Source organism: Miniopterus schreibersii (assembly GCF_964146895.1).
Source record: "Miniopterus schreibersii genome assembly, chromosome: X".
NCBI lineage: Eukaryota > Metazoa > Chordata > Mammalia > Chiroptera > Miniopteridae > Miniopterus > Miniopterus schreibersii.
Window position 1 is genome coordinate 68,308,695 of NC_138104.1, and position 131,605 is coordinate 68,440,299.

Consider the following 131,605-nt stretch of genomic DNA (forward strand, 5'->3'; position numbering starts at 1 on the left):
GTCATTGGTTAAAGTAATCACAGGGGAAGTCAGAGAACATTATGAGCTGAATGATAATGAAAATAGAACATATCCAAATAAGTAGAATTCAACTAAAGCTGTTCTCAAAGGGAATTTGTAGCTTCATTTTTTAAAAATTTTTTTACATGTTTTTATTGATTTGAGAGGAAGGCAGAGGGAGAGAGACAGAGACATCAATGATGAGAGAGCGGCATTGACCGGCTGCCTCCTGCACACCCCCTGCTGGGGATCGAGCCGGCAACCCGGGTATGTACAGGAATTGAACAGTGACCTCCTGGTTCATAGGCTGATGCTCAACCACTGAGCCATGTCGGCCAGGCAGGGAATTTGTAGCTTTAAAAGCTTATGTTAGAAAAAGAAAGGTTTAAAACCAATTATTTTAAGGTTACATTTTAAGAAGTTGGAAAAAAGGTGAGCAAATTAAAACCAAAATTAGTTTCATTACTCCAAAATAAGAAAGGAAAGGATAAAGAATGAAAATTAACAAAATAGAAAATGGACAAACAATGGAGAAAAATCAACGAAACCACAATTTGGTACTTTGAAATGTTTGATAAAATAGTTAAGCTATCTGGGACAGCGATTTTCAACCAGTGTGCCGCAAGAATTTTTAAAACATGCAGTACCGGACTATTTAGTCAGGGGCACTGACCTCTTCTCCCTTAGATTGTCAAATAAAATGACAACAGCCAACACAATAGCCATCCAGTGTGAATGAATCAAAATTATACCTATTTTCTGTCAGATCAGCAAAAATGTATTTTTTGGTGTGCTGCAGAATTTTAGTAATTGGTTTATGTGCCATGAGATGAGAAAGGTTGAAAATCGCTGCTCTAGGATGATGAACAAAAAAGGAAAGTCACAAATGACCAATATCAGGAATGAAAGGGGGGATGTTACTACAGTGCCTGCAGGTGTAAGAGGAGGAGAAGGGGGATTAACTTTATGCCAATTTAGACGAAACAGACAAATTCCTTGAAAGACACAAATTACTAAAACTGACACATGAAGAAACAGAAAATCTGAATGGGCTGATAGCTAATTGAAGAAATTGAATTTAGAATTAAAAACCTCCTAAAGAAAACTCCAGGTACAGATGCCTTCACTGGTGAATCCATTAAACATTTAAAGACGTTAACACTAAGCATACACAAGCCCTTTAAGAAAATAAGAGCAGGGAACACTTTCCAATTTAATTTCATGAGGCCCTGATACCAAAATCATATAAAGATATTACCAGAAAACTGCAGATCAATATCCTTCATGAATATAGACCCAAATATTCTCAAGAGATATTAGCAAGTGAAATTCATCAAGTGCTCTTTTTAGCTAGGGAATGCAAAGTTGGTTGATTTGAAAATCAAGTGATGTTTCACCACACTGACAAAATACATATACGACAATCCCATAGCTAGCATTATACTCAATGGTGATAGAGAACACTTTGCACCTACAATTGAGAACAAGGCAAGGATGTCTACCTTCACCACTTCTATTTAACATTTGACTAGAGGCTCTAGTCAGTGCTATAAAACAAGAACTAAAAGGCAGATTGTAAAAGAAGTGGTAGAACTGTCTTTATTTGCAGATGAAATGATTGTGTACACAGACTAACCCAAGGTATTTACCAAAAAACTGTTAAAGCTAGTAAGTGAATTTGAGCAAGGTCACAGAATGCAAAGCCAACAGACAAAAGTCAATTGTATTCCTACACACTATCAATGATGAATTAGGAAATGCTATCAAGATACCATTTACAATAGCATCAAAACCCGTAAAATGTATAGGGAAAACTTAACAACCCATTTAAGTCCTGTTGGGTAGTGGTGTTGTGGACCTGCCACCAGTATGGTGGCTTACTGGGAGTGGAAACAAGAGCCTCTAGAGGATTTGGGGGGTCTGGTGTTTTGGGTTGGACAGTCAGGAACTCCGAGGTGAAAGCACGGGAAAAGCTTGAGGCTTTCAGTGCAACAAACTCCGCAAGTACAACCAGAGATTGAAACATAAGCTTTTATTACTCTAGTACAACTTGGACTTCACCAAGGCCTAGCTTTGTGGGGCATGTAGTGTGACTCATGATTGTGGACACAAAATCATTGTAAGCCTGTGCTACAGCCCTGGGCTACTTTCGAAGACACTCGGTTTCAAGAAACTTCACTTGCTTCTCAAACTGAGTCCCATTTTCTTTTTCCTTCTTCTCTGCCTTGATCCCAACTTCTTGCCTTGGGGCTTCTCTGTCTGGGTAATACAGGACTCCGGCCTAGGTGAACCTTGGGCAGTGGCCCCTTTGCCACAATCAGTGCCTGGGCCTGATGCTGAGCCTAAAGCCTCTGGAGGCTGACTTGGTTTGGACCCGTCTATAGCATCCTGGAGTGGCCTGGGTAGCAGGCAGTCATGTTAGGCTAGCTCTCAGCTCCTTAGTGAAGCCTACAGGCACTGGCCTGATGCAGGCGCTGCTGGACTCTCTGAGGTATCTCAGAACCCTCATTTCTAGCTAGTGGACTGAACCATAGGACAGCCACACCTCTCTTTTCCACATTGCAAGCAGCTGGGAGGGTCCCAGGCCTAACTCGCACTATTGTACAGAGTGGCCAATTTCCCCCAGGGCTTCAGCAAAGTACAAAGAGAAGGGCTAAGGGCTGCTGCTGTAGGCCTGAGCTGCAAATGCCTTGTCCAGCTCTCAGGGGAGCCAGCTCCCTGCTGCATCCCATTGTACCAGTGGTCCCATTCACCTCTCCTCTCTGGCCTATGCAGCCAGCAGCCTTAGACATGTATTCCTCCCCCACACGCCCCTCTCATGACAGTGGCTTTCCTCTCCCCCAAATGGACTGAGGCAGGCCTCTGAGATGTCCTGCCCTACTGCCAGCTTCCAGCAGGCGGCCTGGGTGGCTCTGAGCCTGGCCTGTGCCCACACCCCTACAGCACAGGGGCCACCACCTGCTCTGCCCTGTGAAGCTGGGGCCCCACCCCTATTGCCCACAGGCTCCTGAGGGTTCATGTGCTATGAGAACTTCCAACCATGAGAACTTTGACTTCCGGGTTTGGGGGATCCGCCCGCATGAAGAGCTCAGCTCTGAAATTCATCACTCTCTTCCGGGCCCTGCCTGTCTTGGTATTCCAGGCCCAAGTCTGCAGGAGGAAAATGCCAGTTAGTAAATGGAGGAGGCTCCTTGGCTGCCAGAGGGCTGGTTCAAGGGCTGGGCCATGGTTTCCCCTCAGCTCCCAGGGTGCTTTCTGGAATTAGGGTTTCTATTCCTAAGCGGAGCTTGTTCAAATAGCACCTGGAATGGAAAATGCTTGCTAGAAGCAGAGGGGGCACTGGCACCCCAGGGCTAAGGGAAGGTGCTGTTTCAAGAGAAAATGAGGGAGCCAGAGGGAGGCATGGGAGTAGGCTGGGCTTCCAGCCATTGTTAGAGGGGGTGAGTGGCCTGTCTCACACCCTTGGGTAGCAGGGTCCTCATCAGTACATGATTAAAAAAAACACTGCTGTTTGGGGCTAGCATGAGGCTGAGCATCCGGCTGCAAAGCGCAGAGGGTACCTGGGAGGGAGCTTGACGACAGTAGCTGCAGGCTGTCTAGGACCCCATCCTCGTACAAGGCCAGCTTCTGCACCATCTTCTGTCGCGCTGGGTTGATGACAATCTGTGGTGGCCGTGATGACGCAGAACTGCCCAGGAGTGATCCTGGGGTAGAGAGAGTGCCCTTGTAGCTTCAGGGGCTGTTATCCCTAGGAACTCCTCACTGACACTCCCGGTCTCACGATTCTTCCTGGCCCCCAGCCTAGCTTCCTGCCCTCAGGAGAGAAGTCCTCAGGGCCCTAAAGGCAGGGACTAGGAGGGGCTGCATCATGGCCCTGACTCCCAGCCAGGCCAGGAGCCTAGTCCTGAGTAGAGCCTCCTTGTTCCTAGCTCAACAGAAAGTAAGCTCCTGACCTCCTCTCGCCCACCTGAGGGGCATTGCCTGGGACGATGAAACAATGCTGAGCTGTCCTCTGCACCCCTTTCCAAGGCCAGGCAGGCTACCTGTCCTAAGACAGAGGCCTGGAGCTTGCTAGGGACAGAGTGAGCTTAACATCAGGCCCCAGTTCTCTTATCCCAGAAAGCTGGAGCTGAGAAGTATGGGGACTGTTGCCAAAGGAGGCCCCTGGTCCCTATTCTGGGCACATGTCCCCAGCTACCTTCCACAGCTGTGGGCTGGGGCCCTGGGCCACTCCCCCATAACTCTCGGGTGGCACCCCTTTGAGTAGAGCCGTCCTGCCCAAGGGGTGCTGGAGTCCACGTGGCGGCCTCTTGTCCAGGGCTGTCTGGCAGGGCTGGGCCTGGGGGGCAGCTCATGGTCAGGTGCCAGGAATGCAGAGCAGCTGATAGGCCAGACACACTCTCGTCACTCTCCACAGGCTGGTTGTGGCCTTTCTGGAGCTGCTCTGTAACTGGGGCTGGGGCTCCTGAGGGCACTGCCAGGGGCTGCCGGGGGCTGGCACTGCTGGTGGTGGACATGTAGGAGTTTTCCTGTGGGGAAGGAGGGTTGCGGCAGGCAGCCTCTGCTTCCAGGAATGGCCCTGCCACTGCTGCCTGAAGTCTCTCCAGCCTCTCGTACACCTGCGAGGAGAAAGAGGGACTCTCAGGGTAAGTAATCCATCACAGCCCTCACAAAAGACAGTCAAACCACAAGGCTGCTCCAAATCATCTGTGACCTGCCTTGGGGCTTCGGCTGCCATCCCAGGCCCCACATCACTGCTCTGGAGGCTGTGGGGAGCACTAAGCTGGCACACTCTGCAGCCAGGAAAGCTCTGTCTCTTGCTCCTTTGTCCCTGCCATAAGGCGCACTGAGAGTCACAGCCACCAAAGCTAAGGACTGAGAACGGCTTCTGTCTTCTAGAGAGTGAATCTCACTACCTTGCTGTTCTCAAATAGGGATTCTCTATTCTCAACTGTCAGAGGTAAAGAGGCTGCGGCCAGGGAAGGGACAGAAAAAAGGCAGATGCAATGGTGCGGTATATCCAGAAGAGGGAGCAATAGAAGTCCTTTGCCTCTCTACAGCCCAGGCAGGGTTCAGTGAGGCCCCCGCCACCCCAGGCAGAACCAAAGGGCAAGTGAGAAATGTATGGAGACTCTGTTTCCAGAAAGAGGTCTGGCAGGTGCTGTGTTTGGGTCACTACAGGGTAGTGCCAAGAATGCAGGATTTCCAGTAGGCCACTGCCCCCATGGATAGTAGGTGCCTCAAATGCTTCCTGTCCCCCTCCTCCAGGATACCTGGGTCATGGGGGGTCTCCTCTTAGCCCGGTGGTGCAGGCAGCAGCAAGCCAGCTGGCCCAGGGCCAGGCCTAGCTCGGGTGGGCATGGGCCAGGTCTGGGGTCCAGGTGCTTCTTGTAGATCTGGGTGGCGATTGGGGCAGCCCAGGCATCTGAGGCCAGACCTGCCTGGAGTGTGGTCTGGGTGCTTTTCAGGACCACCCCGGCATCCTCAGCTTCCTCTTTAACCAGGTCTTTCTGTGGGACAGATACTGTGAGCATGGCCGCTAGGAAGGCTGTGCCTTCAGCTGAATTCCCCAGGCCCTGGGTCACTGACTCCTGTGATCTTTCTTCGGTTGATTAAGCACCCATTGTGTGTCCAGCACTGCCCCAGGCCCTAGGCATACAGCAACAAACAGAACAGCCTGGGCCCACTTTCACAGAGTGGACTTCCTAGAGGGGGGAGATGCCAAAAACAAGCCTATAAAAGCAATGGAAAACTCTGGCAGAGGCCCATGAGCAAGTGGCACCTGAGCTAGGATCTGAAAGCATGAATTAACCAGAGAGGGCAGAACCAAGAAGGACAATGTACCATGGAGAGACACCCCAGAACAGAAACAGGACTGGAGGCCACCTTGAGTTCTGAGATGGGAAGGACCAGGAGGAAGAACCTGAATGGGGGCTGACTTTTCAGGCCCTAGGATAGGCAGCAGAGAGCCTAGAGGACAGAGAGAAGGCTGGTGGTGGCAGGCCCTGGGGAGTTGAGGCTATATTCAGGCATTGGGCCTTCACCCCAGGCACAGTGGGAAAGCAAAGGGGTTTCCATGATGTCTTTACATTTTTTCCCTTTTTATTGATTTTAGACAAAGAGAGGGGGAGAGAGAGAGAAACAATGCTCTGTTGTTCCACTCATTAATGCATTTACTGGTTGACTCCTGACTGAGGATCAAATGTGTAACCTTGGTGCATTGGGACGAAGCTCCAACGGAGTCATCCAGCCAGGGCTCTTTACATTTTTGAACGATTAATTTGGCAGTGGCACAGAGGACAAATGGAAAGGATCCAAAGACGACCAAAGAAGGACCCCCTGAGGAGTCCGGGGCAGTGATGAAAACAGAGAGAGCAGCCCTAGTTGGATGTGCCGATGGGTGTGGAAGGTGAAGGAAGGCTACTGTCTGGCTCCCTGGTTCCTGGCCCAGACCCCGTAATGGACAGAAACAGCTCCAAGCCAGGAGCAGAAGCAGCTGAAGGTATACCAATTGGTAAAGTGTAAAGAGCAAATGTTGACTGAGCACATTCTGGGCTCAGAAAGTGTCTAAGTGTTGCACAGGCATTAAGTTTGCTTCCACATTGGGAAAGGGGACGAGCAAAGAGTGGAGATTTGCTCCAAGAACACAGTCCAGTTGGGACTACAACTCAGGTCTCATCTCAGTCCGTGGCGAGGCAGGCAGGAACCATGATTAAGAGGTGGGGGCAGTTCAGACCTGCCTTCACAATGAGTGTTTGTCTGCTGTGGGCCTGGTGGGGCCCAGAAAAAGGCTTCTCAGAGCCTGCCCAATTCTCCGTCCACAGCCTCTCGCAGGCTCCCATGTTCTCTTTTCCACTGTAGCTTCTGGTCCCAAAGCACTGGGACTACCTTGCTAGGAAGCTCCCTCCCCTCCCCCCAGCCGAGGTGGGGTCTGGAAAAGCCCAATGGATCTACAGACAACAGGTTCCTCTTCATCAAGGTAAAGAAAGCTGTTTGGGCCCTGCCTACTTTCAAAGATGAGTCAGCAGCAGCAAAGGCTGGCTGCTGTGGAGTGTGGCATTCCAGATCTTTCCACCCTCCAGGGCTGCACCTGTTGGTTGTCAGGAGTAGTGCCTCCCTGCCCCCTCTCTCTCCTTCCCTGTCTGCCTCTCTCCCTTCCTGTCTGCCTCCCTCCCTGCCCCGCCTCAGGAGGCTCACCAGGTACTTGGTCTTGGCACCATGTGTCCTCACAGCCCTCTGGCCAGCTAGGGTCTCCAGAACTACCTGGAGAGAGAGCAGATGGAGAGCATAGCAGTGGCTTCTGGGATGGTGCTGTCCCAGGCCTTGGTGGGGAGGCCACAAGCAGAGGAGGTTTGTGGGGTAGACAGAGTGGCCCAGTCCTTAGGCAGATCAGGATCACCTCCCTGCAGGGACAGAGCCAGATGTCAGGGGAATGAAGCTTTGGCAGTTTGGAGCACCGACTTGAAGAAAAAGAATGCAAAATGACAAATATGAAATGAGGTGCAGGGCCAAGGAAGGGGCCCATGCCAGGGAGGGAGGGGCCTGCAGCTGAGGCTCTGTTAACTTCCTGCCGGGTTGGCCTCCGGCTCTATATGGAATTCTGCAGGCCCTCTTGACTTGGCTGGCCACAGCTTCCCAGCCCTCCAGCCAGTAGAGGGGACTGTGGCTCACCACGCCAAAGCTGAAGGTGTCAGTGTCCACGGCCAGCCTCCCGGTCTTGATGTATTCCTCGGGCAGGTAGGCCAGGGTGCCGCGCACGGTCTGAGTCCGGGCCACGGTGCTGCTCTGACCAGGATTGGCTGCTGCAAAACGGCTGAGACGAGCCAGGCCAAAGTCTCCCAGTTTGGGCATCAGTCTATCATCCAGAAGGACGTTGGAACTTAGGGGAGAAAGGACGGATGTCAGCCTGGCCCTGGCCCCAGCTCACTCTGCCCCCCACACCTGCCTGGCCCTGACATAACTGGACTTGAAGACCCCACACTACACCCTGCCTACAGAGAGTGGCTGGTACTGTTAGAACAGTCCAGCTACCTGGGCGCTTGCAAGCAGCACCTAGAGCACCCTTGCATAGTTCAGCCCCTACACAGCAGTGGGCCCTGTCCTTGGCTTCTGCTTCCACATCTGTCCCATGCCAGGTACTCAGTGACCCTGGGTCCCGCTCTGATGTCCCAGGCCTTGGGGCTGCACCTTGCCCACCATCTCTGCTTTGAGCAGGGGGCCAGGCCTAACCTCATGAGGGGCACTCAGGGCAGGGCTCCTCTGGACAAGGCTCCCTGCTGGTGGAAAGTTTGGGAGCACCATTGCCTTGCCATAGCCTCCACTCCTGCAGCTCTCAGGGGACCCAGGGGCCTGGCTGTGCCCCCTTCTTACCTCTTGACATCTCCATGGATGAGGCTAGGGCTGTCCTGATGTAAAAACTGAATAGCCCGGGCTGTGCCCAGAAGGATGTCCAGGCGCTGAGGCCAGGAGAGAGGAGAGCAGGCCTGGGTCTGGAGTAGAGAGAGAGCAAAGGGGCACAGGGGAGGCTGGGGACCACTGTTCCTTGATCCTGACCCTCCCTCCACCTGTCACTGTGGGATCTGGACAAGCACTTCACTCTCTGGGCCTTAGTTTCCCCTTCTGGAAAATGAGGAGCAAAATACCCATGAGCTACTTCACACGAGAATTGAGACTAAGCTATGCTACCACTTTATAAAGCATACTGGGAATGGCTAGGACCGTGCTTTCTGGAGTCATCATATAATTCAGAGGTCCTCAGTTCCTGAAGTTCATTCATCTCAGGGTGATCAGGACATCACTGGAGGCTTTCTCCCTATTTCCCCCAACAATGTGTGCAGTTCACCCCTGTGTCTTGTGGGCACCTCACTAGACAGGGCCCAAATGTGGGTCCAGATAGTGCAGCCTGTTGCCCACTGCCCCCTTTCCTCAAGAGCAATACTGATGACACCTTTCAGCTACTCTGTTTGCAGAGAGGAGAAGCTTCAATCAATGACCCCCTTTTTAGAGGCACCACAACCCAGGCTCCTGGGCGTGCAGGAATAGTCAGGGAGAGGCCACAGAAAACGGTGGCCCACCTTGGCCAAATGCTAAGCCCAGTACTGCCTGCTGGTGGGACCCACTCATCGAGGCTCAGAGCCCAGGCCCCCTGCCCCACTCCTCCCAGGTGCTGCAGGTCTGGGGAAGCGTGTCAGGCCAGGTAAGACTACCTGGAAGTGGAGGCGGTCTTCCAGGGAGCCATTGGGCAGGAAGCCATAGACAAGGCAGTAGTAGCCACTCTGAGCACAGTAGCCAGCAAAGTCCACGATGTTTGGGTGACGAAACCTGCTTGGAAAAGTGGGGCCTCAGTGCTCTGGCCCCCAGCCTCCACCATGCTTTCCATCTTGCTGTTGTGGGAGTGACCAGTGCCTACTGGTCCCTCAGCTAGGCTGGGCCTGGCAGGCTTCGGTATCCCAGGGAGCTAGGTCCCATGGTGTGTGGTCCTGGAGGGATGCCCCAGGCTCACCGTGATAGCTGCTCCACTTCGGTCAGGAAGCTCTGCTTGACAGTGGTCCACTCCAGGTCTGCCTCCTGTAGCCCCCAGGGAAAATGGGGGGGCAGCATGAGGCTCTTGCAGCCAAGGCTTGATGGCCACTCCCAGTGCCATCTGTCCTGGGCCCAGAACAACCAAGGGGTTGGGGACTTTAGCTGGGGAATCAGAGGGCTGAAGGAGCTGTGTGGGAAGCAAGGGGGAAGACCAGAAAGGTGAGGGTCTGCTGCCGGCCTTCCAAGACCCTCAGAAGGATGCTACACCCACCTCCTTCAGTTTCTTCACAGCATACACTGTGTTCCTCAGTACGGCCCGGTACACACACCCAAAGCCGCCCTCCCCGATTTTCAGCTCCTCTGAGAAGTTGTGGGTGCCTTGGGAAATCTCATGGAGAGGCCAGCAGAATGAAGAGGGGTGGTTCCCTTGCAGGAAGGACACTGCGTTCTCTGGGCTCTGCTGTAGAAAGAGATCCCAATCAGGTGAGGTCCTGTCTTCTTCCCTCAGCCCTGGCCACAAGCTCTCCCCAGCCCAGGTACCTCCCAGCTGGCCCTGCTGGACCAGCTGGGGCTCCCCGGTGTACCAAAGCCTGGGTTTCTTGTTCCTTGTCTGGAACCTTTCGGGGGGGGGGGGGGGGCAGGACCCACATACCTTGGTAGAAGAAAAGCCTAGAGATGGTGCTGGTGGCCAGACAGCAGGGCTTGGGACAGGGCCGCACTCAGGCCCAGAATGGGTCTGGGAGCCTGGAAAAGCTTCATAAACACACTAGTGAGAGGTAGGTAGAGACCAGCGGCGGGGTCTATGGCAGGGTCTGGAGCCATGGTCAAGGTGGCCTTTTCTTCAGGTCCATCAAGCCCAACACCAGAGCCCTCTTACCTGGGGAGAGGAGGGTGGAAGCTGACAACTGCAAGTTTGGGGGGCTGGGGGCCTTGGCCTCAAAGGGTGCAGAGATGCTGCTAGTCCTCGGGGCGGTGGTGCTGGAGGGTGGGAGGGGGGCAGGAGGGTGCCCTGGGACGTTAAGGAAGGAAAGTATGGTTACGCCTTGGCAGGGGGAGGAGCCCCGTGAGAGGCCTCCAGCTCTAGGGTCCCAGGTCCCAGGGCTGCATGCTCACAGGCCGTAATGATGTCCCTGGCGCGGAGCAGCTGCAAGTGCGTGAGGATGTGCACGAGGTCAGACACGCGGGCGTTTCGGTTGATCCAGGGCCACAGGACGCTGGCTGTTCGCTGCCCAGAGCGTTCGCACAGCCGTAGCTCGGTCTGGTCACGCACAATCAGGGCGGCTGCGGGGCAAGGGGCGTCAGGCCTAGGCGCTGGGGCCGGCGCACCCCCCCCCCCCGCCCCGCCCCGCCCCTTCCCTCCCGAGCCGGCCCGCCGCCACCTACCGAATTGGCACCAGTCGCTGGGCTCCAGGGCGTCCATCACTTTGTAGAAGCGACACATGACCCAGGGTGGCACCTCGTACAAGAAGTGCTGGGCGCCGGGAGCGGCGGGGTCCCCCGGGCCTGGGCCCCCAGCCATGGCCGCCGCCGCCGCTGTCGCCGCCGCCAGGCCGGGGCCTCTTGGGGCCTCGGCCGGCCGGGTCCGCGGACACTGACTCACTTCCCCTTTAAGCCAGCCTCGTGCGACGCCCGCCTAGGCGGAAGGGGCGGTGCCCCGGGACTCCACCATCTTGCTTGCTGCTGGCGCCACCGCAGCGGCCCTCGGCCACACGGGGGCGCTGCACGTGGTCCCTTACCGCGAAAGCAGCTCCTCTGCGCGGGGCCGGGAGGGCTAGGCGGGCTTCCAGGAGGAGGGGCCATCAGAGTGGGGCTCCGAGGGATGGAGGGGAGCGGTTCCCAGCACGGAGGACGGTGGCTATGGCGAAGGTATGGGGCGTCCGAGAAAGGGCTGGAGCAGGGCCTTGTTGACAGTCATAGGGAGGCCCCCTTTAGACGTTTTGGCTTTATTTGGGAGGCATGGAGAGTCGAGAGAGATGCTGGTAGAACTGGGTCAGATGTGGGTTACATACACAAAGGCCCCTGGCTCCTGTCAGCTGGCCGTGTGGCTGGGTGCAGGGAGAACAGTATGGAAACTTGTACAGCAGCCTGCCCCAGCTCTGAGCATTTTCATCCACCTCCTGTGCCTGGATACCATCTTTTCTGCTCCTTCAGGAACCTGCAATAGCAAGTGTTCCCAATATCTTCCACTTTTCCTTCTTTGCTGGCTCCTTCCCACTAGCACATAAACTGGGTTTCTCTCTTTAAATAAAAGGGTTTCAGCGCCTGCTGTCCCTCCTCCCTCATCACGTTTCTGGCTCAGTTTGCATTCACTCCTGTGAGGATGGCTTCTCCCACCCTCTTTTCTACAGCAGTGGACAGGCACCAAGCTCAGTTCTCGGTCTGGTTGACGTCTTGGCCACATTGTCTCTCTTGTTCATTCCCACAATGCTCTGTAGCCTCCATTCCTCCACCCCACATCAGCAGCCACTATTTTCCTGTTGTCTCCCTGAACATCTCTGGAGTCCATCTCCTCCCCACTGGCCCACTGCCCTCACTACTATACTACCTCTTACCTGGACGAATGCGCTGGCTTCCTGGCGGCTTCCCTGCCTAGTCTCCATCCTGGTGCTCTTCCTCAGGCACAAATTAAGCCAAATACTTTCCTGCTTAAGACCTTCCCATGCTTTCTGAAGCCCTCTGATGGGTTCCAGCTCTTCAGTGCATCCTCCAATGCTGTCACAATGTGGCGCCTGCCCTCCCACCTCATGTCTAACTCTCTGTACATGTCAGCAGCCTTAAGCCATCCAGAACTCTTTAGTGTTCCAAGAATGGGCCAGGGCTTCTGCAGAGTTTGCACTTTGCAGTTTCCTGGCCCTCATGTGACAAGGTTGAGCTCGCTCAAACAGCTCCCTAGGTGGAAGCTAGGGTTAAAGCTCCCTAGGCCCCTCTGGCATAGCTGCCTGCAGCCCTTGGTATGTCTGGCATCTCTGGTGTATCCTTCTTGAGCCTCCTCCACTAGATGGGGGAAGACCCCACAAGCAGCACCAGGTGCCTTTCTCCTTTGTTTCTCCAGCTATGCATGTTTGCAAGGCAACAGGTCTACTTCCCTCACCATCCCCCTTGTCCTCTTGATCCTGACCCCAGAGGGCTTCTGCCACCCCAAGCTGTCCTCCCAGGGACTTAGGGCTGTTTCCAGAAACCAGGTCCACCCAAATATAGACCTCCATTGGAACCTCTTCCCAGAAGCCACAGTCACTCCCAAAGAGGATGCCAGCCACACCCTGAGTATGGGAAATTATCATGCATGCACACACCAAGCTCTATAAAGGAACAGGCACTTGGTCCTACTTGCTCACTGCTGGACTGCAGCACCCCAGACAGGCCTGGCACACAAGAGATGCTCACTACACACAGGTTGAATTTCAACCCTTTGTCTTAATGGTCAAGTCCAGCACTTACAAATGCACCTTCTAATAGATATGTCCACATTTGCATGTGAAGCTGGACACTGAGCAGTTGTTGTCCCCTCCAGCCCAGCAACAGCTTGGTGAGGATGACTGTGGTGGGGCAGGTAGCTCTTGAGAGCTCATAGCCTTACATGGAAACCAAGCAGCATAGGCAGGGTGTGACATCTACAAACCGAAGTGACAACAGCACCCCCTTTGGGCAGGGAGTCAGTTCAGCAGAGGCCATGGGAGGGTCTTAGGTGGTAGGCACAGGAGCGGGAGCTGGGGGTGGTGGTGGTGTGTATTTGCAAAAGCACCTCAGCACATCCAAACTGAAGAGGTGCCCCTATCATGGCCCTGAGAAATAGGGAAGTTGTGCTGCTGTGCAGAAGGCCTGCAGCCTACCTGTCTCTGGACCTAGGGCACAGCAGACAGATTTGTGCCAGGTCCTTTCCAGCTTGCCACTCCAGAGTTTCCTCACACATGCAGAGCAGTGTGCCTGGAAAGTGTGGCCTTGGGGCACCCAAAGGGAGGCAGTGTATGGAGCGGGCTGCCCTTTCCTCCCAAGGCAGTCCTGAAAGCAGCTGGCTCTCCTGTGTTCAGGGACACCAGACCGAATCAGGAAACACACCACCATGCTGTCCTGTGAGCTGTCAGGTAATGAAAGCCCAGACCTTTAGTCACTTTCACAGAGAGATTTATCGAGAATGCTAACAGCAAAGGATACAGTACTTCCCAACAAAAGGTGCAAACGCGTCACTTAGAAAGGCATGCTGAGTAGTCTTTGCTTTCACACGTATTAAAAAACTTACAAAAATAAAATAAAACTGCGTGCTGCCCATCTTTTCAAATAGTAAAAGAACCTTATGAAAAAATCACTTAATTTTACAACAAAAGACACAAACGGACATTTTTATGTAAATTTATAAGGCAAACTCTTTATATAATAAATAGGTTACAGGGAATTCAGTGGGGGGTGTTTTTGAAACGTATACAGGTACATTCAGACAGGTTTACTGAAATGGTACAAATTTCCTTAATAAATTGCCTTTTGTTTTTAAATATATCAGTGCTTTCAGTCATTTGGCTATACACAAAGAACCTTTTTTTGAACACTACAAAAAAGCAATCAATATTTTTTTTGTTTTTAAAACGACCTACTTATTTCCTAAAGTAATTGTCCCAAAACACAAAAACTGAAGGTGAATGCAATAGAGGGCTTTTAGAGACATCTCCAGCCAAGTCTGTCCTGGGCAGCTCCCTGTACCCCATGTTTACCTCTCCCATTCTCTGCACAGGGTGGCTGGCCTGTGTCACTGCAGCTCGGGAGGGGGCAGCCACCCTGCCTGGTTCCCACTACTACACCCCATGTGCAAATGGTCACTACAATCAGCACTGTCCTCACCTTTCAGAAGAAGGGTTGCCAGGCGCTAAGGGAGCACACATCTGTCCCTGTTTTGTGAACCCAAAACAATGTCTGGTGGGGGTAACGGCTTCTCTGAGGACCTGGTTTTGCCATGGAAAGGGAAGGGGGTTTCTCACACCCAAATTTTTCTGGGAATCTGATGACAGCAAAGGGAGCATATCCTCCTACCCCACCATCATCTTATGGCCTGGGATGGTTGGGAATTGAGAGGTCACATTAGTGTTATGCACTGGGGTAAGGAGCGGGATGTGATGGAGGTGTCCTAAATGGTTAATGCCCACTGCCCGACCTGTCTAGAAAGAGCTGCATCAGGTGAAGAGTGGCCAATCTGCCCTGTCAACATACACCTGACCTATGGCCACAGTGGAGATCTCCAGGGAGATGCCTACCTTTTGTCTGAGCCACTTGGTTCAGGCCTGCCCCAGGTTGGCCCTGCTCACACACCTCCTGGCTCCCCTCACAGGAACATAAACCTCGTCTGTCCTTAAAAATAACAATGATGCTAATAATCTTGGGGGGGGGGGGCGCAAAAGAATCTACTGGGTGGAACAAGATCTGGTTTTGCTCTGACTTTGAAAATGGCAACAAGTCAGCTATTCAGTCTGTTGGCTTAGATTTAACTTCTTGGGTGGCTTCTGGCTGATCTGAACAGGGGTCATCTCTTTGGGTCTCCCCTCTTGGGGAAATAGGACAGCCCCTCTCATCTCAGTCACCATCCCCTCCCTCTGAATTCGTTTGTTTGTAAAGAAAAGGTGTCTAGAAGCATTTGTCTCTGGAACAATTACTTTAAACATGGTTACAATACAAACTTCAGTTCAAACACAGAAGAGATTTACTTAGCAAAGTTCCTTTCACCCACCAATTACACAAATATAAGCCTCAACACCACAGTTAAGAGGACCAGTAGAGAGAACCTCATGTTTGGAACACAAAAGGGGAAATAAAAACCAAACCAAACCCAAACAGAAAACCCCCAGAAAAACAAGGGGTGAGAGGGAAGGGGAGGAGAGCTAACACAGCACACATTACAGTGTCCGGGTACACAGGAGCCCAGCGCGATAAAAGGGCTCGGCACACATTGAGTAACAGTCCTGGTGATATTTGGTCATATATTCATCAACTACTGACTCTGGAGCGGCTGTTATTGATTGAAGCAGTGACAAATCAAACGGAAAAGGAGGCCTTGGTAGCAAAGGAAGGAGCAGGCTTCAAGTTCTGCAAGCCTTGTGCACTCCACTGTCCAGCTCCCCAGAAACACTGAACTGGGCGGGCCCCGTTCCGGCCCAGCAGGGCGAGAGGTCACTGGGTGAGGCTAACTCGGGTGCTGATTTCCTACTTCCATCAGAAAGCATGCACGTGGACACATGCGGACACCCACCTGTTAGTGGCCAAGCATCAGTGGCAACGGCCTCCTCACCTCCTCGGCCCCATTCCAGGCAGGGTGGGCAAGGACATCATGGCCCACTGCTAATACTGAATGCAGGCTGGAGTGGGCCCCAGACCAGGTCCTCCGAGGGGCCCAAGGGTAGCCCAGCCGCCCAAAGAGCCTACAAGTGTTTCTCTTTTGGATTCAGGCCTCAGAAGAAGTATTGATGCTGGAAGGGAAGCTTTTGGCCCTGGTGATTATAATGCTCTCTGCTTTGGAAGAACAAGTTTCTGAATTTTTTTTTGGTGTTTTTAATTACTTAAAAAAAGGATCAAAAAGAATTGTTACAGCTAAACTCTCTAGCAGATATTGCTCATTAAGAATTACAAAAGCAAATGCAATTACTCGCAGGATGTGGGAGAAGAAAAAGGGGCATTTCTGGAGTCTTTGCCACCTCCTAGAGGAGACTGGACTCTCTATGTGGTTGTGGGGTCCCTGGCACTCTACTTGGTGCGGCTCACATGTTCAGAGACACAACAGGCCTCGTATCTTCCCTCCAGCTCCTGGACTCAGCAAAGTGGGAGCCCTACTAGTGGGGAGGCCTGCTGAGCTGACTCTCCACACATGATCACTCTGACTGGGTCACTGGAAGGGGTGGGGGATCAGGCCACCCCCATGGACTCCAGCTGCCCTACCCAGAGGTGGAAGGGGACCAGGTGGTGCCAACTACATTCTGGACTTCGCCAGGGTAAGGGAGCGCTCTTGCACCCACCCATTGAGGTGAACTGTCCTGCACCAGTATCCTGGGACCTCTCTCACAAGCACTGGAGAAACAGTGCAAAACCCGGGTGCTGCCTGGAGCCTCCTTAGCTTGGCACAGGGAAGCCCTTGAAAGAAGCGAGGAAAGACCACAGATCTGCTTGGACAGAAGAAGTGACCAGCAGACAGATTTGTCGGTGTGTTGTTTTTTTTGTTTTTGTTTTTTTTTTTCCCTTGTCCTATGCTACGGTTATCAGAAATATTGTAATTAAGCAACAGGTATAATTTTAACAGGTCTTTGTGTGTGTGTGTGTGTGTGTGTGTGTGGAGCCACAAGCAAAATGAGTTTATAATTGTGCAATATACAGATATATATATAAAAATTCAACTGCTTTGTGTGTCTAGTTGGTGCATTAAATAAAAGGGACAGAAAAAACAAAAAGCAAAATTAAAAAGCAAAACAAAAGCCCAGGACAGAGAAGACCAAGCAGGCCTATGCATATAGTCTATAAGATACCGGATATAATCAGGGTCACCAGGAAAAACAGCTTTGTCACTTTGACACACAAACACTGCGGGGAGAGGGACTACCAGTGGACAGGAGCCAAACCTCTTGGCATTTTCATCTTATTTTCTCTTGCTGCTAAGCAGGACCTGAGAAAAGGTAAGATAGAAGGGGAGCTAGAGGAGCAAAGACAATTTGCAAGTTTCCCAAATGCTCTGAAACTCAAGGCCAGATTTCCCCTGTGAGGGTCTCAGCTGTGCTGGAGGTGGGGGCACCTATCCTTACACTCACCCTCCCTCTGCCTCAGCTCTCAAGGGTGAGGAGCTAGTGGGGCACACACTACAGTGAGTGCTCAGGCTTCTGTCGTCACCTCCGAGTTCAGAAGGGGACGCCACTTCACCAGGCCATAGACCCCAAGGAGAACAGAGCACGGGAATGTCCTCAGGGGACAGGCTGTGCCACAGGCAGAGGCCAAGTGGGAGACATCACTCTTTTCTAGTTACCTGGGCCCTAGTTAGAACTCATTTTTTCTTGACAAATCAGAGCTTCTGGTAGGCCCTATGGAGATGAGAATGGAGCAAGAAACAGGTGGTGCTGGCGTGAGAATGATGCAGGCCTTCACAAGTCCCTGGTGACCACTCTGCTTCCCACACCAAGAGCTAGGCTCCTGTAGGTTTGGGATCAGGTGGGCCACTAACCTCCAGGCCACCCCAGAGGATGGGGGCAGAGCCAAGTCCTCAGGGACTGCTACCCAAGGGGAGATGGACTCTCTAATGACAGGATGGCTCTGAGTCTCAGATCCAGCAGCTTTGGGCTAGAATCCCCCTTGCCTGCAGCACTCACCACACATCAGGCCAAGCTCCAAGTATTTTTAGATCACAATTTTTGCAAAAGCTTGCTCTTGTTTGTTCAGAAACATTAAAATGTAATTTTTTGCCAAATATTTTCTAGGTTTTTCTTCTGAATTGTTGAGAGTGGGTTTCAATGTTCACTTTTTTCCCTTTTAATATGTAACTACAGACCCTGGGAGAGGCAGTATCCTAGCAATTTATAACAATTAGGCCTTTTCTAAAGATTGGTCTAAAAGAAAAAGACACAAAACTGGAGATTCAACAAACCCCTCCAGAGTGGAAGGGCTCACTGACCAAGAGCAAAGATGGATTCTTGCAGAAAGTACAGTAAGAGCAGGAATCCAACAAAGCAGGGACATAGCCACAGGCCTGGTAATGTTGCTGTGCTTGCCCACGGGCCAGCGGCTGGCACTTGGGGGACTGGCTAGGCAAACACCCATACGGCTCTAGACATGGATTGCTTCCTGAGGTCTGGGCCATTGGTCCTAGACTCTGTGCACAAAACTCGCATCAGGAAGCAATTCAGGGCAATGGCTCCAGCTAGGAATGGGTGTACAAAGGTCTCCAAGAACCAGTACCTGTGACCTCCCCTGACCACGTTAGTCCAGAGAGCCCAGTGGGAATGCTCCACAAGATCCAGCTGGCCCTCTTGTGAGTTTAGTTCATAACCTTTGCCCCCTCCTGGGCTTGGGCTGCTTATTAAGAGTTACTTAAAATCCAGAGGGCCTGCCTCCTTTCCCACCAAACATGGAAGTTTGTTTCTGGCTAGTGCCCTTTCATGATGGCTGTCACAGCAATGACAAACTGGGCAGAGGAGCAGGCAACAACTTGGGGCTGTTGCAGGTCTCACTGCCACTGTTTTTGGCTTCTAGCCTGGAACATGCCACTGAACAGACTGTTGTCCACATCTGCATGGGGTCTCAGTAGAAGCCAGGTGCTGGCTGTGCCCAGTGTCCACAGGCCACCACCATGACTTTCACATTCCAGGGAGCTGAGGGGCTGGGGTCCTTGGCTAGTTTGGCACTGATGGACTGGGGACGTGGCATTTTTAGGTGTCTCCTATGCCAGCAGAAGGGAACTGTACTAGAGCCTGGTTGTGGCCCAGTTCCCCAGTTCACTGAAGTGTCAAAGCTAGCAATCCCACTGGTAAGGACAAGCTCACCAATGGGCGGATAGGTAGGGCAGGGCTGGTGCTGGCATTGTGAAAGGAGCTCGAGGACATACAGAATTCTGTAAAGAAAAGAGGTAGTAACTAACAACTAGAATGATGGTTGGGGAGATTGAATGTGACTCTGTGACCTAGACCCATGGGGATCTGAATGTCGTTGGTCAATTCCTGTATTCTTCAGACCCTAAAAGATGTCCCCCAATCTTCGTGGTGTTCAAGTACATACAAAATCAAGGTCACACCCCAAACTGGGCGGAACACAGCTGGTGAGAATTCCAGGCTTTCCCTCCAACCTCCCATCAACCTGACTCCAGGAACAGAGGCAGCATGGAAGCTATAGGGCACCTGCCCATCAGGGGGACAAACCACCAAGGTGGCCTGCTTAAAGGTGACTCACTCATGATGCCTTTATTTGGGGAAGAGAAGGGAATGTGGAAGAAAGAGGGGGGACCATAAGGAGTCTCAGGCATCGCCTGCAGCTTTGGAACTCTAGGGGAGGAAGCTGGGGAGCTAAGGGGCTGCGGGTTGAGCCGGAGAGAAAGAAAACAACCCTTGAGATGCTGTGTTCTTGACCATCAATGCCCAGTCAGAACCCTGAATAAATGGTCATGGGTAAAAGGTCGGTCTGGTGGGTCCCGCACTCCTCTTCCCAGGACCAGATGGTAATGAGCTGATGGGGAGGCCAGCCAGCTCCTGACATTGGTCCCAGGAGCCACATTTCACTGGACTAGGTATATAACACAAAAAAACCCAGCCAACCAAAATGGACAGCATCTCTATGACAAACTGGCTGAATGCAAAGCTCACATGGATAGGTGTCTTTTGGGGATGCCAGGAGTGCAAGGCCACTGCGGGGTCAGGAGCCTTTTGTCCTTGGAGGAAGAGGGGTCCCAAAGGACTTGCTTCTTCCTCCGACCCCCCTCTCCTCCTGGGGAGGTGTCAGAAGTAAAGCCCAGAGAATTAACAGCAGAGTGGAGTTGCTTGTGGGACTTTGCAGCATAAGGAAATGGATACAAAAATGCTAGAAAGGCCAACTATGACTCTACAAACAGAATGGGCAAACTCCCTTGCTTCTAACCATTCCGGAAGAGACAGACACGGTTTTTTCTTAAGCTACTGATCGGAACTGTCAACTATGGTTCCTGATCACTAAGGACTGACAAGGAAGTGCTAGACAGTTTCTAGGATGTTTCACTCCTTCATGGTTACACCGCAGTAAGGAAGCCAGGGGACAATAACTAAAATACACGAGACAACACGCACTTGACAGTTCATGGCAGCAGCTCACATGGGACGTGCTTGTGGGTGTTTCTGGAAGCATAAGACTGCTGTCTCATTTGCTACTTTGATAAGGTACTTCTCAGTTGGACAGATTTAGATATAAGAGACATCTCTGTAAACACAGAAAAGGATATACCAATATGATGAAGATATGCAGCTAGATAAGGACTTCCTGAACAGAGAGGTTGAAAGGATGGGATCCCACAGCAAACCCAAGCCTCTAAGCCCCTACACCATAACCCTGGCACAGACGTGGAAATGTGTGCTACACTGACCCTACCCAGTCTCCAATAAGCAAAAGTCAAATGTTTTCCATTAAAAAAGAACTTGTGGTTAATGGAGGAGCCTGGGGGGCAAAAAAGGGGGTCCTAGGCACTTGTCCCAGGTCAGGTCTGGGGGCATCTGCATTTGTTCCGCCTGCTGCCCTGCTGCATTGCACTGAGCTAGCCAGGCCTGGCAGAGGCCAAGGCCAGGGCTGGGCTGCTTGATGACTGTGTGGCAGACCATGGGGTGCCTCTGTTCTGCCCTCAGCTCCCAAATCCAAATCTGGTCCAATTTCTCCCATCCACTTCTCTCGAGTGGAAGGTTGAGGAGGCTCGGTGTCTGGGTTCTGGCCTAGGAGAGCGAGACCTTGCTATTCTCTTGCCCTTCAGAGAGGCTGAGGTGCTAGGGTCAGGTGGACTCAGCAGAGCCCAGGGCTTCCTCAGGGCTTAGAATGGGGTGAGGCTGGGCTGGGTTGGTGTCGGGAAGGCCAAGGGCAAAGTGAGTTCTGGGGGCATGAGCTAACCAGAATCAGTTTGGGGTACAGCTGAGCACTGTGGCTGCTTGGAACAGAAGGGATGAATGAGGAGGAAGAAGGAGGGGAAGAAATGAAAGTATGAAATGACAGAAGGCAGAAATGGGAGAGAAGAGAAAGCAATCAGGAAGTCCTTATAAAATTGCAGCAAACACTTAGAGTTTCGGAGCTTCGTGGGAACCCTATGTGCTGAGCCCACTTTAAAACAAGCGCAGGTATCTACAGATCCAGGCAGTTTAAACACCATCATGTCTGGTGGCTTGAGGGACAAAATGCCACCAATTCAAGCCATTTTGCTTTCAGAGCATGTTTGTTTTGAAGTGGGAACATGAAGACTCAATAGTGCAAATAGTTCTAAGCTGTCCCTAAGGAGTAGAATTGGAAAGTTTTGAAAGAACATTCTCCCCTCCTTCCCCTTGGCCCCTGCCCCACTGAGCCTCTAACTGCCAGTCAGACTGCTCTAAGTGACTAGGAGTCCTTCCTGCCCGCTGTGCTCTGCTGGTCCGGAGCTGGGCCAGCCTGCCTGCACCTCGTCCTGCTGCCTCCATGGCCTCTCTCTAGTGCCATCCACTGGAGGCTGGCCCTGCGCCATACTCTCCTCTGGCTCAGGCCAGTCTACACCTAGCAGCTCAAAGGATGACTCTCTCCAAGCCATGCCAGAACTGGAGTGAACAGGTGTTACTTTCCTGTCCTGTAAAATGTCCTTGTCCATTTTGGATTGGGGCTGGAGTGGGGCCAGATTTGTGCCACTGCAGAATCACACGGGCTGTAGCCACTGGCCATCTCCGTCTTCTTCTCTAAAGAATCCAACTGTCTCTTCTGCCTCACACCTCCTTGTCCCAACATGGTGGGAGTGGGGGAGGTAGGGAAGCTGGGGGCAGGGTGGAGGGAGAGGAGAGCTGAGACTGGGGTACCAATGGCACCGAAAATGGGAGTGTCCTCTTAAGTGCTCTCTGTCCTTAACGACCACATTGGGGGAGGCCTGGGTGGGAGGGGAGGTGCAGGCATACCCTAAGAAGCCTGGTCAACAGCTTGTCTGGTCAGTAGTATCTGCAGCAAGCCTTGTTGAAGAAGCCTAGTTTAGAAAAGTGCAAAGCTACTTCTGGCCCTGGTTAGGTCTTCAACCTGACTGTGCTTGTCGGTAAGAAAAACATCCCCAATGCTCCAACTACTCCCACCCTGAAGCCACGAAACTCTAAGTTTACTGAAAGAAAAAAAAATATTTTTTATTTCAGTTAATCGGGAAGCTTTGTCAGAGCCCTACCCATAAGGAGAAGAGACAACAGCTGCCTTTATTCTTGTTGGTTTGCTTTGCAATCCACACTGTGTAAAGTCAGCTAACTCTCTCGGTCACGGGCGTCCGGCTGTCCACAGGCTCCTCTCTGTTTGGCCTTGGCATGGAGGATGAAACAATGTCTTTCCGCTCTCCCTCCCCTCGGTGTTTGTACTTTTCTGCGGCTGTGGTGGCGGTTGCGACCGTGGGCTGAGTCTTAGCTGGCTCCTTGGTGCAGCCATCGCTCTCCAGCGAGCCTCCTCTCGGCATCTTCTCCTCTTTGCAGATGCTGCTGCTCAAGTCCTGGGGCTCAGGGGGGCTGGCGGGGTCCTCAGAGCTCTGGGGCTCAGGCGGGGGTGGGGGTGGGGGCGGGAGCAGTGGTGCAGGTGCCTTTGGGGACTCTGAGTGGTGGTGGTGGTGGTGGTGCTCCTTCTTGGGGGGTGAGGAGGCACTGCTGCTGCGCCCTTTAGGGCTGCTCTCCTTGCTTTTCCGCCCAGGGCTCTTGCAGGTCTTCAGTCCCTTCCCACTCTTCTCACCGAGGGTGGACACCAGCAGAGGCTTCACCACCTCCTTCACCTCAATGCTGACTGTCTCTCGGGTCTTACGCTTCTTGATGGGGAGCACGGTCTCTTGCACAGACCGGATGGATGACTCCTTCACGGCTTTCTTCTTGGCCTCAGTGGCAGCAGCTGCCACCACACTGCCTGGCTTTCGGCCCCGTTTCTTGGGAATGGCCTGGGGGTCGGCCTCGGCTTTTCGCTTCCTGCCGGGACGTTTGATAACCATGACCTGGGCTGATGTGGTGGCCCCAGCCCCTTCGGCCTTGCTCCCTGGTGAAGTTTGAAAAGGCATCTTGACGAGCAGCTTCCCAGGACTTTTCTCCAGGACCCTTTTCACCTGCACGCCCTCTGATGCCTTGGGTCTCGCGGTGCCGCTCCCTTTGGGGCGTCCCCGACCTCTGCCAGTTCCTGGAGCTTTGGGAGATTTGGGCTTCTTAGGTGGTTTCTGCTCTCGCCGGGAGGGGCTCCCTCTCCCAGTTACCGTGAAGTCAAAATCATTAGGGTCCAGGGAGGTGTCGCCTACCTTTTCGAAGTACGCAATCAACTCCACTTTAGATCGAAAGGCTTTTCCCTGGGGACTGTGGGAACAAATGGAGAGACACAAAAAAATGATTAGAAGCTTCCACAGCAATGTTGGAGACGGGGCAGAACAGGTGATGATGAACTTTGACACAAGATGTTCTGCAGCTGATAGTGAACCAGAGTCACATTTAAGAAAAGCCAACATGAGCTAAAACTTGAGGGGCACAGCCAGTTATACATGAAGTAATCAGGTCGCCGGGCAGTGGTGGGCATCTATATGGCCTGCTACTATACCAGAATAGTTTGGTGCTAGCTGCTCCACAGCTGTCACCTGGATGCCCCCGAGGACCTGCCTGCCACTGAAGCCCCCTCTGGCCCCTGAAGGGTTATGACCTGGGGACCCTGTCTAGCCATCAGGCCCATTCTGCTGCTTAGCGCCTGGGCCTGATCCACCAGTAGAGCACCCTCTGTCTGAACCTGTGCAGTTTAGCATCTCTGGGAACTGGGTTCCTCATATGTATATAAGATAATGCTTTGCTCACCCTTCTCAGACTTGCTGGGACCAAACGAGGCTGCAAATGTCCTTTGAAAACTGCTCACCTTTTAGGCATTGTCTAAGGGGCCAAACTGAAATGTACTTATTCATTCCTCCTCTGAAGCTCAGGCTTGGAAGTTATTGTTTCAATAGAAAACACTCATGCCCTGACCGGTGTGGTTCAGTTGGTTGGAGCATTGTCCCATTACACTGAAAGATGGTGGGTTCGATTCCCAGACAAGGCACATACCCAGGTTTCCAGTTTGATCCCCAGTCAGGCGTGTGCAGGAGGCAACCGATCGATGTTTCTTTCTCACATCGCTATTTCTCCCTCCCTTCCTCTCTCTATAATCAATTAAAAAATCATTTAAAAAAAAAAACTCCCAGTGACCCTCTCCCAAGGCTGGACAAATGCAAAAGGGACAGTTGGAAAGGCACATGGGGCCTATTGGTGTCTTTCCCCAGAGGCCTTGTCCGAGACCTCACCTTTCCCAGCACAATTCAAAGAGTGGACTGAGCTCTATGAACTCCTGTTTTATTTTTTTCTGGTTCATAAAGCAATGTCACAAAACAACTCTCCCAGAAAGAAGATGAGGTTAACAGGTTCTGAGAAGAGCCACTCAGCTGGATATTCTCCAGCTGAGGAATGGCAGGAACCCCAGGGAGATCCACTTGCCTCCCGAGCCCAGGCCACTGCACATGGCAGGCCCTGTGGCCTCAGTGCTTCCCAGGTGACCTCTCCTGGCATTCTCATTGTGACCCTGGGTAGGCCCTACTGCTATTCCATCTCTAAACGAGGCCTCAAGGGCTGGTAGGGTAAAGCACACTGTTACCCTGTGCATGTCTCACTTAGGGCAGTGACTTCCATACACAGTCATTCTAAGCATACCTACTCGTGCTTGCAAGCGATACTCATTACTGAAGCCACCTTGGCCCCAGGTTGGGTTATGCACACACATTTTCTTGATTAGCAGCAAGGAGCTCCTACTCCAAGGGAGCCTTATTAGTTTTCAGTGCCTATCCCTGACTTCCTGCCTACCCAGGCCTCCCAGCTCGAGAGAGACAGGAGTTGCCCTTACTTACTTGATCAAATACACATCATACTTCCCAGCGGAGCGGCCAGATTTCCTTTGCTTAAGCTTCCGGGTCCAACCTTCAGGCAAAGTGGGGTCATCATACATGGGTCCCCGGTCACGAATGATGGAGCGCCGCTGTTTGGGGGAGGCAGAAGCTTCTGGGACGGCTGGGGCTGAGCCTGACCCTTCCGAGGTCTCCGCTTTGCCTGCCTCTGCTGGCTCAGCAGAGTGGTGGGCTGGTGGCTGCAGGGGCTCATGCTTGCCCTCTTTGTCTTCTTTCTTATCTTTCTTCACCTTTTTAAACTTCAGGGGTTTGTCCTTGAGGCCCTGGAGATCCTGGTCTTCTGACTTTTCTTCCCTGAAGTGTTAAACAAGTATGTAAGTATCACAGAGGACACACTGGTTTGCAGAAAAAGTGAGAATTGGCAGGCTTCAGGTCACCCAGCACAGGCAGGGCTCTGGGAGCCAGGGTTACCCCACTGATGCTCACCCAGGCTTGATATTCTTCCCTTCACAGATTTCTTTAGGGGCTTTGGGGTGCTGATGGTGGTAGCCAACTGAACTCTGCCTGCACTGTGACCACCTCAAGTCCCATTCCTAGTGTGCAGGAGAAAGAAGTGGCCTGTATAGGTGGCATTTTTTCTGAGTAGAAACACTATGTGGCTTCTCAGCATGCTGCCTTGGCAGAGGCCACTTTACGTATAAGCTGCACCCGAGGGCTGACTTGACTGCTGGAGAGGGAGCTATCCACCCAAAACGAGGGTGAAACTCCTTTTCACAATGGCTTGACTTGGGTGTTACTATAGCTTCTGTATTTTGGGTTTTCTCATATGTGTACTGGACAAAGAGCTGCTACGGGGCACAGTACAACTTGCTGACAGGAACACAGCCCTGCACTACTCCCTTGGGAGGTGGCACACAGCGCAGCACTGTAGAAAGAGCACATAGGTTTGGAGCCAGCCAACCTGAGCTCAAATCCTGACTTTGCCATTTCCAAACACGGACCCGAGCAAGTGACAGCAACATCCCATGCCTGTTTCCTCATCTCAACAATGGGTACCAACACCCCAGAGGAAGAAAAGTCACAACGGCACTATATAAATCCTGGCTAACTTGGGCAACCAGAAACCGCTGCGCAGGGTTCTCGCATAAGAAGAAAAGTGATCCCAGGTCGGGTAAGCTTTTATCACCAGATGCTCCCTTACAACTCCCTTACAACACAAGGCAAGGACACGGCCTTGCTGGTGGAAGGAAAGAGGAAGGAGAAAGGCACAGAGGAGCACCCTCGACACTGGTCCAGGGTGGGCACTTCCCCATTCTTTCACACTGACAGAGCAGCTGCTTCCCTATACATCAGTTACATCTGGTAGGGTCCCTTCCTTGTATACTTCAGAAATGCTCACTGTCAGGCCCTGGACCCTGGGATCAGAATCTGACCATAATGCTCTTATGGTTGGGCTAAGAGGACAAGAAAACAACTGGGGCCAGGGGAGGCTTAGAAAGAACTGTGGGCTCAGAATTAGCCATCTGCTAGACCCTCAGATGTCTATGCCCTTTTCCATAATGAAAGGGCATAGCTCATTATGGAAGGGATATAGACTATTCCTGTCGTCTATACCTCAGCCCTAGAGCTGTCCTATCTTATATAGCTCATGTCCACATCGATCACTGTCCTGTGGTTGGTATATCCCAAGTGACTTCCTTTTCTGTCCACACTGTGGCGACTTCAATGAAGGCACTGTGGTGTGCACTAGAAATGACTCAAATGACATGGGTAAGTCACTGAAAGCAGGTTAGTACCAGGACTCACTTGGTGCCATGAAGACACGGCTTTCCTAAACAGCTCAGGTCAGGCGTGCGGTAAAAGATTGTGGTGAGGGTGTGTCCCAGCCTTCCTCGGGCTTACCCTAGGTTTCCTGGATCTTCTCCGGAAATTTAGGGCCCTGAGCATGGCTGCCAGTGTCACCCAGATTCAGCCCTTGGCTCAAAGGAGACCTTTTCTTGCTGTAAAAGTTGGGGTCCCTAACCTGTTCCAGCAGAGCTTACTTTTCAATTCTCCCAGTCTTAGCTTCTCAGCAGGAAATGAGGAAGAACCCTGGGAAGTTGGGTGTGGCCCAAGGCCCACCATCACAGAGGGAGAAGGGGAGCTCTGCCAGCAGCAAAGTGGTGGACAGACTGGAATCACCATTTCCAAACAGTCCACAGTGGCACTGCTGAAGTCAAGGGCTGCTCCTGGAGGCAGAGAAAAATACTGCACCAATGGAAAAGGTCTGGCTTCTTCAGAACTCTCATTTGCATTCTCCAAATACTTTCACCATCATGAGGTCAAGCATAAGCCATATGACCCAGGATACAATCAAGGGTGTTTTTGCAATCTAGGGCAATCCATTCTATAGATCTACCCTGAAGAGACACCTCCAGAAATGCAAAACAACAGAGGATGATGTTATTTACAACACCACTGTTTTTACTAGCCCAGGACTGTGGACAACTCAGCTGCCACCAGGGAACTGCTGACTAGATGACAGCACTCCCACACCATGGAAAGAGATCCCCAGGATCTACTGTAAGGTAAAAAATGTATATTGTATGCTGTCTTTTGTGTGAAAAAGGAGCAGACTTTAGGAAGCACAAAGGAGAAACTAACAGAACTGCTGAGGTCTCTCTGGGTACACCAGAGCATAATTTCAACTTCTAAATCAGGTAAAAGTTTACATAACCCCAAATAAAATGGAAACAGAACGTAACAAAACCTCATTACATTGAATGTAAACAGAAACAAATGAATAATTATATCAAATTGATAACATACCATAGAGAAAAGATTTATTTCAAATACGTCTGACCACAGTGCTCTGTACACCCTTGGTGGGACATATTCTAAGGCCAATGATGGCACCCCAGGGGCAGGGAACATGCCTAGTGTCCATGGAAGGGAACCAGGCTGGCCCCTGGGAGAAGTGGGTGGTTTTGGTTCTGGGGTCGCCTGTGGAGGCAGAAAGTGGGAGCATGTAGAGGTTAATAGGGAGAGTCAAAAGGACACCGGCGCTGGCTGAAAGGGTTCCTCTCATTGGCGAATGCTGTGACCAGGTGAGTGTTCAAAAGAAAGAACTGATTAGAACACAATGAAGAAAAAAATCCACATGGTGATATTAGAGGAGAAAAGAGAGAAAGACCTAAGTGAAGTGAAAGGGCAAGCCATGTGGCTGTTGAGGGGGAAAAAGGTTCAGGACAGCAGAGAGGCCTCAAGGGGGAACATGGAGGGCTTTGTCGGGTTTTATTGGAAGTGTGATGGGAAGCTTTGAGCAGGAGGCAGGGACAAGGGCTCTTATCTTCAAAGGATCACCCTAAACCAGGGGTGGGGAGTGTCCGGCCTGCGGGCTGTATAGGTCTGGCCCTGCCAAGGCAACCACAGGCGGGACTCGAAATTCAATAAATCTAGGAGCTTTTTTCATAGCTAATTTTTAAGCTATGAAAATTACCTTTTGTATGGCCCACGAATGATGTTATAAATATCCAAATGGCCCTTGTCAGAAAAGAGGTTCCCCAACCTGAGTCTAAACGAACTGCAGGAAACCCAAGAGGAAAGCAGGGAGGACCCATTAGAAGCCTCTTGCAGTAGCCTTGGTGTGGCCCAGGATGGGGACAGCAGACGATTGGGGACATGACCAGGAGGTGAAGCGACACTGCTGGCTGATGGACTGGTGTTGGGGTGAGAGGCAGGGATGAGTTAAGGACCTCAGCCAAAGCCTGAGAGGATAGAGTTCAAGGAGAGGAGAAAATAGATCTTTGGCTACTAACTATAAAGGTGGGATATCCAGCTGTACCCAAACTCCGACTTGGGCCTAAATGAACTGTTTGTTTTAAAAAAGTTTTTGATTGTGATAAAATGTACATAACATAAAATACACCCTTTTAATTGTTCCGAAGTGTACAATAAATGAACTTTTTTTGTTGTTGTTAAATATTTTTAATTGATTTTTAGAGAGAGAGGGAGAGGGGGAAAGAGAAACATCGATGAGAGAGACATCGATCGGCTGCCTCCTGTATACCCCCTACCGGGGATCCAGCCGGCAACTGGGGCATGTGCCCTGACTGGGAGCTGAACTGGCAACCTCTTGGTACACGAGATGATGCCCAACCAACTGAGCCACACCAGCCAGGGCAATAAATGAACTTTCAATAGCACTAAAGATGATGGGGAATAAAAGGACCTTTAACTCTATCTGTAATATTCTAGTTCTTTAAATTGAAATTACTCGAAACTACTATGACAATATGGTGATTTCAATTCTGTGCATCAATGGATACACAGGTGTTTGTTACTTAAATAACAAAAGCCCCAAAGCCTGGAAGCCATTCTGCTGGGTGTGGAGGTAAAAATGATGCAAAATAGGTAATCCAAATGAATTTACCCCGGGCCCTGGTGCCTGCTCAGTCCCAGGGTGACCTTGAAGGAGGTCTGGCAACTCCCTAAGAAGCCCCCCCCCCACGGAGGTTATGGGGTTTGCCAAACAGTCCTCTTGATCCTCCCTCTAATCACAGCACATATATGTGTACGTGTGCATGCGTGTGCACACATACATAATCCTGAGTATGAGGAGAACTGAGCACCTAGTTCACAAGTTTGTGTATTTTAGAGTTGGGATCACCCTCAGAAAAACCACCTATTCAATTTTTCAGTGTCACATATGAAAAGAAAAGGAAGTACAACCAGACAGGGGAACTTGTCTGAGGTCACAGTTGAGCCAATGTTTTCATTGATGCCCTTGCCCTGAATCAGACTCTGCTAAGGGCAGAATTGGCATCATTTTTTGGTCTTTTAGAGCTCCCACTTGAGAGAGAGAGAGAGAGAGAGAGAGAGAGAGAGAGAGAGAGAGTGTGTGTGTGTGTGACACAAAGAGGTAACAAAGAAATAGTGACAACTTTCCCTGTTCCAGGCAGAGAGGAAACCCAGAGATGGAGATTCCCTGGAGGAAGTCCTAAGCTTGGTTTTTAAGACTCGAGATGTTTCACAGGCTGGTCAGGAGGGCTCAAGGCAGGCAAGGCCAGGTGAGCAGAGGCAGCAACATCAATAGCCCCATCCTGTCCCCACTATGATGCCCTTCCTGAGAGACCAGAGGCTCTGGGCCAGCCGCCTCTCCCATCTTCATCTGGGTTAAGATGGTACTTCTGAGAAGCCTTCCCTACACTTGCCTCCCACTTTCCATGAGCAGGAGCCCAACAGTGTACTTTGAATATACCACCATCATGGGCAACTTCCCCCAGATGTTGTATCACTTCTTTACTGTCATCTCCCTGCTCAACACACAGTGCCAGGTACAGGAACAGTGCTTAATAATCATGTGCCAAGTGGCAATTACAGCTCAGATACTGTGCTACCTTTCCTTCTTCTGATGGCTGTATCCCTGTGGCCATTAGCTTCAAGGAGCAGACTCTAGCTTAGCACCTAAAGCAAGCAGGCTCTGAGTGACTAAATAATGAGTTTGGGTGCTACCAGGAGTCTGGCGGTCAGTGGTGGTTTGGGATTGGCAGGAGATGAGGCTGGGGCGGTCACTGAGGGCCTTGGTGTCATGCTCGCCCAGAAGTACAGACAGCGATATCTACGGTGATGGGGAAGGAGGGAGGGGTCACGAGGGCAGCAGTATGAGGGATGGTACACTGGGAGGATTGGTTCTAGGCTTCCACAGATTGGATTCCAGCAATGAGATGGTCAGGTCCATAGACACTCCTCCTGCTAACACTACTAAAAAGGCTGGACTGAACATCTTCTAGAAGATGCTATAGAAGACTGTTTAAAACCTCTACCTACATGGACAAGCTAGCAAGAAATTAAGGCATACATAGGTTAAAGTTAATAAGGGAAGGTGTTCTGTTTGGTGAAGAAATCTGGCAAGTGCCCCCTTAACAAGAGATCAAACTGAGCACTACTGACTGTGGCCAGCCTGCAGAAGTGCTGTGGAGGAGCAGGAGCATCAGCACCACCCCATCTTGCAGGAAGGGGTAACTGAGGCCATGAGGAAACAACTGGAAGAGTTCAAAGAGAGGCTCCTTTCCACATAACAATGGTCCTGGACTCTTCAAAATGGTCTGCTGTGTCCTGGCCGGTTTGGCTCAGTGGTTAAGAGCACTGGCCTGCAGACTGAAGGGTCACAGGTTCAAGTCCAGCCAAGGGCATGTACCTTGGTTGCAGGCCCAGGTTGGGGCTTGTGTGGGAGGCAACCAGTCCATGTGTCTCTCTCACATTGATGTTTCTCTCCCCATCCCCTTCCATTCTCTCTGAAAAGCAATGGAAAAAAATATCCTTGGGTGAGGATTAAAGAAAAAAAGGGCTGGGGACTGCTTCTGGTTAGCGGAGACCAAAGAGACAGAATCACCAAAAGCAACATGCAATCCCGGACTGGCTCCCGGGTTCGAAGGTGCTAAAAGAGGCAGTAATGGGGCATTTGGGGAATGTAAATATGGTTCCACGTTAGCTCAACGTTAAACTCTCTGAGTGTTATAACTGCATCCCGTGCTCTTAGCAATGCAATGTTCCTTCCAGTGACTGCAACTAACCCTCCAATGGTAAAGAGTTCATGGGAAACATATGTTTAAAAGGGGGAAGATGACATCAATATAACTGGAAGCTGTGCTAGTTGACAGTAATATTTTGAAGCAGTTTCAGGAAAGCTTTCTAACAATTAAAGAGAGCATCTTTACCTTACACAACTATATTAAGAGAAAAAGCTGGAAACCTTGCAGAAGTGCCTTCTTTAGTGGCTCAAAGAACCATAATTATCTTCCACAATGTTCTATATGGTGAAGTTGTGAGTGTGAATTAAGGTGTCCAGATATTTTCCTGTGTTTAAAATACAATCATTGCTGAAGGAAGCCTTGCCTGGGACCTGACTTTTAATGTCAATGGAACAACTCATCTCTGCATTATGTGGGAGGAAGCACAAATAGGGGTTATGGTGAAAAATGGCTGGCTGATGGAGATGCTGGGTGCAAATGCCAAGAGAGATTTCAGTGGCCTGGTGTTCTATTTTTTAAATAGAATTGTCACGGGTTTTGTTAGTGAGCTCTGGTTACCAAATCACATATATTTGGCACGGTCTACTCCACCTATTTTTCCTTTAACAACTCCTGTATTTTATTGTGTGATTCCTAGAACACAAGATCCCACCCCCCCGGGAATGTACATATTGCATTCAAGCAGAAAGGTATTCACAAATCTTAAACATCTACGAAGCATGAGAAAAGGCTCTTGGTAATAAAACATCATTCAGTGATTCTGCTGCTAGACCACAAACATTAGACCAAATCTTTCCTTTGATCTAGCAGGGAAAAATTAGAGTTGCAGGAAGCTTGTTTTTGGGCCAAATAATTTTATCTCAAGGGGTTTGATGTGAGAACTGCCTGTATTTTAATAATGAAAGTAACCTACAGTAATCCTGTAGAAGGCAGTCATGGGAGGCTGTACCTGGTGCTCATTAGACCCAAGGCTACTGTACATTACAGGGGAGCAGGCAACCAACAGCTGGCAGGTACAGCTGTCCAGACAAGTGTGGGAGGAGGGACCACTCAATCCCAAAGATCTTCAGATTAAAAAAATAAAAAGGCTACAAAGGCAGGTGAAAGCAGCAGCTGAAAGTTTTTCACTTGAATTGGAATCTAGCCCCTCCCAGAGTGAGCTTCAGAGAACCTTCCACAGTCCCAGCAATATGCTGACCTTTCCCAATTCCACTCATGTTTGCATCATGCCAATTCCAAATGTTATTTCTCAGCACCTTTCATATCCAGTCATCCATCCCACAGAGCTGCATCAGGAGCCCAAGTACCACAACAAGGTAATGAAATGCAAGGGCAGGTCGGTGGCTACTTCCCCAGGTCAATGGTCAGGGACCAGAGGAGAGAAATGGCCTCCTTACAGTGGCTACTTCCATCCTGAAGTGTCATTCACTTAGTGCTTCCAATTCTTTCTACCTCCAGTATGAACTGCAGAATCTCAGAATCAAGGAAGCTTCTCTGCACATATCAATAAAGGCGGCAGCACTTTGAGATGCCAGCTTTGGCCCCTTTAAAGATCTGAGAGAAATCAAACTGCACTGACAGAGTCTCAGTGGTCTCTTGGAAGTAAAAGAGGAGATGGGGTTTCAGCTCAAAGGCTAGTGATAGAACCTGAAATTCAGTGGCCCTGCTCTGAATTCAGTGTATTTTTTAATACCCCAGTTTTAAGAAGATGCAAGAAACTGTCTACATTTTAAAAAGCTAAATAAAACACAGTTTTTGCCACCCAAAGGTAGGTCCCTCCCCAAATGAAGGCAACCAGCGCCATATAGTAAGCCTCATCTTTATAGCACGAGTCCACCACACACAGGGAAAGAAAAGCAGGTTTAAACAAACATTGTTGATGTGGAGAATAGTCAGACAGTTCCTCAAAAGGTTAAACACAGAGTTTCCATATGAACAAGTAATTTCACTCCTACCTACAGACCCAAGAGAATTGAAAACAGGGACTCGAACAGATAGATACTTGCATGCCAATGTTCAGAAAGGAATGATTTACAGTAGCTAAAAGGTGGAAACAACCCAAGTGCACGACAGATAAATGGAGAAACAAAGGTGGTCTATCCATGCAATGGAATGTAATTCAGCCATACAAAAGGAAATTCTGACACATGCTACAACATGGATGAATCTTGGGAGACATTATGCTCAGTGAAATAAGCCCCTCACAAAAAGGCATACTGAATGATTCCATTTATTATTATTTTTAAATATATTTTTTTTTATTGATTTCAGAGAGAGGAAGGGAGAGGGAGAGATAGAAACATGAATGATGAGAGACAGTCATTGATTGGCTGCCTCCTGCATGCCTCCCCCCCCCCCCCGGGGTGGAGCCTGCAACCCGGGCATGTGCCCTGACCAGGAATCAAACCATGACCTCCTGGTTCATAGGTCGATGCTTAACCACCGAGCCATGACGGCCAGGCATTGAATGATTCCATTTATCTAGAATAGGCAAATCCACACAGACAGAAAAATAGATTAGTCATTGCCAAGGGTTAGGGATAGTAGATAACAGGGAGTGACTGCTAGCGGGGTACAGGACTTTTTTTTTTAGGGGTGATGAAAATGTCCTAGAACTAGATAGAGGTGATATTGTACTAATTTCCATTGATTTTTAGAGAGAGTGGAAGGGATGGGGGGGAGGAACATCAATGAGAGAAATATCAATGAGAGAAACATCTATCAGCTGCCTCCTGCACACCCCCAATACTGGGGATCGAGGCCCAACCCGGGCATGTGCCCTGACCAGGAATTGAACCTGAGACCTCTTGGTTCATGGGTTGATGCTCAACTGCTGAGCCACACCGGCCGGGCAGAACATTATCCCTTTTTATGGCTGAATAACATTCCACTGTATGGAAACACCACACTTTTTTATCCAGTCATCTGCTGATGAACAACATCTGGGTTGTTTCCTATGGAAATTTGTGCACAAGATTTTGCACAGATGTATGTTTTCAATTCTCTTGGGTATATACCTGGGAGTGGAATTGCTGGGTCATATGGGAACCCTTTAACTTTTTGAGGAACTGCCAGATTGTTTCCCATGGGGCTTCCTTTGGGGGTGATGAAAATGTTCTGGAACTAGACAGGAGTAAAGTGGGGTGGCAGAAACTGCTTTCACTCTGGAATGCTTAGTAGATAGGGGCAAGCTTTAAACAGAAGTTATCACAGCAAGAATGCTGGGAACAGTGCAGAGTGTTTCACTTCACCTACTCACTCATTTAGTAGCTAACATTCCTCAAGTACCTTCTAGGTACCATGCAAGAGATGTGCTAGGGCCAGGGGTGCTACAGCAACAAGGCATGCTTTCTACCTGCATCCATTTCTTCTTTCTCCTGGTGTGGTCACTCTTCTAAGGCAGTCAATAATGAAATCATAGCTATTTTGATGAATGTTGTGAAAGGGGAGATACTAAGAGCTAGAGGAGACCCAACGAGGAGCCGAGCGAGAGCCCCAGAATATGAATGCGATGGTGACACTGCAACCAGAGGATGTGGGGCCACTGGGGGTGGGAAAAGGATCAGGCCCAAAGTGGTAAAGCTGATAAATTTGTGGACCACAACCAAAACCCAAGCAGAGTGGCTTCACCAGCTATCCTCATGAAGGTGACTGTTAGAGGGAGCTGGCCAAATGGAAAGAAATCAAGAACCCAATCCTTATTACTGATTTCTGTGTTATTTCATCTCTCCCCCTGGAAGGCCTGTATTGTCAGAATTCACTCTCCATTCTCTAGCCTCCCACCCGGAAATTTCTCTTCCATCATGTTCCTCAGTGCCTTTGCTCCAACATCCTTCAGCGTGCTCATGGAGATTCTTTGCATGAGTGGTTGGACACTCGCCAGGGCAAAGTCGGCCTCCAGTGCCCCCATGATAAATATCTAGTCTTCAAGGTCCCAACAGCTGGTCTCCATAGGCACTTACATTGTGCCTGCCTTTTTGGTCCCCAGCAATACATTACCACAGCTGCTTCTCCCTCCTACCGTTTTCTGTTGATACTGTTTTCTTCTTACCTTTGTATTCTTTTATGTAAAAGTCAGTTTCACAGACTTTTATCAAATATCAGCTGCTTTTACTGAAGAACAGAATATTTGTCAAAATCAAATTTTAACACAGAGGCAACATATTTGGGGGGGTGGGGGAGGGAAGGGGCAGAAAGGAGATCTCTAGTAACAGAAGAGAGAACTCTGCATAAGAGTTAACTCACTCTGTCTGAATATCTCATAAATAATTGGAAGTGAATGGCCTTGTTCTCATTATTGTGCCTCTAACTAGTGTAGGTTACCCTACATCTGCATGCCTGACAAACTTTTGTTTTCTAATGATGACATCTGAGCCCACTGAAATGACCAACAAAATAGAAAAAAGAGGAAATCTCTATCAGTGTTGGCAAACAAGAAGGGTGCCACCAATGGCTGAGGCACTTTTTTGTTGTCGTTGTTAATCCTCACCCAAAGACATTTTTGCATTGATTATTTTTTAGAGAGAGTGGAAAGAAGGGAGGGAGGGAGGGAGAGAGGGAGGGAGGGACAGACAGAAACATCAATGTGAGAGAGACACATTGATTGCCTCCTGCATGCGCCCCAACCAGGGCCAGGGGACGAACCTGCAACCCAGGTACATGCTCCTGACTGGGAATCCAATTTGAGACCCTTTGGTCCACAGGCTGACGCTCTAACAACTGAGCCCTGCCAGCCAGGGCTGGCTGAGGCACTTTTGAGAAACTGCCGTAGATGTGGTGCAGTTGGAGTCACTGTGAGAAAAGTTCTGCCCCAACAGTTCTACCACACTCAAATATGGGGGGCGGGGGTGGACCCATCAGGGAGGTCTAGGGATAGGATTCCTATCAGAGCCCTAGGAAATCTTCAAGGTCAGAACAACAGGACCTTGGAGCCAGGCTGGTTGAAATGCAATTTGCTGGTGACAAAAGAAGGGCCTGGAGTCCAATAGTACCATACATGGAAAGGTTGGTGACAGGCTGAAGGATTCCCTTGAGCACTGCTGAGAGCAGGGGAGGGGCAGAGAAGAGCTATGGTGCTCTAGTGACTCTGCACTACTGGAACACCCAGAAAGAGATACACAGATATGAATGGAGATCCCACTTATCTCAGCAAACTCCCTGGGAATCTACCCTACTCCCAACCCAGCTTCTGACAACAGGGGTTCAAAGCCATCAGGAAGCAGTAGGCAAGAAGGAGGGACTAGGTCTCTATCCCACAACTCTGGGGACTGACTAAAAAATAAGTAACAAGGCTGGCGACAAGACAAATACCAACAAATCGGTCACTTCCCTGTGTACAAAGAGTAATTGGGTAGAAAATACAATAAGAAGATTGAATACTGTCCTTCCAATAAAAATCCCAATGGAATTCGCTTTGGAACTTGACATTTACCTAGAGTAAGCATCTGCGAACAGCCAAAGAACATATTGTGGGGGGGCGTGAATTGCTTCTTGTGGCCACTGCATCACACACCACACAACAAACTTGATTTCACATGGATCAGAGAATTAGAATCAAATGGCAGTTTTACAACTTCCCACAGAATTGCTCTCTCCCAATCCCTAATAAAATAAGAAACAAAACAAAGGTGGGGAGGAGGAATGTGAAGGGAAGAATTCATCACACATAGGAAAGGCACATAAAATCAAATGCAGTACATTTTAAAACCCAGCAGTCCAGAGGACAAAGCAGCAACAAGAATGAGCTCCTGTCCTTGCCTCATCCCCAGAAGCAATGTTGGGGAGTCAACAATACCCCAAGGCCTCTCAGCCAACAAGGTGGAAAGAAGCAACTGGGTGGGAATCAGTAACTTTTTCTTTTTAGGTCCAGAAGCTATAGAAGTTCCTGCTGGGAGATGCAGGACAAACAGGTAAAGTGCCAGTGAGCCAGGTTGGCTCTGTGGGAAAAAACTACTCTGGGGTACACATGGACTCAGGGAACCACCTGGAGCCCGAGGTGCCAATTCCCCTTCTGCATCCTTAAAGGAGTGGCATACATGTTCTTCAAGCAGTTGGCGTGAGCCTTGGTATAAGATATTTAACACAATTCTTAGGACAGAGAGAAGAATCTAGATACTGCCAAAGACTATTCCCCGCTACAGCTTCCCTAGTGTGCAACTTCTCTCTGACCATAGGATGAAGAGCTCATCATAGCCCAGAGGGGAAAGCAGTGAGAGTGGATGCCAAGAGACTGGGACGAAAGGGCCAAGAATTCCCCCACTGTACCAAAGCAAACAGAATGACTGCATGGAGCCATCCAAGCCTGAGCCAAGATGACAAGAAATGACATGGTACCTCTGCAAACATTATGGCCAAAAGGAAAAAAAAGAAGACAGGGAAGGAGATGGCTCAGGAAAGGCAAAGTCCTCCACCAAGAAGAGAATATACCACAAGGACAAGAAGGAAAGCCCCCACAACTTTATAAGAACACGTTCTCAATAGAAGTTCAAAGAAGAAATGATAAAATAGTAAGGTGAAAGGACAAATTCCCAATCTAGAGAAATAAACTGCAGACGAAACCACATCATTATGAAACTCATAAATATATTTAAAAAGAGCCCAAAACAGCATATACATAACTGAAAATCAAATTAAACAAATTGAATGCAAATGAAAAAGACAAAAGCTAAAGCAATTAGAGCAAAACTAATAGCACTGGAAATGAGACAAAGCCAATCTAACAGAAGGAGAACTTGTGCCACCATAGTAGGGAACCCCCAAAATGGAAAATATGTCATCAAAGATATATTGTAAGAGAACTGACCTGAAATGAAGACAAACTACATATGTAGCTTGAAAGAATACACTGTGTTCCCATGAAAATGTAATAAAGAACACTCAACAGTAAGACTCTGGTCAACCTCCCCAACTTTAAGAATAAAAAAAGAATTCTTCAGGCACCCTGAGGGAGGAAAAAGCAAATGATTTCCAGGGGGGTGGGGGAGAACATCAGAAGACAGTTTAGTGCAGTGGTAAGGGGCATAAGCTCTAAAGCCAGCAAGCCATGAGCTCAAATTCTGGCATAGCCATTATGGGTCTCCGTGCGTGCGCACACACGAGGTCAGAGGTAAGGTCTAAGAGATGGAGGGAGGCCCTATGCCTGGGTTATAAAGAGGGGCCTAGGCATAAGGAGAAGCAAGAGCCAAGGCCCTGACCCCAGGTACAATCTGGCATGTTCCAGGAAAAGCAAGAGCGATGGGCTGGAGCCACATGAGCAAGGCAGAGAAAATGAGCTCAAAATAAGGCGGAGCTGACTACACAATTTTCAGGGCCCAGTGCAACATGAAAAAGCAGGGACCCTTGTTTAAAAATGGAGAATTTTGAGCCCTGGCTGGTGTGGCTCAGTTGGTTGAGCATTGTCCTGTGCACTGAGAAGTTGCCAGTTCAATTCCCGGTCAGGGCACATGCCTGGGTTGTGGGCTCGATCCCCAGTGGGGCTGGGGGTGGGGGTGAGTGCAAGAGGCAGCAAATTGATGGTTCTCTCTCATTGATATTTCTCTCTCTCCCTCTCCTTTCCTCTCTCTCTCTAAAATCAATAAACACATATATTTTTTTAAAAATGGAGAATTTTGAGATGGCCACAGTAGAGCATTACGCCAAGCACAGTTCTTCTAAGCCCTGGGCATTATATAGGTTACATGCTCAAGAAGCCAGTCCTGCTTCCAGGCAGTAGACTTTAGATTTTATTCTGAGAGGGATGAGCGGTTCCCAGAGGGTTTCTTCTCAGAGTAGTGACATAATCAGATAAACAGTTTTAAAAAGCTCACTATGTGAAGATGTAGAGTGTGTGTGGGTGAGGGGACAGGGAGACTCAAGGTGCTGCAGGGCAGGCTCACAATTTGGGGTGTTAAATGTTTATTAGAGATTGACACCGTGAATGGGGGAGGAAGTAGATCTGGGTAGAGGAAGGAGCCAAAGTGTAATGTAGGCCCAACAAAGCTTTGGCCTACCTTGGGCAGAGATGACAAGGCAAGGGTTTTTATACTCCCCCTCACTCAGTCACCTAGGCGCTGTCCTGGAAACAGTGTGACCAGGTGAGAAGGCTCTCACTCAAAGGAACAGGCAGTTGGAGGCTTTCTGCTGACCGTACCTCCAGCTGGGGATCTGCCGGTGACCTCTATGCTGTACGAGCTATTGCATAGTCTAGATGGGTGATGCGGTGGCTGGTCTAGGTGCTGCTGTCAGTGGAGGGCAATTTGCTGAGGGCAGGAGTAATGCCGATCAAGGGTTATGATTTCCATATTTTATGTTTTTAATGTTGAGACATTTTGCCTTCTAGAAGTCTAAAGGGCAGTCAGATATATGAGCCTAGAGTTCAGGGGAGAGGTCTGGGCTAGAGCCAGATATTCAGTTCTCAGCACAGAGGTCTGAAGAGCCAGGCGAGTGAGTGAGGGCACCTCAGATGTGAGTGTGAACAACCGTGCCTCCACTATCTGGAGTCCTGGTGAGAAGAGTCAGCAAAGGAGAAAGAGGAAGAGGAGTGAGGTGGTAGCAGGACAATCCAGGTATATCTGTCCAGATCATTGGTGGCAAGCAAAGGAGACCAACTCTAACTGATCTACACAGACAAGGACTTGATTAAAAGGCTACTGGAAGATAGAAGGTGGTGATGTTTGCACGATATGAATGTACTTAATACTACAAAACTGTACACTTAGAAATGGTAAATTTTATGTCATGTGTAAAATTTTACCATAATAACAAAAACTGGGGAAAACGGCTCACTGGGTGGCCAGAGAATCCCTAGAGGGTTGGAGGAAAAGGTTTTGAGTTTAGTTGGCCAGGAACAATATTCCAAATCCTGTTGCCAGGTTGGCATAGGGCAGCCAGCACTGCCTCTGCCACCCTGCAGGAGGCAGCACTGGCCACAGGCCACTGGGGTCCTACTGGCAGCCCTGGCACTGAGCAAGGGCTTCTCCTGCTGCCCACCCCTCTCTCCCCAGGCAGGTCTGAGTGGTGGAGCCCGAACACATGCCCATACCCTCCTGACAGGACTCAGGCCATTTTTTGGGTAAAGGACCAGACAGCAAATATTTTCTGCTTTGTGGATCACATGGTCTTTGTCACAACCACTCAACTTGCCGGTGTAGTGGAAGAGCAGCCACAGACAATGCATAAAGGAAGGGGTGGGACTGGACTGCAATAAAATTTTGTTTACAAAAACAGGCAGTGGGCCAGATTTGGCCTTGGGATGTAGTTTGCCAACAGCTGCCCCAGCTGAAAGAGAACCTAGGAAAAGAAGCATCAGAGACTACAGTCAGAGGTCATTTGGCCTCTCATCAAACTCATAAGGTGGGATGAGAATTCCTCCAAACACAGAAGGGGGCTCAGATATGAGATAAGGTGGCCAAGGAAAAGAAAATTGACTATGCCAGTGATGCTGTACAGGGAGAGGGTGAGGTCCCAGAGGAGATACAAAGTTTCCAGGAGGGAATAACCATGTCAAAAGGAGGACTTGCCAATGGCCATGGCAATGTGGACATCCACTGAGGGCTGTGACTGTTCCGTGGAATGTGGGGAAGAAAGCCTCTGTGGAGTGGGCTGAGCAACAGTGGGAAGTGAGGAGATGGGATGGTGAGTAGCCAACTCTTGAAGAGCTTGGCCAAAGGGGGAACAGAGAATAGGGCAGGAGTGGAGGAGGGAGTGCTCAGTGAAGGCAGGAAATTCTAAAATGTTTGTAGGGTGATGGGCATGATTCATGATAGGAGGGAATACTGACAGAGTCCCGGGGAACGTGGAACCTGCGAGCTAGGAGCACAGGAAGTCTTTGTCACCAGCAGAGCTGTTACGGCTCCGTGGGTGGAGCAGTTTCCAGTGATGACAAAGTCCAGGCTGTGACCGTGGCAGTGGGTGGCTGAGGTCACTGGAGCAGAGGTGGTTAAGGAGATGACAGACAGGCACTAGGAGGGTCATCTATGTGCACACTTAAGTCACCTGTGGAATGGAAAGACTGGGTCAGAGAGACAAAGACTGTGGGCCTGCCAATGAATCCTCAACGGAGGGGGACTGTTTGGGGTGGTGAGCAAGCCTAAGACAGGGAGTGTGTGGGCTTGGAAAGCTGAGTGGAACGAGCATCTCAGCATGCTTTTTAAAATTTTATTGATTTTAGAGAGGGAGGAAGGAGGAAGGAGGAAGGGGACAGAAAGAGAGAGAGAGAAACAGCGATGTGAGAGAAACATCACATCACAGCAGTTGCCTTCTGTACTCGCCCCAACTTGGAATTGAACCTGCAACCTAGGTATGTGCCCTGACTGGGAATGGAACCAGTGACCTTCTGGTACACAGGACGATGCTCCAATCAACTGAGCCACCTGGCCAGAGCTCAGCATGCTTTTTTGAGAGCATGGACCATGAATGTGGAAGACACAGCTCCTCCTCTTGCCTGGGATACATGGGCATGACAGTTAACAGGCTGCTCTCTTGGTATGAAGTGGGAGCAAGAGGAGGGATCTAACCCAGATGGGCCCTGGGGGCTTAGGGAGGGCTTTCCACAGGAAGGAATACCTGAGCTGAGTTTTCAAGAATAAATAGGAGAAGGAAATGCAGCAGGGGAAACACAGAGAGAGAGCAGTACTGTATGGCTGAGGGGTACACCTACGAGAAAAAGGGTGGCAACAGAAGCCATAAAGAGGCAGGGGTCACATTAGGGGCCTCAACACCATTTGAAGACAGGGGTACCATTCTCAGGTTTAAAGCAGGGGAGTGATATTTGACTCTAGGGAATGCATGGACAATAGAAATGTGCAGGAGAGTTAGCAAGTTACTGTAGAAGTCCTAGAGAGAGAGATGAGGCCTTGAACCAGGTTAGTGGAGGAGGGATGAAGAGAGAGGTTGGAGAAATAAAGGAAACATAGGGCAGGGCTGGCTGGCTCCTGGTATGTGGGCAGTGATAGGCAGGGCAAGAGACTCTAGGGTTCCCAGCTTGCATGACTGGTGCTGCTATCAAGTGTGACATAGACCAGAGGACATGGGGTTTGGGTGATTGGTCTTCTGATCTAAGTACCTTATATGGGGGGAAGCAGGGATGTGGAAAGGCAAACAGTGAGTTAAGGAGGATGAGAAGGAGAGAAAAGGGCAAAAACCTTCAAATGCTTTGCACAGTAAAATCTGACTAAGTTGTACATACACCCCATGAGCCTTTTTCTAACACGAAGCAAAACAAGTTCATACTTCATTTTAGTGCTGGCGCCACCTAATGGGATGCCAGCTTAAACCTGAAGACTCATCCATGGACTGTCAGGTGGGCAATGGAACACTCCTGACAGAGCAGCCACCCAGGTGGTGGTGGGGGAATGGGACAATGCCTGGGTGGAGAAGGACCTGTCCTGCTGACTTCAGACATCTGATAACACCTCTAGGGTCCACGGGAGCATCTTCTGGAAGATCAGAGGCTCCTGCAGCTAACAGAGACATTCATTCATTAATCTCTCATTCAACTTAAGATCATTTTCTGCAGACATACTTCAATCTTTACTTCTCTGTACTCCTAGGACCAACCATCAAACTAAGTCATGCTCAGGGATCCACCACTGTTATTTGGTGGGACAAAAACTCTGGGACACGAACCTAGTTGAGCTCAGTTTTTGGTTCTAGTATTTAATGTGCCACCTCTAGATCTAGGCGGACTTACTCCTTGGCTGCTGTCTTCCTTCCACAGTTCCAGCATACCTACAAATGTTATACACTGAACAAGAGGTGTAACAAGTGCCATACCATAGGTAACAAGGGGAAGCTGTGGTGGGTGAGCAGAGGCAGTCACTGCTCTCAGTGGCTTCAGCAGAGCAGAGGGCGCATGCAGCAATAGGTAACTTCACCGTCATCTGGCACTGCTTGGAGAGAAGTTCACAGGAGCCTCAATGCAGGACACAGAGCCCAGTGCAGGGGAGGGGACAAAGAGCTGAGGGTCAAAAAGCATGACCTGGTTTAACTCCCCTTTTTTGCCAGTGAAGAGCTGCAAGAAGGAAATCAACATTTTCACATGCCATGGAAAGGCCACTAAGGTAAATGCTTGAGTCTGGTAAGTTCTCACCTGTAGAGTGTGGGTAAGGACGAGACTGCCTCTTGAGCTGGTGTGGATTCCATGAGTGGATCCTGATCAGGCAGACAGCAGCTCGTCCAGAACCACTGCACATGGAAGGACAGAGTAGAGAAGCGATCCTATGGGCTGACCAATGGGGAGGTGGAGATCGTGAATATAAACTACTCTTTTGGAAAGCCTGGCACAGAGAAGATGCAGGGTGTCCAGAGGCAAGGGGTAGGGAGCCAATAGAAGGCCAAGATAGAAGATATGCTAAGTTTGCAATGCAAAGTAAGGTATATTTAAAAGGTGTATGTTTTTCATAACACGGATGTATTAGTCTTCTTGGGTTGCCATAACTAAATACCACAGGCTGAGTGGATTAAACATCATAAATTTATTTCTCACAGTTCTAGCGGCAGGAAGTCCAAGATCAAGGTGCTGACAGATTCGCTGTTTGGTGAGGGCCCTCTTCCTGGCTTGCAGACAGCTGCCTTCTTACCATGTACTCATGGCACATGACAGACAGTGAGTGAGCTCATATAGCCCTAATAATCTCCCAAAGGCCTCATCCCCAAATATCGTCCCATTGGGGGTTAGGGCATCAACATGTGAATTTTGGGGGAACACGAACACTTTAGTCCATAACAATGTTCTACTGGCAAATGAAAAATATAAACGAAGGGTAGGGCACTACATATACTACGTGAAACAAATTAAAACTCAATCCAAAAGATGGTAGTATAACAATTTGAATTTATTTAATGCCACTAAACTGTATACTTAAAAATGTTTAAGAAGGTAAATTTTATGTTATGTGTATCTTACCAAAATTTTAAAAAATCAATCTAAGGCAAGAAAGGAGGAACAGAAAATGTAGAAAAACTGGAACACACAAAGTAAAATGGTATAAACAAATCTAAATGCATCAGTAATTAAATAGATGTTAATGGATGAAACAGACAGAATCGATTTTTTAAAAAACCTAGCTATTTGCCACTTTTCAAGAGTTACATCCAACCCATAAAGACACAAAAGGGAGGAAAATGAAAAGTGGCAGTACTGACCAAAACACAGGTGGTACAGTGCCATTGCTATCAAACAAAGTAAAATTCAAAGCAAAAGCACTGTTAATTATAAAGAGGATCACTTCATAATGCCAAAAGTTCAATTTACCAGGAAAATAAAATACCTTCTAAAAGGCTTCAAAATAAATAACGCCAAAATTAACAAGAGCCTACGGAGAAAATGACGTGACCACCAGCATGGCAGGAAACAAAGGTTCCCCAGCAGTGGGTAACTCAAGCGGACAAAATAACAGTGAACTCTCTTTCATAACCCAGTGGACAAGACTGAGGTGATTGGCTTCTGCATCCCTGCCTGACAGCTGCATGCTCTATTCAAGCAGTCACATACTTCTCAACAAGCTGGGAGGGCTGGTGTCACAAATACCAAGTTCTTGGACCACAGTGCAGTTTAGCTAGAACTTGAGTTTTTAAAACAGTAACTAGGAAAAGACCACAAAGCCATGTGCTAAGAAATTTAAAAAATGCATTTCTAAATAATTTGTGGTTCAAAGGAAGAATCATGAACATTTTTAAAACCCTTCAAGGTGACTTAAAGTGGTAGTACTATACATCAAAAACTTGCTGGATGCAGCTGAAATAGTTTGAGGGTCAGCTTTAAATGCTTATCTTTGAAAAGAAGGTTGGAAATCAATGAGCTAAGTTTACAATTTAAGAAGTGAGAAAAAGAAAACCAGAGAACATACCCCAAGAAAGTACAAGATATAATACAGATAAAAGCAGAACTTAATGAACTAGAAAGCAGAAATACAGTAATACAGGACAATGCCCAAAAGGTCGCTCTTTGAAAGACTAATAAAATCAGCAAAGTTCTACCAAGACAAGGAAAAAGGGAGAAGATACAAGCAAACAATTCTAGAATGAAAAAGTAGACATAAATACAGATATTGCAGAGGTTTATAAAAAGGTACGCACAACTTCATGCTAATGAATTTAGTAACCTAGACAAAATGGACAGAAATATATCTGACCCGAGCAGGTGCAGGGAAAATAAAAATAGGTTTCCAAGTGTATGTATGTGCACAGACCACATCAAAGAACATATACAGGACCCTGAAAGCAGTCGTTCCCTACAGAAGGGCCTGGGTGGTAGCAGGGACACTCACAGACCAAGAATCACTTGAGAGTTTGCACTTCCTGCCCTAGCAGGTTTGGTTCAGTGATTAGAGCATTGGCCCATGGACTGAAAGGTCCTGGGTTCGATTCCGGTCAAGGGCACGTACTGGGCTTGCTCCCCAGTCCGGTCAGGGCACGTGTGGGAGGCAACCAATTGATGTCTCTCCCTCACATCAATGTCTCTGTCTCCGTCTCTCCCCCTTCCACTGTCTCTGAAAAAATAAGTTTGCACTTCCCGAATTGTGAACCATGTGGGCGAGTCACCTGCTCAACAGTGGATCCATATGTGCCCATAGACAAGGAAAGGTCTCACCTAGCTGCGTGTGTAGGCTGGTTCAGTAGGTGGGGAGCAAGCTGTGCAGCAGGAGCAGATCCCAGTATTAGCTGGCACTAGGTATTTCTTTTTGTCCTTTTAATCTTTACAAATTTGGAATGTGATAACTGCATCTAGTTTGTTTTCATTTGTGTCTCTTTGATTATCACTGAGACAGAACTCTTTTCCTATCTTTCTTAGCCACCTGTATCTCTCTTTTTTTTTAATGAATTTCTTGTTCGTATTCTTAGTTCATTAGTGGTGACTAGCGGTAAAGTCAGCAATAAAGGCTTGCATTCAAATCTAGACTAAAAAGGAAATAAAAGAATCTTCCCAAGTACACTCACAATAAGTGACCTTTGAATAGTCCAAGATAACTGTCTCAATGCCAGGTCAGAGGCATTAAGCCTAGGATAATTTGTTGGATGGTGGTATGTAGCTGAATTATTTTCCCCAATTCAAACACTTCAGACTCACCTAAATCCCATGGTATTACACCCAAGCATTCATTTATTCATTCATTCACTGAACAGTCTCTGTTTGTCATGCACTGTGCTTTGATGGAGGCCAAGGTTTACTGGAGAGTCTTGCTCAGTGGGCACCAGCAGCACTTCTCATCCTTCTTTACCCCTCCCTTTTCCAGAGGGCCCTTTTAGCTGCTATCAGTACTCCTAAGTTACCAACCCATTACTCAAATGATATATAATCAATCCAAAAGCTCAGACAAAGACAACTTCCCAATACTTTCACAACCACTGCTTTATAGTCTCACTGAATGCTCGACAAGACACCAAAGCAGCATTTAACCAAAGGCAACACAGGCTCAAGGACAGAAAAGGGACTTGACAACTAGTAGGTATAAAAGCTGAGATTTAATCCTAAGGCAAGATGGCTCAAAAAGCCTAAGCTCCCCTACTATCTTGAGATAAAATTATGAAAGCATGTTTTTTCCTTGCCCATATATCAAGGACCTGGGCTACAAGCAACAGAAACCAACTCTAGCTAACTGCAATTACAAAGGAGTTTTTTTGTGTGTGTGTTTTTGGCAGATCTGGAAATGGAAAGAAGACTAAAGAGTCAAGACCAGAAAAATGGTCGCATAACTGAAAACTAAAAGAACTAAGCTCAGAAAAGCAGCCGCACAACTGAAAACACAGCTGAGGTGTACTAAAGGGACCATCTAGTTGGGAAACCCATCCTGGGCATCACTATCACCTCATCACTGGACATTAGCCACCACTGCTTGCTTTCTGATGCATATGCCACTACCATGACTTATATTTCACTATCCCTCAAGAGTCAAAGTCCCTGAAGGCAAAATGGGTTTCATCAAGACTTAGTCTCATCATTATCACCTAGCTCGTATAGGGAACAAGGGGAGGGGATACTGTCCCCTATGGTAGGCACTACCAGCTGCCCCCGACACCCAGATTTCTCCATCTGCCTTCCTAACAGGACCCTGTGCTCAGCTGAGGAAAGATATTTCCCAGCTTCCCAGCAGAGCTGGAACAATGCTCTGGCCAATGAGACAGAGGCAGAGTGTGCTGCCCCTTCCATTCTTCTTCTGGCTGGCTCTTGCCCCATGGGCTGTGGACAGAGCACACCTTCCTGCCCACTGGCTCTGCACTTGCTCACACTTGCTCTGGTTTTCTCTGATGAGATTAAGGAGGATAAGACTTTAAAAGGCCTCTGTGTCTCTGCTCACTCCTCTTGGGCTCCTGAGAATAGACTGTTCATCTAAGAAGAGACTGTCCCTGGCAGTTGCGTTCTCTTCCTGGGTCCTAGAACCGTAGGCTTGAGAAGAGATCTGAACCCCATCTTGCAGTGATCCAGACCCATTAGTGAAAAGTAACTGCTTGTTATAGCCACTATTTGTTTCTCAGTATAAAAAAAACAACAGACATGGAGATGGAAATGGAAATTATTGAATGGGACTATAGGGTAAGCTGGCAAGTGCCCCTTTGCCCTTTCCCCATGTCCTTCTTTTTTCTACCTGGAGAGGAGGATGCAATCCTTAGAGCTGCAACTGTCATCTTGTGACCACAGACAACCTTGAGAATGGAAGTCTCTTGCTCAGGGTGATGGAGGAAAAAGATTGAGGGGTTCTGGCTCCCTGTTACTTACAGAACCACTGCAGTGGCCATGGATAGCCTGCCTCCAGACTTCAGGGCACATGAGAACAAAAGACACCACAAGTCTCCAACCTGTATTTAGACCTTTTTTTTGTATTACTATTGATTTCAGAGAGAGGAAGGGAGAGAGAGATATAGAAACATCAATGATTAGAGTCACTGATCAGCTGCCTCCTGCACGTCCCCCCACCGGGGGTCAAGCCTGCAACCCAGGCATGTACCCTGACCAGAAATCGAACCGCAATATCTTGGACCATAGGTCGATGCTCAAACCTCTGAGCCATACCGGTGAGGGTCCCTTTGCATTTTGATGATGGTTTCTTTTGCTGTGCAGAAGTTTTTTACTTTGACTTAGTCCCATTTATTTTTTCCTTTGTTTCTCTTGCCGTAGATGTACTGGTGAAAATTCTGCTACACGAGATGTCTGTGACTTTGCTGCCTATGTTTTCTTCTAGGATTTTTATGGTTGTGAGACTTAATTATTTAAATCTTTTATGCATTTTGAGTTTACTCTTGTGTGTGGTTTAAGTTGGTGGTCTAGTTTCATTTTTTTTTGCATTTACCTGTCCAATTTTCCCAACACCGTTTTGTTTTTTTTAAATATATCTTTATTGATTTCAGAGAGAGGAAAGGAGAGGGAGAGAGACAGAAACATCAATGATGAGAGAGTCATTGATCGCGCCCACAACCCGGGCATGTCCCTGACTGGGAATTGAACCCCAATCGCCTGAATCCTAGGTCGATGCTCAACCGCTGAGCCACACCCGGCCGGACCCAACACCATTTATTGAAGAAGACTATCTTTTCTCCAATGTATGCTCTTACCTCCTTTGTCAAATATTAACTGACCATAATGGCTTGGGTTGATTTCTGGGGTCTCTGTTCTGTTCCACTGAACTATATGTCTGTTCTTGTGCCAGTACCAGGCTGTTTTGATTACAATGGCTTTGTAGTATAACTTGATATGGGGTATCGTGATCGCTCCAACTTTGTTCTTTGTTCTCAAGATGGCTGTGGCTATTCAGGGTCTTTTTTGGTTCCATATAAAATTTTGGAATATTTGTTCTAGATCTGTGAAATATGCCATTGGTATTTTAATAGGGATTATGTTGAGTCTATAGACTGCTTTGGATAGTATGGACATTTTATCATTAAATTTACTGGGGTGACATTGGTTAATAGGATCACATAGGTTTCAGGTGTGGATTTCTAGGTTACAAGACCTATATATTGCACTGTATGCTCACCACCCAAAGTCAAATCATCTTCCGTCACCATATATTAGGCTCACCTCCCACCCCCCAAAATGGTACATTTTAATGATGTCAATGCTTTCAAATCATGAACACAGTATATGCTTCCACTTGTTTGTATCTTCTTCTATTTCTTTTTTCAATGTCCTATAGTTTTCCGAGTATAGGTCTTTTACCTCCTTGGTTAATTTTATTCCTAGGTATCTTATTTTTTTAGTTGCAATGGTAAATGGGATTGTTTTTTAGTTTCTCTGAGAGTTCATTATTGGTGTATAAAAATGCCACTCATTTCTGGATGTTAATTTTGTATCCTGCTACTGTGCCAAATTCATTTATTAAATCTAGCAGTTTTTGGTGGAGTCTTTAGGGTTTTCTATGTACACTATTATGTCACCTGTGGATAATGAGTTTTACTTCCTCCTTTCCAATTTGGGTGACTTTTATGTTTTCTTCTTGTCTGATCACTGTGGCCAGGACTTCCAGTACTATGCTGAATAAGAGTGCTGAAAGCGGACATCCCTGTCTCGTTTCTGTTCTTAAGGGAAACACTTTTACTTTTTGCCCACTGAGTATGATGCTGGCTGTAGGTTTGCCATATATGGCCTTTATTAAGTTGAGGTATGATCCCTCTATTCTCACTTTGCTTTTTATCAAAAATGGGTGCTGGATTTTGATGAATGCTTTTTTGGTGTCTATTGATATGATCATAAGATTTTTATCCTTCATTTTGTTTATGTGATGTATCACATTTATTGATTTGTGAATATTGTACCAGTCTTGCATCCCTGGAGTAAATCTGTGGGATTCTTTTAACACAGAAAAAGTACCAAGGTGCTTAGAAGCAAAAAAAAAGCAAAAAAAAAAAAAGTTCATGATAAAGCATATATGAGGTTTACTTGCTATACAGCTTTTTCATTAAGTTATCACAATCACTGTAACTCAAGCTACTGAAAAATGACAAAATAAATTCTGAGCTTCTTCCTATTTCTGTTGGCTAAAAATGCAGCCTTTGAGTTGTTTATAAATTAATTCAAGAGACAAAAGTAAACCCACATAATTCAGAATGTACTGAGGACAACACATATGCCTTCTATGTGATAAGCTCCCAGGATTTTTTATTCAAAGAAAACTTGCCTCACTACAAAAATATAAAAAAAACAAAACTTAAAAGTAAAACAATGACACAACACACCACCTCCTAAAATACCAGATTGCTTTCCTTTCCTTCATAGTATGGGTGTGATAACCTGACCAGAACAAAACAAAACATTGTTTGAACTGCTGAGACTCAGAAAGTTCAGTAAATTAGCCAGAGAATTTTGCTCTCCCCAAACTACAGCCTCCAAGCAGGGAGACAAGTGGTCCAAGCCTTCTGAATGATCCTGGAACATCAGGTCCAGATAGTGGAGGCATGAGCGCAAGCCAGGTGGTGAGCCAGAAACCCTGCCCCTTACTGCTCCCAGGAGAGACTCCATCAGCCACTCATGCCAGGTGCTGTACTATGCAGGGGAAGGCCCTCAGAAGTTGCGTGGGGTCTCTGTTCCAGAAGCTCTTTACCACTAGGGAAAGAACATGTGAGAAAACTATTGTCCTTTCTGGCTACAGGAGCTGCACCAGATGTCTGCAAGGATCACTAAAGGCCCAAGGGCAGAGTGGTCAGGTCCCTCAGGCCTGGGAGCTGGGATGGGCAGTATCAGCCTCTTCTCAGGAATCAGTTCCTGAGGTTTCATCCAGTCAGGCGGAAAACCACAAAGGCCATTCTCATGGGTACTTTAAGCAACACATCTGTTGGCAAAACACAAATGTTGTTACACAAATACCAAGCCACAGCTTGCAAAGGCACCTGACAGCCTTTAAAATTCATTTCTCCTGTTTTGCAAAGCTGCATTGGGAAATCATGTTGTTCAATTATAACTCATAAAGGATTTGTGTTTAAAAAGTGGGGCAACTGTGTAGGTGCTATTTAGACTCTTATCAATTTATTCCGTGTTCTCTGATTAACTGCAAATCCCCAAAAAGTAACACAAACTTTAACCTCACATATCTGGTCCTTATGTGTACCTTCTGACTCGACTGCAGGTTTGATTAACCCATAAACAATATTGTTCCTCTTGGCCACATAAAAGCTAATGGATCAACAGCAGAGCAGGCTGCAGTCTACTCTGCCCCTATTAGCATAAGACAAAATCTTAGGGCAAGGTCCCACTTCAGAATTCATCCATCCATCCATCCATCCATCCATCCATCCATCCATCCATCCACCATGCCAATTTTAGGAACTGGAGATACAGCAGACAAGAGGTGAAAAAAAATTTCTTCCTTCATAGGGCTTAGATTCAAGTGGAAGAGAGAGGGGGAAAGGGAGGGAGGGAACACAAATCAAACTGAGTAAAATAGCATACAGCATATGATGACAAGTGCTAGGCCAGGCAGGGGGAAGTGGTGGGGTAGAGGCCAGCATCAATCTTCAGGGAGGGCCACACTTGAGCAGACTTGAAGCAGGGCAAGAATGTCCCTAACAGAGGGAAGGACCCCGAGGCCAAGACCCTGAGGCAGGGGTGTACCTGGAGGGTCCAGGGAAAAGCAAGGAGGCCAGGGAAACCTCAATGGATGAGTGACAGGAGAGCAGCAGCAGGAGAGGTAAGGACTTTGGCTTTGACTCTGACTGAGAGGGGAGCCCGCTGGACGGTTCTGAACAGAAAAGCACCACGTTCCAGCCCAAATGTTGCAGGACTGAACAGAGACGCAGGGGGCAAGGGCAGAGGCAGGCGGCAGGTGGTGAGGCTGGGTGCTCAGACCAGGATGAGACCAATGAAGATGGGGAGAACTCATTAGGGAGAATGAACAGGGTTTGTGGATAAATGGATGTGGTGTGCGACAAAGCATTCTAGGTAACCAGCAACAGGTTTCTGGCCTAAGGAGTAGGAAGATAGAGTTGCTGTTTAATGGGAAGGGGAAGACCAGGGAAAGAGAAGGTGTGGGGGGTCGGGAGCTCAGGTTTATTTTTATTTATATATATATATCTTTATTGATTTCAGAGAGAGGAAGGGAGAGGGAGAGATAGAAACATCAATGATGAGAGAGTCATTGATCAGCTGCCTCCCGCATGCCTCTGACTGGGGATCGAGCCTGCAACCCAGTCATGTGCCCCAACTGGGAATCGAACCCCAATCACCTGGATCCTAGGTCGACGCTCAACCGCTGAGCCCTGCCCGGCCGGGCAGGAGCTCAGGTTTAAACAGGTACAGTTGGAGAAGCTTGTGAGAAGCTGAGCAGAGATGTTAAGTTGGCACTGGGAGTACAGGTCTGGAGTTCAGGGTACCTGGTCAGCATGAAGACAACTGCCAGTGGCTTGCAGATAGAATAGAAAGCTATGAGGCTGGATAAGATCACCTTGGAAGTGAGGGTGGAGAAGTCTCAGCCTGAGGCCCTCCAACACCATGTGGGGCACTGAGGAAGATCCAGGCACCGTTCTACGTGCCTGAGCTACCTCTGTGAATACAGTGAACAACCATTCCCTATAGAGTTCTGCCCCAGCAGGGACAAGACGGTTAAGATAAACACGATCTGTTAGAAAGGGACCAAAGCTGTGGTTTGGAAAAAAACAGGGCATTCTGGGTAGGCCCTACTGAGAATATGCACATTGGTGCAAAGCCTCATGGGAGAGAAGGGACGGACTCATGTGGATACTGAGATCACTGATGCTGACAGGCTGGGGAAGAGGAAAAGTGACAACTGGCCTCCAGGTGTAACAATACAAAAGGTCATCATTTGTGTCAGCAAAGGACTGACTGGAAAGGGCTCAAGAGAGCATATGGAGAGAAAGAGTGGAGCCTTGCTGGAAAAGGGAAGCAGAGAAGCTGGAAGGGTTGGGGGGCAAAGAGAAGCTTCTGTCAAGGTGGGAGAAACAACAGCAGGCTTTTGGGGGGATAGGAAGGACCTACTTTGAGGGAGGAATTTCTGATGCAGGTGAGGGCTGGAGAGATGGTCCAGAACAGGAGCAGGAGTGAGGGCCCAGGAGAGGACTGGGGAGACAGAGTGGGGGCAGATGCTGGTAAGGAGATGCGGGGCCTGCAGATGTTCTCTTCAGATTGCTTTCCTGCTTTTTGGGAACTAGGAAATGAGATATCAGCTGCAAGATGGTGTGACAACTGATGAGGAGGGTGGGAGAAGCAAGGAGAGACTGGGGAATTGCAGTAGGATGGCTGAGAAGTGTGAATTTCTCCTGAAGTAAGTGGATGTGAACTTGAAATGAGAGCAGTCAGGGGGCAACATTCAGCTGTATGGCAGAGCAGGAATGGGGCACACAGATGACTGAATTTCACCAGGGTTGGGGCTTTGCCGGTTGAATATGACAAAGTAAGAATACGGCGAGGCTGTGGAGGTGGTATGCCAGGGAGTACTCATGATTGCCTGGGAAGGAGATGAGTGAGGGTATAAGGGTGGCAAGGGCCAGAGAGAAGATGGAACCATCAATGGCGTTTGAGTGCCAGTGAAGGGAAAGGATTATGGAGTTGGGTATAGAGGCTGTGAGCTGAACATATAGGAGAATCTCTTCTTTTGCAGATGATAAAAATGACTAGGGCTAAATTTTCTGGCACCAGCACCAGCCATTGTAAAAGTTGTTTGACTTTGAGGAAGAATGAATAAGATGTGACTAGTTGCCAGAGCACGTGCATCTTTAAAAAGTTGTCTTGAAACCCTAGTCTGTTTGGCTCAGAGGTTAGAGAATTGGCCCTCGGACTGAAGGGTCCTGGGTTCGATTTCAGCCAAGGGCACGTACCCTGATCCCTGGCACCGGTCGGGGAGAGTGCAGGAGGTGACCAATTAATGTGTCTCTCTCACATCGATGTTTCTCTTTCTCTCTCTCTCCCTTCCACTCTCTCTGAAAAGCAATGGAAAAAATATCCTTGGGTGAGGATTAAAAAAAAAAGTCCTGAAGAGCGCAGTTTTAAGTACTTTAACTTTTAAAAATGTTTCATTTCCATGTCTAGTCATAGAACAAGGTACAGAAGTACAGAATGAACTTAAGGGAACATTGAATTTCTTCTCCCCTTTTTTACTTTAAAAAATTAAAAAAAAAATTAAAAAAAAAATCTTTTATTGATTTCAGAGAGAGGAAAAGAGAGGAAGAGAGAGAGATAGAAACATCAATGATGAGAGAGTCATTGATTGGCTGCCTCCTGCAAGTCCCCCGACTGGAGATTGAGCCCACAACCCGGGCATGTGCCCTGACCGGGAACTGAACCCCGATTGCCTGGATCCTAGGTCGACACTCAACCGCTGAGCCATGCCCGGCCAGGCTAAATTTTTTTAAATTGAATTTATTGGGGTAACACTGGTTCACAGAACTATACAGATTTCAAGTGTACAACTCAACAAAACATCATCTGCACACTGCATCATGCGTCCATCCCATAAAGCAAAGTCTCTTTCTGTCCCCATTTATCCTCCCTTTGCCCACCTCCACCTACCCCACCCCCTTTTCCTTCTGGCTATCACTACACTGTTGTTTGTGGCTATGTGTTTTATACACATTTTCTTTTTTCTGCTTAATCCCTTCACCTTCTTTCATGTAGCCCTCCAACCACTCTCCCCTCTGACAGCTAGCTGCCAGTCTGTCCATGTATCCATAACTTTGTTATTATTTTGTCTGTCAGTTTATTTTGTTCATTAGATTCCACATATAAGTGAGATCATATGATATTCGTTTTTCTCTGACTGGCTTGTTTCACTTAGCATAATAACCCCAAGGCCCATCGATGCTGTCGCAAAAGGTAAGATTTCCTTCTCCTTCTTTTTTTTTTTTTTAATGGCTGAGTAAGGCAACACTTAATTTTAACTACACAAACTTTCCAGTGAATGACAAGGGGTGTCCTTATTACAGCTGCCAAACCGTGGCAACCAGACAGAAGTTATGTGGGTGCTACTTAAGACAAGATGAGCATCTCATTAAGTCTACTGTGAACTCCTTTAGCTGAACTACTGTGGTCATGCTACATGCCACTGCCCATCAACTTATAGCCTGGATTCCACTGAAAACAACCATTCGGTGGGGATCCTGGCCTTCCCTGGCCCTTCTATCCTGCAGATAGACAGGCTTCTATGGTATACCCAAAAGGGTATGTAATGTCTTAATCCTCAGACCTATGAATGCTACCTTATTTGGAAAAAGGGTCTTTGCAGATGCAATTAAGTGAAGACCACCTTAAATTTAGGGTGAGAAAACACACATAAGAGAAGGCTAAGTGAAGAGGGAAGCAAAAATTGGAGTGATGCAACCACAAGCCAAGGAATGTCTAGGATTGCCAGACAGCTGCCAGCTGCTAAAAGTGTCAAGGAAGGATTCTCCGCTAGAGCCTTAGGAGTGAGTGGGCCCTGTGACACCTTGATTTTGGACATCTGGCATCCAGCATGTGCAAGAATATGTTGCTATCGATGTAAGCCACTGAGTTTGGGATACTTTGTTGTAAGCTGTCCCATAAACTCATCAGCTTCTACTTGAGCTCTAATTCTCATTAGAACCCTGAGCTTTAAGGATCCATGCGCCTTCTACTCTCTTGCTTTTACCAAAGACGAAGTGCCTGCCCCAAACCCACCCTCAGGTGGTCACTCTCCATGCAAGAAATCTACTCCAAACCCACCCTCAGGTGGTCACTCTCCATGCAAGAAATCTACTCCTTCACAGGGCCCCATCTCCTCCTCTTTTTCCTCCTCCTTATCCAAACATGCTCTCACAGCCACCCACCTGAAGATTCTCTGCAACCCTACATTGCCCTCAACCCCACTCCCATTTCTCTGGTCCTCATCACAGCAAAACTTTTCAAAAAGAGTTGTCTACACCCAGTCTCATTTCCTCAACTCCCACTTACCCACTTCAAGCTGGCTTCTGTCCCCATCACCTCTGATAAAGTTCACCACATTACAGCTAATTCCCTGCTTAAAATCTTTCACTAGAGGATGATCAACTGTATATATGCATTTACGACCTTAATCTTCAAACATGAAAGAAACAAAGTACAGATGTATAAAGAGGAAGAAACATCCCATAGAGATAGCAGGAGGGGACTTGTGAACAGATGAGATATTTCACAAATTTCTAGATGCTGGAAGTAAGAAGAACATGTTGACTAACCAAACAGAGCAGAATGTACTACAAGCAGAGCAGAATGTACTACAAGGGAGCTACAAAGGAGATGAGAACCCCAAAGAGGTTCTCAGATCACAGCAGAGCAGAACAGGGGTAAGCAGTGCCCCTCAGACTCTCTCATGTGCATACTAGTTACCTGGAAAGCTCTGTTGACCATCAGATTCTGACCCAGTAGGCTTGGCAGGGGGCACTTCCAGCAAGCTCCCAGGTGAGGCTGATGGTACTGGCGCTAGTCAGTGGAGCGCACTTTGAGTGGTAATGTGCCACTTCCTCCCACAGGCAAGAAACCAAAGGGTCTTTTCTAAATCAATGGCTGGAACCTTCCCTTCCTCCCAAGACTCCTGATGTGGCTGGCAGCAGCCCAGGTGAAGCTCACCCCTTTCTGGCCTTTGAGGGTCCACGGCACGAGAGCTAACCCGTCTGCTACCCCTCAAAGTCAAGTCTGTTGGTCAACCTGCCCTGCCCTGCTCCCCTCATAACACAGGGAAGGGACTGTGCAAGAAACGGGCAACTCCATCAGGGGCAGCATGCCAGATACCCAGGCTTCTTCTCTCCAACCCAAATGGCTCTTCAGGATCAGAAGAAGAGACCCAGCAACATGGAAGACACACCAATTCTGTCCCTGGAGGAGAAATTCTAGAATACAGCCATAAAACCAGGAAAAAAAAAAAAAGTCCACAAGAAACAGACAAATGATAAAGAAGGTCAGTAACTAAAAACGGGTTAGCTACAAATACAAAGAAACTGTGGGGTACTATTTACAATAGGAAAAGGCTGAAAAGGACCCAAATGTCCATCCACAGGGAGCTGCTTGAATAAAGCATGGTTCATCTACACAACAGAGTCTGTGAAGCAGGAACAAAAAGAATTACAGAAGGGAAAGCTCTACAACTGCCATAATGAGTGTATCAATGTCATCAGGGAGTGACCTTCAGCATAGATGAAGTGAGAATAAACTAAAAACAAGACGCGAAACAGTATATCCAGCATGCTAACTTTTTGTGTAAGAAAGGAGAAATAAAAATACATACATTTAGCCCAGCCAGTGTGGCTAACTGGTTGAACATCGACCTATGAACCAGGAGGTCATGGTTCCATTCCCAGTCAGGGCACATGCCAGGGTTTCGGGCTAGATTCACAGTAGCGGGCGTGCAGGAGGCAGCTGATCCATGATTCTCATTGATGTTTCTCTCTCTCCCTCTCCCTCACCCTCTCTGAAATCAATAAAAACATATTTTTTAAAAACCACATACCTCTATTGGCTTATCTTTGCAAGAAGAAACCTTAGAAGGATGAGCAAGAAACCAATAATAGTCACCTATAAGGGGTAAGGGAAACAGGATCAAGTGGAGAGAAGTGGAAATGTGACTTCTGAGTATACCTTTCTATATAGGCTTGGTTTTTAAATTTTTCCTATTGATTTTATTTATTATTTATTTATTTATTTATTTATTTATTATTTATCAGAGAAAGGAAAGGAGAGGGAGAGAGAGAGAGAAACATCAATGATGAGAGAGTCATTGATCGAGCCTGCAACCCAGGTATGTGCCCTGACCGGGAATTGAACCCCGATCCCCTGGATCCCAGGTCGACGCTCAACCGCTGAACCACGCCCGGCCGGGCCTATTGATTTTATTTTAGAGAGTGGAAGGGGAAGGGAGAGAAATATCGATGGGAGGAAGACACATTGGTAGCCTCCTGCATGCACCCTGACCAGGGTCAGGGATCAAACCTGCAACCCAGGTATGTGCCCTTGACCAGTAATAGAATCTGTGACCCTTTGGTGCATGGGCCAATGCTCTAACCACTGAACTACACTGGCCAGGGCTAGGCTTGGTTTTTAATTTTTTAATTTTTACAAAATGTATCTTTATTGTTGAATATTACAAATGTCCTCTTTTTCTCCCCATTGATCCCTTCCACTCTGCACCCAACCCCCCAGGCCTTCACCACACTATTGTCTGTGTCAATGGGTTATACATACATGCATAAGTTCTTAGGTTAATTTCTCCCCACCCACCCACCCACCCCTGCCCTCCCTCTGAGATTTGTCAGTCTGTTCCATGCTTCTATGTCACTGGATCTATTTTGTTCATCGGTTTTCTTTGTTCATTAGATTCTACATATGAGTAAGATCATTTGATACTTGTCTTTCTCTGACTTTTTCACTTAGCATAATACTCTCCAGGTCCCACCACGATGTCTTATAGGGTAAGGGATCCTTCGTTTTTACAGCTGGATAGTATTCCATGATGTAAATGCCCGAAAAGATGCTTGATATGATTTCAATCTTCTTGAACTTGTAGAGACTTGTTTTGTGTCCTAACATGTGGCCTATCTTTGAGAATGTCCCATGTGCATTTGAGGAGAAAGCATATTCTACAGTTTTGGGGTGAAATGTTCTGGAAATGTCAATTACATCCATCTGATCTAGTGTGTCATTTAGAGTCTGTTTCCTTGTTGATTTTCTGTCTGTAAGATCTAACCAGTAAAGTCAGTGGGGTACTAAAAGTACTCTACTATGACTGTATTGCTGTCTATCTCTTCTTTAAAGTCCTCCTGAAGTTGTTTTTTTGTTTGTTTGTTTGTTTTTTTAGCCTGTGTGAGTCTTTTGTTCTGAGGTGGATCTCTTGCAGACAGCATATATTTGGGTCTTATTTTCTTATCCATTCAGCTACCCTATGCTCTTTGATTGGAGCATTTAATTCATTTACATTTAAGGTTATTATTGATAGGAACTTATCTATTGCCATTTTATTTCTTTATGTATATGTTTCTCCTTCTATTTCAACTTCTTTTTACAGCAGTCCCTTTAACATTTCCTGCAGTGCTGGTTTGGTGGTGATAAACTCCTTTGGCTTTTTTTTTTTTTTTTTTTTTTGCCTGGGAAGCTTATTTCACCATCTGTTTTGAATGGTAGCCTTGCTGGATAGAATAGTCTTGGTTTCAGATCCTCGTTTTGCACTAGCTTGAAAACTTCATGCCATTCCCTTCTGGCCTGTAGAGTTTCTGATGAGAAGTCAGCTGGAAGACTTATGGGAGCTCCTTTGTAAGTAACAGATTGCTTTTCTCTAGCTGCCTTTAATATTCTCTCTTTGTCTTGAATTTTTGGCATTTCAATTACGACATGGGTCTGGGTATGAGCCTCTTTGTGTTCTTGCTTTGGACTCTCTGTGTCTCTTGAACTTGTGTGACTTTTTCCTTCACCAGGTTAGGGAAGTTTTCTGCCATTATTTCTTCAGACAGATTCTCTATCCTTGCTTATTCTCTTCTCCTTCTGGTACTCCTATGATGCAAATATTGTTACATTTCATATTGTCCCATAGCTCCCTTAGACTGTCCTGTTTTTTAATTGTTTTTTCTTTTTGGTTCTCTGAGTAATTTTTTCCTACCCTGTCTTCTAATTCGCTGATCTGATTCTCAGCTTCCTCTAATCTGCTATTTAGTCTTTCCACTGTTTTGTGTGTGTGTTTTTTTTTTTAATTTTTACTATGTCATTCTTAATTTCCTTCACAGTTTCCATTTCTCTTCCCATGCTGTTGAGCATCCTTATCATCTGTATCTGATAGATTGCTTATCTCCATTTCATTTAGCTCTTCTGGAGAATACTTTTGTTCTTTCATTTGAGGCTTGATTTTTTTCCTCCCCATTTTAGCTGCCTGTTTGAATTTGTTTCTATGTATTAGGTAGATCTGCTAGGATCCCAGTCTTTTGGATGGTCTCTGGTGCAGGCCAATGTCAGACACTGTTTTTGACTGGCCTTGAGTACCCTGTTTGAAGTTTTTCACACTCCACAGCTTGTGGTTCCCTCTTCTGGGGCTGGGTGTGTTTTCTAGGCTTGGTTTTTTAAAAATAATTCAGGACAATTATACTAAGACATCAAATTGCATTTCAATAAATATAATCAGAACAAGTGTAACAAAAGATAATTACAAAAGCATACATGTTTATGTGTATGTAAAATTTGCATATAGGCCATTATTATAAAGAATCAATACCACAATCGTAACTTTTTGTTATTTCATTAATATAAAGAATCACTACCAGAATCTTAACTTTGTTATTCCACAGTCAAACTAAACAAAGATAATTGAAATAGCAATTCCCCTGTATTAAATTAGGCTTTACTTTTGAACCATTAAATACTTTATGTATTCCTAAAATAGAGGGGAAAAAAGCAAACCACAAAATAATAAACTTAACAATATATCAAATCAATAACATAACAATACAGAAAAGAATTATTCCAGGTGACTTTTCCCCAACATATTGTAAAGAAAAATTCAAACACCCAGAAAAATTGAACGAACTGTATAAAGAACACACACATACTCATCACCTAGATTCTACCATTGTTGACATCCCTCCATGAATTCATCTTATTTTTGATGTTTCAAAGTTCACACACCAGTACATTTCATTCCTAAACACTTAGGCATGCATAATCATTAACTAGAGTTGAAAATTCATTTCCCTTTTTTTTTTTCGGTGAAATTTACATCCAGTGAAATGACAAATCTTAAGTGTATAATCTGATGAGTTCTGCCAACTGCATGCACCTGTATAGGCTAAACTCCTATCCAGATAGATGTCACCATGGCCACAGAAAGTTCCCTGGTACCACTTCCCAGTAAGCCCCACGCCATATCCCCAACATTTGGTGTTGTCAGTTTTGGCCAATATGGTAGGTGTATACTGGTATTTCATTGTGGTTTTAATTTGTATTTCTTTGATGACTAATGTTGAACACTTTCTCATGACTATAGTATCTATTAAAATCTTTTCACTTTTTAAAAATAGGTTGTCTTTTTACTATTGACTTACATGAGTTCTTTATTCTGATAGAAGTCCTTTGCCAGATATGACTTTCTATTTTCTCTTTGACTTATCTCAACTATCTTCTCAGTGACTTGTCTTTTCATTTTATTTTTTTATATGTTTTTATTTACTTTTTAGAGAGAGAGGAATGGAAAGAGAAACATTGTTCTGAGAGAGGAACATCAATCATTTGCCTTCTGCACACATCCCTACCAGGGATTGAGCCTGTAACCTGGGCATGTGCCTGGACTGGGAATCGAATCAGTGACCTTTTGGTGCACGGGACGATGCTCAACCAACTGAGCCACACCATCCAGGGCTGTCTTTTCATTTTCTTAATGATCTCTTTTGAAGAACAAAAGTTTTAAATTTTAATGAAGTTCAATTTACCCATTTTCCCTTTCATACTTATTGCTTTCTGCAGCCTAAGAATCTGTAATCTTCAGATTGTAAAGATATTCTCCTATGTTTGCTTCCAGAAGCTTTACATTTTAGCTTTTAAAATATTTAGGTCTAGCCTGGCTGGTGTGGCTAAGTGGTTGAGCATCGATCTATGACACAGGAGGTCACAGTTCAATTCCCCTTCAGGGCACATGGCCAGGGTTGTGGGCTCAATCCTCAGCAGGGGGCATGCTGGAGACAGCTGATCAATGACTCTCCCTCATCATTGATGTTTCTCTCTCTTTCCCTCTCCCTTCCTCTCTGAAATAAATAAAAAAACATTAAAAAACACACATTTAGGTCTATAATCCACCTTGAATTTTTCATTTTTAAAAAGAATACTATATTGTCCTGGCTGGTTTGGCTCAGTGGTTAGAGTGTCGGCCCACAGACTGAAGAGTCACAGGTTCGATTACCAGTCAAGGACATGTACCTGGGTTGCAGTTCTCCCCTCTCCTGGTTGGGGCATGTGTAGGAGGCAACCAATAGATGTGTCCCTCTCACATCGATGTTTCCCTCCCTTCCTCTGTCCCCCCCCCCCGAAAAAGCAATGGAAAAAATATCCTCAGGTGAGGATTAACAACAACAAAAGAATAGTGTATTGACTTTTTTAGAGAGCAAGAAAGGGAGAGGGGGAGAGAGAAACATCAATGTGAGAGTGCAATATCTATCAGCTGCCTCCTGCACGCCCTCTACTGGGGATTGAATCTGAAACCTGGGCATGTGCCCTTGATTGGGAAAGGAATGGAACTGGTAACCTTCCTGTGCAGAGAATGACACCCAAACAATAGAGCCACACCAGCCAGGACTTGAATTAATTTTTATGTATGGTATGAAATAGTGTTATGTGTTAAATTGTGTCTTCCTCAAAAAAGATATGTTGAAGTCTTAATCCCTAGTACATACCTAAGAATGTGAGCTTATTTGGAAATAAGGTCCTTGAAGATAATCAGTTAAGATTAGGTTATCCTGGAGTAGGGTGGGCCCATATTCCAATACGACTGGTGTCCTTATAAAAAGATAGCTATGTGAAGACAGACACAGAGAATGCCACATGATGAGGAAGGCAGATACGAGAAGACGAATGATGCAGCTGCAAGTCAAGGAACATCAAGATTGCTAGCAAACCACCAGATGCTAGGAAGAGTTAAGAAAGGATTTCCCTGCAGGTTTTAGAGGGAGCAAAGCCCTGCAGACAGGCACCTTGAGTTTTAAGCCACCCAGTTTGTGGTTCTGTTATGGCAGCCCTAGGAAACTGATATGGTAGGGTCAAGGTTCATTTTTGTCTAGTATGGACATCATTTGCTATCATCCAGAACCATTTGCTGAAAAGGCTTTCCCTTCTCCCACTGAATTGCTCTGGCATCTCTGTTAAAAATCAAACAATCACAGAAATTACATCAATTTTTGGGCTCTCTATTCTATTCCACTGAACTGTGTGTTTATCCTTATACAAGTACTAGGTGGTTTTGATTACTGTAGATTTACAGTAAGTCAGTCAGGTAGTGTAAGTGTTCCAATTTTGTTTTCTTTCAAGATTGCTTTAGATATTTGAAGTACTTTGCATATCCATAGACATTTTATTTATTTATTGGTGATATTCCTTCAATTTTTTGGTTGCTTTTATTTTTTTCTATACATTTTAGAACCAGCATGTCAACTTCCATAAAAAAGCCTGTAGTTATGTTTGGGGTTATTATATGTTTAATCTACAGCTAATAATATAAAACCTGACACTGTAACGGTTATTTAGTCTTCCAATACATGAACATGGTCATCTTTCTGTTTATTTAGGTCTTTAATTTCTTTCAGCAATGTTTTCAGTTTCAGTGTATAGACCTTGTACATTTTTCATTAAATTATTCCTAATGATACCGCAGTGTAAATTTCTTATCCAATTAATTTTTGTATAGTTGACCTTGTATCCTGAGACCTTGCTGAATTCACTTTTTAGTTCTAGTAAGGTATTTTCTTTCTTTTTCACTCCTTCTTTATAATAGATTCTTTCAAATTTTCCACATTACCTCCAAAAAGAAACAGTCTTACTTCCTTTTAATACTAATGCCTAGGACCTTTTTTCTTGCCTTATCATACTGACTAGAACCTTGAGTATAATGTTGAATAGAAGTACTAAGAGTGGACATCTTTGCCTTTTTCCTGATTTTAGGGATAACATGTTTAATATTTTACTATTAAAAACAATTCATCTGTAGCTCTGTTATAATGTACTTTCTCAGATGAGGAAGTTCCCCCTTCTATTCCTAATCTGCCAAGTTTCTATTATGAATTAGCACTGAATTTTATCAAATGTTTTTCCTATATTTATTGAGATAATTGTATGGTTTTTCTTCTTTATTCTCTTAATATGTTGAATTATTAACCCAGAACACAGCTGGGTTAGTAATTCACCATACTGGTATAGATAGCAGAGTATCAACCCAGAGTTAAATAAAGGAACCTACTTCAAAGGGAGTCAACTTTGGCATACACAAGCTTACCTGCAAGGTGACTTAAGAATGTTTCAACTTTTTGTCAAAAAATAAACTGCCAAAATCTTGTTTAAAAAAATATATATGGTGAATTATGACTCGTTTTTGAAAGTGAAACCACATTTGTATTACTGTGAAAAGCCTCTTTTAGTTGTGATATATCATCTTTTTTATATAGTTAGATCTGATTTGCTAATACAGTCATGTGCTACTGAACAAGAAATGTATCCTTAAGCAATTTCATCATTATGCAAACATCATAGAGTACACTTAGACAAACCTAGGCTATATGGCATACCATATATGTGGCCCATCACTGACCAAAAGGTTATGTGGTATAATTGTGTTATATTAAAAATTTTACATTTATGTCCACTAGGGATACTGGTGCACAATTTTCTTTTTATGTAATGTCTTTGTAAGATTTGGTATCAGGGTTATTATGCTGGACTCATAAAACAAGCTATGAAGTGTTTCTTCTTCCTCCTCCATGGTCTAAAAGCTTATGTTTATGTAAGATTGGTGTTATTTCTTTTTTTTTCTTTATTAATATATCTTTATTGATTTCAGAGAGAGGAAGGGAGAGGAGAGAGAGATAGAAACATCAATGATGAGAGAGTCATTGGCTGCCTCCTGCACACCTCCCACTGGGGATCGGGCCCGCAACCCAGGCATGTGCCCTGACCGGGAATCGAACCCCGATTGCCTGGATCCCAGGTCGATGCTCAACCGCTGAGCCATGCCCGGCCAGGCAGACTGGTATTATTTCTTAAATGTCTGATAAAAATAACCAGTAAAACCATCTAGGCCTAGAGTATTCTTTGTGGAAAAATTTGTGAAAATTTTTTTTATAATGAATTAAGTATTTTTACTAAAGGGCAATTAATATTTTCTATTTCATATGATGTCAGCTTTGACATGTACTGTTTTTCAACAAATTTGCCCATTTCATCCAAGTTGTCAACTTCAGTATAATCCTAACATTCATTAATAGCATTCACTGTAATCCTTTTATGTCTGAAGAAGCTTTAGTAATAGCCCCCTTTTATGCTGATATTGGTAACTTACATCCTTCTCTTTTTATCATTAGTGTGGGCAGGAGATTATCAATTTTGTTGATATATTTAATGATCCAACTTTGGCTTTGTTTTCTCTATTCTTTATTTTTTTTCCAGCTCATGGTTTTCTGCACTTACCTTTATCAATTCCTTTCTTCCACTTACTTTGGGATTACTTTGCTCTTCTTTTTCCAATTTCTTAAGGCGGAATCTCAGAACAATACTTTTATACTTTTCTTCTTTTCTAATCAATGCATTTGAAGGTGTAAGTTTCCCTTTAAGTACTCCTTTAGCTGCATTCTATAAATCTTAATTATGTTGTATTTTCATTATAATTCATTATTGCTTGAGATTTTTTCTGATTTTTCTTGATTTCTTTTTTGACCCATGAGTTATTTAGAAATCTGTTGTTTAATGTTCAAATATTTTTCCCTAGATCTTATTGTTATGATTTCTAACTTAATTCCAGTCTAATCATAGAACATAATCTGTAAGATTTCAAGCTTCTGACATTTACTGAGACTTGTTTTATGGTCCAGCAAATGATAGGCTGTTAAACTGTATCATGTACACTTGAAAAGAATGTGTGTTCTGCAATTGTTAAGTGTATTATTCTGCAAATGTCAAGTAGGTCAATGTGGCTAGTAATGTTCAGATCTTCTACATACTTACTGATTTTTTTTTTGGTCTAGTTCTATCAATTATTGAGAGAAGAGTATTAAAATTGCCAAATATGATTATGAATTTATCTATTTCTCTAATTTTGCCAATTTTTCTTAATGTATTTTGAAGGTCTGTAATTAGGCACATATACATTTATGACTGATAATGCCTTTGCGATGAAAAGACTCTTTTATTATTAGGAAATGTGTCTCTTTATCTCTGGCAATATGCTTTGCTTTGAAGTCTGCTTTTTTAGACGTTAATATTGCCACTCCAGCTTTCCTATGCTTACTGTTTTCATGGTATATCTTTTCCCATCCTTTAATTTTCAACCTAGCTGTGTCTTTATATTTAAACTGTCTATTTTATAGACAACATATAGTAAGGTCTTGCTTTTTCATTAGCCTATAATTTCTTCCAATTAACTGAAATGTTTAGTCTATTTATATTTAATGTAATTATTGACATTATTAAATTTAGGACTAATGATTTGCTCTTTCATTATGACCACATCTTCTTTTATGTCCCTGAGCATAGTTACAACAGCTACTTTACAATCTTTTGCTAATTCCAACATATGGGGCATCTTGAGGTAGACTGCCATCGATTGCCTTTTCTCTTGAATGGGGGTGGGCAACCTGCAGGCCCAATCTGACCCACTAATTGCTTTATTATTATTTTTTAATTTTTTGTTTGTTTGTTTGTTTTTAGGGAGAGAGAGAGGGAGGGAGGGAGGGAAGGTGGGAGAGGGAGAGAGAAATATTGATTTTGTTGTTCTACTCATTCATGCACTCACTGGTTGATTCTTGTATGTGTCCTGACTAGGGATCAAACCAGCAACCTTGGCATATTGGGACGATGCTCTAACCAACTGAGGTACTCAGCCAAGGCTTGCCTGTTTTTGCATGTAAAATTTTACTGGAATACAGCCATGCCCATTTGTTTATGTACTGTCTATGGCTGCTTTCTCACTACAACAACAGAGTTGTGCAGCAGTTGTGACAGAAACTGTACAGCCTGCAAGGCCTAAAATAGTTACTCTTTAAGAAAAAATTTATTGCCGGCCGGGCGTGGCTCAGCGGTTGAGCGTCGACTTGGGATCCAGGCAATTGGGGTTCGATTCCCAGTCAGGGCACATGCCCGGGTTGTGGGCTCGATCAATGACTCTCTCATCATTGATGTTTCTCTCTCTCTCGCTCTCCTTTCCTCTCTCTGCAATCAATAAAGATATATTTTTAAAAAATGATGTGTTAAGAAAAAATTTATTTAACCTTGCTCTTGAGTAAGAGTCACATTTTATTTCTACAAATGCCTAGACATTATGAATGATACACTGTCAGACTTTGTATTCTGTTATGTTCCAATGAAGAATACTGATTTTTTTTTTTAATTTTTAGAAGGCAGTAAACATGGTATAACTCAAACTCCAAACTGTCTTCCTTATGCTGGGCAGCTGAAACCTCTGTTCATTTCTTTTACCTTAGCTGGTGTTTAGCAGAGCTTACATAAAGAATCTGGGCCCTCTGCCTATGGCTATCTGCTTTCCAGGATTTTTGCCCTCAGTTTCCCATTGTCGTGGTTGCTCTGAACTCTGTCCTCTGATTCCTCAACTCCAGAGGCAGGATCTCCAAGTAAGTCTTAGCCTCCCTGACTAGGACTGCCCTCAGGCAAAAAAAAGCCTTGACAGACAGGAAATTCACCTAATGAAATTCCCTTCTTCCAAATATCAACTTCCCTCCAGTTACTGCCTGCTTTTGGTCACTCTCTAATACCTTTAAATACTTATTTTTAAAAATTTTTGTCTAGAGTTTTTAGCTGTTATCTGCAAGAGGGGTAATCCAACATGAGCTACTTCACTACTACCAGAAGCAAATTACCCAGGTAACTTTTGAACACAATAATCTTGATTTTACATTCTTAGTGAGATACATCCTAAGGACAAAAAGAAATATTAAGCTTCATTCAGTATTTTTATTGCTAGTAGTAACACTGGTATTATTATTTTATAACTATTTTATGTACATTACAAGACAAAGGAAGTATGTTAATTAAGAATCAACATTTTCAGTGCAAGAAAAAGATATATAAGGATAAAATAAAAGTTAAAGACAAACCGTCTAATGTTAAATTTCCATCGAAAATATCATTACGTATCCATGACTTTAGAAAGTTTTTTTCAATATATTTTCTAGCTTTGTCCGCTGAAAGGGTCTAGACTCAATGTCACCCCACTAAGGATGAGCACATCTAACCAATTCTTGGATTCTAAACAGCATTTCCCACTAAAAGGAACCAGAGCTCTTGGAACCAGTTCTGAAGCAGGAAAAGCCAAATGAAATGCCTTATGCCAAAAAGCAAAGAATCACTCAAATACTAATTTATGAGTACTCCAAGAAGAGACACAGGTGCCAGCATGAAGCAACTCTCACTGACCAAATCTGGAATAATTTGATCAAAAAATAGTGACTGTAGCTGAATTGTAAAACATTTAATAAAACTCCATAAGTCCATATTGACATGAAAGAGAAAACACAAGAGCAAATACTTTGCCACCATCTGAGGTGTTCATTATACCAACTCCTTATATAATCTGGTAATTAATTTAGTAATTAAAGGCAAAGGTTTAGCATTTATACTTTTTAGAAGGAAATACAGTTCCTCCTCACATGATGAAGGAAAGTTCTTTACTGAATACCAATATTAAAAGTAGAAGAGATGACAGAATTAGAAAACCCATCATTTTGTAACCCCCAATGTAATAACAGATGCAGACAAGGATCATCAATGAATGCTTAAATCATTTGGTAAATGGTGGTTGGGCAACAGGATCTTAATATGGTGCCAAAGCATCACACCACAGATTACTTATCAATTACAACAGGAAAACTGTACATCCGCAATGGAGAGACTTGGCAGTCACATCCTTCTTCAATCAAGTGGTAAAATGTAGCACCAGGAACCATAGGAGAACTAGCCAGTCTGATGCTAATACAAAATATTCTTACCCCAAATGTTTACCTAACAAGCCCACATATATAACCTCTCATTTACAACTGATCTAAGGGATAAACAGGAAGAGAGACATATCTAGAATGTGGGCCTTCTATAAGACAACTGGGACTGGTTGCTTCAAAAAGTCAGTGTTACAGGTGGACTGGAGGTGAGGAGGCTGTTCATGTTAAAATAGACAAAGGAAGCAAATGCAAATACAAAGTATAAATCTTAATTGCTTACTACCTGCCTCCCCCCCCCCCCAACAGCTATAAAAGACATTTGGGGGAAATCACAATTTTGAATGGCTGTTTGATAACATTAGAGAATTATTGTTAATTTTTCGAGATGTGCTCGGGACATTGTGCTTATATTGGAAAAGGTCCTGATTTTTAGATGTTTGCTGAAGTACTCAGGGATGAAATGTCATGCTGTCTGCGAATTTCTTTCAAATGGTCCAGTAAAAGGATATAAAAATGCACATAGCAATGCAGACCAAGCAAATATGTCAAAATGTCAACAATTGCTGAATCTACGTAGTGGACAAACAGGATTTATAGTAAGTTAGAGAAAAAGATTTTACTGAAAAGAATTTAACAGAAAGGATAGAAAATAAAGTCTAGCCCAGCCACTGTGGCTCAGTGGTTGAGCATCGAATCATGAACCAAGAAGTCACTGGCTCGATTCCCGGTCAGGGGACATGCCCAGGATGGGGGCTCATCCCCAGTAGGTGGCATGCAGGAGGCAGCATTTCTCTCATTGATGTTTCTATCTCTCTATCCTTCTCCCTTCCTCTCTCTCTAAAATCAATAAAAACATATTTTTAAAAAAGAATGAATAGAGCATTATTATTAAAAAATAAAAAGAAACTCTAGGAGATATTACAAAATTCAAAGCAAAAAAATAATGGAAAATATGAGGGAGGATCAAGACAGAGGACCAATATAAGAAGTCCAAAATTAAGTGAGCAGGGTCTCCATAAGAAAGAAAATGAAAGAATGAGAGCTAACATATTTTTAAGAAGACTTGACGATAGACAAAAATATTCTGATTGAATGACCCCAGCATAGTGAATGAAAAAGACACAACTCTAGACACATTCTCATGAAATTTCAGGACACTAAAGAAAAAGAAAAAATTCTAAAAATTTTGCAGGGAAGAAGAGAGTAAAGAAAACCACCTACCACAACTAGATTGGCATTAGTTTGTTTCATTAGTGACTCTGCATGCTAGAAGACAATGGGAGCAATGCCTTCAAAGTTAGGGAAAATAACAATTAACCTTGGAATCCTATTTTTAGCCAATCAAGTAGAAGAGCAAAAGAAAGGCATTTCAGACATGCAGTTACTCAGAAGGCATGTCTGGTATAATGCTCTTCACCGAAAGTAAGAGAAAAGCCAATTCAAACTGGCTTACAAAAAAAAAAAAAAAAAAAAGTGTATTCTCTCACATTACTAGAAGCTGAGAGCTGGGGCAGGCCCCAGGCTTCTCCCTTCTCCACCATCCTTGGTGAGAAGTGCTGTCCTTAGGGTTGGTTCCTCAGTCTGAGGTTACACCAGAGCTGCCAGCAGCACCTTCCTTATTTACATACAGTGAGGGAAAGAAAGACTGTCTCCCCTGAACATGCCACTCAAGCCCTTCCCTTGTCTGAGTGGACCGACTGAGATCATAGGTCCAGCTTTGATCAGTAAACACTTCCTTGCCAAGGGAATGCAATGTGTGGAATGACTGCAAGATCCTTGCTGGAGTTGGGAATAATGTAGAAAGGGGAGTAGTTCCAGGGTTCTATAGACACTGGGTACGGGTAAGCAACGACAGTGTCCACTACAGTCTGCTACCCACACACCCTCTTAGCAAGTAATTTAAAGATGTATTCCAGAAAACAAGGAGTACACCAAGTAAAAGATATGGATTTTGTGAAACAGTAGCTTAAACCCAAGAGCTCAGTGAAGGGAAGATCCAGATGGCAGTGTATACAACCTTAGAGACCAAGTACTAGTCCAGATTGCAGGATAACAGAGAGCTCTAAGAGGAAGGCCTTTAAAGGTGAGAAATGCAGAACAGCAGGAAAGAAAGAACATGGCTGAGAGGATTTTACGAGACCAGGAAATAGTATTAAACAAAAGTGAAAAGCAACCAGAAACAATGGAAAAAACAAAGAGCTGTACAAGAAAGCTAAGGTTCAAATATAAAGCAGGTTAAATTCTGGCAAGAATTTTAAGCAGGTGGTAGAGTCTAAGAAAAGATAATCCATTTGAACTTGATTGGTCATTCTCCTATGAGTGGTTGAGCAATTATGATTCTAGATATATAAAAAAGGAAATGTAATCCTTGCATTCGTTACTAGGCCTTGTGGTGAACAGTGTTTACATATTTGTAATAATGTCAATGATGTTGACTGGCTTTCAACTTTAGAAATGGGGGTTTGGGGAAGGAAAAGCAGGGTCATTAATATCCTCATCTTATACAGAGGGGAAGTGCCATATGGACTAAAATTTATAGAACAGGAGCCACTGTTTAAAGTTATAAAGAAAATGTAATTATGAATCTCAACATGGGAGGTGATGTAAGCTAAGTCGCCCTCTTTTGTTTCAGGGAGTTAATATAATGCCCCAAAGTTGGCAAATCAAGAAAAATGTATATGCATATGATTTAGTTTTGAAGGTAACCATAAAAGAAACTAAAAGTAGAAAACGGTTAAAAGCTGTCATCTCTGGGTCATGGAACAGGAAGGGGAAGGGGTAGACTGTTGTTTTCACCACAACCTCTTTTGAGAGAGATTCTGTTGCTACTGAGTGACTGCAGTATTTTGATAAAAACTCAAAATCCAAATCTAACCCTCAATAGTTTCCTACTGCTCTGACATTAACATTAAAAATCCTGCACCCAGACTGTTAACCACTGCCTGCATGTCACCCCCACCCCAAAGCCTGCTCTGTTCCAGCCACCCAGTGCTTTTTTTTAAAATCCTCACCTGAGGATATTTTTCCATTGCTTTTTCAGAGAGAGAGACATACAGACAGACATCAATGTGAGAGAGACACATCGATTGGTTGCCTACTGCACACTTCCTGACCAGGGCCAGGGATCGAGCCTGCAACCATGAATGTGCCCTTGGCTGGAACTGAACCCTTCAGTCCGTGGGCTAGTGCTCTAACCACTGAGCAAAACCAGCTAGGGCCACATAGGGCTTCTTAATTGCCTCAGATGGCTAAGCTCCTGTCAGAGTTGGGGGAGAGGGTACTTCATACATGCTTTTCTCCTTTGGGAAAACCCCCTCATCCACTCTGCACCTTGCCCAACACTTCTGGTCACCCCCTGGTTTCCAGCTTTGGCATTGCCTCATTCCTCCCAAGGCTGGGCTGTTCCCAATTACACATGATCACAGCGAGCACCCCAGATTTATCCTTTAGAGCACTTAACCCACTGTAATTACATAATTACTTATTCAAAGTCTGTTGCTTCTGCCAAACTTATGCCCCAAGAGGAAAGGTACCACCAATCTGCCTCAGGGCCTGGGGTACCACAGGCACCTGACTTTATCATGGAATGAACGCCTGAATGACAGCCTGATAAACTGCAGATCCTTTGGCATGGAACAGCAAGGAATTCAGTACTCAAACTAAACTGTATTGGCCAGATGACAAGTTGCTAAATGTGGAACAATCCCATTATTTGGAATTGTCATTTTACAAATAGTCTTAGGAAATGTATATCACCCAAAGTCCTGCTGCATCCATCTGAGAGGTGGCTTGGATGGAGGTCTTAGCAGTAGAGATGGTTCTGGAGTACCTTTTGAAGGTAAAGCCCCACAGGATTTGCCGGTGAATTAGAGGAATGTAAAGGAAAGAGCAGAATCAAGGACAACTAGAATTTTTTTATTGGTAACTGGGTGGATGTCGATGTTTACTGAGGTAGAAAAGACACAGGAGAGGAAGCAGATTTAAATGGGAAAAAAGCAAGAGTTCTGTTTGGGACTTGTTAAGTCTGAGATGTCTATGAGCAATTCAAGCAGAAATACTGAAGAGGCCATCCAATGTCACGTGGGGCTTAAGAGGGAGGTGAGAGATGCAGGCACAGAGTGAAATCGTCAGCACACAACTGTACCTGTCATTCAGAGCAATGAAAAAGCTTCTAATTAAATCAAGGCATAACCATCAATGAAATGTCATGTGGTCATTAAAAATGACGGTGTAAAGACATTATCCAGATGTTATCTATCTGTATGTAGGTAGCAGATTTATGAGCAATTCTTGTTTTTAAAAAAATATATCTTCATTGATTTCAGAGAGAGGAAGGGAGAGGGAGAGAGAGATAGAAATATCAATGATGATAGTGAGTCACTGATTGGCTGCCTCCTACACACCCCCTGCTGGGGATAAGCCTGAAACCCAGGCATGTGACCCGACTGGGAATCAAACTGTGATCTCCTGGATCATAGGTCAATGCTTAACCGCTTAGCCACACTGGCTGGGCTTATGAGCAATTCTTACTTTTCTTCTTCCTGTATTTTCTAATTTTTTTTCATTGAACAGATATTACTATTGTAATTAGAAAATACAATTAAGTTATTTTCCTTTTAGGAAAAATGATAATATAAGCCTATTTTTACTGACATGGACAGATATCTACAACATATCATTGAGTAAAGAAGCCAAGTTACAACCACATATATGATCCCATTAATCTAAAACATATGTATGCATATTAAGAATCCTTAAACAATTCTAGTTGCATTACACTTTACATGGTATCTGTAAAACAATAAATGTGGTCATAAAAATATTTGATACAATAATTTGAACTAAGCTTTAAATGTCATCTTATCTCCCTTTATTGCACCTGTGCTTTAGGGCTTTCCTTGGTCGCTTTTCCCCACATACTTAGTGCTGGCTGTTCTATTTGTAGTTGCATGGTATAATGTACACAACAGGCATTAATCTTTTTCTGCCATAGACCCTTTTGGCCCTCTGGAATGTCACCCCCAGAAGAATGTTTTGAAATGCATTAAACAAAATGTAGAGAAATTGAGTAACAACATACTTTGAATATTGGAGCTAGAGTAATATGTGCTTCTTTGGTAAACCATTAAATAATCAGATCTAGCCCTAACCTGTGTTGCTCAGTGGTTAGAGCATCAGCCCACGGACTGAAGAGTCCCAGGTTCAATTCCGGCCAAGGGCATGTACCTCAGTGAGAGGTTGGTGAAAATAAAGATGGAGTGTTATCCTCATCCAAGGTCACAGAATCCCCAAATTCTCTTTTTATTTTTAACCCTCACCCGAGGATATTTTCTCCACTGCTTTTTGGGGGGGGGGGGGGAAACATTGATGTGAGAGAGACACATCAATTGGTTGCCACCTGCACGTGCCCTAACAGGGGCTGGGGATTGAGCCTGCAACTGAGGTATGTGCCTTTGGCTGGAATTGAACCTGAGACCCTTCAGTCTGCAGACTGATGCTCTCACTACTGAGCCAAACCAGCAAGGACTACATTAACTTTTTTTATAGGGTGATACAACTGAAAAAAGACTTTCAACCTTCCTTAACCACTTAAGTATTGACGACTTTAATCCTTCCCATATTCTTACAATTCTAGAAAAAAATTCACTAGAATTATTTACTCTGGAGTTAAAAAGGAACAAAAAGACAAACTGTCACAACTGCAGACATTTGTCTATTTTTTTTTTGCCAAGTGTAATTCCAAAAACAGCTGAAAATATTAGAGCAAATTAGTACTTAAATATGGACTGATACCTTCTGTTGTTTACAAAAAACACAAAAACCAGAAGCACACGAAAATTTATATTTAAAAAATAAGTTAGTAAATATGTGTGGACAAATTTAAAATACAACTTATCAAAGTAATGTCAAAACTTGCCATGGCTGGTGTGGCTAAGTTGGTTCAGCATCATCCTGTGCACTGAAAGGTTGCCGGTTAGATTCCAGGTCAGGGCACAGGGCCAGGTTGTGGGTTCAATCCCTCTTTGGGGTGCATGCGGAAGGCCACCGATCGATGTTTCTCTCTGACATTGATGTTTCTCTCTCTCTCAAAATCAATAAAAGTGTATTTTAAAATAAAACAAAAACTTAAACACTACTAGAAGCCCCCAAAACCAAAAATACCCTAATATTTTAAAAAAACCCACTTACACACAGAAGTCATATCATGCTTAAAAGTGCTCAATTCATATTTTAGTAGTGATGTGAAATGTTGCAAAGGAGATAGAAACAGAGAAATGTTTATATCTTAGAAGCAGCTTTGCTTTCTTTCAAATCTAAAAATAAAACCTTCAAACTGCCCTATTAATAAGTCTAGAAAATGGATGCCTTTTTTGAGGAAAGCTTTAACAAACACAGAAATAAAAATATCTTCTTGGTTAATAGGACCAAAGGATGTAAACAAACCAGATGTCAATCTTCATTTCTCTACAATTCCATTCTCCCTCAGGGCTCTGGTGGGGCTTCTGCTGTAAAGATGTTTCTATAGCAAGGAGACATACTGAATGAATGAAGGTGTGTATAGAGCAACATGGACCAGGCTCAAAAGGCAAGTATTGAGTGAAAAGAGTAAGTTGCAGAACGTTACATTCACAATACCACCCTGTAAATTTGCAAAAATACTTTTGAATGTTATGTATTGGTCATGTGTAACACAGCATAAAGCTTGCATGGAGTAGGGAGATTATCCCCATTACCTTTGGGGAGCAGGCTACCTTGGGGAGGCAGGGCAGCAAGTGCAACCACAGGCTGGGATTTCACTGGAGCTGTCACATTTGAGTTTTGTAAAAGGAGGCTGATGTAAATTGGACAAACTGTTAATATTTCAGAAGTCCAAGTGGAAAGTACCCGAGTAGCTACCACACGAGCAGAGTACAGAGGCCAGGGAGGACTGCAGGAAAGCAGGACTTCAAAGGCATGCACACGAAGAGGCAACGAGGAAGGCTCTCCTCCTTAGCCCAGGCTTGCAGGGATTACAGTGGGCCATCCACAGTGGCTTGTTAGGGTGAACCTGATCCTCGACAAGCCAGGAGCAAGCCTGCTTATGCACTGCTTCCTTCACAATAAAAGTCTTGGTAAAATAAAAAATAAAATTTAGAAAACTGAAAAACTAAGCAGTGAGTTTGGTACCATAGTTGACTCGCACACACCATGCAAGCTCCTGCCCTCCTGTCAGTACTGAGTATGAGAGAATAAAGTGTGTTGGAGAAGGGGAAGGCCTCTTTCAAGGGTCTTCCAGGGTCTCCTGGGGCAAAAGTAGAGGGAAGGAAGGTTCCATGAAGGGACCTGGAGTGGGAGCCCTCAGGGCCTGATGGATGGGTGGAGTATCAGCTCAGGGCAGACGGCCTCCAGAGCAGTGAGGGGTGGAAAGGGGACACGACGGATGACCAGAGCACCTTGCATTACCTTCTGAGGCTCGGGAACATCTTCGAGTATGATGCAGCTTGGAGGAAAGCTGAGACTATTCAGCATAGCTGGTAAGGCTGTGTCTGATTTCCTACCAGCTCACTGCAAACAGAACCACTCCCAGTCCTGCAGCCTGACTTGCTCTGCCTTTCTCACTCACCTCCACACTCCAAACTCCAAACTCCTCAGACCCGACCAGTTATCTCTTGCCCAAGCCTCCATGAATGCTGGTCTCTCCTCCATTCCTACTTTCTCCAGAACTAGCTAATGTCTTGGGGGTCACTTTTCAAAGAAGTCACTTCCTCCACTACACCCCCATGTCCAGGTGGGACCCCTCAAGTTTATGTGCTCACTCCATGGCCAGTACTTCTCCATTGTGGCATTTAGCCCCTTGTAAAGCAGTGGCCTGTTTGCCTGTCTGGATATTTCTTTAGACCATTAAGTTTACTTAAGGTTAGAGACGGTCCCTAGCATCTAGGAGAGTAACTGACACCTAATATATGCTCGATTAGTATAGGGTAAATGAATAAAGTGTTGTTATATAGAGTACAATAGTGAAAGAGAAACGAAGCAACAGCAATCTGGTCCAGCAGCCACGAAGACTCTTCAACCCTGAGCCCCAAGGAGCCACTGCAACTTAGAACAGTACCAAAATTAAAATGCTCCATTTTCTTCAAGATTCACAAATGAGAACTGGCTGAAGCTTCTCTTGCCAACAAAAGAGTCCTGCCTCACAGGTTCTGCTCACATTTGATGAAATGGAAGCTTCTGAACTTTTGTTTTCTAGGGCTGTTAAAAACTGTCACCCTAGACTAATTAATAGCTCTCTAATCTCTACAAATAGCCATGCAGTCATAAATTTGAATGCTTATCTCCTTATATATAGTCTTTTCTTTAAAATTGTACAATTAAAAGGCTACCCTTGGGGGGAGGGGAGGATGGGGACATCTGCAATACTGATAATAAAATAAATCTTTAGAAAAGATAATAAAAGGCTACCCTTGATTTAGCAATATCTATCTAAGTTTAAAATGCATATACCCTTGCCCTAGCTAGTTTTGCTCAGTGGTTAGAACATCGGTCCACAGACCGAAGGGTCCCAGGTTCAATCTCTCCCCCCCTTCCATTCTCTCTGAAAAGCAATGGAAAAAAATATCCTAAGGTGAGGATTTTACAAAAAGCATATACCCTTTGATCCAGCAAGTCCCATCTCTAGGAATTTCTCATACAGACACACACACACACGGCTGGAAGCAAAATGGTATATGTAAAAGACTATTCATTACGGCATTAATGAAGTTAAAAACACTGGAAACATAAATATCCAACAATAGAAAACTACTTAAATAAATTATAGCCCATCCATATAATGGACCACTAACCCAACCCTTAAAAAGAATGATACGGGCCCTGGCTGGTGTTGCTCAGTGGTTGGAGCATTGGACCAAGCACTGAAGGGTCCCAGGTTTGATCCCTGGGCCCAGTACGAGTGCATGTGGGAAGCGACCAATGGATGTGTCTCTCTCACATGGGTTGTTCTCTGTCTCTCTGTCTCTGTCTCTCTCTCTTTCTTCCTCTCTCCCTCTCTTCCACTCTCTCTAAAAATCAATGGAAAAAAATATCCCCAGGTGAGGATTAAAAAAAAAAATAAGAATGATACAGGTCTATAGGAACTGATAAAGAGCAATCGCAAATGTGCATAGTATTTACAGTGTAAAAATACACACACAAAATATATACATAAACACATATATTATATATGTGTTTCCAATATGAGGTATCCAATTTCCTAGAGACAGAAAGTGTAAGGGTGATTGTCAGGGGCTGGGAGAGGGAGGGAGAAACGGGGAGTAATGGTTTAATGGAGACAGTTTCACTTCTGAAAGATGAAAAGGATTTTGGAGATGCATAGTGGTGATGGCTGCACAACAATGAGAATGTACTTAAGGTCACTAAATTGTACACTTAAAATGTGTACAATTAAGTGTATAATGGTATACTGAAAATGTATAAAATGGTAAATTTGACATTATGTATTATACCATAATTTAAAAATTACACACACACACAGACTAAGAAGAAACTGGTAATGATGGCTGCCTCCAGGGAGAGAAATGGATATCTGGGGACAGGGTGGCAAGGAGATCTTTTATCATATAACCTTTAATACCTCGTTTTTCATTCTGTACTATATACCCAACTATCCAAAAATCATTTAAAACAACACAGTCTTATACAAGAAGCCTTTTCCTTAGTCATTTATATTCCTTTTTGTTTTATTTTTAAAATATATCTTTATTGATTTCAGAGAGAGGAAAGGAGAGGGAGAGAGAGAGATAGAAACATCAATGATGAGAGAGTTATTGATTGGCTGCCTCCTGGGGATCGAGCCCGCAACCCAGGCATGTGCCCTGACTGGGAATTGAACCCCAATCACCTGGATCCTAGGTTGACGCTCAACTGCTGAGCCACGCCCGGCTGGGCTATATCCCTTTTTAAATAAAAAATATTTTCAATCCAAATCAGGATTCCATTTCAGTTTTGTGGGTATTTATTAGATTTAAATGATGCAAGTTATAAAAAATTACACTTGTTCCCCCTAAGATTATATTCACCCAAAGCCTGTCTTTATATGTATCAGCCTTTACAGAAAAACTTCAAAATCATCATAGAAGAAAATTACCATTTTTATCAGTATGTAACTTTTATTCTATCATAACAATCAAGCTGGCTGAATATAGAACTATTTAAACAGCAAAAAGCCCTCATCATAATTCAAGACAAAAATCAGTCTGCAATTACATGAGTTATAAAACAAACTATGCTTTATGTTGCAGTCTATCCTAAAGCTAAAACTTACATATTAGAATTAAACACACACACAAACACCGCCTCTGAATTCCTCCTATATTATCTAAAACCTATTTTTGTGAAGATCCACTATTTTCTTGAATCTTCCAGAATGAGCGCTGCAGCTATGCCACTGGCATCACAACTTCTGTAACCCTGCCCCCAGTCAAGAAGAAGGCAGCACTTGCAGGATCCAGTACCACCCCTGGCTCAAAGCAGGGGCTCAAATATTTGTTGGGTGAATGAATAAATGATTATCTGCTGACAGGCTTGCCACCAAGCCTCACAAAGAAAAAATTCAGAAAGAAAAAAGAGATGCCTTGTTTACTTGAAGTCAGCACATGATAAGGTGAAGACCATATCACTGGTTCACCAAATAGCTATGACACAACAGGCTAAGTGGGCTCTAGACCTCATCCTATTCTGAAGTTAATTACAAATACAGGTGTGTTTTTTTATTGATTTCAGAGAGAGAAAGGGAGAGAGAGAGAGAGAAACATCAATGATGAGAGAGAATCATCGATCAGCAGCCTCCTGCACGCCCCTACTGGGGACCCAGCCCGAAACCCAGGCATGTGCCCTGACTGGGAATCAAACTGTGATTGCCCGGTCCATGGGTTGATGCTCAACCACTGAGCCATGCCAGCCGGACTACAGTTATTTTTTTTAAAAAAATATGTTTTTACTGATTTCAGAGAGGGAGTGAGAGAAAAACATCAATGATGAGAGAGAATCATCGATTGGCTGTCTCCCGCACACCGCCCCCACCCCCACCAGGGACCGAGCCCATAACCCTGGGCATGTGCCCTGACTGGGAATCGAACCAGTGACCTTTTGGTGCACAGGACGATGCTCAACCAACAGAGCCACATCGGTCAGGGCTCAAGTGTTTTATGAAGAAAGAAAATATAGAAGGACCCAATACAAATGGCCAGTGATCACTGAGGTTCAGCCCAAGGAGCACAAATTTAAATAATGGCTAGCCAATTCTGGGAGGGTAGGGGAAGTGGTACTTTCTCAGATTGTCATGGAAACTGGAATAGCCACTTAAGAAGGCAATGTGGTAGTACCTACCAGCAACTTCAAGTCTAAGCAGTTGTTCTTCAAAAAGACTGACACATGAGGAAGTTCAACCCACTAGTATCTTTAATAGGGAACCATTGGGAAAACCAATAGGGGGACAATGCTTGATAGTAAGTTAGTACCAGACCATGGTGCTTATTTAACAAAGATGAGACAGAGAGAAACGTATCACAGAGATAGATACTAAATATGTATAATACAGACCTCGTTTTGTTAAAAACACAAAAGGAGCATATTTGTATAGCCTGAGAAGATTTTGAAGGATGTATGCTAAGCTATTAATGTGGTTACTCTGGATAGTGGACACAGATAGTAACAGAAAACTTTCACTTTTTTACTTGATACACTTTAAAATGCTTGAATTTTCTGTAATAATATGTATTATTTTTATAGTTTCTTAAAAAAGAAAACTAGTAAGATACAAGCACTCATCTACTAAAGACAGGTTCTGTCCTTTGAGTACATGTATTCCCTTCAACGTTCCTTGTTGCTCAAATGGCCATATCTTTCCCATTCATAAGTAATGAGAGATATTTTTAAAACATCTCCTTCCTTTCTATATTTTTTAGGAGAAATTATATAGAGTCACCACTGCCTGTTTTATAGAACCCATTTGTAATCTTAGAAAAAGACTTTATTGAAACCATAAACCACACCCTAGCTGGTTTTGCTCAGTGGTTAGAGCGTCCGCCCAAGGACTGAAAGGTCTCGGGCTCAATTCTGGTCAAGGGCACATTCCTCAGTTGCAGGTTTGAGCCCTAGCCCGGTTGGGGCATGTGCAGGAGGCAACCAATCAATGTGTCTCTCACACTGATGTTTTTCTCTCTTTCTCTGTCTCCCCCCACTTCCACTCTCTCTAAAAAAAAAAAAAAAAAAAAAAAAATCAATGGAAAAAACATCCTTGGGTGAGGATTAACAACAACAACAAAAACATAAACCACCTCCCTGGCCTACCATCTACCAGAAAAAACCCATTTATTGCCCATATTACATTTAGTCCACACAATTTCTGAGACAATGCACAAAGCGCCAGCCACACAACTCCCACCAGTATAAATACGCAGAGTACAAAGAATGTCCTGTCAGCAGGGCCCAGGGCACACCCCACAGCAAAGGGAAATGACGATTTGAGTCATAGGATCAGGAGTGAAACCAAATTTGGGACTTGGCGGCAGTGTGATGCTCTTCCCTTCCCTTCCACACCATCTATTCTCCTCTGCCCAAACACTGCCCATCACATAGTCTCTAAACAGGCCATGTACTATGGATGTCCAAACAGCTCTATACTGAGATGTCAGAAACCACTAGAGATACAACAAAGTGCTACTTGGGAGTCTCATCTGGAATCACAGTGGTAGCATATGTGTAAACTCACATTTTTTTCTTAAGAAAAGAAATGGAAAAAAATCAATTAGAATGTTTTGCCTTACCACACGGAATGTTTGAAATCCAGGTGTCAAAACATCAAATGTGGAGTAGCCACTGATTTTTTAAAAGCTTGAGATATTGAGCCTGACAACTGAGAAATTAAGGAGCAACTCATTTTTACACACAACGGTAACAAAGTAGCCAAAAGTGTGGCTGACTGAGCACCTGAGTGTCAGACCTCCAACAGCTTGGAGCCCCAGCTTTTCAAAAGGCATACATTCTGCTCTAGAGTATCAAGAGCCAGACGTGTGTCTGGGTGTTCTCTTTAGTTCCCCCAGAAGGAGTGCGGGAAGTACATGCCATTAGCCATGGACTCCACTGTTCTGTGACAGCTTTCAGAAGGCTATCCTTCCAGGGGACCACACAGCAGTTCCCATATCTGAAAATACATCACCACTGCTCACTAATGTTAACCAGGAAGTCATTTACCCAAAACCAAAGCAAACAAAGCACCATGCTGAAGACCACTGGGCAACAGCAGCAGCAGCAGGTGAAAAGCTCAGCCAAAGCACTTTCAGCTCAGCTGACCTGCTTCAAGGTGAACTGAAGTTGCAGATCACCAGTTCCGGCTCTAATCTGACGCCCGCCCCCAGATCACGCTGTGGCTACCAAGTAATCCTACCCAAACTGACCTTTCAGGGCTCAGGGAAGTGACTTTTTTTTATTATATGGCACAGTTTGGCACAGTTATGTCTTTAGTCTTTGGGGTACTTTTATACTGTCCAAGAGTAGTATATCTTGTTTTTTTTTCCTTTTTTCTTTAAAAACAGATGGCCAAACCAGGACATATACTAAAAAAAAAAAAGGGAAGGTTACTTACCTGAGCCCTAACATTCCAGCTACCATGGAATCCTGTTGGAGCTGGTCTACAGAAGCAAGATGTATTCTGGGGAGTCACATGTCACATCAAAGCAGGAACTGGTGAGTCTGTATTTTTATGGAGCCTAAAACAAAGAAAATTGTAAGTTGAAAGCCCCCATTGTGCTGCACGACCTTTTTCCCAGGGCTATTTGGGACATTTTGAAGATAAACATATAGACAAAGTACTATGCTATTTCCCGGCTTACCTAGCTAGAAACAAAGGATAAACTGCAAATTACTGGCACATAACACACAGTGCTAAAATAAAGAAAAGATTCATGCATGTTAGAATCAACACTATCACAGGTCTTGTCACCTCTGAAGCACACTTAGACACTATAAAGCATATCGTTAGTGGTGATCTCTGGTAAGTATTTCTTGTACCATATCATACAGAAATACTCAGGGATAGAATGCATGTTCAAGAGAACATGCAACATTAATATCTCATCCCCAAAAGAACACATAAAATCCAGAGGCAAAGTCTCTCTTCTTTTTCAAGCTGAAGCTACAACAAGCTGCTGTAACGTCACATAAAGGGGCTTTAACCCTAAGAGAAAAAAGCAGTACCAACAGAAACCATGTATCCTGGGAGATTCAAAGCCATCCTCCAAAATACACAAGTCTGACTCAGAGCAATCACTTCTTAAAAGCCTCTCAGATCAGTAAATTGTAATGTTCGAACGTTCAACAAACTGAGTTATTAGTTTGACAGTTTTTCTTTTGCTTTTGAACACATGTTCAAAAAAGGACTTTTGTCATCAAACTTTTCATCATTAAGATAACTATCGTTCCCTGTTAAAACCTAAACTGGCCCATATTAGCTAATCTCTGATACCTCGCTGGCCCAAAAGTAGCATTTTCTTCTTTAGACTAAAAAAGCCTAGCATGTACAACTTAGAGACTATTCAAATAACGCAGAGGAAGGGCAACACCAACCAAGTCTTTTACCTATGGCTGGTCTGTAACTACCAGGACGGTACCTAAAATTATCTATTGAGGTGCAGTGAGGCCTTACAATTCCCTTAAGCAGTCGAGTCATAGAATGCTCTGAAATCCCCAAAGTCAAGGTAACAGTATTACTAGTTAGCTATATAATAAAAATCAAACTGGTATCTTGGCTGGGAGGCCCTGGAAAAGCCACAACTTCTCACAGCCACAAATGTTTTTTACTTATAAACTGAGGGAGCTGGACTAAGGTCCCTTCTAGCTCTGAAAGTTTAAGATCTTTAATTAATCCAAGATTTCATGGGGGAAATAAAAGAGCCAGCAAATGAGAGAAGTTAGGTGAAAACCCAATAAATCAGTGATTTGCAGGTCCATATATATAACACCCCCAGCTCTTAGGCAAGAAGACAAGTGACCGCTTCCTCAGGCTTGCTCCTGAGAGTCCAGACTTCTGCAGTAACAGCAAAACAGCTATAGTGAGAATACATCCATATGCCAGCAGACCCAACACAAACGTGCCTTGAAAAAGCTATAAAGGCCAAGGCTTCATTCTCTAACAGAATGGCCACTTCACCCTTTGAGTGGGGATGCCCTACCCATCCCCAAATTCTCATTTCCACTCAGGTCCCCTACACACCATCAGAGTGGTGGAACCAAGTTTTTAAGCAATGGCATGCAAATCAAGTTTTCATAGGTAAAGGTTTCTTGCAAGAAAAAGGCAGAAGAGAACAAGCAAAGGCAGAGGAGCCCAACCTTCGTGTAAGTGAACCCAAATAAGAGGAACGCATTTATATCTGTCCTATCCAAAACAAGGTAGAAGCACAGTGGTGACAATGGCAGTTTGCCTGAACAGGGCTGGTACAGAAGCATTGAGGACAAGGTCCTTCTGTTGAAGTGGCAATAATGCTCTACCCAAGAAAAAATGTTGTGTCCCTCGGCCACAGGAGACTGGTCTCATGTCGCCATAACAGAGGGCAGTGAATACAAGCAAGTGTTCTGCCTAAGTGTCTGGAACTCGTCCTCAGTCTAGGACTGTTCTTTACCCCTGTGCATTTAAAACACTAGTTACTACAAACATCAAACTAAAACATCAAACATTTTCTGTGATTCTCCCCTCCTCACAGATACTCAGGCAGCCTGCCAACAAACTGCTCTTAGCCAATTAAAAGATTTCCACTGATATTCACCTTTATAAAAGATTACTGGTTCCAGGACACATCATTTATCATGCAAATAGTTCCAGGCAGGTACATTAGTGGTGGAAACTGGCCTTGAGACAGGAACTAACAATTTTACCCCTGCTCTTTATTGTAAGTTAAAGAAGCGAGATTCTCATTCCGTATCTATGTGGGAGAAGGAGTATTTGGGTGGGGGAAACATCATACTGCAGTCATCTAGCTAGTTTTTTGTCAAACTCCACAGCTTGCTTCCCCATCCCACTAGATTCAGCCTGGCAGGCAAGGCAAACAATGACTCTGGCTGGGAATTGCAAATAGAATGCAAAAACTGTATTCTAACCCCACCAATACACAGAACAGCACAAAAGTCGGAGCAGGGTTTGACTGCATCATGCTCTGTCAGGTGAAACAAAGTACTCTAGGTTTAAAGCATTCCAGGCAAATTTGTAACAACAAGAAATAGGACAGTGTGATAAGCCAGTATGAGCAAGAAAGCCTTAGGTTTCTTCAAGCTGTCAGGACATGCTGACTTCAGATGCCACCAGGAATTTTGCAGAGAAACTATATTCTGGAAGCTGCCTGTGCTGTTTAAGGGCTGGGGTATAACAAACAGCTAGCTGGAGGGCATCTGAGGAAGCAAACACATTGCCAACAATGGCAAAACAAAGCAGAGCCCCTGTCCTGTCACATCTCAAGTTCAGAAGTGCATACCTTCGAATCTTTGTCAAGTGAGGCTTGTGTGTCTGTGTGTGTGGACAGGATGTACCTCAGTGATCAGCCACCTAGCTGACGTGCCACAAATGGGTGCTCTGTGGCGACTTACTTAAGCAACTGTACTTCTACTAGATTGATTGTGCCCTTTAAGGTTCTGACAAGTGTAAGTAAGAAAATAAAAAGAAGTGTTTCCTAGGCTTCCTGACTGGGATTTGAAGTAGAAGTCTGAAAAAAAGCCCATTTCTCTGAATTCCGAGGGAAATTCCCAAAAGACCTAAAAATCCAGACCCTGTATTTTTTATAAGGATCCAGCATATTTCAAAAGACCCAAGAGGTCAGCTCAATTTTGTTATTAACTGCAATCACTGAGATCCAGATGAAAATTCCAGCTACAAAACCCAATTTTCTCCTCTAGAGTAGTAACTGCCTATTAACAGCGAATTTAACAGCGAATTTTACTACCAAGATCAGAACATGCTTCATTTTTCTAATATAACCAAAATGCCTACAACTTGTGAGTCCTACAAAGTCTAAGCCACTTAGCATCACACACGGTTGGTTTGGCTTCAAGATCACCAACCACCCCCTGAATTTGACCCTATCACCTCACAATTTAGGATACTGATCCCACACAGCAGACACAACATGTGAATGGCTCTGCAAAGCCCATTCCTGTTCCTGGAAAAATGATCAGAAGCACACATCTGCCTGACCATGAGTCAGGAATATCAATTTTGTGGTGGAGCCCATTTCTGCTGTGACCAATCCACACCCAACACACAGAGCGTTCCCCTCTCGGGTCCATACTTAGCAATGTCATAAACGGTCTCCTCTGTGAGAGCACTCTTTTTAGACTTCACAATGACCTTAAGTCTTCAGTGCAAAACCACAGACACATTGCCACCCCACGTAAAAGTCACCTGAGTTTCAGTTTGGGTGATTCAGTCATAACCAAACTAACTAAAAAGAAAATAAACTTTCAGGGACAAGTGACAGAAACCACAGCGATGCGATGAACTTGCCCCATCTGGTACTGGTGATCTTCGTGCTCCAGGACTATGGGAGCCCGTTACATACTATGTCCCACTCCACTTATGTAACTGGAAGATCGCCGGCGAAGGGGGGGAGGATGGGAGGGCGCTCATATTCTGGGGCCAGAGCACCTCCAAAGACCCCGGGGGCGCGTTTCCACTGAAGAGCCTCAGGTGCTGTCGGACACACAATCCTGATGGGAACTAGAACAACCTCTTTAGGATGAGTTGTGGGACCAGGGGTACAATATCTAGTCCCTTTTGTGGGTGGACAATAATTCCCACCTACTTGTTCCTGCTAGACAGGAAAGGAGATGGTGGACGACTTGCTCACAATGGGGGGCAGAAATTCATGAAATGGGCGAGAAGGAGGGGGAGGAAAAGCCTGGAGATGGGGGTGAGAGCGCAAGAGCCCTTGTGGCGCACTCTCCCGACAGGAGGCGGACTGCGCACGCGCGCCGATGGGGGTGCCGAGTAACGGGAGAGGGGGCGCGCGAGGAAGGGAGAGGGGAGAGCGCGATCCAGGGAGAGGCCGGGGCCGCGGGCGCGCGACGGCGCCGCGAGCCCGAAGCCCCTAGAAGGGCACGACGCGCGCGCAGCCCGGACAAGTGAAGCCCCGGCGAAAGAGGCGCCCGCGGGCCTGGGGGCCAGGATGCGCGCCGAAGGCGGGAGGAAGCGGGGCGCCAGGCGAAGGCGGCCCTCCGAGGCCGTGTAGAGAACTGGCACCCGCAAGTGTGGGTGACGGGCCGGGGGGAGCCGTCACCGGCGGCGGGGGGGGGGTAGAGAGGAGGGACGCCATCCGCCAGCCGTGTCGCCGACCCCGCGGGCCCCTCCCGCGCCACGTCCCGCCCCTACCCCCCGCCCCTCGGCAAGGGTCCCCGCCCGCGGCTGCGGCGGTCCCACTCACAGTCTCTCCTCCTCGCCTCCTCCTCCTCCTCCGCTTGGCGCGGCAGCAGCGGTGGCGGCCATTTTCCGCACGGCTTTTACCACAGCCCTCTCTCCGATAGGAGGGAGCGCGCGCCTCCGACGCCGGGACCCCGCACGGCGGACGTCGCGCCCCGCCCTCCCAGCCGGCAGGCGCGCAGCTGCACCTGCGCGCTCGCGTCCCGCCCACGGTGCCGCAGCGAGCCCGCCAGCAATTGGGTGCGATAGCCGGGGTAGGGCGGGGCCTCGGAGGCCGAGCAGCCAATTGGCGGGGGTTTGTGTCTATTTTGGCCAGGGAAAAGGGGGCGGGTACCCTGTCCCGCTGCCGATTGGCTGCCGTTGGCCGTCATTTGGGGAAAAGAGGAGGCTTCGGCTTGAAGGGGCTGGTTTAGTGGGCGGTATTTGAATATTAAGGATTAATGGGCCCTTGCGGATGCTGGGCAAGTGAGGGCCTAGGCTCCAGACTCCTGGTTGCGCGGCCTTCCTCGGCTGTTGACGTGCTGTCCACAAATGCTCCAAGTACGCTGCAATAAGTGTTCCTCTGCACCCACGTTTTCTCAGTACCACCACCTTCAATAGAAGCAGCAAAGTTGCCTGCTCTGGACCCTGACGTTGTTCCAGCCGAGGGACCTTGATTTAATAGGCCCATTGCTACTTTGATCTGAGCTTGCCATGAGTCACACTTTCATAGAGGCAGGGAATAAACTGACAGCAAATCACAGCCTTGGCCTTGGTGAAACTCTCGTGGGGGAAGAGGGTACATGCCAAAGCTGCATGAGACCTGTCATTGTTGGATCAGATGGTTTGGTGGAGCTGTGAAGAAGGGACAGTGAAAGCACAAAGGAACAGCACTAAACTCTGCCTGGAGGGGAGAGGGAAGACTTCCTAGAAGAGGTCTAAGAGATTTGGGAGCTAAGATCCAGCAATTCTGTTTTGGAAAAATACTTGAGTATGAGAAAAGTTTTAGCCAATGGGGTGTTCAGGACAAGACTGCTTGTCAAGGCCACCTTACTCTGATTCCAGCCATTATCCAATTCATCCAATGCTCTTTATGCTAGTTCTATGATTAATAAGGAACCTTCTGATTCTGATTTAGCTACAACCCATTCATTTATTAAACAGCTGCTATGTGCCAGGCACTGTTCCAGGCTCTGGATGCACAGTACTGAACAAGACAGGAAACTAACATTATGTGGAAGATTCATACTAAACATACAAATAAGTGTATAATATAATGTTACATAGTGCTAAGGGCTTTGACATAGATAAAACAAGGGTGAAGGGGATGCTATTTAGATATCCACAGGTTTTTGTCCTCATTTTAGTCCCCCATATGAATATCTGGGGAGAGAACATTTCAGGCAAGTTCAACAGTCCTGAGGAAAGACTATGCCTGACATGCTGGGGACTAACAAGGAAGCTTATGTGGCTAGAGAGGGGTGGGGTGTGCAGTTGGAGAGGAAGCTGGAGCCACCATGGGAACTGGGAGCTTATTCTGAGATGAGAAACCCTTGGAGAATTTTGAACTGAGAACTGACATCATAAGATCTATGTTGTAAGTGCAGTGTGGAAAACTATCCATGCTAGGACAGAACTGAGCAAGAGCCCAATCAGGAGACTCTGACATGGTCTAGGAAAGGTGATAGTGGCTTTAACTAGGGTGATAGTAGTGAAGGTTCTGAGAAGTTGTGAGATTCAAGCTATATGTTCAAAATCAAGCAGAAAGGATTGGCTGTAGGGTATAAAGAAAGAGAAGAAACAGGATAGTTCCTGAGTTTTGGGCCTGAACAACTGAGTAAAGGGATGCCTTTCACCATGATTGGGAAAACTGTAGGGAAAGCACATTTTTGGAGGTACAGATCAAGAATTTTGTTTTGGCCATGTTAAGCTTGGGATACCTATTAAATGTGCAAGTGGAGATGTTGAGTAGGTGGTTGGGTCAACAAGCAGTCAACAAGTCAGCAAACTGAACATCCAAGTCAAGAAGCTATAAAAGAACAGCATAGTAAACCTAGAAAAAGTAGAAGAAAAATAGGATGAGCAGAAATTGATGGAGCAGAAACAAGTGACAGAGAGGATTGAGAACATCAAAAGCTGATTCTTTGAAAAGCTGAAAAACAAAAGCGAACCCTCAAAAGCTAGATATAAGGAGAGAAAAGACAAGTCAATTATATTAGAAATGAAAAGGAGACATAGCCTACAGATACACTAGATTATACAATAGATGATAGATAACACAGACACATTTTTAAAGGATATTATGAACAACTGTATGTCAGTAAATTGGAAAATATAAGCACAAGGAATAAATTCTTAGAAAAGCACAGCTTACCAGCTTACCAAAACTGACTCTAGAAACAGAAAACCTGGATAGGCCCTCTATAATCACAAAGAAATTGACTCTGTATTTTAAAAATTTACCCCACCAAAAGAAAATTCAGAGAGCTTTATGATGAGTTCTACCAGATCTTTAATGAGTGGGTAATTCCAATCTTAGGCAGAAAAGAAATAAATCTCTCCAAACTTTTATGAGACTAAATAACTAACAAGGCAATGAAGGTATAACACAGGATATGGAAATAGGGGTAAAAATCCTAGACAAACTGAATCCAGCAGTATATAATGATATATCATAACCAAATTGAATTTTACCCTAAGAATGCAAGGATGGTTTAAAGATGTGTTTTTTTAATTGATTTCAGAGAGAGGAAGGGAGAGAGAGAAAGATAGATAGAAACATCAATGATGAGAGAGTCATTGATCGACTGCCTCCCACATGCCCCCTACTGGGGATCTGAGCCTGCAACCGGGGCCCATTCCCTGACCAGGAATAGAACCATGACCTCCTGGTCTATAGGTCAACGCTCAACCACTGAGCCACTCGGCTGGGCAAGAATGATTTAAAAGTAGAAAGTCAACCTTAAGAGATTTAAGGGTAACAAATTACATGATTATTCCAATAGATGCAGAAAAAATATTTGATAAAATTCAACACCTACTTATGATTTTTTTAAAAACCCAGCAACTTAGAGAACTGAATAGAAGGGAACTTTCTTAATCTAATCAAAGGTATCTATAAAAGACTTAGAGCAAACATCATATTTAATGGCATTAAGTGGAAATAAAGCAAGAAACAGAACAAGATCTACAGTCCAATATCATTCATGTAAAATAAAGCACATGTGTGTTTTGCTCCCACTTTCTTTTAAACTTCATCCTTGGAGTTTCACGGTGAGGAGAAAAGCCCATTAATCCCAAGTCGATTCCCTGGTTGTTAGGATGCAGACATGGAAATCCAGCTAGTAATGAAAAGCTGGAAAAAGTAATGAGGGGAAAAAAGATTCAACTCAAACTAGCTACAAAAATTATAAAACAGTGGGAATAAATTTAATAAGAAAAGCTAAAGATCTCTATTAAAAAACTATAAAACTTTACTGAAAACAAAAGAAGAGCTGAGCCCGGCCGGGCGTGGCTCAGCGGTTGAGCATCAACCTAGGATCCAGGTGATCAAGGTTTGATTCCCAGTCAGGGCACATGCCCGGGTTGTGGGCTCGATCAATGACTCTCTCATCATTGATGTTTCTGTCTCTCTCTCTCCCTCTCCTTTCCTCTCTCTGAAATCAATAAAGATATATTAAAAAAAAAAAAAGAAGAGCTGAAAAAAAGAGAGAGAAACTACCAAGGGAAAAGTCAACATAATAAAGATGTCAATTCTTCATAAATTAATCTGGAAATTCTTTGCCTGAGTCAAAATCCAGGAGTTTTTATAGACTGTAACAAGTTAATGCTAGATCGGGAAGAGTAAGTGTACAAGACTAGAAGTTAAGACATTTAAAAAATATATATATTTTTATTGATTTCAGAGAGAGGATGGGAGAGGGAGAGATAGAAACATCAATGATGAGAGTCATTGATCGGCTGCCTCCTGCCCGCTCCCTGCGGGGGATCGAACCCACAACCCGGGAATGTGCCCTGACCAGGAATCAAACTGCGATCTCCTGGATCATAGGTCAATGCTCAACTGCTGAGCCACACTGGCCAGGCAAAGATATACATTTTTTAGAAGAGCAAATCCAATATGACAATGTAAAATGAGAAGGCTAAAACAGATGGCCCAAGTTTTTAGAACATCCCCAATGATACCACACACAAGAAAAAACACACATTTATTTCAAACACTATGGAACATTTCCTAAAATTGATTATGAATTATGACCCTCAAAAACAGTCTCAGGTTCTACCTGGAGCCTGGCCTTGAGACCTGGCCTGGAATCGAGCCCTTGGGATAAGCAGCTTCAAACCTTTACCAGCGTGGTTGAGGTGGTTTTGGTATTTAAAGCTGGCCAGGGCCATAGGGCTACCAACAGAGATCCATTGAAATCCACCCTGTCAGGAAGTGACCAACAAACATTGATATTACATCTGTCTCAATATAACATTATTAAGTGCATGATACGATTTTCTGGCGGGATGTGAAGAAGACTGGGTTTGTCTGTCTTTGGCACCACGCTGATCATGCTGCTTTCCCTGGCAGCTTTCAGTGTCATCAGTGTGGTTTCTTACCTCATCTTGGATCTTCTCTCTGTCACCGTCAGCTTCAGGGTATATAAGTCTGTCATCCAAGCTGTACAGAAGTCAGAAGAAGGCCATCTATTCACAACCTACCAGAATGTAGATATTACTCTGTCCTCAGAAGCTTTCCATAATTGCGTGAATGCTGCTATGGTGCACATCAGCAGGGCCCTGAAACTCATTATCCTGTCTTTCTGGTAGAAGATTTCATTGACTTCTTGAAGCTGGCTGTCTTCATGTGACTGAAATGTTGGTGCCATTTTCAATGAATTCACCCTTCCGATTCATGCTGAACTGCTCATTTCAGTGTTCCCATTGTCTATGAGATGTACAAGACCCAGACTGATCACTAATGTTGGCATCGCCCATGATCAGTTCAAGTCAACTGTTGAAAAAATCCAAGCAAACCTACCTGGAATTGCAAAGAAAAAGGCAGAATAAGTGCATGGAAACCAGAAATGCCACAGTTACTAAAATATCATTTAATAGTTATAATGTTGTTACTTGTACTATGAAGGAACTTGCTCAGTGTCAGCTTGAGCCTGCATTCCAAGCTTTTTTTTTTAAAAAAAATTGGTGTTTCCCCTCCTTTCCCTTTACCTGCAGTATGAAGCGTAAGAATTGTTGGACTAAAAAAACCCCTGATATCTTAGAACCCAAAAGAATAAAGACAGAATTAGTTTAATAGTATAAATCAATACCTTAACGGTGGTGGAGATTTTTATGTATATCTTGAAAGAGGAAAGAATGAAGGTAAAGGAGAAAATGAAAGATAAAACACATCCCTTGGGTTTTTCTATTTAATTTTCAAGGACTAGTCTTACATACCTTCCCATCATAATTTTACCCTTATTTAAAAATTTTTAATTGATTTTAGAGAGAGTGGAAGGGAGAGGGAGAGAGAGGGAGAGTGGAAGGGAGAGGAAGAGAGAGAGAAACACCAATGTGAGAGAGACACATGGATCGGTTGCCTCCCATACATGCCCCGACGAGGGATCAAACCCAAAACCTGGGTTTGTGCCCTGACAGGGAATTGAACTTGTGACCCTTTGGAGCACGGGACGATGCTCCAACCAACTAAGCCACACTGGCCAAGGCTGCCCATATTTTTAAGTTAAGAAAAAATGGTTAAGCCCGGCCGGGCGTGGCTCAGCGGTTGAGCATCGGTCTAGGATCCAGGCGATTGGGGTTCGATTCCAGGTCAGGGCACATGCCCTGGTTGCCGGCTTGATCCCAAGTCGGGGGCGTGCAGGAGGCAGCCGATCAATGAATCTCATCATTGATGTTTCTATCTCTCTCTCTCCCTCTCCTTTCCTCTCTCTGAAATCAATAAAGATATATTTAAAAAAAAAAAAAAAAGAAAGAAAGAATGGTTAAATAAGCATAAACTCATGGACACAGACAATAATGTAGTGAAGGCCTGGGGGGAGGGATGCAGGGGGGAGGAGATCAATGGGGGGGAAAAGAGGACATTTGTAATACTTTCAACAGTAAATATAATTTTTTAAAAAAAATATATCTTTATTGATTTCAGAGAGAGGAAAGGAGAGGGAGAGAGAGGGATAGAAACATCAACGACGAGAGAGTCATTGATCGGCTGCAGCCCGCAACCTGGGCATGTGCCCTGACCGGGAATCGAACCCTGATCGCCTGGATCCTAGGTCAAGGCTCAACCGCTGAGCCACGCCCGGCCGGGCAGTAAATATAAATTAAAAAAAAAATAATAATGGTTAAGCCCTAACCGGTTTGGCTCAGTGGTTAAAGCATCGGCCCATAGACTGAAGGGTCCCGGGTTCGACTCTGGCCAAGGGCATGTACCTCCTTTGCAGGCTTTATCCCCGTCCCCGGTTGGGGCACATGTAGGAAGCAACCAATCGATGTGTCTCTTACACATCGATGTTTCTCTCTCTCTCTCTCGCCCCCTCCCTCCCTTCCGCTCTCTCTGAAAAGCAAGGAAAAAATATCCTCGGGTGAGGATTAAAAAAAAAAAAAAAAGACAGAAATAGTGGTTGACTTATGAAGAAATTATCTGGGTACAAGAGTGAGATTCCTTACCATGGATTTGTGTTGTTCTGCAGCCCTTGATCCCATCTTCCTGCCCTACAATGTGAGTAACTACTCCTCATATTCATCTTTTTTGCTTATAGATATATCTCTCAACTCTATAAATAACTTATAGGTGATAGAAATAACTCCTGGTTCCCAGAATGCCATCTGACAGCCAAGAATGGAAACAGAAGGTGAGACTAGAGAAGAAGTTAACAGGAGCACTGCTGTGACCACTGCTCCCTCTACCACTCATCCTAAGGAAAGGAAAGGCTCTGCCATTTGGGAAGGTGGTGTCTGTGTCATTTTGGACACCAGTTCTGAGCTTTAGTTTGAGAACTCATTCCTGAATGTTTTTTCCTCCCTCTTCCCTACTGTCCTCATCTCAAGTTTAATAAATATGGTTGTACTTACTATGAAATAAATGTCTGTAACTGTTATACACTGATGTAAACTTGTTAGAGAAAAAAATTAATCTGCATGTAGGCTCAAAAGAAACCAAAAACAATCTCAGTATTCTCCAGAATGTAGAAATTCTGCAGTTCAGTCTCCGGCAACAATACGATGAAATTAAAACTTAGGAACAAAAGAATGGGCAAAAATAAAACAAAGCAAACAAAAACACCACTCTCCATTTGGAAGTTTTAAAACAGACTTCAAAATAACTTTTTGGTTAAAGAGGAAACAAAAACTTAAATTATAAACACTTCATTAATGACTGACAATGAGAGCCGTACATATTAAAACCTATGCTATGTGGCCAAAGAAGTCATCTAGGAAAAGTAATAGCCTTAAATACATTTATTAGAAATAAGAAGATAGATGAAAAATGAATTGATTCTGATATGCTTACACACAAACATAGAAAAAGGGTTTTCCTTCTTTACCCTTAGAAGCTCACTACAAGAAAAGTATTGAGGAAAAGAAAGGAATAAACCCATCAAAGTGAAGAGAATGTGGCAAGAATGGGAGGTTATCCTTAATGGACAGATTTCAGCACTGTTTTTGGAAAACAGATGGGAATTACTTGAACAAAATAGGCAGGAAAAATCCAGCCTAGAATATTTGACAAGGGAGCTACAGAGAAGGTGGGAGCCAGTTTGCCAGATACAACACCAGAGAGTAAGCTCAGAATCAGCAGGCATATGGTGGAAGGAAATAGAATTAAATGGGACTGAACACTTGGGGATTGATCGAAGGCCCCAATGCAGAATGACTGCACCAGTTGGAACCTCCTCTCCTCCAACAGACAGCTGAGCTGGCAGCTGGTGCAGGCCTGCAATGAAAATACCTGACAATTCTCTAAAGAAATTGAATGAAATGTCTGTAGAGGGCTAGGGCTTCCAGCATGGATGTTGGCAACCCCTGAACAATTTTCTCCTCATTCTAGCATTCGTGGAATGTAGACTCTGTTCCTCAGCTCTCTGCCCTACAAAGAAAAGTTAAAGCAGGAAAATGGACCTATTTGCCCTAAAGCAGATTAAATCCATAATAGTTCCCAGTCCTTTATTAAATATAAAACAACCACTAAGTATCACCAGAAATTTGAATAAGGCCCTCAACATTAAAAATAGTCAATTATATTGCCCTAGCCAGTTCAGCTCAGTGGTTAGAACATCGGCCCACGGACTGAAGGGTCCCGGGTTTGATTCAGGTCAAGGGCATGTGCCTCTGCTGCAGGCTCGATCCCCGGCCCTGGTCCAGATGAGTGCAGGAGGCAGCCAATCGATGTGTCTCTCTCACATCAATGTCTCTCTCTCTCTCTCCTTTTTTTTTTTTTTTTTTTTTTTTAACATATCTTTATTGATTTCAGAGAGAGGAAAAGAAGGGGAGAGAGAGAGACAGAAACATCAATGATGAGAGAGTCATTGATCGGCTGCCTAGCCCGCAACCCAGACATGTGCCCTGACAGGGAATCAAACCCCGATCTCCTGGATCCTAGGTTGATGCTCAACAACTGAGCCATGTCTGGCCGGTCTCTCCCTCTCTCTCCCTTCCACTCTCTCTGAAGAGCAATGGGGGGAAAATATTTTCAGATGAGGATTAAAAAAAATGTCAAGTATAACCTATAGGGGGAAAATGAACTAGGAGAAATCCCAGAAAATGCAGGGAACATATGGGAAAGCAAATTTTAATTTAATTAGCTTATTCAGAGAACTAAGAAATAATATTGCATCCACAAGACAAGAACAGAATATTATGTAAAAAGAGTGGAGAACAAGAAAGAATTATTGGAAATTAAATGTGACTATTGAAGTTCAAATTTCCATAGAAATATTGAAAGATAAAACTGAAGAAGTCTCCTAGAAAACAGAACTAAACAATATAGACAAAAATATGAAAGAAAATATTAGGACTTTAAAGAGTGATCTAGGAAATCCAGAATGCAACTAAGAAGAGTTTTTGAGAAATAAAACCCAGAAAAGTGAATAGGAATCAGAATAAATAACATCAGACTTCATAACCACATTGGATGATAAAAGATAATACAACAACAATTTAAAAAAAGATAATACGACAATGCTTTCAAACTTCCAAGAGACAATGACTTTCAATTTAGAATTCTATACCAGCCAAAATTCTCATCAAGTGTGACAATGGAATAAAGATACTTTTAGATATACAAGAACTAAGAAATTTTACAACTCAAATATACTTTCTTAGGAAGCTACTTGAGGGTGTTCTCCAGCAAAATAAGGGTGTAAGCCAAGAAAAAAGAAGATATGGGATCCACAACACAGTGGATCTAATCCAGGAGAGTAATGACAGGAAATAACAAGAATGCCAACTGGGCAGAAGGCCTGATTGGCAATCAGTCCTGATTGGAGTAAGAGAAAGGCAGGATCTGAGAAAGAAGACTCCAAGAATTAAAAAAAAAAAAAAAAAAGTCTGCTCTAGCCAGTTTGGTTCAGTGGTTAGAGCATTGGCCGGCTGACTGAAAGGTCCTGGGTTCAATTCAGACCAAGGGCATGTACCTTGGTTGCAGACTCAATCCTCGGCCTGGTCCGAGAGTGAGCAGGAGGCAACCAGTCGACGTGTCTCTCTCAGATCGGTATTTCTCTCTGTCTCTGTCTCTCTCTGTCTTTCTCTGTCTCTCTCTCCCACTCTCTCTGAAAAGCAATGGAAAAAATATCCTAGGGTGAGGATTAAAAAAAAAGTCTGAGTGTATGTGAACTAAACATTAGATGGTGTGATTATGAGTTTGAAGAAAACTGAATATTATGGTAATTAGTACAAGAAAATAAGGGGAGAAATTAGAAACAGCAGAGGGAAAAGAACTGGACAAGAAAGTTATGATAAAAATAAGCAAAGTATAAAATATATTATAATTTTACCAACTGATGATGTGTAAGAAAAGAGAATCCATTGGATCTTGATGTTAAGAAAATTCTCCTTTTCAAACGGCCCAGAGATCATCAAATTAGCCTTATAAGAAGGAAATGTAATCCTAACACACCTCTTCTTGATCTTGCATTACAAAATATTTACATGAACATCATAATGTTAATTTTTGTCTTTGATTTTCAACTTTTAGAGTCAACCTATGCACAAAACATGGAGGGATAGGTTTTTGGAACATAACCCTCTTCCCCTTATATGTAGTAAAGGGTTAACTCAGCAGATCTGGGTGTTCCTGAGGGTGGTCTTGAGGACCCCTGATACACCATATTGGATATTCATACTATCTTTAGTTCTTTGTAAGTTTAAATAACACACTCAAACCTCTTGTTCCATTAACTTTCAATAGTAACATATCTTTGACAACTTGATATCAGCTACACTTTACTTTTATATTGTCAGAGTTATCATTTATATCCCATCCTGATAAAGATTAAAAGATAATCATCAAGGGAGAGGTGGGAGAGTGGAGAAAGGGGGAACAAAAGCATATTGGGGTTTGAAGGGGCCCAATAAGTAATATCCATTTTCTCCCTGAATGTCATGGAACTTGACAATATGATTCTAAGTTTCATCAGAGTAAAAATGCACAAGATGGGTTAAGAATATGTTGACTCAAGGGAAGACTTGCTTTACCAGACATCAAAAGAAACTCTGAAATGACATTGATGGAAATAGTGCAACTTTGATTTCAAAAGAGACAAATGATCAATGAAACTGAGTGGTCTTGAAGAGACCCAAACACAGTCGGGGTAGATCTCCCTTCTGCCTTGTCTGTAGAGCCCTGGTTATATTTTGGCTCCCATTGTTTTTTTGTGTGTGATTTAGGAAGAAATCCTGCTGTGGTGAACTGTGATGACTGGTGACATAGTTTTGACCAATGAGAAGTTCAGCCAAATCCTCCAAGGGCTTCTGGGAAGCCGCAGCCCTTCTATTCCTCCAAACTGGGTTGGGTCTGAAGGTGACATTTGAAAATAGTGGCAGTAGCTCAATCAGGCATCAGGGCTCTCTTTATGAGAACTCTCTCTGTGGTTAAGGGTTCCCCTGCCATAACTACTTTTTCTGTTGATCACAAGTTGCTTGTGATCCCCCGGGGCGTGTGCATGTGTGCTTAAGGCCACTTCTATGAGGTCTTGGGAGATTAGAGACTTCATCAGTATTCATTGTTATTTCCCAGATTGGGGTTTTAATTTTGTGTTATTTTTTCCTTTTCTTAGGTTGGCTACTGTTTTGTCTTCTTGTCTTGTTTTGGGGTTCTCAAAGAATGAGTTTCAGGATTGACTTAGTTCTCTGGTTTCTCTGTGTTCCAACTAGTTGCTTTCTGTTCTCATTGTTCCTGTTTTCTAGATGTTCTGAAATTTTCTTTGACTTTTTCTTACCAAATATTAAAAAAATTTTTTTAATCTACACTGGATTTTTTCCATTGCTCTTCAGAGAGAGTGGAAGGGGGGGAGAGAGAGAGAGAGAGAGAGAGAGAGGGATGTGAGAGAGAGACATCGATTGGTTGCTTCCTGCTCACGCACCAACTGGGGCTAGGGAGTGAGCCTGCAACTGAGGTACATGCCCTTGGCTTGAATCGAACCCAGGATCCTTCAGTCTATGGGCCAATGCTCTAACCACTGAGCCAAATCAAAGATTTTTTTAAAGGAAGTTCTAAATTTTAAAGCTAGGCTTTTGCTTTCTTCTCTTTTCCATTTTTGTTGTTAATATTTTAATCCAAGAATGCATTCTGTATTATTTTCTTTTCTATTTTTTGAAATTTCTTGAGGACCCTTTCCAGGTTAATATATGGTCAGTGGTTCATTCAACACTGGCCTCTGCCATGGTGCCCAGTATGGGATGTTCCTTACTGTGTCCTCAAAATGACTCTTTTATCCATTAGAATCCTCCCAGGAAAACAGAAAACAGTTCAACTAAAGGCATTGAATGCCAGGAACAGGGCACCTAAGACCACTGGGAGGTTGATGGGGATAGTGAGACAGCTAAGAGATCATCAGCAGGAAGTTGCTGCCACCCCTAGGCTGGAGGGACACAGGGAGAAGACCTAGAATCATCGAGGGCCTCTCAGTGGGAGCTGCAGCTTCTGTCCCTGGGGAAGAGAGGAAGAGAAGCAATACCCTGGCTGTTCCTTCCTCCAACCTCTATCTCTTGTGCTTGCCTCTCACTGTCAATCCCAGCCTGAAACCAGCTGAGCCAGGAGCTTGGGAAAGGCAGGTAGCAAAGCCTCACTCTGCAGGGTGAGGGAAAGGTGAGGAATGGATCTGATGACAAACAGGCCTGGAGCAAGCCCATTGGTGAACTCTCTACTTAAAAGACTAGGAAATTAGTAGGCTCATCCTCCTTGCCACCTCCCCTCCTTCCCTGACCTCTGCTCCTCTTTTAGTGGTTTTATTTAAACCTTTAAATAATATATTTAAAGCTTTATTACTTGATTGATCAACATCAGACAATACCTATTGATAAGACCAATTTTTATTCAAAGATAAGAAAATCATCCCACTTGAACTTTCACCTTTTTTCCCTCTATCCCTGATTTCATTCTTTGAATTATTTCTGAATCCTCGCAGTTCTGGATATTTCCATTCCATTTTGGAAATGCTCCACAGATGCTTGGCTTTCTTACAGTTCTCAATGTTCATAGATTTAATGCTCACCGTCATTCTTCAGAACATTGTTGCATCTTGTGTCTGGGTTTACTAGACTTTGTCATCAAGTATTTTGGCATAGGTTTCAGGTTTCAGAATGTTTCCTTTCAGAGAATTACTCATTTCCAAAATGGGATGATTCCATTTGAACCAGTTACTGAAGACAACCCTCGGCCTACTTATACCCTATGGGCCTGCCACCCCAAGCTAAGGCTCACTGGTTTGTCCCTTAGATGTGCCAGTTAATTTGAACATCCTATGCACTGGCTGAACTCTTCAGAGACATATCTGCTCTCAGCAGTCTCCTTCCTAAATTCATGGAAAAAATAATGCTATTGTGTGCCAAAGGAGAATTAACAGAATATTAAATGGTAATCCAAAGTATCATTTTATGTCAATAAGGAGAGCACCTTACAATAAAGAAGTCACTATAATGAATCTTTATGAATTGAGCAGTATTTCATTGAAACACAGAAAGCACAATTTGCTAGAAATGTGTGAAGAAGAAATGGGCAGAGATTTAACAGTCTTATTCTTGGGCCAAAACAAAGAGGACACAAGTTGGTGTTTTGTATTCTTTTATGGGATGACCAGTCAGGTGCAGCCACCAGAGGAGACAGAGCACAGGCTCAGGAAAAGAAAGTTTATTACACTCATGGGTCCTAGAGACAGGAAGCACACCATGCAGGGCTACACAGGGAAGCTCCAGGGTGGTCAGGAGGTGAAGAACAAGGAGAAGATTTAGGCCAGAACCTTTACTGGAGTTTCCATGGGAAAGGCATGCATGACAGGGAGAACAGTCTAAGATTGGCTAGTTTAAATAGTCTCTGCAGGCTCTGGGCTATAGGAGTGTCTCTAGTGGCATGACACTTGGCAGTTTGATAATTAAGGCAGAAGAATATTGCCTTCTGGGTTGTGGGGGCCTGCTAGAGGAGGTATGGCACTGGACTGATCAGTTAGCATATCAAAGACATGCTCCTAGGCTGCCCCTTTGCTGTCTGTTATCTTGGAGAATTGGCTAGCCCTGGGAAGGACAATTTCACCTCAGCCAGAAAAGTATTTTTAGGATGTCAAACATCATAATATACAGAAAACATAAAAATATTTACAATACAGTTGGCTAAAACTATAATCTATGACATTGGTTTTCTAACTATCAAACTGTGTACACTACAGAGAATACATGTTTTTTAGTTCCAATGAGAAATTTACAAAAAGTGATAATAGCCCAGTCGATGTAGCTCAGTGGATGAGCCTCGACCCATAAACCTAGAGATCATAGTTCAAGTCCTGGTCAGGGCACAAGCCTGAGTTGTGTGTTCCATTCCCCATAGCGGGTGTGAAAGAGGCAGACATGTTCTCTCTCATCCATGTTTCTGTCTCTCTAACCCCCTCCCTTACTCTGTCTCTCTAAAAAAAATCAATAAAAACATATTTTTAAAAAACTGATAATGGGAGGAAACAATATGGCGGCTTAGGTAACAGCTGCACCCGCTGCCTCCCACAACCACACCAAAATTACAACTAAAATACAGAACCACCATCACTCAGAACCTCCTGAAATCTGGCTGAACAGAAGCCCTACAACCAGGGAGCTGAAGAAGCACTGAGACCAGTAGGAGGGGTGCAGATGCAGGCAGATTGGGGCTGAATCCTGGAGACTTGGCCTCGGGCCCACACCCGGTGCCTCAGTTTAAACCCAGGAGGGAATCTCAGCTCTGGAGGTTTCCCAGAGGAGGGAGGGGTCCCAGCCCCACAGCAGGCCCCCAGCCCAGGGCTGGGAAGAGAAATCCCCACACCTTTGGGCTGTGAAACCAGCGGGGACTGTTTCTGAGGGTTGAGGAGGGTGCGGGAGCCCCAGGAGCTCCTCTTAAAAGGCCCCTGCCGGACTCACTCAGACCCACTCCCTCTGAGCCCCAGCGCCGGGCAGCAGCTTGAAAGAAACCTGGGACACTTGGGGAGGAACTAACCTGCCTGAAGTTGGGGCGAGCGCTATAGGGGCAGCTTTCTCCCAAGCAGAAGAGCTGGCAGAGGCCATTGCTCCTTTGGCGAGCCCTCCCCACACACAGCCAGAAGGCAGGCACCATATTTGAATCTCTACCACCTGACTCACACCTTTGGCCCCACCCCATGATTCCCGGAGGCCCCGCCCCGCCCCACCTGCAAGCTCATCCAGGCCATTTCCAGTGGCTTTTCTGTGCAAGTGGCCTCTCGAGCCTCATGCTTAGGACTTTCCTAAAATCTCACAAACAAGCAGCAGCGTACCCCATATGGCTTGATAAGTGGCCCCAGGCCTGGCACTAGCAGCAGCCTGCATTGGTTCATAGCTTGGCCTCTCCTGGACACCTCCAAGCCCAGCACAAGTAGCAGCAAACTACGGTTTGCTGTGTAGCTCATGCTGGGTGTCCCTGGGCAAGACGCTGGCAGAGGCTGACTTTGCACCTCCCGGGAGGCCCCAGAGACAGTGCACCCGGTGGTCAGACTCAACCACGCTGGATTACAACCCTACCACATCCACGAGTGACACAGTCAAGGGGCACACTTGGTGAACACCAAAGCCTCACTGAAGTAAATCCTGCTCCATAGGGGTGTCTCCAGCACAGCAGCTCTTTGGCTGTAGCTGCAGCTAGCTGGCCCTCACAGCCGACTGGCCTGGGGGGTCAATTCCTCCCAGTGATGCCAACAGCAACCAAGGCTCAACTACAACAGGACAGTACACACAGCCCACACAGGGGAGCACCTAGAAGGCCCAGCTCAGGTGACTGGGGAGGCTGAGCCACTGGACACTACAGGACACCTACTACACAAAGCCACTCTACAAATTACAGGAGACATAGCAACTCTACCTAATACACAGAAACAAACACCTGGAAGCAGCCAAAATGTAGAGGCAAAGAAACATGTCACAAAGGAAAGAACAGAAGAAATCTCTAGAAGAGAAACTAAATGAAATATATCCAAGCAAGCTAACAGATACAGAGTTCAGAATTTTGTTTATAAGGATGCTCAACCATATTAGTAAGAGTTTTATGAAAATAACTGAGAAAATTGATGACATGATAAAGTACCAATTTGAAATGAAGGCTACACGAACTGAAATGAAGAATAATTTACAGGGAATCAACAGTAGAGTAGAGGACGCTGAGAATCAAATCAGCAATTTGGAACATGAGGAAACAAAAAACACCAACTAGAAGAGCAAAAAGAAAAAATTCAGAAATATGAAGATAGTATAAGGAGCCTCTGGGACTACTTCAAGAGGCCCAACATTCATATTATTGGGGTGCCAGAAGGAAAAGAAAGAGAGCAAGAAATTGAAAACCTATTTGAAAAAATAATTACAGAAAACTTCCCCTGCCTGGGGAAAGAAATAGACTTACAAGTCCAGGAAGCACAGAGGGTCCCAAACAAGAGAACCCAAAGTGGCCCACAGGAAGACACATCATAATTAAAATGCCAAAGGTTAAAGACAAAGAGAGAATCTTAAAAGCAGCAAGAGAAAAGCAGTTCATTACCTACAAGGGAGCACCCATGCCACTGTCAGCTGATTTCTCAACAGAAATTTTGTAGGCCAGAAGAGAGTAGCAAGAAATATTCAAAGTGATGAAAAACATGGAACTACAACCAACATTGCTCTACCCAGCAAAGCTATCATCAGATAAAGAGCTTCTCAGACAAGGAAAAGCTAAAGGAGTTCATCACCACCAGACCAGCACTACAGGAAATGTTGAAGGGTCTTCTTTAAGAAGAAGCTAATGAACAAAAGAATCTGACGAACTAAATAGATCCAGAGACATTGACGCATGCAACAGACCATCATATTTCAGAGGAAAGAGGAAAGGAGGGTGGTGAGTGGGAAGAGATTAACCAAAGAAGTTATATGCATATAAGCATAACCCCTGGGTACAGTCAATAAAGGGGTGAAGGCCTGGGGAGGGGGTGGGAGCAAGGTGGAGGGGGTCAATTGGGGGGAAAAATGGGACACGTGTAATACTTTCAACAATAAAGATAAATTTAAAAAACACACACCTGCTAATGGCTCTTTGCTGCATCTACTGAGAGGTTAAAGACCATTCTCAGCAATCAGACTGTTGACATCCTGGAAAATGTTGACATCACTCTGAAGGGACGCACACTTACTGTGAAGGGCCCCAGAGGCACCCTGCGGAGGGATTTCAACCACATCAATGTAGAACTCAGTCTCCCTGGAAAGAAAAAGAAGAGGCTCCATGATGACAAATGGTGGGGAAATAGAAAGGAACTGGCCACGGTTTGCACTATCTGCAGTCATGTACAGAACATGATCAAGGATGTTACACGGGGCTTCCGTTACAAGATGAAGTCTGTGTACGCTCACTTCCCCATCAACGTCATTATTCAGGAGAATGGTTCTTGTTGAAATCAGAAATTTCTTGGGTGAAAAATACATCCACAGGGTTCAGATGAGAACAGATGTTGCTTGTTCAGTATCTCAAGCCGAGAAAGATGAGTTGATTCTTGAGGGAAACGACATTGATCTTGTATCCAATTCAGCTGCTTTGATTCAACAAGCCACAGTAGTTAAAACAAGTATATCGGAACATTTTGGGATGGTGCCTATGTTTCTGAAAAAGGAACAGTTCAGCAGGCTGACCAATAAGATCTAAGTTGTCCAGCTATAGAAACACGAAGATGCCAAATGATTTGTCACACTTTTTGTGATGTTTTAAAGATGCAATAAAAGCCTTGTTTTGATTTGGGTTTTTTTTTTTTTTTTTTTCCATAAACTGATAATTCTTTCCAACTATTTGGCAAGTAAACAGTTAAGTTTCTAGTAAAACAAAAACAACAACAACAAAAACTGATAATAGATTACACTGCAAAGGAAACTGGAATCAATCAATTGCTCAAGTGTCCCAGACTCAGAGAAGCCCTCCCTATTTACTGCACCTAAAATAACAGCTGGCACTGCTGCACTGTGCCACTGTACACTTTGACTCTGCCTCCCTTCAGGGTACCTCTCTCCAATGTTACAGATTCTAGGGGCGTGTTAGCTTTTGTCTCTTCCGCTGAAAGGTGAGCGCCATGAGGGCAGGGATATACCTTGTCCTCTGCTCTATCCAGTGCTTGAAAAGTGCTTGGCCTATTGTCAGCACTCAAATGTCAGTTGATTTAATGAATAAATTCCCAAACCACACTTGCACCTCTACTGCCTTTGTTATCAGTGTCAAGAAGGAAATAGTGTCTTTGTCAGATTTCTTCACTGTTATAGATCAAATCTAGAATGACAGGCAGTAGGACGGTTATAATTTTAAACAGGGTGACAGGTGGCCCAATTCATAGAAATGCACAAGAAAGATGAACATACAACCGCAGTGGTTCATAAGGAGAGGGTGACCTCAGCACTATAGAGTCCCCAGAGACTATAGCTTTTTACTATAGCTTTAGTGAAGTCAGTTTCCATTCAGCCACCTGTTTTCCCAGCTCCCAAATCTTTGTTGCTGTGATCTCACCCTCTGCTGTCCCCTTTTGTGTAATAGATTTTTCTCCCAAGAGTTGCTTTACTATAGCTTTACTGAGGCACAGAATTAGATACAGATGTTCAATCTGCTATTCAACCTGAAATGAACCTCTCTGTGCATTTTTAATATTCAGGGCAGCTTTATTTGTAATAGTTTTACCTGGAAAAAATTCAAATGTCTTTCAGAGGATGAATGAGAAACGCACTGTGGTACATCCATGCAAAGGAATACTACTCAATGACGAAAAGGAAGGAAATATCAAAAAATGCAACAACTTGGATGAATCTCAAAGTAATCATTCTGAGTGAAAGCAGCCAGATGCAAAAATAGTACATACTGCGTGATTCCACTTATATAGAACTCTAGAAACGCAAACTAACACATGGTGATAGAAAGCAGATCAGGGGTTGCCAAGGGATTGGACTATGGGGAGTGGTGGAAGGGAGGATTTATAGAGGGGCATAAGAAACTTTGGGGGGTGATGGCTATGTTCATTATCTTGATGTGGTAGTTTTATAGGTGTATATCACATGTGCTAAAATGTTCCAAATTGTATACTTTAAACAATACACTTTGTTGTATGTAAGTTATACCTCTATAAAGCTGTTTCAAATAAAGCACATCAAATACTTTATTGTACAGTTTATAGAATAATTCTGAAAGAAACACTGTGTAACCACTTCACAGCTCAATAAATCAACATTGCCAGGCCAAGTGCCCTTCCTCAGGCACAGTCCTCTTCCCAAAACCAGCTGTCACTCCTGTCTCCATTTTTGTGATCATCTTATCCTCATTTTTCTATAGCGTTTTACCTCCTACAAAAGAGTCCCCAAACAAGAGTTTAGTTTCTCTGATATTTGAACTTTATATAAATGGAATAATGCAGTATATATCAGTTTGTGTGTGTGTGTCTGTTTTTTAAAAATCCTCACTTGAGGATATTTTTTCCATTGCTTTTCAGAGAGAGTGGAAGGGGGAGAGAGAGAAAGAGAGAGAGAGAGAGAGAAAGAGAGAGAGAGAGAGAGAGAGAATCATCAATGTGAGAGAGACATATCGACTGGTTGCCTCCTGCACGCGCCCCCACCAGAGCCGGAGATTGAGCCTGAAACCGAGGTACATGCCCTTGGCCAGAATTGAACCCAGGACCTTTCAGTCCACAGGCCGATGCTCTAACCACTGAGCAAAACTGGCTAAGGCTGTCTCTCTCTCTCTCTCTCTCTCTCTCTCTTTTTAAATTTATCTTTATTGTTGAAAGTGTTACAGATGTTCCCTTTTTTCCCCCACTGATCCCCTCCACCTGGAATCTACCACCCCTCAGGCCTTCTCTATACCAATGTCTGTGTCCATGGGTTATGATTATAAACATATAAGTTCTTTGAATAATCTCTGCCCACTCACTCCCCCACCCCCACCCCCACCTTCCCTCTGAGATCCCTCAATCTGTTCCATGCTTCTATGTCTCTGGATCTATTTTGTTCATTAGTTTATTTTGTTCATTATGTTCCACATATGAGTGAGATCATGTGGTACTTGTCTTTCTCTGCCTGGCTTATTTCTCTTAGCATAATACTCTCCAGTTCCCTCCATGCTGTCCCGAAGGGTAAGAGATCCTTCTTTTTTATAGTAGCATAGTATTCCATGGTGTAAATGTACCACAGCTATTTTATCCACTCATCTATTCATGGGCACTTGAACTGTTTCCAGATCTTAGCTATTGTAATTGTGCTGCTATGAACATAGGGGTGCATAAATTCTTTCTTTCTTTTTATTTATTTATTTATTTATTTATTTATTTATTTATTTATTTATTATATCTTTATTGATTTCAGAGAGAGGAAAGGAGAGGGAGAGAAAGAGATAGAAACATCAATGATGAGAGAGTCATTGATCAAGCCCACAACCCGGGCATGTGCCCTGACTGGGAATCGAACCCCGATCGCCTGGATCCTAGGGCGACGCTCAACCGCTGAGACACGCCTTGCAAGGCAAAATTCTTTCTGATTGGTGTTTCAGGTTTCTTAGGATATATTCCTAGAAGTGGGTTCACTGGGTTAAAAGGGAGCTCCATATTTAATTTTTTGAGGAACCTCCATACTGTTTTCCATAGTGGCTGCACCAGTCTGCATTCCCACCAGCAGTGTACTAGGGTCCCCTTTCTCCACATCCTCGCCAGCACATGTCATTTGTCGATTTGTTGATGGTAGCCATTCTGACAGGTGTGAAGTGATACCTCATTGTGGTTTTAACTCCCATCTCTCTGATGATTAGTGACTTTGAGCATTTTTTCATATATCCATAGGCCATCTGTATGTCCTCTTTGGAGAAGTGTCTATTTAGGTCCTTTGGCCATTTTTTAATTAGATTGTTTGTCTTCCTTTTGTTAAATTGTATGAGTTCCTTATATATTTTGGATATTAACCCTTTATCAGATGTGTCATTGGCAAGTATGTTCTCCCATACAGTAGACTTCCTTTTGTTTTGTTGATGGTTTCTTTTGCTGTGCAGAAGCTTTTGATTTCTATGTAGTCCCATTTGTTTATTTTCTCCTTTGTTTCTCTTGCCCTAGGAGATGTATCAGCAAACGTATTGCTACAAAAGATGTCTGAGATTTTGCTGCCTACGTTTTCTTCTAGGATTTTTATGGTTTCAGGTCTTATATTTAAGTCTTTTACCAGTTTTGAGTTTATTCTTGTGTATGGTGTAAGTTGGTGATCTAGTTTCATTTTTTTGTATGTACTTGTCCAATTTTCCCAACACCATCTATTGAAGAGACTGTTTTTACTCCATTGTATGTTCTTGTCTTCTTTGTCAAATATTAATTGAGTGTGATGGCTTGGGTCTATTTCTGGGGTCTCTGTTCTGTTCCACTGATCTATATGCCTGTTCTTGTACCAGAACCAGGCTGTTTTGATTGCAGTGGCTTTGTAGTATAGCTTCATATTAGGTATTGTAATCCCTCCAACTTTGTTCTTTCTCAAGATGGCTGCGGCTACTTGGGGTGTGTCTCTCTTTTACTGTTCACCGTTATGTTTATGAGATTTACCTCTGTTATTAAATATAGCTAGAGTTAATTCATTTTCATTCCTGTTTGATATTTCAATGTGTGAATATACCACAGTTTATTTATCCATTCCACTATTGATGGGCATGTAGGTGCTTTCCAGTTTTTGCTCATTCTGAAGAGCCAAACATTTGGCTCCTCTTGAGCCTGTGTGCCCACCTTTCTGTTGGGCATATCCATACACCCAGGAGGGAAATTACTGGGCCACAGGGTATGTGTATATTCAACTTAAGTAGGTAATACCAAACAATTTCCTTTTTTTAAAAAAATATCTTTATTGATTTCAGAGAAAGGAAGGGAGAAGGAGAGAGAGCGTTGAAACATCAATGATGAGAGAGTCGTCATTGATCGGCTGCCCCCTGCAACCCCCTACTGGGGATCGAGCCTGCAACCTGGGCATGTGCCCTGACTGGGAACCAAACCTTGATCTCCTGGATCCTAGGTCAATGTTCAACCCCTGAGCCATGCCCGGCCCAGCATCAAACAGTTTTTTAAAGTGATTGCACCAAGTTACAGTTTCACCAGCAATGTCTGAGCATTCCTGTTACTTACTTCATGTCCTTGCCAACACTTGGTATTGTCAGAGCTGAGATTTTTAATTATTACCTATCTGGTGGATGTGCAGTAGTATCTTATTGTGGGTTAGTTATTTCACTTCCGTGATTACTATAGCAGTTAAGCACCTTTTTGTATATTTATAAAAAGTTCTGCTCTTTGAGGTGCCTATTCAAGTCTCTTGCTTATTTTTAAATGGAGTTGTTGGCCTTTTGTTATTGAATTGGAATTCTTTATTCTGTATATGAGTCCTTGGTTGGGTACATACATGGCAATCATCTCACCATGTAGCTTGTTTTTTCATTCATTTTATGAGATTTCTGATGAATCCAAGTACATGATTTTAATGTTTGCCAGTTTTTTCCTTTGTGGTTAGTGCTTCTCTCATCTTGTGTAAAGAACCCTTGCTTACTTCTAGTAATGAATATACTTTGATATGTTTTTTCTAAAAGACTTATGGTTTGTCCTTCATATTTGGGTTTCTAATCTATGAGAAATTAATTTTTGTATAGGATGTAAGGTAGAGGTACAGTTTCTTCTTTTGTTTGCTCTCTTTCTTTTTCTTTATTTTTATAGTTTCATTTGTATCGGCATATGAATACAGTTGTTCTGGCACAATTTATTTAAAGGTTCATCCTTTTCCCATTGCCCTAAGTACCACCTCTGTCATGAATTCAAGAGTCCACATAAGCAAGGAGGCTATTTCTAGGCTCTCTATTCAAACCCACTGGTCCATTTGTCTGTTCCTGGTCCCAGACTACCCTGTACTAACTTCCATAGCTCTAGAATATGCTCCATATCTGGGAGAGCAAGTCTTCCCCTTGTCCTTCATCTTTACGAGTGCCAATTCTATTCTTGGAGCTATGCATTTCCATATTAATTTTAGAATCAGCTTGTTGTGTTATGATTTTGATAAGTATCGCATTGAATTGAAAAATCAACTTGGGGAAAATTGACACCTTTACAATACTGAGTCTTCCAATTCATGGACATGAATGTATCTCATTGATTTAGGTCTTTCTTCAGATCTCTCATTAAAGTTTTACAAATTCCTCCACAATAAGCTTGCAAATCTTTTGTAAATTTATTTCTAGGTACTTTGTGTTTTTTTAAATGTTATTGCAGGGAATTCCAAAATGGAGGCATATTGAGTGAAAGCTACACTAACACTCTCCCAGGACAAAACTGGAATTACAACTAAAATAAAGAAAAACCATCCTGAGTAATCAACTGAAGACTAGCTGGAGAGCACCCTCATAACCAAGGAGAAAAAGTGGAGACCACATAGAGACTGCTGAGAAGTGCTGGCTAGGCTCCCACAGGCAACAGCTGAAGGTCTAGATGGATATCTCAGCTGTGGATCCTAGGTCAATGCTCAACCACTGAGCCAAGCCAGGCACCACTGATTTTTGGATGTTAATTTTGTATCCTGCTACTTTGCCAAATTTGTTTATCAAATCTAGTCGTATTTTGATGGAGTCTTTAGGGTTTTCTATGTACAATATCATGTCATCTGCAAATAATGACAGTTTTACTTCCTCCTTTCCAATTTAGATGCCTTTTATGTTTTCTTCCTGTCTGATGGCTGTGGCAAGGACTTCCAGTACTATGTTGAATAAGAGTGGTGAAAGCGGACATCCCTGTTTTGTTCCTGTTTTTAAGGGAAATGGTTTTAGTTTTTGACCACTGAGTGATGTTGGCTGTAGGTGGGTTGTATATGGCCTTTATTATGTTGAGGTATGATCCCTCTATTCCCACTTTGCTGAGAGTTTTTATCAAAAAATGGGTACTGGATTTTGTCAAATGTTTTTTCTGCATCTATTGATATGATCATATGATTTTTGTCTTTCATTTATTTATGTGATGTGTCACATTTATTTATTGATTTGCAAATATTATACCATCCTTGCATCCCCAGTATAAATCCCACTTGGTCAAGTTGTATGATCTTTTTAATGAATTGCTGGATCTGATTTGCTAATATTTTGTTGAGGATTTTAGCATCTATGCTCATCAGGGGTATTAGCCTGTAATTTTCTTTTTTTGTAGTGTCTTTGTCTGGTTTTGGGGTTAGAATGATGCTGGCCTCATAAAAAGAGCTTGGGAGTTTTCCCTCCTCTTGGATTTTCTGGAATAGTTTGAGGAGAATAGGTGTTAATTCTTCTTTGAATGTTTGGTAAAACTTGCCTGTAAATCCATCTCATCCAGGACTTTTGTATGCTGAGAATTTTATGATTAATGCTTCAATTTCATTAATTGTTATCAGCCTATTCAGGTTTTCTGACTCTTCCTGATTCAGCTTTGGAAGATTGTATGCTTCTAGGAATTTGTCCATTTCACCCATGTTGCCCAGTTTGTTGGCATATAGTTGCACATAGTATTTTCTTGATATCCTTTGTATTTCTGTTAGGTAGGTTGTTATGTCCTCTCTTTCACTTCTAATTTTATTTATTTGGCTCCTCTCTCTTTGTTTTTTGGTGAGTCTGGCTAAAGGCTCATCAATCTTATTTATCTTTTCAAAGTACCAGCTCTTGGTTTCATTGATTTTTTTGTATTTTTTTTTAGTCTCTATGTCACTAATTTGTGCTCTGATCTTTATTATTTCCTTCCTTCTCCTTCCTTGGGGCTTTTCTTGCTGTTCTCTTTCTAATTCTTTTAGTTGTAGTGTTAGTTTATTAGAGTTTTTTCTTTTTCTTTGAGATAGGCCTGTAATGCTATGAACTTTCCTCTCAGGACTGCTTTCACTGTGTCCTAGAGATTTTGGCTTGTTGTCTGTTCATTTTTGTTTGTTTCCAGAAAGTTATTTATTTCTTCCTTGATCTCATTGGTAACCTATGCATTGTTTAATAACATGCTATTTAGCCTCCATGTGTTTGAATACTTTGGAGTTTTTTTTTATATAGTGGTTGATTTCTAGTGCCATGCCATTGTGATCTGAGAAGATGCTTGATATGATTTCAGTCTTCTTGAACTTGTAGAGACTTGTTTTGTGCCCTAACATGTGGTCTATCTTTGAGAATGTCCCATTTGCACTTGAGAAGAATGTATATTGTGCTGCTTTGGAATGAAACGTTCTGTAAATGCCATTGAAATCCATTAGATCTAGTGTATCATTTAATGTCTCTGTTTCCCTGTTGACTTTTTGTCTTCATGATCTATCCAAAGATAACAGTGGGGTGTTAAAGTCTCCTGCTATGATTGTGTTGCTGTCGATCTCACCCTTAAAGTCCACCACAATTTAAAAAAATACATTTAGGTGCTCCTATGTTGGGTGCATATATGTTTATAAGAGTTATTTCCTCCTGTTGGATTGATCCCTTTAGTATTATGTAGTGACCTTCTTTGTCTCTTATTATGGTCTTTTCTTTTGAAGTCTTTTTTTGTCAGAAATAAGTATTGCTACCCCAGCTTTTTTTTCTGTTGACATTTTCATGGAATATTTTTTCTATCCCTTCACTTTCAGTCTGTGTGAATCTTTTGTTCTGAGGTGGGTTTCTTATAGATAGCATATATATGGGTCACGTTTTATTATCCATTCAGCTACACTATGTCTTTTGTTTGGAGCATTTCATCCGTTTACATTTAAGGTTATTATTGATATGTGCTTATTTAACATTTTTCCCCTTTATGTCTATGTTTCTTACTCTCTATATTTCTTCTTCTTATTCTTTTTTTATCCTCACCTGAAGATATTCTTTCCATTGCTTTTCAGAGAGAGTGGAAGGGAGAGAGACAGTCAGAGAGAGAGAGAGAGAAACATGGATGTGAGAGGGACACATTGATTGGCTGCTGAAATGTTGATCATGCTCTGTTGACCATGATGGTTAGCTGTAATTATAAGAAATATTATGTTCTGTTAACTGTGATTGTTCTGTTCTAATTAGAAAGAGCACTTTCTAACCTGTCTGGGAGTTGTACATCCCAGGACATGGGAATTACCCTTGAAATTCGGTCCATTCTTATTTTCAAGGAACTGCCTATTATCACGGAAAGATTAACAACCTTGTTCCCACCCGGCCGGGTGTGGCTCAGTGGTTGAGCATTGACCTAGGATCCAGGAGATCGCGGTTCTATTCCCGGTCAGGGCACATGCTCGGGTTGCAGGCTAGATACCCAGTCGGGAGCATGCAGGAGGCAGCTGATCAATGATGAGGCTCTCATCATTGATGTTTCTCTCTCTCTCTCCCTTCCTCTCTCTGAAATCAATAAAAAAAGATATATAAGCTTCTTTAAAACAAAAACAAAAACAAAAACAAAACAAACAAAAAAACAACCTTGTTCCCCAAAACAATGAAATCCTGGAGCTCTAGAGATGCCTGCCCTTTGTCACCCTCAGCCCACCTTGCCTACTTCCTCATGCTTGTAATTCCTACTTTCCCATGTAATCTTTTTCTAAGCTAGCTTATGTGGGGCAACAGAGCAGATTTTCCTGGATGAGCCTTACTGCTCTCTCATATTGTCAGCAACATTAGAATAAATGCACATATATGATTGAACTCTATCTCTGCTTAGTTGATTCAAGTGGTGACAAGCAGCCCTGACCCACTGTTGTTCAGTTTCACAACAAAGTACAGACTTTTTGTAGTGTTGCAGGAAACAGGAGCAGTCTCCACCCACCTGTCAATCCACACCCAGGAGATCTCAAAGCTTATCAAAACACAGCCAAAGAGACCCTAAAACTCTATGCCCAACAAAGATCTTCAGTTTGGGCACAGTCACAGTGGTGGAGGGGACTTCTGTCCTCACAGGAGGTTTCTTTGACAGTTTTCAGCATGCAGGAGACAGAGAAGTTTCTTCTGTGGGGTGATGGCAAGACTTTTTTTCTCTGTATGCATATCAGTTGGAGGAATTTTCCTTGCAAATTATCTTTGCACACTTCTGGAGCAAATGAAAAAATGCACACACCGAGATTCTCAGAGCTGATGAAACTCCTACTTCGATTGGTTCCAAAGACTCCCAGGAGGAAAACATTAAAAAATTTTAAGCCCTCATCTTTGGTCCTGTAAAGTGCTCATCCCTCAGGGTTAGGAAACAGAAGAAACCGCAGGCTGGGTCAGAGCCCAGGCAGGTTTATTCAGCAAAGCCCTCATTCCCAGTCTCCTTCCATCTCAGGGGGCTTTCCCCAGCGTCTTGGAGCTGGCACCAGAGCCCTGGGCTACTCGCACATCCTGGTTGGAGGAGATCCCAGGGCCGGAAGGCCTGATCAAAAAACATGACTTCTCTTTGACCTTGAAGAGAGGGAGCCTCAGGAGCTCTGCTCTGTTAAGGGCAGGTGGATAAGGGAGGCTGCAACCAGACTTCAAAGTCATCAGGATGGTCCTAGGGTGGTGAGAGTTGGGACAGGAAGAATCTGGCCAAGCTGAGTGACAGCCACCATATGGAGGGAAATGGGCCTTCTACACCCATGCCCCAGGCCACATCCAAAGGGCTGATCTCAGAGCAAGGAGGTGGGTCTGAGCAAGAAACTGCCGAGGAAGTTCCTGAGGTAGCTTTTCTGATGAGGACTTGTGAAACAGAAAGAGACTGTTTTAAACCATCAACAGTAAGACATTTCAACCAAGCATGCTGAAAGAAAGACTGCTTTATCCTTCTATAGAAACTATGTTTCAAAATCATTGTCATATGATGGTGTGATCAGAGTATGCATCCAAAATGTTGGAAGAAAAAGAGAATACAAGTATGTCAAGTAGAAAATATAACAACAATAGTGTTTTGTTGGTTTTTGTTATTTTTGTGGTATTTGTCAGCTTTTTAAAATTTGTAATTTGTTGTGATTTATTTTCTTTTTTTAAATCAATATACACTTTTGGAACTTTGTATTCTTTTTCTTAAAGATCAACTTAAATTGTGTAAACTTCAGTCCCCATTCAATATGGTTCTGCTCTCTGGTGTATGTGTTTAGATATTAGATGAATTTTAAAAATTAATCTTGTGGGGACAATATCTTCTGTGCACAAAGGTAATTTCTAAATACTCAAAAAGGAAAAGAAAAAAATCAATAAAATCATAGAATTTTTGGTTATTACACTCTAATACAATGATTTTCAACTTTTTTCATCTCATGGCACATAAACTACTAAAATTCTGCAGCACACCAAAAAATATGTTATATTTTTTGCCAATCTGAAAAAAAAAAATGGTATAATTTTGATTCATCCACACCAGATGGCTATTGTTGTGTTGACTGTTGTCATTTTTTTATTTGACAATCTAAGGGAAAAGAGATCAGTGCCCCTGACTAAATAGTCAGGTATTGCATGTTTTAAAAATTCTTGCAGCACACTGGTTGAAAATTGCTGTTCTAATAAGTAAAAATAAAATATGTGTAAATAACCATATAAAACCAACCAGGCTATTAGTAAAAGTCTAAACAGTAGTCCTGTTTCCTTCATACACTCCTTTTCTCTCTAAAAAAGTTTTTGTATGAGGAGAAAATGAAAAACTGGAAATTTTTTCTTTAATTGCTGTGATGTCCTGGTTGGTAAGTTACAGGATAAGAAACAAAGAGAGGCACTTTGCTATTAGTCCAAATATTAACAGTTATAAAGAAGCTTCAAGAACCCTTTCTGTATTACACACTCTTACACTATTTCAAGGGCTTTAGCAACATACAAGAAACAAAGGAGGAAGTAGTCAGTGAGCCTGATGGGAATGGAAAAACAGAGAGGAAGACCCTGACCCCTGAGGTTTACTCTGCCCTATGTGCATCCATGGACCAAGGATCCAATGCCAACAGTTGGGAGACTCCTCAAATCCCCTCCAGTCACAGGATTCTATGGCCACTTAAGCTGGGAACTGGGTGGCCTTGGGTTGCAAAGGCCCTGGTCATTGCATTCATTGCCAAATGACGCACACAACTCATTTTTTGTGATAAAGTTTTTGAACCCCACTTATCAAGTTGCAGCCTTAGTTGTACTCTACTTGGTAAAATAAAGCCAAGAAAATATCCTAAAACTCCAAGTTCCTTCAACATTTCTATGCAAGGTAAATCCTTGAACAATTAAATTGTCTTGTTAATATTCATTTTTTAAAAAGCTTTCTTCTCCCCAATTTTATCACAGTATAAAATATCACGCAAACTCTACATTTGGGTTTTTGCAAGATTTGAGATTTATTTATTATTAATTTCTTACAAAAAACTTTACCAAATGGAAAATTTTAAACTCGTGATACTTATCCTATAGATCAGATACATTATTTCTTACACTAAATATCTATGATTATGTAAATGTAAACATGTGAGTCAAACTAAATTGAGTTAAAATAATGAATGTCTTTATTTTAAAAATTGATCCCTTTAAATTTCCAACAATAGCAGTAATTATGCAGTCCTACAAAAATACTCCCTTTGTAAAGTGAGTAATTTTCATTCATGAACTATGATCATATTGTTTTTCACTGTCGACCTACTATAACTTCCAAGATTTCCTAATCCATTGATTTTGAGACCTTGGGTGAATAATAAACTGAGGTAATTAGCAAGTAAGCTCTATCTGAACAATTTCCGAAGGAATTACAATTCATAGAGACAGAGAATACAGAAGTACATAGTTACTTTTTACTTATATATCCTTGTCTGTATATAAACATAATTGCCCCTCATAACATTCAAATTAAATTCAGAAAATCACTGTAGTATAACATTGTTTTGTACTCTGCCTGATTGTTTTAATTATATTTTAAAACCTTAAGAGCTAAAAGTCTTAGAGCTTTAAATAATATTGCCATCTGAATATATTTTGCTGTGACTGTATATAAGTGTAAATTTGCATAATACAAATGAAGGTGTAATAAGTCAATATATGTTTTAAAAGCTTATGTATAATACAGTAGAGGCCTGGGTGCTCAGAAGAAAAAGGGTCTTTAAGTAATCAATATCTTTTCAACACAGGTATTCTACCCAGAGGGCAGAAACTTTTTCTCACCCTGGTAGGAACTGGCCCCTTAAAATTTCTGTCAACAGAGGTGCTAGGCATGGTTACTTCACAACTGAGGCCAATTATAAGAAAATAAGCAAACAAACAAAACAAGCAGCCAAGGTTCGTCCCTAGTGGAGGAGCTAAAATTCCTACTGGTTATCATGTTACTTTCTCCTCTGGGTTGTTATCAAATATTGTGACTCTGGTTACACTGTCAAGGCCATGGGCATTTCTGGGTGTAGAACAGTTATCAAGCAACTGACCATTTTTCTCTCACAACTCTCTTTGATACTGGCCTTCTCCAAGATCAGTCCTCAAATTAATAACAGTGCTGAAAAGGGTCTTCTCCACGCCACTGTCCTTGGTAGATGGCTGCTCGGTAGTGCCAAGGTTTGCCCCTTTGCCTGGCCTGGGTGATCCATTATAAGGCACATGTGAATAAAGCGGGGGGAGGTAACAGAAATAGCGAGGTATGATCAGAATGTGCCTGCTATTAAAAACAACTTAATGGGATTTTAAAAGCTACCCTATAAATTTATTAAAATGTCATTAATTTAAATTTGTTTTGGTAAAAAGAAATGAAACACTGATCCAGGCTACATTGTGGATGAATCTTAAAAACATTATGCTAAGGAAAGAACACAGACACAAAAGGTCATATATTGTATGATTCCATTTACATGAAATGTCCAGAACAGGCAAATCCATGGATGGAAAACAGATTAAGGCTTGCCAGGGCAGGGGAACAGAGGATGGCAAGTGACTGCCAATGGGTGTGGGGTTTCCGTTTGGGATGCTGAAAATGCTCTGGCATTAGATAGTGGTGATGACTGCACAGCACTGTTAGTGTATTAAGCTCCGCTGAATTGAACTGTGCACTTTAAGATGGTTAATTTTATATTACATGAATTTTACTTCAATTAAAAAAAATAAAATGTCTTCACTGATACATCTAGGGCAAGAGAAACAAAAGAAAAAAATAAACATATGGGACTACATCAAATTAAAAAGCTTTTGCACAGCAAAAGAAAACAGCCTCAAAATACAAAGGAACAAGGTGCTGAAGATTCAAATATGGTGCCTGCCTGCCGGCTATGTGCGGGGAGGGCTCACCAAAGGAACAACGGCCTCAACCAGCTCTTCTGTCAGGGAGAAAGCTGCCCCACCAGCTCTCGCCCCAATTTCAGCAACGTGTTTGAAGCTCCAAGCAATCCACAGTTTGCCACGGTCTCCACAGGACTTCCTGTGCTGGCGAGGGGCCAAGTTGCACTCTAAGACAGTGTCGCAGAACTTCCATCTACTTGAATATTCTGAGATGTGGATGCTGAAATACTGGTTTGTCGCACAATCTGAGGACCCAAGCCAGACGAGTGCTTAAGACTTAGTAATACTACTACTATCGTCTTAATAATTTAGTTTTGCCTGGCCGGGCGTGGCTCAGCGGTTGAGCGTTGACCTAGGATCCAGGCGATCAGGGTTTGATTCCCGGTCGTTGCGGGCTAGCCGATCAGTGACTCTCATCATTGATGTTTCTATCTCTGTCTCTCCCTCTCCTTTCCTCTCAAATCAATAAAGATATATTAAAAAAAAATTTAGTTTTTATTCACTAGTAACAATTTAATGGTGATGGAAAACAGAAGCTATTTGGCATTCACTGATGGCGTAGGTCATAGAATTAAATCTTTGGAAAGAAAAAAAAATACAACTCTTTCAATTAAAACATTATTATGATAAAGAAGAGGCATTAAAATTGAGGGCAGAGGGGAAGGGAAGAAACAGGATGGAAAATAACAGATAGGATATTCAGGGTCAAGCAATAACTGGTTTGTGGCTGAATCCACTCACTGCTTAAGAGAAGCGAACAGGTGTTAGATTTGTGAAACCAATGAAAGCATCACATCACCAGGGAACTGACAATGCTAGTAAATCAGCCACAGACCTGCATAAATTAAACCTTGGAAGTCGAGGCAGAGGCCATGGCCACAGTTGTTATGACCCTTCTAAATTTTCTACCCTAGTTGACAATGAGATGAGGGTAAAAACAAAAGTCAGTATTTATGCTGCTGGTATCCTGTGGAATCATTTTAGTTTTTGATTAAAAACAAAGTGGGTCTTGTTGTTTTTGTTGATGTTGTTTTAAAGTTGGGCATCTCTGAGAGGCAAGGGCAACAGGATTATATAATATAAGAGTTTGCTGGAGTGGCCAGAGTGGCCTTTGACCAGAGTGGTGCAGGGCTAAACAGTTCACTCAAACTTGTGTTAAGAGTGTATTTGACGATATACCAGAGGTGGGCAGCTACTTGATATCTTTGATTCCTATAATATTTGGGAATTGATCCTATTTGAGCAACTGGACTTCCATTAAACTATTTATTGCATCTCTTTATAGTTACAAAAACCCTGTAAACAATCTGAATATGTATCAATAGAAAAATTATTGAATAAATTGTAATATTCATGCTAAAAAACAAAAATACAAAGGAACCCCACGGTCTGGGAAAACATGTTTGCCAAGGATGTATCTGATAAGGGGCTAATTTCCAAAGTGCACAAAGAACTCATACTACTCAGCAAGAGGAAGACAAACAACCCAATTAAGAAATGGGCAAAAGACCTGAATAGACACTTCTCCAAAGAGGACATACAGATGGCCAAGAGACACATGAGAAAATGCTCATCAGAGAGATGCAAATTAAAACCACAATGAGGTATCACTTCACACCTGTCAGAATGGCTGCCATCAACAAATCAACAAATTGCTGCTGGCGAGGGTGTAGAGAAAGGGGAATCCTAGGACACTGCTGGTGGGAATGCAGACTGGGGCAGCCACTATGGAAAACAGTATGGAGGTTCCTCAAAAAATTAAAAATGGAACTGCCTTTTGACCCAGTGATCCCACTCCTAGGAATGTATCCTAAGAATCCTGAAACACTTATCAGAAAGAATATATGTACCCCGATGTTCATAGCAGCACAGTTTACAGTAGCTAAGATCTGGAAACAGCCCAAGTGCCCATCAGTAGATGAGTGGATAAAAAAGCTGTGGGACATTTACACCATGGAATACTATGCAGCTGTAAAGAAGAAGGATCTCATACCCTTTGGGACAGTATGGATGGACCTGGAGAACATTATGCTAAGTGAAATAAGCCAGGCAGAGAAAGACAAACATCACATGATCTCGCTTATACGTGGAATCTAAAGAACTTAATAAACTGATGAACAGAATAGATTCAATGACATGGAAGCATAGATCAGACTGACGAATGTCAGAGGGATGGAGGAAGGCAGGTGGGTGGAGGGGGAGAGAATAACCAAAGAATTTATATGCATATATGCACAACCCAAGGACAGGGACAATGGTGGGGAGGGGGACTGGGGAGGGGGATGGGATGGGGTGGAACGGGCCATTGGGGAGAAAAAGGGACATCTGTAATATTTTAAACAAAAATAAAATTAAAAAAGAAAAAGCTGTGGGACATTTACATCATGGAATACTACGCAGCTGTAAAGAAGAAGGATCTCGTACCCTTTGGGACAGTATGGATGGACCTGGAGAATATTATGCTAAGTGAAATAAGCCAGGCAGCGAAAGACAAACATCACATGATCTTACTTATATGTGGAATCTAAAGAACTTAATAAACTGATGAACAGAATAGATTCAATGACATGGAAGCATGGATCAGACTGACGAATCTCAGAGAGAAGGAGGGGAAGGTGGGTGGAGGGGGAGAGAGTAACCAAAGAATTTATGCATGTATGCACAACCCAAGGACACGGACAATAGTGAGGATACGACTGGGGAGGGGGATGGGACAGGGTGGAATGGGTCAATGGGGAGAAAAAGGGACATCTGTAATATTTTAAACTAAACTAAACTAAAATAAATTAAATTAATAAGTAAAATGTCTTAATAATTGCATAACTTCTGAGGATGAATTTTAAAATGCTTATATTTTATGTAAGAGCTAACACATGCACTCTCAGCACAATAACTTTAATACCTTCTGAAAGGTCATATTCCAAGATTGAAATCCCCTTGTTTATTAATAGCTTTTAGTGACACACAAAATGGACAGATTGTTAGTTCCAAGGTGGCTTGAAACAAATGGCTCAGTAGCACAGTGTCATGGTGTACAACCTGGCTACTGTACCCACATCAAGGTTTGTCAAGTGGTGGCAACATGGACACCATTACCTGGGAAGGGGCCACAGTTTCCCCTATCAGAAACTTCAGTGCCAACTGTTTAACAACTTTTTCTTGTCCCTTGGGTTTTCTCTGAGATCTGGGGACTGACACAGCACTTCTCACTGAATGGGTGGACTGTTTCTAAAGAGAGTCATCACAATCACTCCCATTCTGCATGTCTTTTTATAATATAACTTGGCCACTCCTCCTCCCAACAAGAGGTAGAGTCTATTTCCCCTTCCGTTGATCAGAGTTGGCCCTGTGATTTGCTGTGACTAATAGAATGTGACAGAATTTACACTGGGTAGATGCCAGGCCTAAGCCAGTTTCCATATGTGTCCTCTTGGAAGCCAGTACCACAGAAAGAAGAGGCCTGGCTCGGAGGCCCTGGAGGGTGAGATGCCATGTGGAAGAGAGTAACAGAAGCCAGCTAAAGCAGGCACTGCCTAGACATGGGGCCAAAGTCTCTTTGATGTTCCAGCTTTGGCTAAGCTCCCAGTGACGTCACAGGAGAGACCCCAACCAACACCATGAAGAGCTAGGAACCACCCCCCAGAGCTCAGTCAACACAGAAACTCATAAAAAATAACAAATCTTTGTAATTTTAGTCCACTAACTTTTGGAGTGGCTTGCTATGCAGCACCTGACAGCAGATATACTGAATCCAGACAAAATCACAGAGACTATGTAAACAAGTACCTGAAACTACCTGAAAAACCTACCTCAACCTGTAAAGAACTAAAGCTCAGGACTCCTAGGACAAATGCAATACTCTCGACATTGTCCTTAGCGTCCCATTTTCTAATAGTCATGCAATGAAAGCTTTTCTCCTTGCTCTTTCTCTTTTTCTCTATTATAACAGGTTATACCTCTGCAGACTGGACTGCACAGTCCACTGACATCAGGATCACACTATATTTCATAGATGCCACCATCAGAAAGGGAAGTATTGCAATGCAGAAAATGCTTAAGAAAACCTGAAGACAATGAGCACAGAGCAAGATTCAGATGCTTGCATAACAAATGATTCGAAAACCCACAACTAGCTTTTGATAGAGGAATTCAGGTTGAGGCCATATTAAGCTGGACTTTCATGCATTCAAATTTATCTTAGCATTCTGCCCCTGGACTCCCAAAATTTATGTCCTCCTCATGTACAAAATAAATTCATTCCATCCCAACAAGCCCCAAAGTCTTCTTAACCAGTTCCAGCATTGACTCAAAAGTCTAAAGTCTCATTTAAATGTCACCTAAATCAGATCAGAGTGAGACTCAAGGTCTGATTCATTGTGAGACAAATTTCTCTCCAGCTGTGAACCTGTAAATCAAATAAGTTCTGTGCTCCCAAAATACAATGACGGAACAGGCAGAGGGTAAACACTCCCATTCCAAAATGAAGAAATTGGAAAGAAAAGACTAACAGGTCCCAACAAGTCCCAACAGGGAAAACAGCATCAAATCTAAATGCTTGAGAATTCTTTTCTTGAACTCGATGCTCTGCCCATCAGGCCCACTGGGGCAGGGGGCCTACCTTCTGGACACACTAGGGCATCCCTGTCCCCATTGCTTTGCTAGGTCTAGCCCATGTGGCAGTTCTCATGGATTGGAGTTGCGTGCCTGTGGCTCCCAGGCTGGAATCACACACAAGTGGTTCTACCAGTCTAGGACCCCCAGGGGTTCCCTCTACCCCACACTCTGCTAGGCATTGTTGTAGCTAAGGCCCTCTACCTGGGTCCCAGCTCCAGGTGGCTTCTTCCTTCAAGGTCCAGGTGGAAGGAGCCATTCCCTTGAACTCTGCTGGGCAGGAATTGGTCCCCACACTTTGGGGAGCACCACCCCCAGGGCTTTGGGAGACTCTCTCCCCACAGCTCTGGGTGGGAGTTGTCTAGCCTGATGAAACAGGCAATGCCCCCCCCACCTTTGAAACTGAGGAAGCAGCGCTGATGATCTCTGAATAGCCTTTGGGGTCCTTCCCTTGTCTTGAAGAATAGTTCTATGGACCAGTCCTGTACAATCTAAGTCCCACAGTCTTCCTTCACTCCTTCCCCTTCAGTTCAAATTGGCGGTTTTCCTGCTAGGATGGCTGTTTTTAGGTATTTAGGTATTACTTTCCTTACTGAAGGGTTGCTTGACGACATACACCTTCAGTATTCTCTTCAAAACATGCTTTCTCATTTTTTGCAATATGAATAGGCTGAAATTTTTCCAAAATTTTAAGTTGTTTCCTTTTTGATTAACCATTTCATCTTTAAGTCACTTTTCTCTTCTCACATTTTACTGCAAGCATTCAAGTGAAGCCAAGCCACACCTTCACCACTTTAAATAGTTCCTCAACCAAATGCCCAATTTCATTGCTACCACAAAACACTAGCACATGAACAAAATTCAGCCAAATTCAGAATTGCCACTTTATAACAAGAATGGCCTTTCCTCCAATTTCCAATAACACTCCTCATTTCAATCTGAGACTGCATCAGAATGGCTGTTACAGTGCATGTTTCTGCTAACATTCTGCTCATGACCCCTTAGGTATTCCCTAAGAAGATTGAAGCTTTCTCTACAACTTTCCTCTTTATCTTCTGGATCCTCACCAGAATTGCTTTTAAAGGTCCATTCATAGCAATGTACACTTTTTCTAGAACATGCCTCCAAACTCTTCCAAGCCTCTGCTCATTACCGAGGTTCAAAGCCGCTTCCACATTTTTAGGTGTTTGTTACAGCAGCACCCCCACTATTTGGTACCAGTTTAATGTCTTAGTCTGTTTGGGCTACTGTAACAAAATACCATAGACTGGGTGGCTTATGAACAATAGACATTTATTTCTCACAGTTCTGGAAGCTGGAGGTCCAAGATCAGGGTGCCAGCATAGTTGGATGAGGGCCCTCTTCTGGGTCACTGAGGACTTCTCATTGTATCCTCATGTGGCAGAAGGGGAAGGGGTCTCTCTCGGGCCTCTTTTATAATAGCATCATCTTATTCACGAGGGCTCTGCCCTCATGATTTAACCACTTCCCAAAGGTCTCACTTCCTTATACCAGCATCAGGATTTCAACAATGAATTTGGGGGGACACAAACATTGAGACTATAGCAAAATTATAGTTCATTTATACCTAACTTCAGGTGCAGTTTATAACAAATCAATGGAGAACTGGACTGAAGACAGCTGGCTTGTCCCTGAGCAATGTGGTGGCAACAGTACGCTGCACCTCTTCCCTGGGGCTGCTGGGCTTCAGAGCAAAGCAGTTACTTGCATTGGTCAATCCCAACCGGGTCCTCTTGCCTCCCAGACTATAACTGGATACATTGAATTTGTAATCACAACCTCACCAGAAACGTCACTTGTAAAAAAGGTAAAGCTCAGATTCAGACACCCAGCCTTACCGAACAAGGCTGGACCTCGCAGGAAATGGCCTGGAGCCATCCCTAACATGGAGGGTCACAGCCTTATAGAGAGGCAAGTAAGTCACTCACCCAGAGAGGGAGCGGCACCCTGCATTTGGACCCAGTGGGGACAAGCTTTCTGTTCCTGAATCAAAGGCAGTAAAAGCATTTCTAGAACAATGGAAACAAAGCGCATCTCTTGTTGCACTGTGTAAAAAGGATGGGACAGATAAAAGGAACACACATAACAGATAAGGGGAATACACACAATGAAAACACCTGGCCCTCAGCTGCAGGAAATACTACTGCTAAAACAGATTCGCCCTGGGCTTCTGTTTCGATTTTCTTCCCTGACAGTGGTGGACAGTCAAAGGGAATCCTATTGCATGTGCACATCTTGTTGATAATGTTATTGCATATATATTGTGTACGATTTTGTCCAATTTCCACTATCTGTGAGAGAGAAAATAGAAAAATTACCTGGACCACAAATGTAATTGAAGACAATGAGAGTGTACTAAGACCACTGAGTTGCACACCTGAAAATGGTTGCGATGGTGAATTTAACATTATGTGTATTTTACCACAATTTAAAAATCAACCTTTTAAAAGAAAAAACAAATAATGAAGAGATTTCTGGGTTCAGGTAGGAGTAGGAAGGCAGCGAAGCCTCCAAGTTCCCCACTTCTAAAATCACAAAAACACAAGAAGAATGCATGACACCTCCCACCCCACCCCAATCTACATGTTTTCTGAAACCAGGAAGCAGACAACTGGTAACCAGAAGAGTCTGTAGGACCAGAAGCTGCTAGGGTGTGGCACGGAGGTGGGGTGGTACAGAGGGTCCCAGCGGTACCCAGAACGCACTGACCAGGATGACCCCGCAGGTGGATCCTGCGTGGGGACAGCTGTGGGCGGATCTGAGAAGAATCAGGACAGAGATCTGTGCTGGAGGAGGGATAAAAGAGGCGAAGAAAGCGAAAGCGGCCCGGAGAGGCCACGCAGTGTCATCTAGCTGGGCGAGAGGCACGGCGGTGCCAGAAGAGGGCGCCCAACAGCTAGCACGCAGGCCTAGCGGTGGCCCCTTCCTGCTCCCCAAGGATGCCTGCGCTAAGAGCCGGCAAAAAGCTGGCGGGAAAACCCAAGTCGTTCAAACACAGCGAAACATTTTGCAGGCCAGTACGGAGTCAGAGGTTTGCATAGACTCCATTCCTGTCAGGAATTATTTTTGATTGCTCAGTTTGCCACAAGTTTGGCCAGTGGGAGCCCCCTCAAGCTGGCTCTCGCGTCCTTTTGCCGTTCCTCACAGTTTCTGGAGCAACACAGATGTACCAGTCTCACTTTGTACTTCTCATAGACAGGGAAATACAGGAAATATGCATAAAATATATCAATCTATACATGTGTATTTAAAACAATGAGTTGAGATCAAAATTTCCAGTTAGCAAGCGGTATTACAACTCTCTTCTTCCTCTTACTCTTGAAGATTGGGATTTGTGAAGCAAATTTCGTTTTGTCTTTGTCCCAGGATACAAAGAAGCCAGTTTTGACATAATGATAACTAATGCGAAAAGAAAAAAGCCTGTGGTGGCGAGGCAGATGCAGAATGAGATGGCAGCTTCCGAGCTGGTCCTCCCCTACTTGAGCACCTGTCCCTGCATGACGCAAACACTACATAGTTTAATTACAGTACAAATTCTGCCCAGTTTAAGGCTTGGATCTGAACTAGATTGTAACTATGGGTCAGAATGGAAATAAGACACTTTTTTTTCTTTTTTTTTAATTTTTAAATTTTATTTTTGTTTAAAATATTACAGATGTCTCTTTTTCTCCCCAATGATCCGTCCCACCCCGTCCCATCCCCCCCCAGTCCCTCTCCCCACCATTGTCCATGTCGTTGGGTTGTGCATATATGCATATAAATTCTTTGGTTACTCTCTCCCCCTCCACCCACCCACCCTCCTCCATCCTTCTAACATTCATCAGTCTCATCTATGCTTCCATGTCATTGAATCTATTCTGCTCATCAGTTTTTTAAGTTCTTTAGATTCCACGTATAAGCGAGATCATGTGATGTTTGTCTTTCTCTGCCTGGCTTATTTCACTTAGCATAATATTCTCCAGGTCCATCCATACTGTCCCAAAGGGCAAGAGATCCTTCTTTTTTACAGCTGCGTAGTATTCCATGGTGTAAATGTCCCACAGCTTTTTTATCCACTCATCTACTGATGGGCACTTGGGCTGTTTCCAGATCTTAGCTATTGTAAACTGTGCTGCTATGAACATCGGGGTGCATATATCCTTTCTGATTAATGTTTCAGGATTCTTAGGATACATTCCTAGGAGTGGGATCACTGGGTCAAAAGGCAGCTCCATTTCTAATTTTTTGAGGAACCTCCATACTGTTTTCCATAGTGGCTGCACCAGTCTGCATTCCCACCAGCAGTGTACTAGGGTCCCCTTTCTCCACACCCTCGCCAGCACATGTTGTTTGTTGATTTGTTGATGGCAGCCATTCTGACAGGTGTGAAGTGATACCTCATTGTGGTTTTAATTTGCATCTCTCTGATGATTAGCAAGGTTGAGCATTTTCTCATGTGTCTCTTGGCCATCTGTATGTCCTCTTTGGAGAAGTGTCTATTCAGGTCCTTTGCCCATTTCTTAATTGGGTTGTTTGTCTTCCTCTTGCTGAGTAATATGAGTTCTTTGTACACTTTGGAAATTAGCCCCTTATCAGATACATCCTTGGCAAATATGTTTTCCCAGACTGTGGGGTTCCTCTGTATTTTGAGGCTGTTTTCTTTTGCTGTGCAGAAGCTTTTTAGTTTGATGTAGTCCCATATGTTTATTTTTTCTTTTATTTCTCTTGCCCTAGGAGATGTATCAGTGAAAATTCTACTACGTGGGATGTCTGTGACTTTACTGCCTATGTTTTTTTTCCAGGATTTTATGGTTTTGTGACTTACATTTAAGTCTTTCATCCATTTTGAGTTTATTTTTGTGTATGGTGAACGTTGGTAGTCTAGTCTCATTTTTTTTGCATGTATCTGTCCAATTTTCTCAGCACCACTTATTGACGAGACTGTCTTTACTCCATTGGATACTCTTGCCTCCTTTGTCAAATATTAACTGACCATAATGGCGTGGGTCTATTTCTGGGGACTCTGTTCTGTTCCATTGATCTATAAGCCTGTTGTTGTACCAATACCAGGCCGTTTTGATTACAGTGGCTTTGTAATACAGTTTGAAATCCGATAATGTGATTCCTCCCACTATGTTCTTTTTTCTCAAGATGGCTGCAGCTATTCGGGGTCTTTTTTGGTTCCATATAAATTTTCGAAATGTTTGTTTTAGGTCTGTGAAGTATGCTGCTGGTATTTTAATAGGAATTGCATTGAATTTATAAATTGCTTTGGGTAGTATGGACATTTTAATGATGTTAATTCTTCCAATCCATGAGCATGGTATCTTCTTCCACTTGTTTAAATCTTCCTCTATTTCTTTTTTCAGTGTCACGTAGTTTTCTGAGTACAGGTCTTTTACATCCTTGGTTAAGTTTATTCCTAGGTATCTTATTTTTTTAGTTGCAGTAGTAAGTGGTATTGTTTTTTTAGTTTCTCTCTCTGAAAGTTCATTGTTGGTGTATAACAAAGACACTACAAAGAAAGAAAATTACAGGCCAATATCCCTGATGAACACAGATGCTAAAATCTTCACTAAAATACTAGCAAACCAGATCCAGCAATACATTAAAAAGATCATGCATCACGACCAAGTGGGATTTATTCCGGAGATGCAAGGCTGGTACAACATCCGCAAATCAATAAATGTGATACATCACATAAACAAAATGAAGGACAAAAATCATATGATCATATCAATAGACGCCGAAAAAGCATTCGACAAAATCCAGCACCCATTTCTGATAAAAACTCTCAGCAAAGTGGGAATAGAGGGATCATACCTCAACATAATAAAGGCCATATATGACAAACCTGCAGCCAACATCATACTCAATGGGCAAAAACTAAAACCATTTCCCTTAAAAACGAGAACAAGACAGGGATGTCCACTTTCATCAATGACACTTTTTTTTCAAGTAAAAAGAAGAAAAATTGATTTTATAATTATAGGAAAAAGAAACAAAAAAAGTACACAAAGCAACAAAAGCCCAACAGGTTTTTCTGGAGTAAAATTCCATAATACCATAAACGAACAAAACTGTAGTTCTTCTTTGGTGATCATGGTGGCTACCATAGCAAACAGAATTGGGGGTGGAGGTATGATGAGTTTTAATCCATTCAAATTTCAGATATTTGCACCCAAACTTTCTATTACTTGTCTGTTTATTTGTTTTTAAATGTATCTTTATTGATTTCAGAGAGAGAAAGGGAGAGGGAGAGATAGAAACATCAATGATGAGAGTTCCTGATCGGCTGCCCCCCGCACGCTCCTGACTGAGGATCAAGCCGGCAACTCGGGCATGTGCCCTGACCGGGAATCAAACCTCGATCTCCTGGATCATGGGTCGATGCTCAACCGCTGAGCCAGGCCGGCTCGGCTCTATTACTTGTTGATTCAGTTTGTTCCTGTGAGACTAAAGACCTCTGGGGATATGCTGCAAAGGTCTGAGAATTCCTAGTTAAGATGATACAAAAAAGGTATATCCAGTCTAAAAATCAACTAAAGCCTTGTGTGGGTCAGAAATGGAACAGAGACCTTCTTTGTGGGAAGGTTTAAAGTGGGGTTTTTAGTAGATACAAAACTCTTCAAATGTTCCATTTCTTCTTGAGGCATTTTGTAAAGCTGTGTTTTTCTAGGAATTTCTCCATTTAATCCAAAATTTCACATTGATTGAGATAAAGTTGTTCAGCAAATTCTCTTTGAATGTCTGTGGGTCAAGGTGATGGCCCCTTTTATTCCTCATGTTGGCTGTTTATGCCTGGATTCCTGATGCTCACACCCTCCCCCACCAGCCAAACACCCAATGCCCACAGTCCTGACTTCTTGGCTGAGAACAACTTCATCTTTCTAGTTGCTCAGGCCCCAAACCTTGAAGTGGACCTTTACTCCTCCCTTTCTCTAACTGCTTCCACCTAAGCCACCAAAAAATCCTGTTGACTCTACCTACAAAAGCTACCCAGCATCTGACACTCCTCACCAGCCTCTGGCCCCTCCTTAGTGGGTGCTGTTGCCGTCTCTCACATGGATTACTACAGTACCTTTTATCTGGTCCCCTGCTTCCACCCTGACCCTTACCATTCTCAGAAGAACAACCCAGAGGGAGTTTGTTAGCACCTAAGTCACATCATATCACTTTTCTGGTGTTCCTGTTGCTCCCCCCACACACACATTAGAATGGCAACTGCAAGAGGGCAGGGATCTCCATCTATTTATTCAAGGGAGGCCTAGAAGAATCTCTGGCCACAGTAGGTACTTAATGAGTATCTGTGGAATGAATTGTTGACTGGATTTTCTGTACCAAATACTGTGCTAGAACTTTTTAAAAGGATGACCTCATTCAAGCCTTACAGCAAGTATTGACTCACTGCAAGTTACCCCCATCTTCCTGATGAGGACACGTGTTCTAGGAGTGGTGACTGACTTATTCAAGGTCACAGAGTGCAGACATGGTGGAACTTCAGAAAGCTTGCAACAGATGAAGTGAGATGATGGGACCAAACTGAGAATATGGAGACTATAATGAGGAGGGAACAGTGGTCAGTTGGAGAGGTGAGGAAGATCTGATGGTGGTCAGGTTCTGAGGTGAGCCATTTGGGATGTGATAGGACAGTCACAAAAAGGGGAAACAGTCCAACTCTTGTTTTTGGACTTTATATATATGGTGCATATTTATGGATCTCTGAAGAACTTAGGATGAGAGAACTTTTCCAATAAGGTAAGAAGGCCAGAAATGGAGTCATATTTGATCACATTAAAATTAAAATTCAATGTATGTAAATTTATTCCAAATACAAAGTCAAAGGCAATGAATGATCTTTTAAAACATTATGCTAAGTGGAAGAAGTCAGACACAAAATGACAAATAGTATATGATTCCCCCTATATGAGGTCCCTGGAATAGGCAAACTCATAGAGACAGAAAGTGGAATGGTTGGTGCCAGGGACTGGGGAAGGGAAAATGGGGAGATAGCGTCTAATGGGGACAGAGTTTCCCTTGGGGAAGATGAAAAGTTCTGGAGATGTATAGTGGTGATGGTTGTGCAACAATGTGAACGTGCTTAATGCTGCTGAACTGTACACTTAAAAATCGTTATTATACACCAGTACTGAAATGGAAACTAAGAAAATAATCCCATTTACAATTGCATAAAAAAATTAAAATACCTAGGAATAAATTTAACCAAGGAGGTAAAAAACCTGTACTCAGAAAATTTTAAGACACTGAAGGAAGAAATTAGCATCTATGTTCATCAGGGATATTGGCTTGTGATTTTCTTTCTTTGTAGTGTCTTTATCTGGGTTTGGGATTAGGATGGTGGTGGCCTCATATAAAGAGCTTGGGAGTATCTTCTTCAGAAGATACAAATAAATGGAAGCATATACCGTGTTCATGGGTAGGAAGATTAACATCATTAAAATGTCCATACTACCCAAAGCAATCTATAGATTCAACACAATTCCTATCAAGATGCCAATGGCATATTTCACAAAACCAGAACAAGTAATCCAAAAATTTATATGGAACCACAAAAGATCCCAAATAGCCACAGCAATCTTGAGAAAGAGAAACAAAGTTGGAGG

The 131,605-nt window shown here is 44.1% G+C and overlaps 2 protein-coding genes and 2 pseudogenes across 12 annotated transcripts; 2 read left to right on the forward strand and 2 right to left on the reverse strand.

Annotated features, from left to right (window-relative positions):
* Positions 1-2,017: 2,017 nt before the first annotated feature.
* IRAK1 (interleukin 1 receptor associated kinase 1) lies at positions 2,018-11,112 on the reverse strand. Of its 6 annotated transcripts, XM_081126703.1 has the most exons (14): positions 10,906-11,104; positions 10,636-10,803; positions 10,400-10,531; positions 10,175-10,275; positions 9,794-9,982; positions 9,503-9,567; positions 9,207-9,321; positions 8,371-8,489; positions 7,672-7,879; positions 7,198-7,263; positions 5,274-5,510; positions 4,199-4,619; positions 3,561-3,704; positions 2,018-3,150 (listed from the first exon to the last, which is right to left on the reverse strand). In XM_081126703.1, the coding sequence occupies exons 1-14, from the start codon at positions 11,039-11,041 to the stop codon at positions 3,089-3,091; spliced, it is 2,163 nt and encodes a 720-aa protein (XP_080982829.1). In that variant the 5' UTR covers positions 11,042-11,104; the 3' UTR covers positions 2,018-3,088. The 6 variants fall into 6 exon arrangements, with proteins under 6 accessions (XP_080982829.1, XP_080982833.1, XP_080982832.1 ...); XM_081126707.1 differs by having other exon boundaries at positions 10,636-11,112; XM_081126706.1 differs by lacking the exon at positions 5,274-5,510.
* Positions 11,113-21,238: 10,126 nt separating this feature from the next.
* On the reverse strand, positions 21,239-87,699 carry MECP2 (methyl-CpG binding protein 2). Of its 4 annotated transcripts, none has more exons than XM_081126577.1 (6): positions 87,552-87,649; positions 82,733-82,856; positions 43,649-43,743; positions 43,333-43,570; positions 25,073-25,423; positions 22,303-23,510 (listed from the first exon to the last, which is right to left on the reverse strand). In XM_081126577.1, the coding sequence occupies exons 4-6, from the start codon at positions 43,437-43,439 to the stop codon at positions 22,433-22,435; spliced, it is 1,536 nt and encodes a 511-aa protein (XP_080982703.1). In that variant the 5' UTR covers positions 43,440-43,570; positions 43,649-43,743; positions 82,733-82,856; positions 87,552-87,649; the 3' UTR covers positions 22,303-22,432. The 4 variants fall into 4 exon arrangements, with proteins under 4 accessions (XP_080982706.1, XP_080982703.1, XP_080982704.1 ...); XM_081126578.1 differs by having other exon boundaries at positions 43,333-43,516; positions 43,649-43,783; positions 87,552-87,646; XM_081126579.1 differs by lacking the exons at positions 43,333-43,570; positions 43,649-43,743 and having other exon boundaries at positions 87,552-87,683.
* A 1,788-nt stretch (positions 87,700-89,487) lies between these two features.
* Positions 89,488-92,581, forward strand: LOC308551007 (reticulon-3 pseudogene; annotated as a pseudogene). Its single transcript has 2 exons — positions 89,488-89,494; positions 92,015-92,581. The product of its transcript is annotated as a reticulon-3 pseudogene (transcript).
* Positions 92,582-104,269: 11,688 nt separating this feature from the next.
* Positions 104,270-104,964, forward strand: LOC308551008 (large ribosomal subunit protein uL6 pseudogene; annotated as a pseudogene). Its single transcript has one exon. The product of its transcript is annotated as a large ribosomal subunit protein uL6 pseudogene (transcript).
* The last annotated feature ends 26,641 nt before the right edge of the window (positions 104,965-131,605 follow it).

Bases quoted from the DNA above. Each gene is read 5' to 3' on its own strand.
- IRAK1 (XM_081126707.1), bottom strand. From the start codon at position 11,041: ATGGCTGGGGGCCCAGGCCCGGGGGACCCCGCCGCTCCCGGCGCCCAG. The intron at 10,276-10,399 runs GTAAGAGGGCTC...GTGTTTATGAAG, and splicing joins TTCCACCCTCCTCTCCCCAG to CTTTTCCAGGCTCCCAGACC. The intron at 9,322-9,502 runs GTGAGCCTGGGG...TTTTCCAAGCAG, and splicing joins GAAGTGGAGCAGCTATCACG to GTTTCGTCACCCAAACATCG.
- MECP2 (XM_081126577.1), bottom strand. From the start codon at position 43,439: ATGACGGTGAAGTTACCTATTGCTGCATGCGCCCTCTGCTCTGCTGAA. The intron at 25,424-43,332 runs GTATGGCACTTG...TTAACACTTCAG, and splicing joins GCTTCCCCTTGTTACCTATG to GGAAGAAAAGTCAGAAGACC. The intron at 23,511-25,072 runs GTAAGTAAGGGC...TTGTTCCCACAG, and splicing joins TATGATGTGTATTTGATCAA to TCCCCAGGGAAAAGCCTTTC.